The sequence below is a fragment of the Epinephelus lanceolatus genome, chromosome 6 (genome assembly GCF_041903045.1).
Source record: "Epinephelus lanceolatus isolate andai-2023 chromosome 6, ASM4190304v1, whole genome shotgun sequence".
NCBI lineage: Eukaryota > Metazoa > Chordata > Actinopteri > Perciformes > Serranidae > Epinephelus > Epinephelus lanceolatus.
This window is the reverse complement of record NC_135739.1, coordinates 27,408,467-27,552,645: the sequence shown is the minus strand read 5'-3', so window position 1 is coordinate 27,552,645 and position 144,179 is coordinate 27,408,467. Positions and strand designations below refer to the sequence as shown.

Genomic DNA, 144,179 nt, shown 5'->3' with positions numbered 1-144,179 from the left:
ATGTGAAGGTTCTTAATCCTATGATGGTTCCGGGATAGGAAATGGGTAAAAAAATAGCTGGACACTTCCACGTTTCTCGTGTTGTACTCTTCCCATTTGCCTTCTGTTTACCCTCCCACATTACTGCTGAATGTAAACAGACATGTCACATATGTTCCATGTTAAAGACTCAAAGGATGGTTCTGCTATGTAGAAAATCATCTGGGATACATTTTGAGTTTGTGTTTTCTGTGGGAAGTGCCCACTAAATCTTAGGAGTTTGTAGGAGCAGCAGTACAGCTGTGTCATCTGCCTCTTCCATCTTCTCGCGTTGATGTTTTGATAAATAGATGTTTCAGCAGAGCCTCATGTTTGGTTTCACATCTGGACTGAGGTGCTGTAAATGTCACGTAAAAATACCAACAACTGGGGATAGCCTATGTAAGATGTCTATGTCACTAAGAGCAGCAAAGGCTAAGATTGTTAAGGGTCAAAGGTCACAGACAGCAGATTGAACAAATGAGACTCCAAATAGGATATCTAATATTGAAAGAATGATTGGCACATTCTCAAATTGACTGATCACCTTTTATCTCCATTTTGGTCCATACCAACTCCTAAGGGAAATATCTGGCTCTTTAGCATCTAAGTGCTCTTATATGTTCATTATGTTCACCAGCTAGTCACAACCCTTGTCTGTGTACTGTTTGGTTTGGGACAGGTAGGTTATCCAAGGTTTTTTGCTAAAAGATAAAACAAAAAAAGTAGGTAGCTAAATAGCTGCCTGCTCTGATCTGGGCCCAAAAAAATCAGGTACGACCCTCCATAAACAGTTGCTGTCCAAGCCCGAACCATTGCAACTGTTTGTCCCCATCCCCATTAAAAACCTAAAAACCTTAATTTCTACTAAAGACAAAGATGTAGGAGCACTGCTGGGTCATAGTAATTGTCACATACAGGTGCTCTTTGGATACGTCAGGTGAACTGTCTTTACTCCATCTTGTGAAGGGCTCATTGCATGAGTGAAGTATACTCTCAATCAAAAAATTTAAAATGCAAGGCTCCTGCAGAAACAATCCAAGACACACTGTAGGGTTTGTGCAAAAATGAAAATGCCTTTATTTTACATGGCAATACAGATGAATATTGATGGAAAATTTCAACTCTTAAAAAATGTACTGTATTATATTTTCTATAGTATATTATAATACATTTTTTAGGGCTGTCAAGCTTAAATTAATCTAATTCATTACATGCTCTGTGATGAATAGATCTAAATAAACTGCTTTCAATTCCATTCAATTCAAATTAATTTTGGCAGTTGTGTCGTAGTAAAGCTGTTGGATTTTGGACACAATTGTCCCCCAGTCTTCTACCACCGAAACTGGTCTGCAGTCCACTGCAATCCATTTGCAAGGGAGTTAGTTCGTCGGTCACAGATAGACTTACACAGTTTACGTCTGAGTGCCTGGTCGAGTGTGGCTTAACGAGGCTGACTGCTAGCGTTAGCATCAGATGCTGCGCTAGCTCAGACCTCAGGTTTTGCTGCTAAATTCTTTGCATTGAGGTGATATTTCAGGCTTGAAGTACTCAAATTCCATACTGCAGAAATTGCAGAGAACAGTTCTATCTGGGCGTTTTTTTAAATGTAGATGTTCCATTCACAGGGCCAAGCAGCATCTTCTCGTTTGCCTCCATCATGTGACAAAGCCACTGAGGTCAAAGGGCACCACAGAATGCAATTAACCAGCGTTATTTTTTTTACAGCATTATTTTTTCAGTGATTAATTCTAAAAAAATAACGAGTTATTTTGACAGCCCTAATTTTGTTTTACACAAAAACATATTTCCTCACACTATTTCTCCTTCTTCTCTTCCTTGTATCAATAGTCTGTTGTCTTGTGCTCTCTCTCAGTTGCTGTCCCCCCTCTTTCTTTTTCTTTTCCATCTGACTCAGTCCATTTAAACTGCCAGTCAGTAAGACCAAAGTCAGTAAGATTTAACCTCTGGGCTTCAGAAATGTTTCTACAAAACTTGATGGCAATCCATCTAATAGACGCAGAGATATTTCAGCCTGGAACGACTGATCATGCCACTAATGTGGCTGCTAGTGCAGCTTTAAAGGTGGGAGTCATCTTAGGAAATTTCTTTGTAAAACAGGACAGAGCCGCTGATACTCATAATGAATTTTGGGTGGCGTTGTGTTTTTGTTTTGAAGTGATGGAATTTGAAATCTTTGACATATCTCTGTGACTCTGAATGGGTAATTATAGTGCTATATGAAAAGAAATGAAAGACAAGTGTTGATGAGATATAAATCTAGAGTCTGTCTGTCATCACCACCTCATGACACCTTCATTTAAACGGATATGGTAAAACTGGTAGAGCGTGTGTTTACTTCCTCTCATCAAGGCAAGCTGTGGTTACAGAACAGGACAAAATGTACAGCAAACAAGGCGTTTATCCCCTGAAAGTCACATGTCGAAGCTGTCGATGTGAGTCCCAGTCAGGTCACAGCATGCACGTTCTTTGCTCACCCAAAGATTAAAAATAGAGCCTGTGGTTTGGAAATGATAAAAGACACAGGATGCATTTGACTTCAGGGCATGAACAGAGATACAGGGACCATTTAAATCCCCTGTCTTCTCTTTATCTCGCTCTTTGTTTTCTCCTTCCTCCACAGGCTGTTTAAATTTCACACACCAGTCAACTTTATTGCTCTGCACAGCTGAGTTTATAACCTGCAAGCCTCCCACAAGGTGGAAAGCACCTGAGATACTGCACATAAAAGCCAAGGTCAGTGAAAATGGCTTCATGGATTCAAGGTACATTACAGTAATACAGTTATGTAACAGTTGCATTAAACCAACATTAAAGAAGTGCAAAGGACATGACACCTTAAAAGGTATTTTATAACTGTAACAATACCAACTTTTGAATGATGCATACACGGATATGACTTTTGTATTCAAGAAACCTGAGGATTTGAAAAGCATCTACGACTGTACTGAACAGCTGGCTGTTCAAATGAACAGAGCTGAGCTATACCCTCGACACCTACTCATGTTTGGGTCATGTTCTGTCAAGACAACAGCCAAAGTCATCGAAATTCAGCATTTGAACAGTGACTTGCGGCATCAGACACCGACGAAAAAAGCTGTCCTTTAACATCAGCATGATATGCAGCTGTTTGTCTTTTTAGTTTGCCAGTGCCCAGCGGCGTCAGGGGGAAATGTGACGGGAAAAGAACAAAAGTCAAGGCAGCAAAAGTCTGAGTGGGAAGGGCAGGAGGGATGGTGGATGGGTCCAACAAATCCTGAGTGCTGTTCGCATCCCATAAGATATAAGGCCAAACCCTGTTCTTTTTTCCTAAACCTACCCACGTGGCTTTGTTACTTAACTCAACCATGTGCGTTTGTTGTTGAAGGAGGAAAAAAAGTCAATATGTGGTGTTGTACTGACATAGTACATTCATTTTGAAAGAGACTGTATGTAAATAAAAACGGAAGTGACATTTGAAAGAAGACAATGCATGTAACAGGCAGAACTTGACAAGGTGTCCCAGAACGTCAACAATCTATGCACCCAGGGTACATATCTGGACATGAAAAGTCCATGACTAAACATCAATATGTGAGGAGGAGGTTGGAGTGAGAATGTGCTGGTCAAAGAGTCTGTTGTACCAGTTACTCTCCTTTCCAGATGTGACGGTTTGTTTGTTTCTTTGGATCCCCATTAACTACTGCATTACAGCACTACTACAGTTTCCTGGTCTTGCTGTTAGACTTGATCAAAATATTTGGAAGAACAACCTGCAACACTGTGTTGGCATATCTTGGGCTGTCCAACTGTCTCCCCTTTCTTTCTGGTAAATTGTGGAGTGCCCCTGGGCTCAATACTGGGACCTTTTTTTCTTATTCTATATGCTCCGTCTTTAACTCTTCCACAAATAATGTTAATACTTGTTATGTTTTTATGTAATCACTTATTTGATTGAGTTCAGTTGAAATTTTGTTTCCGACAAGTGAAGCATTATCTTCTTGTACTACACAGAACCGAGTTGTTCAGGGTGAGTTGTGGGCGTCCTGTGTTTCGATGGATTTGGCCAACAGAAGGATTAAGTGTGAAAAAGATTGTTGTTGCAGTTAAATTTAGTTAAGTTAGCAAATCAATTTTCTGTCAACTTTTGGAATGTTTAACTGAGACCATGATTGTTTGCTAACCTTGCAAGTTCTGTGAGTGCCTTAACATCAACAAGAAAACGTTTATGAGCAGGTATTGCATTGATAGAGCAGATATCAGACAGGAAAATCATTTAATTTTTTTTCAGGAGATATTTTGCTGATGAATTCACTAACAACATTTTGACTTGGCAGATATGTTCGTTAATTGTATTTCCTCCATTATGTTGATAAAAATGTAATGAACAGCCTGGAGTCACACCTCTATGATCCATTTATCCAGAGACGAACATTAACAATGCTTCTCTGTGCTGATTTTTGTGGTTTCCACAGATAAGAGTCCCATGGCAGAAAAACAGACAGGGATGAAAGGGAAACTTTCAGCAAAAGTGTGGACAAAGTTTTAGTAAAATACCTTGTGTCAGCAGTGTGAACCTGGTGGCATGTCTGCACACTGAACCTCCCACAGTTTCTCAGCAAAACTTCACAGTAACACAGTATATTTGGCTGGACTGACATTTACACAGGCCAGTACACAGCTGCACGTGGACATGTAAATACTGAGTCATGAGTTGGGGATGCAACAACCAACTCCCCCTCACCCCTCCATCACACAGCCTCATCCTACATGAGCCAATGGGAGAAGCACAGCACACCTTTGTGCTCTGGTCTCCGGGAGCCGCACATACCAAGACTGCCTGTGGTCAGAAAACAAACACACTCTGCAAAAATACATGTTTAACTAGTAAAATACAGAGTAAACTGTCAACTTCAGTAATTGATTATAACGCTAAAAACTTTAATTTCTGAAACATGATGATTTTTCCTTAAATTACCATATTTTCCTGCAACTTCCTCACAGTTAATTGGGAGACATATTGTGTTTAATAGAGGATTTCTGCAGGTTTATGAGGATCAAACAGCTTTCAATCTTTGCTGTTAGATCTCTTTAGCTGCCTTGTCTCCAATTTACTAGTCTCGCTCACCAGACCTTTCTCAAGAAAAGAAAGGTCTGGCTGGGCTGACTCTCACTTTAACATTGGAGAAAAAAACGCCCCGGCTGCTTGTATTTCTTTCAACCAATCACAATCGTTCTGGGCGGTGCCACAGCAACGGTGCACTTGCAAAAATATTGCCGGGGGGAAACAGGTTTTGGTGTAACACGCCCACAAAAATATTGCCTACAGGACGTGAACCATGGCAGAAAAATGGCTACATCCCCGCAAGATCAAACACCGCAAAAGTTAGTAAAGGACGTGTTTAAAACGGTTGAAAACTGCTACACAACCGGAGGTGGTACGGCGGGACTTCAGTGGATGGCTTGTTCCACCCAATGAGAGGCTGATCAATGCAGCGGACTTCCGCCCACTCAGACTACCAATTTACCAAAGATGCTGTCTTGTTCTTGTTGTTTAGTGCCATGCTATCCACTGTGTCAGAGGTTTTTGTTTGTCACATCACAGAAAGACAATTTTTGAACTTTTGCTTTGCAGAAAGGTAAACCAACGTTGTGAGATGGGGGTGGATGCTTGTCACTGTGGAGAAAAGTGGAAAGAAATATGAAGGTGTAGGCAGAAATTATGGGATTCATTCCCTCGTTAAATGCAGCTTTTGGGAAGAAACACTGATTATCAAAGTCAAACAAGTTGCCTACTTGCAGGAAAGAGCAAAGACCACCAATGTGAGTCAGTTACTCGAGATGATTTTCCCTCAGCATAAATGTTAACAATACCTATTTCACTACTGCTAGATTGGTTTTGACCACAAATGGATTTTCTGAAATTCAGCAGCTTTAGCATTAGTGGGATGAGTGTGCGTCACATCACAGGCTGGTACTACTGTTCATTGCCTCTATCTTTTGCTGCCATCTTAATTTGTTTACATTGTCGGTAAGTCAGGAGGACAGAATCAATTTGGCCCAATCTCAGTCTTCACCCTAAAGCCTAAACACTGACGTAGCCTGTGTGCACAGCTGTAGTGCCTCAGTGTGTGAGTTGCTGAGGCCTTGAAATTGTATAAAATGGAGGAATGGGACACACCATGGTGACATCACATGTTGCTTGAAAAAAACACATCAAAATTGGAGATTGGGATTGGGCCTTTGTGAGCTCCATATCTGTACAGGAGCACAGAGTACAACAAGACCCAGTGACATGGTAAAGGAAATAAAGAAAAACTGAACCAAAAACGTGTTTTCTTTTTACCTTCAAAGCATTAACACTGACAACACTCCAAAACAACTGCTAAAAAGAGGTTTCATGCATCATTTTCTAAAACCAGATGAGGACTAAAATCAGGATCAGGATCATCATCTTGTCCTGCAAAGATTTTCCAATAAATCTGAATTTAAACCGGCAACTTTGAAGCCATGAACCTGCTTCTCTGAGCTTTAGATCACTGCTGCCATAAATAAGTTTTCTGTGGGAAAAGACACAGTAAGGAGACACAGGGGAGAGACAGTAGCATCATTTGGGATGAACTAGAACATAGAAACTAGAGATTACGTCACACTTAATACATTTGTTTACACTGTCCTTGTTAAGCTCTTAAGGTGATATGGCATGTGTATTTCGTATTTATAAAAACAAATATTTTCACTCATCTATGAAAAGTTGAGTTGAACAAAATATCACTGCTCTGCTTTCAATCAGCCCATCTAAAAAGATACACAGTTAAAGTGCACAAACAGAAAACATAAATCTAAAATATTTAAATTGTTCATCGGCTGATACCGATCTACTCAACCTGAGTCTAAACCAGAAGAGGCCATAGACAGGAAAGCAATTAAACAATTTACTTTTTGTTTGTTTGTTTGTTTTTGGTTTAAATTCAGTTCATTTCCAAGTGTCATTTTAGACCATTAACATTATTACTTTAAGAAAACGTTTCCTGAAACATTATCTGATGGCAGCCTGGGGAAATGTGGAGAGCTGAATTAAATTGTCTGTAACCAGAACATCTCAAGTAGACAAAACTTTTTACTAGTGTTTTAAAAATACATGTAAAATGCTTTGTGCATTAGAATCATGTGGAGGAGACATGCCTAGAAGTAGTGGTGGACAAAGTACACAACTCTATTACTTGAGTCAAAGTATAGATGCTCCTGGTCAAATGTTACTCCAATGCAAGTGGGGAACTTGCTTTTAAAACTGTTAGTATTCAAAGAACATTTTAAAGAAAATCAAAATGCAGTGTTCTACAAACACACACACCACTGGGTCCTACATAAATCCACAGCTAAAGTTAATTTCCAACAGTGTACAACAACTTTGTGGGCAAATCCATAAACAGTCATTTGACACAAAAGCACAAAATTTACAACAACTACAAGCACTTACAACTTTGTTTGAAATATGAATCTGGAATTAAGCAGATGTTTACATACCTCAATATGCTTTCCCAGGTTGGATGGTGAAATCTTGTAGGCTGTGATAAAGTTTGCGTGCAGTAAACAGAGCAAACACTGAAAACAATACGAATCATTCTTCATCTCAAAAACGTCACACATGGACTTGAGGTATGGCCATGGGTGATCTGACAGGGAATCGTCATCATTCATATACAGTAACTGACAAATTTCATACATTTAATCATGACTTTATTGATGTATGTGAAATAAAAGGAAGTGAATCACTGTGTTTTATGGGAAAAAGAAGAAATACAGCTCTAAATCTCACTCTCTCGCTCCCATCCTTGCTCTTTTCTTAAATCTCCCAACTTGACCTTAGCCCATATTTGTCTTTTAATCTAAATCCTATTGACAGCGACAACAACTTTGTTTACATGGGGGCTCTTCCCTCGATAAGTCTTTGTTTTACTTACCCATAAAGTCTGACGTCAGAACCCAGGATAGCCCTTCCTCCCGAGGGACGACCATAAGAGGATGAGCTGTGAGAAGTGAACATGGAAAAAAAAGAAGAAGAAAAGAAAAAAACACACACAGAGAAAGTTTCTGTGCTCACTTTGTTGTATGTGTTATATAACCTATAGAGCTGGTGCAATTACTAAATAATGTGACCACAAATTGACCCCTGTGGGATACCATAGTGAACATCTGAAGTACATGATGAGAGTGAGACAAACTGTCCCCCTGTTTAGCAGTATACAAACATTTAATAACTAGCACACTATAATGAATTTGAAAGCAGATATGTGTTTGTTAATGAACAGTATTTGTCAGCAATAAAAACTTCTCTTATAAAGACATATTATTAAATTATTTCATATTATATTAGTGTGTTTATACATCAGCTTCCACTAATAGATGCTCACAGGTAAAGTTATAGTTGTTAACAAATGCATTGATAAACACTTACATCTGCTTACAGTTACATTATGGTGTTTAAACTGTTTATTACACATTTATATGCTATTAATAAAAGGTAATAGGAAAAATTATATTGCTGCCATTTTCTTTGCTATACAGTTTTCTAGGTAATGCTTTTAAATGGATCATTTCTCCGCATATACAGTGTAAAATAAATATAATATAAGGGTGCTTTCAAACCTGCCCTGTTTGGTTCAGTTCAATTAAACTCAAGTTTGTTACAACTGTTACTTGTTATTCAGCACATCCAATGCATCAAAACATTGTTTTAGTTGGAGCCACGCCTCATTTTCAAACCATATGGTTTGACTAAAATGAACAATGACAGCAATATAGTCCACGATGACCAGTGCTGAAATCAGCCTGCGTAGATGTCCCTCCATTGTGACATTAGAAAGTGTCACATTTATCTTGCAAGTGTACTCTTCTTCAGCGTTTTGTTTACTTCCTGGATTTTTCCCGCATGGAAATTCTGACCAATCAAGAGCAGCTTTCCCACACAAGCCATTGTATCTGGTCCACTTGTAAATACAGCTGTGAGAACACGAACCAACTCTAAGCAATTATGCAACTGTGTAACAAGTCCCTGATTCAGACCAAAGCAAGACAACTCTAGGTCTGAAAGCAGAGCCGGTTAGCACCAAACTAGCCCCATTTACTATTGTGGTCACAAAAATAGATGAGCAAAGTTCAGCCTCTTCTCTTAGTAGAAGTGAACCATCAAACTGTAGAAAAACATGTTATGTTTCATTGATTGTGTCATGCACACCCCCCACTTTTTTTCCTAACCTACAGAGGCATGAAGGTCCCTCACAACCATTGAACAAAGCATGAATAATCTGGAATCCTAAGTCAGAGACGGGTTTATAGTTTTAATCTTTTAGTCCTCCCCTTAAAGTCAACTGAGATAGAGATAGACAGCCACACTATATAGCTCTATCTGCACCACATGGAGCCAAGCCAAACTGAGTGACACTGTTTACTAACAAAATTTTAACTTTAGCGATACATTTTCCATGATGTAACACCAGAAGATAGATTTACAGCAAGTTAAGGGAAGTCTTGTTTTGCCCCAACACTACAGGAGTGCAGTTATGTTGAATTTAGCAGCATGTATGTTTTATAACTTGCTTATGTAATAAAACTCTTTGACTGTCTTTAAAATCATTCACCTTACTGACCTATTAACATATGACAAGAATACCAAAATAACTGCTGTGTCTCCCAGCAAAAACATCTGAGTCAATAAACAATAAACAAAAGTAAGTCTGTCCTTTCCCTCTTAAAGCTCAGCTCTTGCTAACTGCAGGCAGCTTAACATCAACCCCTAATGTCTCCACCAACCACAGCCCATCGTCTTTCCCTGCAGGGAGTTACACCTCCCCTCAGCGGATCAGATCACTCCAAACAAGGAGCCTCTCATGGCGGGGCAACAACAAGTCCTAGACAGGCCGAATCCAATTACACTCACAATAACATTTACATTTTAAGCATTTAGCTGACACACTCATCCAGAGCCGCTGGCAGTACAGTAAGCTCCAGTTCCAACAGTAAATCCACATTACAGGAAACCAGAAGTAACAAAGTCAGGGGTCAGAGAGAGAGAGTGGTCTGGCAGAAAGGATGTGAGAAAGAAGTTCAAGGAAAAGATGCAAAACAAGAGCAAAGGGAAGAGACAGAAAGAAGGGATTATTTTCAGTGGTAATTACAGTGAACGGACAGTGGAAAGGACATGTTTTTCACCTACAAGAAAGGAAAATAGATTATGATTCATTTTACAGAGCTTTTCATACATAGGGTAATGCAAAGTATTTCACATAAGATATCCTTCCATTCATCCATTTTCAACTGTTTATCCGAACCCGGGTCGCGGGGGCAGCAGGCCAACAAAGCATTCCAGACGTCCCTCTACCCAGCAACGCTTTGCAGCTTCTCTTGGAGGACCCTGAGGTTTTCCCAGGCCAGACGAGATGTGTAATCCCTCCAGCGTGTCCTGGGTCTGCCCCAGGGCCTCCTACCAGTGGGACGTGCCCAGAACACCTCTAACGGGAGGCGCCCAGGAGGCATCCTGATCAGATGCCCGAACCACCTCAACTGACTCCTTTCAACGCAAAGGAGCAGCGGCTCTACTCCGAGCTCCCCCCAGATGTCCGACCTCCTTACCCAATCTCTAAGGCTGAGCCCAGCCACCCCACAGAGGAAACTCATTTCGGCCGCCTGTATCCACGATCTCATTCTTTCAGTCGTAGATGGACCAATAAATCAAAAGCTTTGCCTTCCGGCTCAAGTCTCTCTTCACCACGACGATCCAACACAGCGCGTGTATCACTGCAGACACTGTGCCAAACCGTTGATTGCCCTCTCAGGGTTGGGAGTGATTTACTGCCCCAAGCAAGGGAGTTCAAGTATCTCAGGGTCCTGTTCACGAGTGAGGGTAGAATGGAGCATGAGATGGATTGGCAGTTTTGCATTGGATAAAGATACTAAAACAAAGAAGGAAATTACTTGAAATGTTTAAAATGGCAAACTTTGAGAAAAACAAAGAAAATATCAAATGTAGGAATTGAAAATCCTTAAACTACATAGGAACTTTGATGTAGGCTCATGCTCTGTACCAACCTTTAGATCTATCTAATCAACAGAATCAATGCTAAAATCTTTGTAAAAAAGCTCCAGCATTCTTGTCTATTTGCACACATTTTACTTTGATCTCAGAATCCATTGGCTATCGGTTTGATCACAATAAGCCTCTGGTGCCAATATTTTGGGCCAAGACTTGGACCTGTGCTACACTTGTATAACACCTTTATAGTCATCTGACCACTCAAAGCGCTTATTAAACTTAAGTTCACCCATTCACACACACATTCACACACTGGTAGCCACCATACAAGGTGCCACCTGCTCAGTATTTAACACACTCACACACCAATGGAACAGCCATTGGGAGCAATTTTGGGCTCAGTATCTTGCTCAAGGATACTTCGACATGGAGACTGGATGAGCTGGGGCTCGAACCGCTGATCTTTCGATAGTGGACAACCCGTTCCACCTCTAAGCCCCAGTCTGGGCCATGTGCTGTTTGTTGTTTAAAGTTTGATTAGCAATATGTGGCAGGTCCAGATAACATTTTGGCTAAAAACATACATCTGCATATTAATGCAAATAAATTACAAAAAAGTCTAATCGTTGTCAGACGATAGCCGATAGGTTCCTAGATCGCATTTTGACCAATGTGTTCTGCCTCTCCACGTGGACTGTTTACCTGCAGGCAACTACAGCCCCCTCAAACGTAGTTAGTCAGACTACAAACAGAAATCAAAACCCTTCTGATATCAAAATCTTGTCCCGTTGCCTACAGATTCTGTATACATACGCAGATATCTAATAGAGATTAGTTTTACTTTCATGTTTACAAATGAATGGTTTTACTTTCTGTACTATTTCATTATTATATCTATATATTTAGTTTATTTGCAGTTTAGTTTCCTGAGCTGTATCAGTTTTTAGTTTCTATTTCAGTTTATAGTTATAGCTCAGTCTTCTCATATACTTTTCTGATAGCTCTGACCTCAGCAGCTTTATTTGAAGAGAAGTAGTTTGTACACACACACACACACACACACACACAAGAATCATAATGCACGCAGGCAGTGATGAGGATTACTTTGATTCTCTTACTTCTGAGGAGAAACCAGAGGAGGAAGAACTAACAAGCTGATACAGGCACTGCTGAATACATCATGCATTGATGTCAGAAGCCCAGTTTTTAACTGGGCTCCCCACGGTACTTGAAACTCACATCCAAAAGAGGAACAGCAGCTGGCACAGAAACACATAGGCGGAAATTATAATAATTGGGCTAATTTCAGTTATTAATCTTCTCCCACATGACTGAGATGACGCATCCAGTCCACGGTGTGTAAAAACAAATCTCTTCCCTGCTGGAAGAGGGAGGCCAGTTTGATACAGAAGTGTAAATTTGATTATTTGTTGAGTGTTTCAGCTGCTGTTTGGTATCTGAAGATTTGACACTTGACTCTGATGGGATTAGTAATACTGCCGAGCTAATAGTGTTTATCTATAAACCACATCAGGAGCTATGATCTTCTCTCGGGTCAGCTGCTTTCAGCCAACTGATTTTTATTTTTTTCCAAGATTATTTTTTGGGTCTTTTTTGCCTTTAATGAATAGAGCAACTGAAGAACCAAACGGCAGCCTCTGGCAGGCTGTTCTCATGCACTGCTCATATGTTATTCTGCAAAAAGCATTGCATGAATATTCGCAGGTGCCATGTATTAGAGATTAATTCATGCATAACCCATATTTTGGAAGGCAGCGATCACATGACCAATACACTGACAGGAGTAAAGAAGGAAGCAGCGGTTGTGGTGGATAGGCCTGTGGTGGGACTGTGTGAACTTTGAGTGAACTTTGAGGCATTTCAAAAAGGTACATTCTCACTATATTTCTTTCCCTAAATCTAACCACAGTAACTTTTTAGTTGTCTCAACCTAACCTCCATAACTTTACATTAATTATGTTCAGCATGTGACGTCATTCCTGAGGAGCTAATTCAAAGGAACTGTTGTGTGTTCATATTTGCAGGATATCAAATAAACCGTTGTCAGGGGATACATTGCCTCCAGGGCTGAGAAATGAAGCCAGTGTGAAAGTGGAAGAGCCTGGCTCTTGAAGTGACTCAATCCCCAAAATCCCAACTACACCATGCCAGGCTTTAAACATGTTTACTGCCTGGTACAAAATGGATTTGGTCTCTATAGCTAATTGTTGTAATTCAGTACCCTCTTTTAAATCTCTTCTGAAGACTCACTTTTATCGTTTGGCTTTCTCTTAACTGTTGGCATTTTTAACTTTTACCACTGTTTGTATTATTGATCATGTATTTTATCTGTTAATCTGTTTTTATTTTTATTGTTAAGCACTTTGTAACTTTGTTTTGAAAAGTGCTATAAAATTAAAGTTATTATTGTTATTATTAATTACCCTGTTCATGACACCTGCGGGGGGGGGGGGGGGGGGGGGGGACTTTTTATATAATTCAACTGTTTGAATATTATTAAGGCTTGAAACTGAGCATAATTAAGATTGTGGCTGCTTTGAGTGACAGGTGATTGCTGTCTGTTGTCAAGTTGCCACTAACGTGTCAATATTTGTTAGGTTACGTATCCATGATGTAACCCCAGAATCACGAAGGATAGGAGTAGCTGTAGTTGTTGCTCTTTCAGTGTGTTTCTCAGTTCATGAAAATTAATTGTTTTTATCTCCTAAAAAAGTCTTGAAGCCATTTGGTTACACTAAAAGAAGGGTTGGATATTCAGTTTTCCCAGGAAATACATTTTTTAAATGACTTTAAGCTTGTTTTTTGTCAGCTAAAATTAGCATTAGCATTAGGATCATCACAGTTAACCATACCTGTGAATGCACGGTGCCAGCCAAATTAGCATCTAGCGTTAGCGTTAGTGCCAACCTCTCATCCAAGTATGGTCACTCCTGGCTCGAAAAACCAAGATGACGGGGGCCAAAATGCCAGACTCAAGGCATCAAAATGGGAAACTGGACACCATTGGGTGACGTTACTGTCTACCTCAATTATCTTTATGCAGAGACAGACATGAAAGGAGGGAGAAAGAGACATGCACCAAAGGGCCACAGTTTGATATCAAACCTAGCCGCTGCCAGGGACTTTGCCCACATGTGGCTCATATGAGCAACTAAGGCACTTCAAGCTAACTGAAAACAAAATGTGAAAGTCACTGTGAAACATGTGGTGGCATGAAAATAAGGATCTCTTCTCTTGCTGGCAGGGCCAAAGGAAACTGCAAAGGAGCCGCTGCTGTCTGTCTCGGTCTCCTTCTCCTTCTATACATTTCAACATTACACAGGATATCTGACACCAAGCTCTCCCACACCTCCTTTTTCTGCTTCAAGAGTATTTACATCAGACTTGTTTTGCTTTCATGGGACATAGTGTTCTCCTAGAACTAGAGCGCAAGATGATTGGGCAACATGTTTAAGTCAAAACTTACTTGTCTCATCAGCTTACCCCCACCATTGTTTTTCTACTCTGCAGCTCTGAGAGAGCTATGTGCTAATCTTGCGCTCCTTCCAAGAAAAATACATTCCTGAACGCTGCTTTCATTTTTGTCACATTATAGAGGAGAGAGTTTCTCCTTGCAGACCTGGCACGCAGCCAACTCTCTCAACAACAGCCTGGCCACGTGCACATGTGGGAGGGGAAATAACTTGCATATGACTTCTACGCATATAACACTCAGGGAATACATTTGCACCATCTGACCAATTCACTGTGTGTTTGAATAGGTAACCGCAGTCAGAGCCGACTGAAACTACACTCAGCTTGTTGATGCCACAGACAAGTGCCAGACGGGAAGCCAGACAACAAAAGTTAAAGTTTGAATTTATATAATATGAATTCCAACTTATGTGTCCGTCCAGTGAAAAACATGCGTCTTCTGCAGCATGCATATTTGGTGAGTTTGAGTTTTCAAGTGTTCCCTTGTAGATTGAAAAAAACTTCTTAAGCAAAATAAACCATTTGAAACTCCACTGCATTATCTGAAAAATGCATTTTCACAGCTTCACAGGATGGTAATGTTTTACATCAGTGACTGCAATGTCTAGAATTCATTACATAGACTCTCCAAATGACCTATAATGCACACAGATCAGTTTAATCTAATTTTTTATGCATTTTTATTGTTATAAGTTACGTAATTTGATCAGTGTGTCTGCATATGTCTGTAAATTAAACCTAAAGAAGAGGCAAACAGCATAGGCCTGAATTCAGTCCAAACAGTAATAAAATCATCCTGCCCTCTGACAACTGCACACCCGAACTAAATAAGACATATGAAATGTTTGCCCTCACAGTTGGAGCAGCAGTGCAGCAGTAATTCATTGTCAAAAACAGTGCAGACAGGGTCTAAAATACACTGCTCACTTGCTAATAGGTGCTGAACTGAGAAACGATACCTGTTTCAAATGTCAGTGTTTGGTTCTCGCCAGCTGTTGATTCCAGAGATTTAAGGCTCTGAGATCATCACCTCTTGTTTCTATATCTGATTTAATCAAGCTGTGGCTTGTGGCGATGGCACCTCAAGATACTGAATATTGATTTATTTGTAAAATTCCATCACATCATGCATTTTGGGCTCCATGTGGGGCCTCCATTGTACTGAGGAAGACTCACAAACAAAGAGCGCCACAGAGCCCTGAAACAAAGAGAGACAGATCATAAGCAACACAAAGCAACAAGTAGATTTTGTGGAACCCTGAATTACAGCCGTGGGAGGAGCGCTCATAAACAAAGCTGTTCTTTTTTTGCATGTCGTTTGAGGATGTTGTTTGGTCATGGTATTTTTCCCCCACCAGAATATTCTGGGGAGCAGCTTGGCGTGCAGCTCTTTGCTGTCTGCACTGTGACCCCTCTGAAGTTACACTGATTTCCATGAAGCCTTGAAAAGGGAGGGGAGCTGCAAGCTGATCCCCCCCTCTTAAGCGTCAACAAGATGTGAACCAGCACCGATGTCCTGATGTAACAGCGTCTGTGCGTCCAGGCAGGACCGAGAGACATGAAGGCATCACATGGCCAGAAGAGATTGCTTATTGGTCAGATCATCATCTTGGTGTTGACGTCAAACGATTAATTGATGACACGCAATTCAGTTATGAATACCACACTTATCACACACAGACCAGAGGAGGCTCCAATGTGTTTGAGAGCAGGACAACACATCTCCTGGCTGCAGACTCTTAGTCGTGTTGATTTGTGTTTATAGGCCATCATGAGAACACTGATGTTGTACATTGCATAAAAAAACAACATTTGATTAAAACAAAACTCTCTTTTTGACTAGTACAGTTCGTCAACATTTCCTAGCCATCTGCCATTTGCTATTTGTTTCCTCTGGCTTTTGATTAGCTGGCTTGTTAGATTTTAACAGCAAAAAACTGCTTTGTTTTCACAGTGTTGTACATTACTCTGACCTGTGCAAGGAAAAAACACTCTAAGCTACGCAAAGACAAAACAGAGACTGAAGTCAACTCTTCGGCCTTAAAGACACAACATAACTGTATTTGGCCATGGACAAGTCTGCACACTCAAACACCCAACAAACTCCCTGCGTTCCCCTCCAACACAGCACATAACAAAGCCTTATGATGTCTTCCAAAACAACCTGGTGATATGTCCTCCCACTCAGACGCCTGAACACGGGAGGAGAGCGAACACGGCTTGTTTTGGTTTGTCTGCCATCGTTCCCTCCGGTGTTGTTATGATCTGTCTGGAATGTGAGCCGAAACTGATTTTATAAGTAAGAAGGAAAAGAAATAGAATTACTGACATTCTCGAGACAACCTTGACGAGTCTTCTCTGCTCAGACGTGTCGTGATGGGGTACATTTTGTTTTCTGTTTAATCTACAAAAGACAGTAACAATGGCGCTAAATGTATCCCAATAAATCTGACTGATGCTACTTTGACACATTGCATACATAAAGGATTACACAGTTAGACAGCTCAGTTACAAGAAGGGCTGAAAAAGGAAGTAGGCCTATCAAGAGTCCTTGGTCTGTTGACTGTTTGCCAACACAGTGTCTCAAAACAATGTATTATACAGCAAAATTATACAGCGTATCATTACAATGTAACTATAAATGCAGACATGGTAAAAAAACAAAAACAAAAAAAAAACATCTAATAACAAACTCAAGAGCCTCACAGGTCAAGTTTAAAAATGTTTTTATATATTAATGTTAGGGCCCGATAACACATTATATTTTATGGCCAACTGTGTTGTCAATAAAATTGTACAATGGTAAATGTGCATTTTACATTTTAATACACTGGTGCACTTATACACTGGGCCACTAAGCATTTTTTAATACTTACCAGTATGTCAAATAAATTTCTATAGTTCAGTTTTTACCCTTTATAGATTTCTTCTAATTCTTATTTTTACTCTTATTCCAAATCTTAATTTTCTTTATACAATATACCAGCCTTTTTATCTGTCAACATAAAAATCAAGGACTCAGTTTTGCTTGTTGAAACTGAGAGCTGACATGTTTTGAGGACCCATGTTTTACCTGTGATTTGTTTTTGTTTTTTCACGTTTCCGCATTTCACGTCGGCCACCTTAGTTTGAAGCCTATCTGCAACACGCAATGTCAGAAAAATACTGATTTGTAACATGAAACTGCTTTATTCAGTGTTTTAACTGGTTTAAATCACCTGGTATGTCTGTTTTGAAGAAGAGGAGACCTTTATGGATAATTCCTTTCCTGGTAAAAACCTCCTGAATGTTTGGATCTTATCAGAGAAAAAGGTGAGCATACATTAACGTGGTGGGCAAGCCGCCGATCTCAGACATGCCAAACACCGTAGACAGTATACTGATTTGTAACATGAAACTGCTTTATTCAATGTTTTTACCAGTTTAAATCACATGGTCTGTTTGTTTGGAGAGCAGGAGACCTCTGCGGAGAATTCAGCTGGTAAAAACCTCCTGAACAATGAAGGAATTCTAACCAGGAGACCTTTCAGCTTGTTGTAATTTGCAGGCCTCATCACTAGATGCCACTAAATCCCCCTAAATCTTACACACTGTTCCTTTAAAAAACTTTATCAGTCACCTTAGTCTCAAGACATACTCATTTTGTAAAAAATTGGCCTGCCTACTGTTGTTGCTTCCTCTGCAAGCGGTTTTCCAACCGGCCTCCATCCCAGCTCCTCCTTTTCATGCTGTGTCTGACTTATCAATATCATTTCTGCTGCTGCTCTCCCTGCCTTAGGCTTTCCATGTAAGTGCATGGAAGGGCAGAGAGGTTTGTTGTCTCTGCCTTAAGGCTTTCCACACAAGTGCATGGAAGGGCAGAGAGGTGGGCTCTTTCTTCCTCAGGCTTTCCTCGTTTGCGTGTGGAAGGGCAGAGAGGTTTGCTCTTTCTGCCTCAGGCTTTCCACGTAGGCCTGTAGAAGGGCAGAGAGGTGCACTCTCTACCGCCTTAGGCTTCCTGTGTAGGCCTAGGAAAGGCAGAGAGACCCCAGAACAGAGCCATACCACCAAATATAATACTGCAAATGGAAATAAAGTTTTCTATGACTTAAGTGTTCCAACTGAACTATGTTTATGTCATGCACTAATACACTAAAGCAAACTCCTTGTACGTGAAAACCTATGTGGCACTAAATCGGATTCTGACTCTGACTCCTAACAGGAAGGTTTGTGGCACAATAGCACAAAATACTGACTACATCCATTTTTGTGTTGTTAGTCATAAATTTAAAGAACTAAATGTGCTTGTTTTGCACTTACTGGTAGAGACAGTTTAATCTAAGTCATCACTGATGTCTACCTTTCAAGGATTACAACATTAAGGATAAAATTCGATGAACCACACAGCCAATGTTAGCCAGACTGGAGAATCAGCAAAAACCCGCTTCCTGAAAAGGGATGATGATAATGCTGGCTGACAGAGACATAAAGAAGTGTGTGTTTAAAAGTATAATGATTTAACTTGCTTATGGTTCAGGAGGCTCACGTCAGTTTACACTGGAGACACTTTGAAGAGTTTTCTGCATTTTAAGAAACGTATCCAAGATGTTTAAGGGAAGGGTTGCTTTTTTTTTGCAGAAGATGCTGGGAAACAACTTGACCCCTCATAAACAGGAACATACTGTTGTTTGACGTCTTTGGCTCCAACCGCACTGTGGTTACATGACAGCCTGTCATGTAATATCCAGAAAGTTCTTCATTCATGTGAATAGCACATCTGCTGCCCATATGTATGAGTCACTCAATTGCTCCATAGTGCCACAACAGCAATTTTTTTAAAAAATTACATTATCATTAATTTTAAATACAGTTGTTCATAGGATTAAACTTTCAAACTTTGTCAGGGGAAACTGGTTTGTGGCCTCCTGAGGCTGTCACTGTGACTTGTTGGAGCTGTTAGTCTTGTAAAGTGTGTCTTGCAGTGTCTGAAACTCAATATGTTGTCATTAAGTCATAAACTCCCCCAGCTTTAATGTGCTCTACAATTAAAGTAAACACTGTTTGGATCCTTGCTGCCCATTGGCCCACCACGGTGAGGTGAGTTAATTTGAGCAAATGGGTTGGTTGGTGGCACTGGCTCTGGTGACCTGTGATTGTCTGTGATTGAGAGGGTGAGGTTAAAAATGACTATAAGGCCCAGAGTGTGTTCTGTGTGTGATTGTAAGTGTGTGTTTGTCTGGTGGTGTGATCGACCAGGGTGAACAGCAGCCAGTCAACAATGTGTGGACAACAGCAGCTCATAATGACTCACACAAAACCAGGAACAGCACTCTGCACTAGTATAAAAAAAAAATCTTAACATACGGCTTGTAAAGTCAATTGTGTTTATAAAGCCCCACACTTTTCACTTCACTTCTGAGTACTTTACACTGTGTACAACATACACTACCCTCTATCATTAGATCTTCTGGATAAGAAAAGTGAGGAATCCCTTGCCCAGACATGCAATACAAAATCACAGTTTTTTTCCACTGAGTTCTCATTCAGATCACTATATATTATTCTACAAAATGACAGATGTATGGTTTCTAATCTAGAACCAGTTTAAGCCTTTCCCCAACTGTTTTACAAGAATAAATTTCAGTCTTGCTGTTCTCTATCACTCAATATCAACAGTCACCCCTGAGAGCTTTAGTTACACCATCGTAGCATCCACTGAAATATTGTGTTCTAGTTAAAGGAGCATTCTGACATTGTGGGCGATATGTTTGTTTGCCGTCTCAACCAGATTCAGAGTTGTGAAATTATTGGACATGTGTGTTAAGAGCAGTTGAGCTCAACAACCAGGGGGAGTCTGTGCTGGTCTGAGGAAACAGGCCTGTTAAAAGCAAAAGTGCCAAAAACTGCAGTTCCTCCAACAGCCACTTGAGGCTGGCTCCAAATGCCCCATAGACACCCATGTTAAAAAGCCCAACTTTACAGCAGAAATGAACATGTTTACAGCCTGGTACAAAAGACAGTTTTGGTCTCTATAGCTAATTTTGAAATTCATGGCAACTGTATGGGGGGTTAATATTTATATAACTCACAGTCTGTGAGCAAGATCCACCCCTTGCTCCTTCACAGCTCCACCTTCTTGTCCAAATATGGTCACTTCTGGCTCCGAAAACCCCAAAAGGCGACTACTTAAATGTCAAATTTAAGGGTTCAAAACGGTAGTCCATAAAGCAATGTATGACATCATGGGTAGCTACATTCATTATTTTTTAGTCTGTGGTTTAAAGGAAGTAAAATACACCTTTACATGCCGTACCTTGTGTATTTTACACATCTAGTGATACACAATTAGACATTATCAGCTCAAAAACTATATGGACACCCTTGACACTTACTTGTACTTTTGGCCTGGGGCTGTTTTTCACTGTTCTGGCTAGGCTGACTTACAATTAAGGGAAATCTCAATTCTTCAGCATACAATGATATTTCAGTGTGATTGCAGCTTTGTGGCAACAGTCTGGGGAAAGGTCCTTTCCTGTTTCAATGTGAAAATGAAGCAGTAATCAGCTGACAGTCAGCCGATTGTATCATTGTTTCAAAACACTCACACACCAATCACTGTCCATTCTCACACAAGGTGGCCCATTTAACTATGGCTTCCACCTCACTGATCCCTGCTATAATAACGCTGACACACACCACTGCTGCTGCTGGCAGAGCTTTGCCTCCATAAACCTCAGCCTCCACCTTTCTAATTCAGACTCTGAACATGGCTCTGAGGTCAAAATGGTATGTAAAATCTTGCTTGTGGAGCCATCAGCGCCAAACATAACTGTATTCCCTTTTGTTGCAATAAATGGTTAACTCTTTGATGCAAGCGTTCCTGATTGAAATGAGGTCCATAAAGAAATTATTTTCTTTGGTAAAGAAGAACTTGTTTGACCTGCACAATGTCCTGATGTTCGTTTAAACGAATCCAACACCTTTGAGATGAACTAGAATGCTGATTGTGAGTCAGACCTCATCACTCAACATCAGTGCTTGATGGCACAAATGCTCTTGTGGCTAAATGGGAGCAGACTCCTGCAGCCATGTTCCAAGTGCGAGGGTGTCCACATACTTTTGACCATATAGAATTTTTTTTCAAGCTGTTGAATCAATAAACAAAGTACAGGTTACGTTACGTACTGGAAACAAAATATCTTTTCCAAGGTTTAACATTTTAGGAATGAGAGGGTTTAGTGCCTTGCTCAAGGGCAAATGCAAGATACATACAGCTGACAGACATTTCTAGAAACTGCTTTGAACCCAACACAATTCTCAGAATAAATGTTGGCATTCTATGTTTCTGCAAGACATGAATATGTTACATTTGTATGTTTCATATGTAGTGAACATGTTGAAAATTTACATTTCAGTTTTCAATTTATTTCATGGCAACACTGGTAAATGTGTGATTAGGTTTAGACACAAAAACTATCATGTTGGGGATAAAAGTACCCAACTTTGTCACTACAAACACTGCTGGAAGTGTCACAACCTGTCATTTAAGTCTTTCTGCTACTCGGCAGCCGTCTCTCCTAGGTGTCACACTATCCACCATCCCCTCCTCCTACTCATGAGAAGCTCATATACATGTAATCTGAAATACATCATATGTATGAAATGTACAAACTTTTCTAATCAGACTGCCTGCTGGAGGTCCTGTGGAAGCACAGTGTCTACAGTGTCCTGGAAGCAGTTTGTGTTAAAAATCTTTTTTAATTTTAAACTCATGTACCTTGGCAATCTAGAAGAGCTTCACTGTGCAAAGCAAGATAAATACTTGCTGAGGGTGCTGTTAGTGAAAAAGGCTTAAGAAGGACATACCAACCATAAATGAGTGGATCGACTTAGTTTATAATATATACACAATGGAGAGAATTACATTTTAACTAAACACCCCAACTGATATTTTAAGTGAGAATCGGTAAAAATAGCTTACACATGTGATAACTATAAGGTCTGGTTTTGTAAAGCAGTAAAATGTTATGGACATATTTCTCAACATAGAGTAATTTGCTTTTCCTCCAAGTACAGAATCAACGCAGGTTGACAAGAATGTGTATGTATATGGAGGAGTGCATTGATACGTATGTGTATATGTATGTATGTGCATGTGTGTATGTTCTGTTTATGTATGTATGCAATTTTTGTTTTGTTTCACTTTAAGTGTGTTTTTGTGTCCATTTGACACTTACGTCAAACCTAATAAAAAGTAAATGACAAAAAAAGAACTGTACAAATGTAACATATCAGTGATTTACAGAAACATACAGTGCCATCATTTTATTCAGGAAACTGGGCTGTTGAACCCTTAAATTAACTTTTTGCTCACATGAACCAGTCGTAACCTTGACTAAAATAATCACATTTCCTCAAATAAATTGTTCCCAAATGTTTCTGTGACACACTGGATACACACAGTGGCTTGTTTGATCACAATTTGTGCCATGCAAGTACCTCGTAATTCACTGCTCTTCAGAAATGTAATTAGTGATTGGGGATGCACTGAGTTACAACTTGTCCAAAATGAAACACTTTGTCTCCATTTGACTCATGCGATTATGTTAACCTAATTTAGTACTGAACAAAAAGTTGAAATGGTGGTGGTCAAAGTCGGCTTTTGTCAAGTCAAAGTTTGTCTGTGAGTCTGTGAGTGAGGGGGGGAAACAAACAGGATGTGCAGATTTGTTGGAACACACTCAGCTGACCCAGTTATCCTTTAAAGCTCCCCATACTTAACCCAAATTTGGTTGTTGAAGCATCAAATGAGTTATAATAACCATGTTTGGATTTTAAAAAAATATTGCACCCACATCATGATTGTTTTTTTATTATATTTTTCTGTTTGTCCTAATTTATATTCTGAGCATTCTTATGTTTCAATTCTGTAAAATCTGCTTTCAAATGATCCTCCTTAACTGTTGGCCTCTGACCAAAAGTTACCATACTTAGGAAAATACCATGGTTCTTTATTTTGATTTCAAGGTGAAGATTCTCCAAAAAATGCCTGCTTTTCCTCTCGTGTTTCACTTTGAAATTATATCTCATCCCAAAAAACAATCTTGTACTTAATCGGGTCAAGAAAACAGATGTGCTACAAGACCTGTTGAGCATGTCCACCTTAAATCTGGGCCAAAAAACAGCCTGAGGCAAGACTGGAGGTATGTAGGTTACAATGTGTGAATCTACAGGGAGGGCTGCCTTCAAAAATAAGACTTCCTCTTTCTGAAAAGTGTGACAAGCACTGAAGGAGGAAGTATTCTGATCCTTTACCTGAAAATGCTTTGTAAAAGTCCTGCATTGAAAATGTTCCTGTATAATCAGGAAAATATGATTAAAGTATCAAAAGTAAAAGTACTCAATGCAGAAGAATGTCCCATATAGGTATTGTAGTAATATATATTTATATCATTAGATTGTCATTACTTATAAACTGATGGTTTAGCAGCATTTTACTGTTGGTAATAGTTTTTGTTTAGGACTGCAGCAAAGGAATATTTTCATTATGGATTAATGTACTGATTATTTTCTCAATTAATCGATACCTTGTTTGGTTTGTAAAACTTGAAAACTGTGAGAAATGCCGTTACAATGACCAGAGCCCAAAGTGACACCTTCATGATGCACTTTTAATAAAAATTATTAAGGTGATAGAAGAAAAAAGCAGCATACATTTACATTTGAGAAGCTAAAAGCATATTATGTGTGGCATTTTTACATAAAAAACAACAGTTAATAGAATCCATCCATCCATTTTCGCAACCGCTTCATCCTCTTGAGGGTCGCGGGGGGGCTGGAGCCTATCCCAGCTGACATTGGGTGAGAGGCAGGGTACACCCTGGACAGGTCGCCAGACTATCACAGGGCTGACACATAGAGACAGACAACCATTCATGCTCACATTCACACCTACGGACAATTTAGAATCATCAATTAACCTGCATGTCTTTGGACTGTGGGAGGAAGCCGGAGTACCCAGAGAAAACCCATGCTGACACAGGGAGAACATGCAAACTCGGCCCAGAGGGGCTCTCTCCTGGGATTGAACTAGGAACCCTCTTGCTGAGAGGCAACAGTGCTAACCACTACACCACCGTGCCGAAAATACTGAAAATACTTGTGTAAAGTGTAATAACCTTTCATTTGTACTTTAATAGAGTCCATTATTAAATGCACTTGGGTACATTTTATCACTGATGACAAGTAACTCAGAGCAGGCTGACACTTATGAGATTATAACTGCATAATTTTATTCTATTAACCATAATAATCCTCATCTGGACATTTTGTCAGTGCAGCTGCAAATAACAGGATACAAACCGTAAAAAATGTGAATACAAGTAACAATGCAGATAATGTACTGTAATATACTTTTTTGTAATGTGTTTATGTGGGGCTGCATTTTTCTTTTAATGTTATCAGTGTTATCTGCCGTTTACAAGGAGTCTGTGATTTGCTTTTGTGCTTCACATCAAGTGTAACTCAGCTCACAGTGGTGAGTAGATGACTGCTCGGATACACAGTTGTAGACGTAAACTGTTGATGGAAAAACACACAAAAACACAGAAGTAAACCAAACTATTCAAATGAATATGCACAAGCAGAACATTGGAGCTATAATTTGACACACCAAACCAGGCGCACAAGTTTGACAAGGGTAAAAACTGAAGTTGCATAACATTTAAAACGTTGGATGACTCATTCTGACTAACGCGGCATCAATTAAAAGCATCACATAAACAAGGATTACAGGAACTCGGTGGATGTTGCAGGAGACCATACAGGCAAGGTCATGAGACGTCTTGTTCACTCCTGTCATCACGTCTGGTCCCTGGGTGGACGAGTCCCTTCATAAAAACCACAGAGGGTCACTGTGTGGTCACTGCAGGAAGACCTCAGGGTGTCAGACACCCAGATGTTCACTCTCACTTTAGTTAGATACAAATACAAAAGGCTATTGGTTCATGGGACAGGATTTAAGTTTAGTCATGTTGAGTCTAAGGGCATGTATGAAAAAAAGACCTCGATTTCACACTTAAAAGCTACTTATATTTCATACAGTTTAAATCTGGTCTATGAAAATTAAAGTTAAACACATTTGAGGGGTTAAACAACTGAATTTGCACATGCTTTGTTGTATTTTAGGTAGCCTTGTTTAACAGATGAAAAATAGCTTTTTGGCTAATTCTGGCATTTTTATACCACATGTATTTACACTGCTCCTTCCTAAAAAGAAAATAATAAAACAAAATAAAATAAACTAGAATAAACTAAACTAAACTAAACTAAACTAAAATTAAATTAAATTAAATTAAATTAAATTAAATTAAATTAAATTAAATTAAATTAAATTAAATTAAATTAAAATAAAATAAAATAAAATGAAATAAATTCATAACTTTAAAAACAAAATAAAACCTTAAATGTTAATGTTTAAGGTTTACTTAAGTTGCCTAATGTTGTAAAAATAAAAGTTCAGGTATTCAGAGAATTTAAGGCAGACCATGTTTATGTTTAGCACTCTATATTATGTGTTTTTCTGCCCGTGTTTAGCATTTGTGTACCAGGAAAATCAATGCATAACATTTTTTAAGCACAAAGTCAACTTTAATTTTGCTTCATTGCTTTTATTGAAGATGTGTTGCCATGTCGTGTTGGTATTCACAACCTCAAATCCAAACGTATGGCATTACCTATTGTCAAGTAATGGTTACGATATAAATAGCAACTAATGGTGTTCTAAAAATGTGTTTTGTGGAACATGATTTTCATAAAAAAAAATGTAAAAAAGAAAATAGAATAAAATAAAATGAATGAATGAAAAAAACCAACTGTTTGGTTTCTTCTTGGGGTAAGGACTTAACTTACATTTAAAAGACTCTTTAAGAGACTCTGCGCTTGTTAGCGATGACCTCACTCTTTGTGTCTGAAGGCCAGCAGATAAACTTCACAGTTCCTGTTTTAGTTCCATTGATAAAATCTGTTTTAATTATTTATTATTAAAGACATGAATATACTAGTTCCTCTTCATCCTCTGATATTTAGACATTAGTGTTGTCTTCTCTTATTTCATGTCCTGCGTCATTTCCTTGATCACAGCAGCTGTGAGATGATGCAGCAACACTGCTACACCTCCGGAAGGACTCCTGTAACATACCAATGCTTAGTGTGCTTGTGTACACAGGTTAATTGAGACTGGACACACCGCTGCATAGGCTGCTCTGACTGACCTCTGAGAGTCAAGACAAAGTCTTGGATCAATTAGCTACAATTTCACCATTTATTTTGATTGAGATTAAGATTGGACCAAATGTTTTAATTTCAATATTGATTTTTCTGCCGAGCAGTTTTTAATTTGTTGTTTGGTGTGTAAACGATGCTTGTTTTTGTGAGCTGTTAGTCCTCCTCATCCCATATGGGACATGAGGCTTAAATGAGTTCTTTCCATTGCATTTGATCCTTGGCAGCATGTTGTGCCTCACCCTGTGACAGGTTCATCTTTTCCAACTCCAGTGTCACAGTCCTGTGCCAGGTGGTTTGGGCCTTTGGGGTTTTCTTTTGCCTGGTGGTGTCCATCTTAAAACAGCTGCTACATTGCTGTGGTATTTTTCATTAAGTATCACTACTTTTTGCAGTATTAGTGGCGCCTCTATTTTTTTTTAAAAAAAAATATGTGAATTACAGTAATATTTTCTTCTACTATGTCACCTTGAATTTTTGTATGTCATTATGACTTTTTTTTACCTGATGTTTCAGTTCTGTGATTGTCGGGGTGATACTCTAGTCACTGCTGGCCTTTTGCTGTGTGTTTCTGTATAGCTACATGTGCTATCACATGGCGACCACCACCGGTTGTATATATATAGAGGTGCGTATCCTTATCTTGTTAATGTCTGATGAAGGGCTGGTGCCCGAAACGTCACGTGGAGATGCGATTAATACTTCCAAAAGGAGCAGTTTCTGGTGTGTAGACCTGCTTTTGTATCATCTTAAGACAACTCTCATGATCCGGCCCTGCTACATTCTTAGCACATGGCCTAGCAATCTCAAAAGTCTGTGTGATTTCTCCAGTGATGCTCCAGCTACCTGTTTTATGTACAGTTGAAGGCTGGAGATTTTGTTTTGCCAGAAGATCTGGCGAATTTGTCTGAGGCATTCATTGTGAAAGGCTTCCACTCTCATCATGTCTGTTTTGACCACTCACCAACTCTCTGCACTGTACAGCAGAACAGATTTGACATTTCTGTAATATATTGTTGTATGTTTGCGAGTTAGAGCTCCAAAAATCCAAAAATATTCTGTCTACATTGATATAATACAGATAAACAAGAAGCCATCACACTGAATTAGCTGACATATAATCTCTGGTGTTTTTGGTATTAAAATACTCTCAAGCATTGTTTAATTTTAAAGTAATTTGGTGTGATATTCTGACTCCTCACTGAAACTCTCGTTCTTCCTCTGCATTGCACTCAACATCTCTCCGTCCTTCTACTATAAACCCAGCAAATTTCCTCAGTTGGCCTTCAGCCATGTTTATCGTTTTGTACACAGAGCATATTTCACCAGGCTGCTTGTTTGTTCCTATGTGTTACGTGTTTACATGTGGCAAAAAATAACTGGGATCCTCGTTGAATATTCATGTAAACAAAGTACAAAGTGTACAAGAGGACACTAAATGAGATCCATGTATCAGCTGAACTGTGACGGATGATTCAGTGGTGAAAAGAAGCAATAACTTTTGATTCCTGTTTTTTTTTAGGGGGCAGAAAAAACACCCAGAGAAACTAGGTTGCGCAAGAGCTCAATATTAGAGCTGTCACTGGCGAAACTTCAGTCTGTAATTATAGTTTTTATCCACTGAATGTAGCGCGTTTCTCTAGTGAACCCTGCCTTTGGCAATGATACCAGTTTGACTCACACTGTCGAACATGATGTACTAATCCACTGGCACGCAACGTGCTAAACACAGGCCCTCTATCATTTCCCTTACAAACTGCACAGCTTACATACTGGTTCAGATTTAAAGGAAACACCAGAGACAAACCTTCTGTTAAATCTTGTTTTATTAGAAAAAACAATTACAAAACTTTGGCAAGATTGTGAATCAACAGTTTATATAAAAATATATTTTTTCAGTGCGTGCCACCGAAGTCACACAGCTGACCCTGAGGACTTCTTTCATACTCATACAGTTTGTTTTTTTGGAAGTTGAGGAGACAATCCTCGAGTCAGTTTTTTTGGAATGTTCTTTGTCCATACATTTCAGTGGCATCTCTAGCTTAAGGGCTCGACTTTAACGCCGAGCACTGTGTTCTCGCTCAGCGTCACAGAGCACCCAACAGCACCGAGGCATCTGGCTCCCATCAAAAAGCTTCAGACCACATGGCTAAGAGGTCTCCTCCTCTTCCTCCTCCTCCTCCTTTTGTTTAGCAGCTGGGAGAGCTAATCTATGAGCCTCGTGCAGCTTTATACTGCTCATCCTATTTTATCGCTGTGCTAAAATCAACAACCGCAGCTGTCTGACACTTCAGTGCCTTAAGCCTTGCATTAACACAAAACCTCTCTTGGTACTCGTCCACGTACAATCAAACCGTTTTTTGTTCTAAGTTCTTGCAGAATACATTCGGTTCCATTCATTTCTGTGAGAGAACAACTCCCTGAAACTCTCATGCAATCTTCAACTGCAGATTATTGAGGCATTTTTTTTCCCTTTTACATATTGTGATCTGCATGCAAAAAAATACATCTACATCTCCTTACTTGACTTGTCTGCACCATCACACCTTCAGATACAGTATGTGCTGATGTAACAGTAGAAAATCATCACAGGCACGCTGCTGCTGAGTCACACAATGCATAGTAATGAAGGTTGTTATAGTCTACGGTGTTGCCAAGAGAGTTGGAAAGTTAAGACGATAATTGCACTTCTCTTTGCACGCCACTCAAAGATGACAATGTGCCTCTAAACATATGTCAACTCATCAAAAGCGCTTTTTTTTCCTCAAACACCAGGTGCAACTCCAACTCTCCACCTGACAAATATCGAGTGATCTTTCACCCCCAGTCTGTCCCAAACTCCTTACATCTCAAAATTCACTTCACAGAGGGAATCGTTGATTGGGAGGTATTTGTAGCTCACTTCGTAAAAAAAGGAGCCAAAAATCACTTTGGGAGGACAGGAACTGATGTGGAGAAGTTACGACCTTTGTAACAGAACAGGAAAGAATCCACTTTGCTTTATGAACTGGGAACGAAGTGGTGGCTCCTCCACTGGCATCCAGTTCCTGTGAGCTCCGTCTCCTGAAACTCTCCACGGTGCTCCAGTCCCTCTCCACGACACTCGGTGGGACCTGGTGCCAGTTATCGGAGAGAAGTAATCCAGGAGAGGACAAATCTCTTGATTCGTTTCTTTAAGTTAAGTTGCTTGACGCTCAGGCAGGGCTCATGGTTCAACACGTCATGCAGCGAGGTCTGATGTTTAAGGGCTGAGGGTTGGGGTCAACCTGTGGGCAAGAAATGGAAACAAAAAGATGAGGGTTAAGCAATCGCAAAACATTCAGCATTAGGATACATTCTGCCTACACTCAGACTACACCCACAGATTTGTTTTCATGTACTGTTACAAATCAGCTGTGATCTCAAGAGTTTCTTCAGCAGAAATGTTTTGGGATGTCGACAAAAAAAACCTTCTCTCTGAGCCTTTAGAGATGCTACTCAAACTAAGCCAACAGTGGGTGTAGGTGGATGTTGTTTCCAGCATTCGGTGACTCACCTCGCTGTACACCGGCGGAGGTCGGAAGCGAAACTCTTGAACAAAAGCCATGAGGGGGCGCTCCAGGATCCCACTCAGGTCTTCGGCGGGTTGCGGGACCACCGTGTTGTTGCGCTGCTCGGCCTCCTCCTGTGTCACCACAGAGCTGTAATCTGGAGGAGCTGCGGGGAAAGAGGCAGGGATTAGTCCACTGGTCTGACTCAACAGAACAGCACAGGTCCAAACACTAAGCTGCTGAGTCATCACTGCAGCTAAAACTCTTAAAAACCCCACATAACATTCGCTGCCTTTTGCACTAACAAACACCGATTTGATCCAACATGAATCTCTGCTGAATCGAAACCTTTGTTTATACATGTTGACATCTGATCTAGTGGTATTTTGGCAGTCAGTGATCATAAAAATAAAAGAGGGAATGGCCCACAAGCGGATAGAGAGACTCTTAACAAGCAAAAAGTAGCGATTTTAATGATTTAGAGGGGAATATGTATTGATAAAAATCTATAAATAGTGTCAGAGACAGTCTCTCTTTTTCCACTTTATGAAAACAAATATCCTTGAATATAAAAAATGTTGAAAAAGACAATCATGTGTCTGATCTGCCCAGTCTTAGCACTAACTTTAGTGGAAAAAGACCGCCTATAATCCTATGTTTGCAATAAAAACAATGGTTGCATTTGCTCTTGCTTTGTTTGTCACAGAAAATAAAAGTGTCCATGTTTTAATAACTGGGTCTCTATGCACATCTAGACCTACACATCACTGCAGAATTAAAGGACACTTACGCTCAGGCTGCTCGGGGATGGCCATGCGCAGCCACTCCAGGTTGACGCTGTACTGGCTGCTGACGCTGGAGGTCCGGCTGCCGAAGGGATGGAGGGGAATGGTGCCGATGACCAGCGGCAGCTCAAGGCACAGCTTGGATGTCCCAGGAACATCGACACAAACCTGGTGGGAGGTAAAGAGGAGTTTTTTTAGTGACAGGAGCAGTGTGTATGGAAAGAGGGAATACAGCATGTGAATTCCTGAGATGTAAAGCTGCTGTCGCCTGAGCTCACCTTGAGCATGTACTCCACTTTGATGATGCGGCACTGCAGGATGGAGGGACCCACAGGTGGGATCTTGATGGCGCGGCCGTGCCACGTCTCCCTGCATCTGGCCCCCACAATATCGCCGCACAGCGTGCCTACCACTGAGCGCTTCTGCTTCATGGTGCCGCGGGCGATGAACGTCTGTGTCTGAGTGATGTAGGCTTTTGGCACAACTGATCTGGAGGTAGAGTTGTCGAACTCCGCAAAGACGGGTATCACCTCACCTGTGGAGAGAAGAGAGACGGGGAAAGTATGTTAGAGACTGCTGACATTCTTAACGTGCTTTCAGGAAGAGATGTTTTAGATTCCAGACTCTCACCTGGTGTGTAGCCTTTGCGGTCGATCTTTGCAGTTACAGACACCTGTCCAAAGTTGCGGTACCACGCCCGTGCCATCTTGTCCTTCGTTCCAGCTTGTGGCGCCTGAGAATGACGAAACCAAATGAGCCAAGTGCCTCAAAACACCCAGAGAATCATGAAGTGTGTGGCGGCACAATCGTGAAATGCGAGGGCTGCGGTGCTCACCAGTAAGGCCGGCGTGTTGATGTCGATGGGCTCGATGACTGTGAACTCCTTCTTGATCTTCCTGACGGTGGCCCACGGCCTGTGGAGCTTCACTTTGACCCAGTAACGGATGCTGCCGTGTTTTCCCTCGAAGGAGGTGACTAGCGTCTCCTCAGGCAGCTGGAAGCTGAATGGAAATTCATGTCTGCCGGCAGGAAGGACGGTCACTTCACTATTATCTGTAAGGAGAAGAAAAAAAAGAATTTACGTTACAGTTCATTTAATTGTTGTTTTGGCTGTTTTGATTCCAAGAGTACAGAATCATGGGCGAGTGTAACTTCCAGCTGGTGCCATAAAGAGTACATAAAGTAATATTACACTGATATGAAACAATCAGTTCAGCACAATGAAATAATAAAAGTTTCTTCTTCTTCACTGGAAGTGATTATCTGATTCATTGTAAGAGGAGTCATAAACCACAAGAATGAACGGCAGCAGATGACTTTGTCTGTAGACGGAAAACTAGTCCTGATAAAACTACGCTAAACTTGCACAACTATAGTTTTAACATTCTTCAGAAATCCACACAAATAAAGTTGACTTAGTGAGAGTAGGAACAGATCTTTAAAGCATGACTCTTGTGGAAATAGAAATCTCTCTGTCCTTCTCTGCAATCACATGGCTTCGCTGCTTGCACAGAGGGGCGGTTCCTACTCCATTGTGCTGACTGAGAACATGTTTTCCTCAAGCTGTATAATACAGCACGTCTCAACTGCTTTTTCTCTCTGTGTGGCTGCACAGGTCCTGGAACACGTGTTTGCGTTTAACACAACCGATGAAGACGCTTCTTTTTGATTTAAATAACAATACTGTCACTGTATTAATCCTCTTAATGGGTCAAGTGGGGCATTGTGAGCTTCCTGCTGTGTGTTTTAAAGCAAAAACTTTCAAACATCACAAAATTCTTTAACATTTTATGTTTTTAAATTGCAAAAAGGTTTTTATGAAAACCCAAATCAAGAAGTGAGGTGACACGGTGCAGAAACACAACATAAAACTGACGGAGCCCGGGGTTTGAATTTCCTGACTACACTTGAGAGCAACAACTCTGTGCCCAATGAATGAAGGCAGAAACCTGAGGCTCTCCCACACCACTGAGGAGAAAAACAACCCAGGAGTGTCTTCGAATGAGGAAAAGACTGAACTATTTCTTTCAACAGATGTTTTCACAATGAGAACAAAGTGCAAAAACAGCCATTGCAACATATTTAGCTCTCTTCCTTTATAATAAGAGTCTTTATACTTATATATCCGGTTATGACCAAAAACAACACGTATATGGCAGAAAAAATAAAGCTTTCGTCAATGACTGACTGACTGACTGACTGACTGAGTGCTTGTTTGTGCACTTTCTGATGGATGTTCAGCTTTGCTTCTTTCAGGAAGTGCCCCAAAACAAAGAAATCATCTGTCAGAAGGCTCCTAATAAAGTCATGCAAACTAAGTTGGACTTCATTCACAGAGTATTACATGATCCAGTCAACTTTGCAACCACAGCAGCAACAAGTTCATAACAAAATGTCTCAGATGTGAGGAAAACACCCACTTGCAAACGCAACTTGTATAATGCACTGCACGTACAATATAACCAGAAAAGACAGGACTGTGTTGATGAGCTGTTTAACTCATGATATGAAAACAACACCATTCCCAGTTTGCAGACTAACAACCAGCCCAGTGTCCCCACACAAATAAAAGTCTGTCACTATTGTATCACTGCCTTGGTTTGTGCTCAATGAAAGGACGATGCTTTTGCTGTTTTGATCCCCTTCTAGCTGACACATTCATGAGTTACAGACAAGACGCCCCCATCCCCATCCCCATCACAGTGCCTGCACAGCGGACTGACCTGCCTGCAGCAGCACCTCTCTCCGGTTCAGGTACTCCACCTCGTCGCTGTAGTTCTGCGTGTACGCGGTGCTGGAGCCGGCGGACCGGGACTCAGTCCAGTGCACTTTCGCAAATCCCTCGGCGTGAAGCTTCAGGGAGTCCACCCGACTCTCCCCGGACAGGTCCAAAATTACCCGGCCGGACACCACGTCCCCACTGCTGAACACCGGAGGACAGTCCACCTCCGGAGAGTCAAAGACGATGTCAAACTTTTTCACCTTGTCGAAAATCATATTTGCAAGTTGTGCGTGTCCTCTCAAACGCAACACTTGGTGACTCCTTTGTTCTTGTTCCGCAGTAGAAACTTATTCAGAGTGGTTCTTCCAGTTGCAGATGATTTTGTTCACTTGTTTAGAGCTCAAACTGTGGAGCACTTTCTGTCTGCAGTCCTATTATCAGGCTGAGAAAGTGGGCGGGGCTTCGAAATTTATTATGTAAGGCCTCAGGAGAGGGGAGAAGGCTGGCGCGGCCTTCAGGTGCTCCTCCTTGGCACGGACGTCTCAGCGTTACACTTCTAAGTTAGACATGTGGCTGCATTTGGCTACTTAGTCAAAATCAACAACAAATACTATCAAGAAAGTTTCAGACGGTGAGCAAACACCACAGCAGCTGTTTGTGATAATAATAAACACTTTCAGACACTGAGGGGGGAATGGATGATATCAAAACCCGACTTCACATCCAGGTTTGAGACTGCCACTGTAACAAAAATTGATTTTTGGTGGTAGGTTGTTGTCATGTTTAAAGCATCATAAGACAAAGGGGAAAGTTCTAATTAGGCCGAAATATTGTTTGCTTAATTTACTTATTCTTATTTTTCTGTGTACTAACAGGTTGTCTTCTCGGTGTAGCAGGAGACAGCAAAACATGTCCGGACAAAGACTGAGACAAAACCAACCCATGGTGTCAACTTAACCAAATATAACAACCACTATAAAGATATAGACACACAAACAAACAAACAAACTCAAAAGCTTCACTGTCACAAAACTTAAAAACCCCACTTCCTCGGCCCACTTTACAACTTAGTGAGCTGCTCTTTTCACAACCCTCACATTTACCGACGGAGTGTGAACGCATCATAATAAACATGCAGACTGGGTGTGGAGGCAGCAGAGAGGAAAACAGGGCCTGCTGGTGATTGATGGTTACAGGTTCTTAGAAGAAAACAGGCTTACTGAGCATGCCTCCGTCTGGCAGAGATCCGCCCTGCACAGCTCAGAGGAAAATAGTTGCACTCAGGAACCAAAGCTGTTTACTCCACTTCTTCCATGTTGCAAAAACATGCTGTTAGGCAGCACATGGGAAATACACAGCTATGCACCAAAGCACGTAACTTATGCCATCAAATCCCCCTTATGACTGCATAAGGGGACATTCAAAGTTCAGTAATGAAGAGACTCCTCAAGAGGAAGTCCCCAAAAACTTGTGCAACAACTTGCATGAATCTAAGCACCCATGCAGCCTATTAAATACCCCAAATTCACTTCAAACTTTTGCAAACAAAGCCAATTTGGAGCAAAATTGATTTTTCTTTAAAATTTTGCAGCAATCATTTAACTAAACAAACTCTACTTTATTTCCCAGCTGGGTTGCTCACTTCATGCAAAGTCCTCATACAAAAGTCAAGTCTGGTCTGAGAAAAACAAAGTTGTTTACTCCTTTGTTCCCTGGGAGTGAGGAGGTAGCTCTCCGGTGCCACCACATGGTGATGTGGAGGCAGTGTGCACAGCTGTAAGAACAACCAGGATGTTTTCAACACAGCCTGAACTGGACTGGAGATGTATGAGGATGTGGGAAAAGTTGTACGGCTTTAGGTAGATGGTGCTCACAGAATTATGACGCATGGATTTTCCAATAGAGTATATCCTTGCATGCTAGCATAAAGGCAAAAGCACAAGGTTTCCCTGCATCTTTCCATTGGTATAATCACTTAATGTGAAAAATGTGTCCTCCTTGCAGCAGAACTGAGTCATATTTGGGACGTCAGTGGTCCAGTTTGCATCAATTTGTCAGTTTTTGCTTAAAATACATTCAGGAAGTTCTGGCCTGGGGTGAAATGGAGTCCAGCCCGCCACCTGCTGGTGACCAGGAGCAGCAGCCTGGCTCTACCACGTCTCCCTGCCTCGCTCCTGATAAGACAAACATGTTGGTCTCTGCAGAGATGATGGGCCTGATAAATGTTCCTGCTGTGCAGATGACTCAGTGAGATCGCCCTAATCGTGGCTGAAAACATGTTCCCCACTGCTGCAGACAACGGTAAACATATTTATCCACGTGAGTTTTTCTTTGTTGACCCAGAGGGCTGCTGAGTGCGCAGCATGTTAGAGCAAATATTAACAATGAAGCCCCACATATTCACAACAGAGAAGCTTTATGATTGTGTAACTCTTCACTGGTGTTTGCATGACACATTTTTTTTAAAGCTTCCACCTCCTAAAACTGGAGCAACTCCTAAAAACAAAAAAACAAGTCTCCAAAGAAACTCAACTACATTCCTGCCTTTAAAGAGAAAAACAATCAGCCTAAAAAAAATTGTTTATGACAAACTGAAAGATAAATGAGTGGAACATGACACCATTTTGTAAAATAAATGGAGACCAGCAGCAGCAGCAGGAGCAGGCTGTGTGGTGGAGGAGGACGGGGCCAAGGGGAGCCACGTGTTGTTTTCCTGGTTGCCACGGCGACACAGCCTGCATTTTTTAAAAAGCCCCCACCCCTTCCTCCTTCCTTCCTCTCTCGTCTGCCTTTCACTTTCTCCTCGCCTCTTGTCCCGAGCAACACAAGAACACAACACCCTCACTTCTTCTTTTTAACATTTACGTCTTTGCACAATCGCTTGCACGTGCAAACTAACATGTGAGAAGGTTGAAGCTTTGCAAAAACAATTAGTGCTGTAATTTCCTGGACAGATTCTGCAGATAGCACTGGTCTGTACAGAATGTCTGTTTGAGAGGCATTTGCAGTTCAAGCCGCCCAAGTGCTAACAGCACCTTAGCCTCTCTACTGGTGGTAATTGTCCACAATCCAGAAAGCAAAATTGCATGTAATTTGACAAAAGAGTTAGGTCCATTAATGAATCAGTGGCATGGATTTTGCAAATATTCTGGATGAGGAAGCAGAAGTAATGCTGGTGATTTCAACACTGTTTTCTTTCCTAACAACAAAGGAATATTTCAGAACCTTTTGTTTTGATTTTCAATGTGGTTTTATTTGACTTTATACACTGCATTACTGAATTATCTCCAGTTTTATTACTTTTTAGATTTATAATAAAGGTCTTAAAAGACCTCTAATATATTGTATCATCAGAGTAATTTGGGAATTTTGTGAGAAACCCTATTATTTAGTAGCCATCTGAAGTTAAAGCAGAGTATTAAAGTGACTCCAAATCCCTTAACCCTCACCCAAACTTGCATTATTGAGATATCCTGTCTGGTGACACCCAGTCTAGTCCATAAAAATGTAACACAAAACTAAGTACTTCACTGTAATGATGTAATAATAATATAAAAATCCAGTGCTGTTGTAGAAGAAATGCTGCTAATTGAGTCTCAGACATATTAGAGGGATAAATACCATGGTAAAAGTTCTATAGCAACATTTCAGATGGATGACAAATTGATATAATATTCTGGTATAGAACATAACATTGCCTTTCTTCTTTACTGTATATCAAAGGGATGAGAGAAACGACCCTGCAGACGAAAGAGAGCCATGTGACTCACACAGGCTGCTCTGGATTTCCCTGTTGTTGTTTCAGTTGTGATTTTCAGCAGTTTTCTCACCGGTGACCACATCAACACTGCAATTTATTTTGGCAGGAAAGATAAAGCAACAGTACTGCTTGAACAATTGCTTAATCAGCATGACATTGATGATAATATTGATAAACGGTCAACTGATGATAATTCATACAGGAAGAATACCAAACACTTGCTATTTACAGATGTTGTAGGCCTACAGTTGTTTTCTTCAGCATCTCACATCAAATTAATGTTTTCAGTGGAGTAGGTGATGAAGTTGATGCACTACTAGGTAGATAGGTTGGTTACTGAGGAGGAAGTGGTTATACTGCTCTGCTATATATCCCCATGGCCTTTGGCTGATAGGTGGGTATACTGTTAACAGCCAGAAAAAGAGATGGGTGTACCCCGAAGGCCTGAGTATACGCTCCACTACACCACTGATGAATCTTTTTTTTTTGCAGCAGCAGTGAGTTAGCAGTTTGTGACATGTTAACTGATGGTAACTGGCAAATTACATGCTTAATATTTTATATTTCATAATGAATAAAGCACTGATGGATAACTGATAATTGAAATATATGTTAGTCGCAGCCGACAGCATCTCAGTTAATGGGTGATGAGCTACTTTTTGTGATCACAGTATTTAGGCTGAAATGCGCACTAGATATTATTAACACAGAAAACCTGCTCAGTGCACATTTAACCACAGCACCTTCACAGCTACTGCAAATGATCTGTAAATAAGATGCAGTGTGATATCCTACACAAGGTTCAAATCCTTTCAAATGTGTTTGTGTATTCTGCAAAAGCAACAACCCAAATCCTGCTCTTATCTAAGTCTTCATCATGTTTACCTGTCCGACCAGACTGGGGAGTCAAACCAACTACACTATTTACAGAGCATCTGATGAAACATTAACCACGGGCTGCATTATATTTACTCAGCTACTATGGCCTTTATTTTCTGCCTCTCTGATTTTAGGTTGCCTGGTGACTTCCACACCGGGGGAATTTCACACTCAACAGCTTCATGTCCTGTACAACGCAGCCCTCGGTAAACCTGTTGTGTTTATTTGGACTTGGCACTAATGGATTTGTGTTTAATGTTAGGATTAGGTTATCTGGCAGATGTATCTGGACAGGCTGGTGTCGACTTCTCTTCCAGGTTTCCATGCAACACATTTGGCCCAGGTGGCTTCATTTTGCAAACTGCAGTGACTACAAGACGCAGAGGCTATCAGCTGGCGCATGAAAGAGCAAATCAGCAGTTTTACACCACATTATTCAGACTGGAGAACTTTTGCATCCAGCAGCTGCAGTACATGCTGATGTACAGTTACTATGTATATCACAGCAAAGCTACTTAGTAGGGGACAAAATACAAACAAAGTCAGCACAAATGATGTAACTGTGCCCCTTTCTTTTATAAGAGAAGGCACTGTTTTGCATTTTCAAACAGTCATAGTTAATCAATTATCTCCAGTCACCTTTGGACACATTTAGATTGGCTCTGTCCCCTGAACAAGCCCTATTAAAATGTTTTTATTTTGCTAAATTATAAATCAAAACAAGCTCTATGTTGAAAAATTAAGGATGTTGTACTTGTAAAACATTATATGGAAATTTCAGTTGGTTACTTGTTAGGAACAACATCACCAGCTGCAGCTGTAATCCACCTGGGTGTTTACTTGTGCTTATTCTGCAGCCACCTTTATAAATAAACATGCAGAATACTAACGATACAGGACATAAACACTATCTGCAGCCTTTCGCCACTGACCTCTGATCAGATGCTGTCTCTTCCTGAAGTACGTGATCTTGGAGGTGTAGTCATTGTAGACAGAGTTCATGCCGCGGTTCTCCAGCCAGTGTGCCGTGGCCACCCCTCTGCCCTGCACCTTCATGGACTGCACTCTGGTGTCCCTCCGGAGCTCCAGGACCACCTGGCCGGACACCACCTCCCCACCGGTGAACGCTGCATCGGCTGGACCGTCCAGCTCCAGCTTGAAAGTCTTAATAGTGTTCAGTGTCATGCCTAAGAGTGAAGACAGTTTGACAAGGCTCAGGGCTAGACATTAATACATATTCATGTAGGTGGTGAGTGTAGAACTGGTTTTCAGGTACTGTAAAAGACAAACTGCAAACAGCCAGAGCCAGCTGGGGGTATGTATGATTTAAGCGGCTCCTGTGGACACCAGGGGACCCAGAAACAGGCAAATTATAAATACAAATGAATTTCTGTATTTGCTTTTTAAATATATTCTGCAATGTTTTGGGCAGAACATGTTAACACATGTCTGCTATCATTTAGAGATCTTCTTTTTAGGGTGGGGTTGGGTGGTTCTGCTCAGGATCCCAGACATGCCATGTCCAGCCTTGCTTTTGCTGTTGTGAAGTTTGTTTTTAAACACGTCTTAGAAATGCTTCATAACATATGACAAAATATTTGTTTGTTTGTTTTTTGTTGGTTGTGATCTTCACAATAGTAAAAAAGTGGTCACTAAATCATTTCATTTACTTTTTTGGTTTGTTTTGTTAGCTGAAAATGCAGACAAAATTTTAATTTACACCAATACACAAATAAAACTTTTATTCTCTTTATGATTCTTAATCAATTTAGGTGTGAGTGGTATTACATTCACACACATATAAGGTAGACTAAGAGAAAATAACACAAATTCTAATTTCAGACATTAATATGTAAATAATAGGCCTGTTGTAAAAATAAACTGTCATGAGACTGATAGTTTTGTTGTAATTGTCTATGTGAGTCTATAACATTTACATTTTCCGTTATGCGGCCGGTGCGTGTTTATCTGGAGTTTAAGAAAGCCTGGCTCAGTCAGCCAATCAGGGCTGAGCACCGGGACTATGTTCAGTTGTTAACGTTGAGCTGACGTTAAAAAGTCTGTAAAAACTTACCGGCAGGTTTAGGAGCGACACAAATGTCTTCTTAAAGACGAGATGCAGCAGGAAAGGCAAATAGTGTGTCCACCTCGACTGGATACATAACAGAAGCTGAACCCTTATAAACGGAGGCAGGTTTCAACGCCCAGAAACACAACAGCTCTCTGTTTTACACCAATGATGTAGAGCACGCGCAAGTCACGCCCGTCCACTTTGGCCACACTGAGGAGGAGGAGGGAGGAGGAGGACAGCATGGTCTGAGTGTGTGTCAAGTGACACAGCATAACGAGGTGCTGTTCCGGCCATACCTTTCACATCTTAACAGTGCGTGCCTTTATTCACTTCCGTTTTTTATTGTTTATATGTAACATTATATCAGCATGGAAGAGGATTCAGGCCATGTGAAAAATCCATTTGAGTTGTGAGTTTAAAGCGTGGATGTAATATGAAACCTGGATAGAGCATTGGAGGCAGGGCTACAGAAATTGCCTGGATGATGGACGCTGCCTCTGCATCATTGGGCCTATGGAGCAGGCACACTATAGACGTAGATTTTAATAACAACTAGGTACTGGATGCGAAGATGGCGCCTGCTCATTCCACTGAGTTGCTCACCTGGCGCAAACACCAAAAAGGTTTTCTAGCTTTCTGGTTTACTTCCACAGTATGCGGCCTACTATATACGGAGTAGTGTTTCTCCTGCTGGTCCTGCTCGTGAGTGCCCACTCACCCTATAGACTTTACAGATTTTTTAATCGCTTTTCTCAGCTTGAGGAATGTTTACAAATATAAGACCACCATGGCTTAAAAATTCAGAATAGAAAAAACCCTGATTGACCTTGTTTGCAGTTTGAGGTGTCCTGTCAACAGTTTACAGATGTGTCTTGTTGGCTACAGTGATGGTCTATGGGGAAAATGCTTTCTGGGCTAAAAGGATTTTTTTTGCTGCAGTACTGCAAGTGGCCACTGGGGAAAATTTGCTGCAAGGCTGAGCAGATTTCCATGGGACTGACTAGAGACTTGAAGCAGGTGAACACGGCAAAGCACGGCCAAGCAGCGGGTGACTTCTGGTTTAGTGCTCCGCTAACTTGAGTTGTGATTGAATAATTGCATGTTGTGGCTCTTTTAGTCCTTCCAAACATTATTGGACCATATGAGTTAAATCTAGATAGTGGAACAAGTCATTTAAGGGGGTTGTAATGTTCAAAAAAAAATGTATCCACTGATTTCTAGACGTTTCTCTTGCATTGTAAGTCTATGAGAAAACGTCTTTATGGGCCCAATGGCATCACGTGACAGACCTAGGAAATTGCAGTAACACTGATTGGCCACTTCGAAAATGGCTTCAAAGCATTCTGAGAGTAAGGCTCTGTGTCCACCAAAGTGTTTCATCCCAGCTGAAAACGCCAGGTGCTCCCACCCAGCTGGGAGCGTTTGTGAGCGCTCCATAAGCACAGCGTTTTTTCAGCTGAGAAACTTTGGTTGTGTGTGGTTGCTATGATACAGAATATCTGTGGAGGTAAACATATCGGCACAAGTTAGATTACCTGCTGTACCCCTTGCTCTGGATGGAGGGAGGACTGAAGCACTTAGAGAGAGAGGACGGACCCACCGGTTTGTGCAGGTTCATGCTAGCAAACTTATGTCAATATATGTGCAGTAGCCTATTAAGCATATTTCACCTCCGTCGTCGTTGTTATGCATTGCACATGTAAGACGTGACTGTTAGTATTCATGGTGTTTGTACATCCTCCACTGTGATTGAATAGCTGGGTTAAAAAGAGACAGTGACGAGCGCTGCGTTTTACCTTAAGTTGAGCATTTTTCAACTCTAGCCGTGATGGAAAAAAACAACAACAAACCTGCAGCACTTATAGACCCTTAGTGCCTTGTCACACTGCTGGCATGTGTAGTGCAGTGTTAACCCTTAGCGCCCCAATTGTAACGCATTAAAAAAAATACACTGGCCTCAGAAAAAAGGCTTTGGTGTGTACCGCTCCCTACATCCATTTTCAGAATTCTGACTTTATTCAGTCAAATACATTTTTCACAAGTGACCTCAATCCTCCAGGCTGGTAGGACCATCCTGATGACATGAGCTCTTTTTCTTTTTACATACATGTAAGTCATGCCCCGCTGCAGCACCAAACACTTTCCAGAAATTAAGATCCAATTGGGGCCAATCGGGGATCTGCACTGCAGTTGACACAGTAAGCAGCCAATAAGGGACTGTGTTGTGACTGTTGTAGTTGACGACATAAAATACACACTGCAGTTTGCAGAACAGCAAGTAAACATAGCAGCAAGTGAAGTTATTGCAGAAATAGAGTCAATAACAACAATTGTGTGCATAGTGTCAAAAAAGTGCACCACTGAGTATGCAGAATATCAAAACATAGCCTACTGTTATATAGATGCATAAAAGAATTTGATTGTTAGCTCTCTTTTTTGTTAAATGTAGGCTTTTATTTTGAAGAAATGTCTTTTTGCAGTTAAAACTAGTGAGGCAGGCTCTTTTCTCTTTCTTCTTCATTATAAATATACAAAAAAAAAACAAAGTACAGAAAATACAAGTATGATACTTGAATTATGTAAAAGTTGTATTTCACAGAATAGTACAAAAACATATAAAAGTAATAATGTAATAATTAAAAAGATCAAACCACACAAATGTAGTGTAAAGTACATTGTAGAGGAGAAATCTGAAACACCTCAGTAGAACCTGGTGTCTCTGTTTTGTTTATTTTGAAGTCATGTGCCTCAGTATTTGACAGAGTCCCTCACATGATCACCATGTCACATGTTGTCTGATACTGGGGTGAGGGATGTAGGCTATGACAGGGTGGCATCACTGAAGCAGCTGTCTTTGTGAAACCTTCTCAGTTGTAAACTCTTTCAGGTATACCAAATACTAATATTTCATATGGTGATACATAAATCTACTGGACATTCAGGAAGAAATTCACTTAATTTGTGGCTTTTCTTATCAAACTGTATCACTGTAATCTCACAGAGTGCAATAAATAACTGCTGAGACATTTGCATGCTCAAATGTAATGGTGTTTTTCAAACTAGCGAGGTCATAGGTATGATTCAGATGAATGTCCTTGAGCTGGACCGACCTGCTCACCTGTTTGTTTTTAAATGGCAGGTGCAATTTTCCATACATTCCACGGTCTTAAATTAACATATCTGACTAGAAATTAAATTGCATTTTAACCAGTTTTATAGGTCACATGTCATTTGTATTTGGCGTAGCTCCTGGCAACAGACAGGCAAATTAAAACAAGAGCTGTCTAGTCTATTCTGGATTGTCACCTAGTATTAAACCATGTCCTTGCTGCTGCACCCTTTGAACCTGAGCTTGTTGGCCAGCTGACATTCCAGCCCATACCTGGACTGCGGCCTTTTCACCAGGTTGATGAACTCCAGATTTAGTTTATTTACATCTGCTCGCCAACTTTTTTTTTTTTTTTTATCAGCACAGCCTGCATCTTTGGGTCAAGGCTGTGTTATTGCTATAACATAGGTTGTTTTTACACAGTTTTGTGGTCAATCATGCTTGAAGGAGGGGATGAGAATCTTTCTGCAACACAGACGTTAACCTTCTTCTTAGCAGTTAGCGTTGACACTGTAAACAGGGTGGAAGAAGTAGGGCAGTCAAGTGCGAGGCTACCTACCTCCCTGGCCCAAATATGACAGACTGGGCTGTATGGTTTATGTTTAAACCACCTAACTGCTAAAGCTGCACTTGCACACTGACTCAACATTTCACACTCTGATGGCCCCTGAACTGCTCTAGGTAAACATTTATTTATTTATCAGCCCAGTAAGATTATTATTCTCATGCAGAAACACTGTAGGATGATGTGACAGAGTGGCTTTAGTTGGATGCATGACTTAAATTTAAAGGAGTTTTAAGCCATAATGAGTGGGAAGAATGAGGTTAAATTTCTGCACATGAATAAAATATATGACCTCTTCTGTTGGGGTTGTTGTCTGGGACATGTAGGTCATTTTCATATCCCTGTTACTCCTTTGTTCACAATGGAATTCTCAATTGACTTTGGATGTCTTCAAGCCCTGCCACCACTCACAAGGACACCAATACAATGACTTCTTTGCATAATAGTTTACTTGTATGTAACATTAAAAACATGTTTAACTGCATATTATGTTAGTGTGTTGTTATTTGTTCAGCAGTTGTACATGTGTGCCCATTTGAAAAGTACAGTTGCAGCATTGTCAAAAACTCTGCATCCATAAAAGTATATACATAGTATATAAAAGTTTTATCTAGAGCTGGGTGGGAACACAAGAGCAAGTGACCAAGGTGCGCCTCTCAGTCACTGCATGACAAAATGAGTGCAGAACTGGCTGCAGCCGGGACGCTGCATGATCAAAGGTTTGGCGGTGTAGTCTTCACTGTGGGTGGTGCTGTAATGCTGACGATCCAGCGGGAACCTGATGTTGCTCTATGGTTAACAGAAAGACAGACAGACAGTATCATATTATAATATAATATTACGGAACCCATGTACAAAGACATGGGAACATATCACATCCACTTTCTCAGGAGCATGAAACAGAAAGTGCTGCTGGTGCTCCTTCTCTTTACTACTACAATTACTACTATTTCTTACCACTACTCTCAGTGCTATTGTCATATTATTATTTGTTACTACTATTTGTTACTACTATGACAACAACTACCACACTGCCGCTGCTTGTTACCCTTATTACACAAGTGAGTGGGAACATTTTTGACGTCATTTTGTACTCTCTCACCCCCTGCATTGATGGACAGGGTGTCTGTCTGCAGACCTTTAAAGGGATGTAGTCAATCTTGGTGGTGCTGGACTTCCACTCGTGTCCTGCCAAACACATTAAACACATTTAATATCTACATGCACCTCCCTTTGAACACACAAACGCGACCGATCCGTCACCTGGTCCACTCAGTATGTTGCTCGGCAGCTGGATGGCTGGTCTGGCCCGCTCTCCGTCCTGTTTGATGTAGTGCTCTTTGGCAGTGGTTGTGTAGTACAGGCCCGACAGACAGGGTGGGCTGAACTGTACATGGCTATTGGTCATCAGGTCAGCCCCAAGCACATACACTGGACGCTCTGTGTGGCTCTGCTGTAGGGAGAAACCTCGTCAGCATTATCAGATATGTCACAGTGGGATGATCGCACAAAACTTTAAAATAAACTCCATCCTTCCATCCAATAATGTGCCAAAAATAATTTTATAAATACAAAAATAACTAAAAGAAGATGTGAGAAGATCTGTTGTCTCACATCAGAGAAGGATATGCTGTTGGTGGTGACAGACATCCTCTCCTTGTTGCGCCTCGAATCAGTGTCCCCCTTGGGTAAGGAACTGGAATTTTGGTTCCTCCTCATCACAACAACTGGATCTCCTGTGAGATAAACCAAATAGATTAATCCAAGCAGGACAACAGGGATAGATTAGAAGAGTCATGTTTCGTCTGTATCTCAATGTTATGTCACCTTAGTTTGATCGGTTTAGAACAAGAATACTTAACTTGCTGTGCCCAGGGGCCACCTTTGCATAATGACGGGAGATCAGGGGCCAGTTAATAAACAAACATTAATTATATTAATCAGTCTATAAAGTGAATTAGTTGCTGCCCTTACTCAACTTTGCCAAGAGGCAAATTCAGTCGCAGCCCCTTATTCAAATTCCAAGTACAAAACAAAATGTCCAGTGTGAATCTATTTTCATTGTGAATTAGAAAATGGTCAGCGGGCCACACAGCACCCTATCACAGGCCAGATTTGGCTGTGAGTTGAGTATCACTGGTTTACAATGAAGGTAAGACAAATTTACAAATTGTGAAATTGCAAAACTTAAGCACTCATGTCTCAGTGTCTCTGTAATTAAAATGTGCATTGTACAGTCAGCTGGATCATCCAGACCCTGGATGAAACTCTAAGTTAGTCCCTCACTGATATTTTTTCTGATTTTACTAATGGCAACACCAATGTGATGTACAGAGATGTAGTTGAACAAGCAGAATACATTACACCAAGGCTTTGTGTAAACTTTTAAAGTTGTGATCAAGCAGTAGCACTAAAAATAACCATCCAGTGTTGAAATGGAGGGGCAACTGTGGGTCAGGAGGTGGAGGATTGTCCACTAATTGGAAGGTTTGATTCCTGGTTCCCCCAGTCCACATGTCGAAGTATCCTTGGGCAAGATTCTGAACCCCAAATTGCACCCCATTGGTGTGTGAGTGTGTTGAATGGCAATGTTTGGCTGTTTGGGAGCCTCTGGGCATAAATAAATGCTCTGAGCAGCTACTTAGTGCTAACTTAAAGTGCTGACAACATTTTCACCATGAGAACTTCAAAGTATTAGATCTGAACTGATGGATAATAAGAATGAAAACTAAGGGCAAAGGAAAGACTCACCCAGCTTGTGGTGGCCAAAGGTCTCTCTGGTTGTGGACAGCCATAAATCCTTAGAGAACTTTCCAAGGTCGAGCTTCAAAGGTTCCTTTACCACAGGTGGTCTGTATCTAAAATACAGATAATGCTTATATTTGTGTGGGGATAAACTCAACACCAGATAATCTGAGCTTTCAGAGAGTGACAAATAATATATCTGAAAAGTAACATTTTAGACCACTTTGAAATTTACATTTTTGAGGCCTTTCAGTCAATCAAGTGTCACTTGTTGCATCTAAGACACCACAAACCTCCTGGAACGCCAAATCAAAACATGCAGTGAAACCAAGAGAGGTCTTAAAAGAGATCTGAGGGGTGACACCAGGCCATACAGTTTCCTCTACAGTTTGACGTTTGTTTGTGTAGGATGTAAACTGTGTCACATGGCAGGAAGATTTTCCAGTGAGGCAGAAAAGCTGCGGACCTGCAGACAGTGGGCCGGATGAATGACGCAGCATGGGTCGTCTCTCTCTCCACAATCTTCTCAGGATCACCCAGAGCCACTGAGGAGGGCTGAAGAAAGATATAATAAAAACAGTCACTGTCACGGTTTGTGCCAATAATACCCATTTCACGGAATGCTGCATTAAAAGGTCAATGCCCCTGTCACTCTTGTGTCTACTCAAAGCTGACGCAGTGTTAGTAAACCAGGTCATAATGCCCCTTCCCTTAGCATACACACAACCGAGCATTCAATACTTCAGCCTGCATTCTGGTTAAACCTGAGTCTGTGTGCTAAAGTCAGAGAAGTGGCTTCTCTGGAGCTGCAGAGTATTTCAAGACTACAGATTTATTTATTTTTGTAAAGATTAATAAACCACTTTACTCCTAAATATGTGCCATTACCAAAGCAGTGATAACACACCAAGGGCTGTAAACCGATCAATATTTTGATGACTGAGTGTCAATTAAGGGAGACAGCATGTGATTGAGGGCCACACAGGAAAAGTGAGCTGATCACTGAAATCGCTAACTAGCTAACAGCACTAGCTGCCCTGCAACCAGTAGCTTTCTACAAGTTGTCATCCCTGACAGCTCAAAAATATGTGTTCATGTTAAAGCTATGACTTGGAATGCCCACATACTTCCATGTGTCCTTTATGTTGGCATACATGTCCAGTAGATAGCACTAAAGGGCAGAGTCAAAACTTTCTAACAAGAATGATTTTCATTTTCATTTTCAAAATGTCTTACAGTTGTCTCGCTTGAACTTTGTTATACTGCCCCACAGTCTCTGGTGGTACTGCTGCATTTTCTATATTCGTAAGCTTTCAGAAAACATGCACAAATATAGAAGAAGTGAACACACAATACAGACAGAAGGCATGATTTGATGCAGTCTGCTATGACATTATTAAATGTAAACTACTGAAAACTAAAGTATTGAAATGGATCACAAATTATTAAAATACTATGCATGCAAACCACATCATGCTCAGGGGCCACCCACATGCATTTTCCGAGGGCCGCCATCGGTCCATGGACTTTGACCAACAAATAATTATTCAGATCTTTTACTCAAGTAAAAATACCTATTCAACAATAGAAAAGTAGTTAATTCATGTTCTGCATCCAAAATCTCACTCAAGTGACAGTATAAAAAATAATCGAGCCACTGAGGTACGCTGAGGTCTAAGGTAGGAGGAAATGGAAATTTGTTAAGTAAAAATATCTCAAAGTGAACTTTACAGAGCTTACATTTAGGCATGTAGACTTTTTGGTGCAGTTTTTAGGCTCAGAGCAGAAAATGTTTTAATTAAAAATGTGGTATTGTGTCTGCTGCTCTTTCTGAATTTGATCAAAAGAGTAAACAGGAAGGATTCTGCATTATATCTGAGCTAAATGAGAAGGGGGAAATTGCCTCCAGTGCTAAGTGGAGAGGACAGTGTGGTATTGTGGTGATTTTTCTTCTTTTCATTGTGATTTTTAAAACACTGCCAGCATAAATCCATGGCAAAAGTTCCCCTTGAGAATTTGCAGGTTTTTAATCAAGCCATGTTTTGTTTGGTGAGAAAAAAAACCCCCATCTTGGATCACGACCAAGATCTGCTGCTGCCTTTTTACCTTTTCCACAGGTTTAGCTGCTCTGGTCCAGGCTCCCTGGAAGGTGTCGTTGTACTGGGAGGCAAAACGTTGATGGCGCCTGTCCCCTTTGATCGTGGGAAAGCCCTCTTCTACAGAGAAAATTTAAAATTGACATGAACCGTTCTGCAGGATTAAGAAATAACCCTCACACAGATTCCCTTACTGTTATTCATTACAAGTCGATGATGTTGTAAGGCTGACAGTTGACACATTGTTCGCAGTTAATTCCTAACTGAGTCTGATGACTGTTTGCATCAGTCATCTTTGTCTTGGCACTGAATTCATCATCTAATCTGGATTTATCTCTTTTAAAATAATCAGAATGAAATTCAGAATGCAGTCACTAACCTAGATGTTTACTTGCGGCTTTTACAACAGGACAGTGGTGGTGTGGAGTGAAGGAGGCTTTGCTGGTGCTTTCTGGGAGCGTTTCCACATGCTGGATCTTCTTGGTGGCCTCTGTGTGTCGGATGGGAGCGGGAGGATGCTGGAAAGGCCAGGGCTGGAATTTCTGGGACTGTGTGGTGAGGAAAGTAACCTCCCCAGGGTCTGTTTGCATCTTGAAGTTGGTGTGAAGCGCTGTCAAGGGTGGGGTGCGGGTGATCTGTGGCAGCGGGTGACAGTGGTAGGACACCCTCGCCTCTGTCAGGTACTCCTTGATGTGCCTCAAGTCCTTGTGGTCCATCTGGGCCGGGATGGGCCGAGGAACAACTTCCTGCTTATTTGAAGAAAAAGGCTGGAAATCCTCCTGGAAACGTTTTGTGAATGCATCTGGATTGTTCCTGTCCAGAAATGGGATGTTGGTAGACAAGAGGAAGTCTTTGCCCACAGGACGGGCTTGGATCAGTGTTTTTACCATTGCTGTCATTTTGGATACCACCAGTGTCCCGTAGCTCTTTGCTTAAGCCAGCTATCTTCTTCTGAAGCAGGTGAAAAATGCTACAGTGCCTCACCATGGAAACCTCTGTGCTGTGGAACATGATGATGTTGATACTGTTGCTGCTGCTGCAGAGAAACAAATGCATGCCATGGTGTCCAGTTACCTGGTCATATGCAATGAATGGAGTGGACACACAAAACTATTCAACTGTAACATTTTATTCCACAATAAGGACTCACACAAACAACTTCTCACACTTAAGTACTGAGTCAGAAAAGAATAAAATGTTTCTTGGTTTTCATGATCTAATAGTGTTACTATACACTTCTTTATTTTGGCTGCCTATCAAGGCAGCTTGATATGAGTTTCCTCACCAGTAAGAACCTACTAAATATTTGGAGTGGACACATTTCCCCTTTTCAAGAGTCATATGCATTATTCAGCATTACCTTAGATACACTTACAATATCAGCTTGCAGAGTGGCTTGATTTGGTCTGCGCTTGAGCACACAATGCAATACTTTATGTAGTGCCTTTCAAATACTGTACAGTATGTACATACATAACACCACATTAAACAAAAGGCTCTGGTTAGTTATAACATGCACGTCATATTGGCTATAGAAGTGCATGCATTTCAAATAGCATAAACAGATTTAATGTAATTTGATTTTAAATTTAACGCAATAATACACAGTATTTGCTTGCTATACTTGCACAAATAGCACGTTTTGTTCATGCATGTTCACTGTGGCCCTGCATTACTTGCGTCGGTACAACAGCAGGTGTCAGTCAAACTTCATTTTGGAGCAGCTGTTTCCAACCTGGACAGTTACCCTCATAAAAATGAAAGGCAAATCATAGTAGGTGCTCAAAAGTCAAAATGTGAACCAAAACTGTTTCCCAGTCACTGCATTTTGTTTATTTGATTTTTTTGTTTGTTTGTTTGTTTGTTTGTTTGTTTTATTAGGCACTTATGTTTGATGAATTATCAGCTGAATCTCGTTCTTACTGCTGACTGTCGCCCTCCTCGGTTTTTTGGTCTATTTTGTGGAATATATATCATGTATTTAATACCATAAATGTACCGTAACCGGCAGTTTTAATTTAAACGGCTGTCCTTATTAAAGATTTTTGTAATAAATAATGACTAAATCAAAAGTTACGTTTTTCAATAATAAGTTTGGTTGTCTTTTCAAGAATGAAATTAATAAAATTAAATAATAATAATTTAAAAAAGTTAAAATAGCGTACTCTCCCGAGGTGCTCAACAAGCAGGAGGAAGTGATGTAATTTAACGTCACCCTGTTCCGCTCTCTTTTCGTTGAGGCTCAGCTAACGGCCGGGTGGGTACACGTTTCGTCCAGCACATATTTCTCGGTTTTTAGTGAATATTGTGTCGTTTGAAACGATTTAAACAACATATTTACTGTCGTATGTAGAGAGTTATTGTGTATTAAATGTCACTGGCTCATCTCGAAGGCCTGAAATAGAGAAAATTGTAACTGACGCCGCGCTAACGGTACGCATGTGGCGAGGCCCCTACCATGACCACTCTGTTGCTAACATTAGCTAACATCGTTAGCTGCTGACCAGAAGCCGGCAAATTGCAGTATTCAATACAAATAATTAAAAACGCAGACTGTATTAACAGTTGTATTGTAATGGATGTGTACGGCAGGTCTTTGTGTCGTTATTGTGCTGTAAAAGATGCTGTTGGTAACGGTGTGGTCAGAGGAACGTGTAAACCTGGAAGCTAACGTCAGTTCTTGTGTCTCAGCCTGCAAACATGCAGATCTTCGTGAAGACGTTGACGGGGAAGACCATCACCCTCGAGGTCGAGCCCAGCGACACCATCGAAAATGTCAAGGCAAAGATCCAGGACAAGGAAGGTGAGCCGTTACCTTTTAGTCTTAACCTGAAGGGAGCCTTGACGGTTTGATAAGTAGCAACTAACACTTTGTGACGCCACGAAAACGTCTCTGGAGGCCATTTATTACCTTCAAGTTTACTATTAATGCCAAGTGTTGTATAACAATGTGTTAAGGTGGTAAGTCAGTTTGCTTAAAAAAAAAAAAAAGGCAGTAGATTTGGTGTAATGACAGACGAGGCCTCTGGCCCTCACGTCAGACCATTATGCCACTTGTTTTCGTTTGTTAAAGTAGGATATTTGATGTGTGTGACTCATGATTAGTCCTTTCAACCACCTGGCATTCCTGTCTCTTCTATTCAAATATAACTAATTGTCCATGGTCAAACGTAAAATGCATTGTTGTTGATAAGTGTTGTTGGCTTGCAGGAATTCCTCCTGATCAGCAGCGTCTGATTTTCGCTGGCAAACAGTTGGAAGATGGACGCACACTGTCTGACTACAACATCCAGAAAGGTAAGCTTGTTCAAAAGAAGTCCAGATGCACAATCGACAAGATTCTTACTGTAATTCTTACTGTAACACTAAGTGTTAACTTTAAAAAAACTTAAACAAGTTACAACAGGAGTCTCCCATGAATTGTACTACTAATGCAAATAAGTGTATGGTTTTTCTAATTTCATTACATTATGCATTTAATTCCTCATTTTGTAAGTGTGTACAACCATTGTTTCTTTCTTAAAAGGACACATCTGTAAGCTTTTAAAATGTACCAGGTTATTTTAGAATGCTTAGATAGAGAGGGTTTTCTGTTGAGCTGGATGTAAATGTAAATTAATCTGAGATTGACATCAATGTGTCTTAACCACCCACCAGAATCCACTCTGCATCTGGTTCTGCGTCTGCGTGGTGGCATCATCGAGCCCTCTCTCAGACAGCTGGCCCAGAAATACAACTGCGACAAGATGATCTGCCGCAAGTAAGTCTTGAAAATCATCAAGCAGTTGGTTTTAATTGTATTTAAGTGTGTGTAATGCTGCTGTTATTTACTGTTGAGTGTTAAGGCACAGTTGAGTCAAACTCCTTTTTTGAAATGGCACCTTGAGCAGTGTGGTTTGGTCAGTTAGAGATTGATAAAGCGTAAATATGCAGGGTGGTGTGGTTAATTTGTGTAAATACAGACTGAAATGACAAAGACAACAGCTGTGGATCCTCAGGCTCTTTTTTTTTTTACTGACCTTAAATGTTGGCTTGTGTTACATTATTTAATACCTGCCCAATTCAGTAAAATTTATTTATTAGCGCCTAATAGTGTTGGAAATTTTTTAGAGCATTTCTCCAGTGTTTCAGTCTTTAGATTTATGTGGTTTTGATTTGTTCCCCCTTAATGTGGCACATGTATTCCTAAATTCGATAGCACCAGAAATAAATCTACTAGTGTTTAGAACATAAATGTTGTTCAGGACATATTTCCTTATAGCTGACCCCTGGCCACTTGTTTTGCAGGTGCTATGCCCGTCTGCACCCCCGTGCTGTCAACTGCCGCAAGAAGAAGTGTGGACACACCAACAACCTTCGCCCCAAGAAGAAGCTGAAGTAGACATTTTGACTGAATCGGCTTTCTTTGCCATTTTGTGTTAAAATAAATGTAAGAAAAGTATGCTGCTTGTCTGACCTTTATTCTTAAGTGGTGGGGAAAAAAATAGTGAATCTTTGGCATAATGTGAAATCATGTCTGCAGTTCCTGGTTGTGAGGCTGTACAGGGGGGAATCTTAGTGTAAGGACAGTGTAACCAGACTGACTGAAACGAGATAAAGCTGGTGCAGTAAACTCTTGTTACTATTTGCCAAACATTCCCAAATTAAGATTAAAGATATTCATGAGAAGAATTTGGCAAGTAGCTAATGTCAGAGGCTTGTTCTAAGAAGCCTGTCCATGGAGTTATCTGGGTAATTCAGTAAACCTGCTGTTTGGAATTGGCGCTGGTTGAAACTAACAGTGGGTGCACTCCAAAACCTGACTGGCACAGTGCTGGGTTTCACTGGTTTTGAGTGTTTTTAACTTTTACTTCAGTTTGGCACTCTACACAGCACATGCTATTTGTGTCAGTCTAAATAGACATCACTGTGCAGCCCAAACAAAACGCTGTGTCCCAACTGCGTCGTTACCAGTGGAATAATAAACACATTTTACAAGGCTGGCGGCTGAATAACAAACACAGGATGGCACTGTCTGTTCCAAAAGCTGTGAAAAGTTTATCACAGCATTTCCAACACCACCTGCTGTTTGATTATCAGCTGAAAGAAATTCAGTATATCTGCCACCTCATATGCTACCCGCATTACATTTATACTGGTTTCTCAACCCTTGCTGCTACCAAGTGAGCAGCATGACTAAATGTAATGCAGCCATTGTCAGCTCAAAGTGTGATGAACCAAGTCAGTCCGAGCTGACAGTTGAATACGAAATTTTTCATTTCAGTAGGAGGAAACAAACCAGTCTAGAAAAAAAATTAAATGGTGAAAGTGTAAGGTGCAAACTGTAGGAATGCTGAAATACACAACACAACCCTGAGTTTCTCACCCCCCCATCACAAAGACCACGGCGCTGACTTTGCATGACTGAGTTTTAATGTTAAACAGTTCTATACAAATATAAGGAACTAATCTCACATCGTCAAATACCATACAAACATCTGCTCTCCTCAAATTCAGTTCTCGTGACAACAAAATCATAGTCTTGAGCTGACCAACACCAGTCGACAATTTTTCCTCTTATTTCCAGATGAAACTAACCTGAACTAACTTAAGTATTCTGAGGTATTTTGAGTCGTACTGAAAGGTCGAATATCAGACAATGAGTAACTCCAAACGTAAGCAGAATATAAAATATCTGAGATGAACGCTGAGCATCATGCAGAAGTCGTGTGTTTATTCCAGTTGATGTGGCTTTAGTGTGACAGTGGTGCATCTTTGGTACTGCATTCTCTCTTGTAGCTGTAGCTGTAGCTTGTAACAGAAAGCCTTATTTCAGTGTATTTAAGGAGGAATCCACCCACAGTTACTCAAATATATTCTGTTTATTGCTGTTTATTGTAGGGTTTTGTTGTATTTATGCTTCAGCTGGAGACTTTTCCCAAAGTGTACTCTGAGATCACTCTATAGGGAGTACAAGTGTTTTTGCTATCCAGGATGGGCGTATTTCACCAGAATATGAACATTGCCCCTGAAATAGTCTCAAATATAAGATGGATTTCTCCTCAAATTAGTTGTAAATGCACAATAATACTAAAGATCTTACTCACGTTCTATAAGAAATAGCAACACAGCTGATTGTATAGTGTACCCTTAATACTTACACCTTTTTAAGTACAATAATGCAATACTTAATTAATGGTGAAAGGAACAAAATGTCCTCTCTGTTGTCCCCAAAATTTCTCAAAAGCGAGGTTAGACACCAGGGAGGAAGTTGGCTTTTACATTTAATCTCTCTACCTCCCTTTTCTGTGTACACAGGAACTACTGCTAATGTATTTACACAGTGTTATTGTGCATTAATGATACACTGGAACAAGGCTGTTGTGAAGCAAAGTGTTTCTGACATCAACCGCCAGGAGCTTAGCGCTGAGGGGCTGCTGCATTTTCCTCATGCTTGACAAAAGGCTGGGAGCAGTCTGTTGTAATCTGACAGAGCCATGTCAGATTACAAGCCATGACAGAAAAAAAACACCAGTTGTGGGGAAAAAAGCACTTCTGTTAAAATAGAGGAGAACAGGCTTTACAGAGGTCTCATTATCTACAAATTACTTGTATTTACTATGAACAGGCATCTATGCTAGAAACGTTATTGCTAATTGAGTGATGCTTGCGTGTAGCAGCTGACGTCAGAATTTACAGATGGTGTAGTAACTTGTCAAAATGAGGAAACGTCAATCTTATATGACTAAAAGGTAGAACATAACCTCTTAATGCAGTAACAAGTAAGTAAGTAAGTATAACTTATTACTGTACTTTTAATAACAGGGTGCTAGTACATTATCTGTTAGTTTATTACACTGAAGGTGGGGTCTGCGATTCTGGAGAAAGATTATATGAACTCAACACCCAAACAAATACTCCCCCTCCATCATGTGCCAGATTTACCATCCCTTTGTCTTTCACCTTGTTCTGTGCACAAGCACAAACGCCCCATTGCTGATTGGCTGGAATAGTGTTGTTTGCCTCGGTCCAAGCCACCTTGTTTGTTCCCCATTAACAAAGCCAGGGCCGTGTATGAACATCTGATTTTTTTTTTTTTTTTTTTTTTGGCGCACACAGAATGGACAGCAAGTGGACCGTGATGAGACATGATTGGATCAGAATCGCAGACTGCACCTTGTAATGACCTAAATCACATTTTGACATATTAGTATGATTCTGGCCGTTACTGCATCATCAGCTGCAATAGACTGCACCTTATCTGTACCCATATTACTGTCATATGAAGAAATCAATAACTCATCAGGGGGCGAGAAGCAAAGATCAATAGATAATGTGCATCAGAACTTCATATACAAAGCTGACAGACAAGTCAATTAAGTACCTATTTTACTAAAACTACTGCAGTTGTGCTTTTTAACTCTCAGGTTGCACACTGCTAGGTATTGTGCACACACACACACACATACACACAGCTTCACATTCCTTGGCAGGTACGGGGCTTCTGCAGAGCTCATGCAGTGCTCTCATAGTGATCTATGCTCTGCAGCTCCGCTGAGCCTCTTTCTAGGGTTGTTATTACTATTATGGTAAATGGTAGTGTTGAGCAACACAGAAAAAAGTACATAAACCATTTCATGAACACTGACACATGTAAACAAAATCAGACTTGGCACAAACATAATCAAGTGCAATCTCAGGTTCAATTCGACAGAGTGAGAAAATACCATCACTGTCCACAGGCCACAGCGACGCATCTGGACCTCTCCTTCAATCACTCGTCTACCTGTCAAAGTGGCCTGGTGGAGAGGACAAACCGAGCAGAGATCTGGCCGGTAGCCATGTCTCATTTCCCATCATGACTGCGAGTAACTGTTAATGAACATGAATAATCTAAAGTGGTGAGAAAAGAGCAGTCCTCATGAAATGCTACCCAAAAAAAAAAAAAAGGTCGTACGCTGGCGATCCTCAGAGGACAGAATGGGAGCAGGTTGTTGCATCTGAGTTTGTTGATGTTCTGGCTGGTGTGAGACCAGTCCAGGCTGCTGATGGTGAACCAGAGCTGACTTTATTCAAGACCTTTGCCTCAATGTGTCCTTATCCTGACTCCTACTGGGTGCATCTCCACAGTGCTGAAGGAAGGATGACACCAACATGAGCTTAAGGGTTGTTATTCTGTAAAAGTAGACACTTGTTCACTTGTATAGCCTGTCTTTGTATATTTGTCTTACTCACGCTGACTTCTGTGATCTACCAATAACCTAAGAAAATGCATTCCTAAAAGCCGAGTCATACAGGACTGTTAAGTGTGAGCCTTAGGCTATGAGTTTTTATGTGTCAGCCTTCTGCCAAACCCCATTGAAAAAAACATCTATGCACAGTCGCTTTGCTCTTTCTATAAACCAAATGTCCAGAATTATGATCAAATATTTATGTTTAGTATAAGTATATAAATGTTATTGTCCATAAAATTAGTTTTCAACCATTTCAAGTCCTGATGCGAGCGCTGCTGTTACAGGGCTGCAGTTTTATTGTCTGTGCTCAGCCACGGTTGAATGGCTGAGACCTCTGCAGGAAAACACAGCAACACTGGCTTTATTAAATGCCGCCAGACCATTATCTTTTGATTCTTTCTGAGTTTTACTGCCACCCTTGCCTCTTAACTCAGTAAGAGAGTATACTCTCACACACACAAGTAGATTGCCTGCTTTGTGTTAAATAAAGATACATCACACAAAAATAAACTAACAAGTAAAAAAAATCATTTGATACGAGTTGCAAATGTCCACTTTTACAAAATAGCAAACCACTTTCGGTGCAAGTCCTCTTTTTAAAAGGTGCTTTAAGTAGAGTTTGCTATCAATAAATCATTTCTTCAGTCCTTTTAAGACATCAGTATCATTACCATCAACAAGTGAGACCATTACTGAAAAAATGTTTAGCTCCCAGCAGCCACTAATCCACATTTTACATTGAAAACCACCAGGTCAGATTTAGGCAAAATACACTGACTTGCAATGGCACTCAAAAGAGGTGGAGGGCGCTGTTCTTCCAGAGCAAATTGATCTAAAGCTGTAAAGAGTGCTCAGTGATGGCAGATGGTGTAAAAATTATATTATCCTCTTCAGGGGCTCAAGGACATGCAGCTGCTGGGAACTATGATATAGAAAAATAATGGTTGTATCCAGTTAGACCACATTGCCAACTGTTTATAATACGGTTGCAGTATTAAGGTGATATTGATGTTTTATTCTGCACATAGCACCTTTAAGAGGTTTTTGACGCCTGTTTGCCTGCACTGATCTTAAAAAAACAGATCCATGAAGGTGAACATCTGTATGTTTTCCTCCATATTGCTTTGATTGCTGCTCCGCTGATAAATCAGTAAAACACAAATCAAGGCCGCATGGTTGGAACCTGTGCCGACTGTGGAGATGCAGCCCAACTGCTGCTGTGGCTATTTGTCGATGAGTTTTGCCAGGCTCTGTCTCAGCTCGTTCAGGTCGCAGATTTTGACGTCCAGAACGTTGATGATGCGTCGGACCTCGACCTCCGCCTGGTTCTGCTCTTCCTGACTGGCGGCCAGTGTCTTTTCAGCACTCTGGACCCGATCCTCCAAGTCGTGGTTTCGTCTCTCCAGATCCTGCAGAAACATGAATTGTTGTTAATACAGTTTTCTCATCTAGATGTATTTCTGGATATTTTCTGTGTGGGTTGGTGACAAAATTTTATGCTTTTCTCATATTATTTTGTGACATTAGTGTGAACAACCAGCACTCTTAAATTAATCTGTTGGAGGACATTCATTCGTTTTCCGTAACCACTTATCCTGCTCGCTGTTGCAGGGGTGCTGGAGGGTGAAAGGTGGGGTACACCCTGGACAGGACGCCATACTATTGCAGGGCTGACACACAGAGACAATCACTTACACTCATATTCACACCTACAGCCAATTTTGAATCACCAATTAACCTGACATTATGTTGTAGATGACCTTTATGTGTGACTATATGATGTACGTGACCTGACATAGACTTATTATCATGACGTGACTTCAGCCAAATGATCTGGCAGGATTCTGGCCAAATTTGGTTATGGAAGGAGAAACAATTGTTCTCTGAGCTGGCTGATTAACTGCAAACTGAATGTAATTATTGGTAAAATTTCTCCCACTGTATGTTTACATTTCTATACCATATCTATAGTACAGATGCAAACAGTAACAAAGACTAAAATTGCACATTCAAACTGAGACACAGAACACAGCAGGTACAAGCAGAGCATCTTGCTTAAAGGCACGTTGGCAGTTAAATGCCTGTAAATTCTTCATTCTTCGTGTGGCTGCTGACTGCAGTAAAGTTTAATGAGAATGTCATCGGGATAATTTACTCGAAACTGTTTATATCGCATATTCAAATGTGCAATTTTGTGCTTGATGAGGTTATATTGTACGCCAAATGAATAGATATGGAATAAACACAAGGACAGCAAAGGTCAAATATGAATATAGATAACTTACAACTGACTCACAACTAAAACTGATAAAGGAGGCAATGGAATATGTATTAGGTATAATCCGCATTAGTATGGAGACTCAGTACTATTTGTTTTCTCCTTGAAGCCCTCAGTTCTCCTGTACTGATTCTCTGCTGCAGGTCTGTGCTGCCTCTTTCATAGGTACAGTATCAGTGGTTTGATTTTTCATTAATCGACTGGGTGGCTCAGTTTGGTTTGGAGAACAACAGAAAACAACATGAACGCTGTAAAATATAAAAAAGAAATGTAATATGGTGAATACAACAAAACCAGATACATCAGTAACATCAAAAGACACCATGAACATTTCTGCTATGAATATCTGCAGAGTAGAAATCAGTAAAGCTGACTTGAAAAGAAAATCCTTTAAAGACTGAACTGGTGACCATCAATGGAGAACAAACAAATGAATGTCTCTGAAGGTGAAATGCTTTTATCTCCCTCCCTTTCAATGAAGCTGTTTTCTTGCCTTTCTGTCGTATAAAACAAGCTCTATGAGGTTAAGTTACGAGAAAAATGTAGGTGAGCAAAACCAATTTGTGCAGCTGTATCACCAACCAGTCCCATTCATCAGGTTTTGAGTTGTAGCCTCGAAAAGGTCTGCTAACAGTCTGTCTATAAAGTGTTAGAATTTCTTAAGACCTTGATACACTCATCCTCTCCTCAAGGAATATATAAAGACAAGCAACAAACAAAAAATGTAGAAGATTAATAAAAAAAATACGCAGGATTCCAACTGCTAATCAGGTTAGAAGATATTTTCCTTAACGCAGAGACTAAAATTTCACAGCAAATGTAATTAGTTTGTATTATTTTGTTAATTTTCTTATTACTGAACGATCTCAGTCACATAGAAAGGAAAATGTTGGTTCCTAAGGACTATTTCAGTGAAGATATTCTCTGACGTCTATTCACTGAATGAAATCATTGGGGAATTGGCAGCTTGGCCTAACAAATGCTTTTATAGCGTAGCAATCTATATCAGGTATGAGTTCATTTTCCCCTCTTCTAGTTCATTTGTTGTCACTCTTTCTCTTGCTGTACATTGCTGTTTATTAAATGGCAAATCTTTTGTACAACTTTTAAATTGTGTATTCAATGTACAGCTTTACATTTAATAAGGGTGGGGGAAAAATAGATACAGCATAGTATCGCGATATTTTGTGTGGCAATATTGTATCGATACACAGATGCCAGGTATTGATCGTTTGTTATATACATCATTAAGTTTTGCAAATGCACATTTTAATAAAATGAAATGCAAGCGCGCACATGTGAGCACGGAACACAGAGAAGCAGTCAGAGCTACAGGCTACAGTGAGGCTAAAAACAGAGTTCAAATGACGTTTTTCGAAACAGCTTTTTATGTCGGGGCTGCAGGACACTTGGATCACTACAGATGAGCATGTTGGAGATATTTTGTGGTTTCAATTTTGTGTTCTTGGACGTTAGTCTGGGGCGCCGTCAGCCATTAGGTGTGCTAGCTGCTCCCCCCACGATCTCCGCAAGGGATGTGCAGACTCTAAAACTTTACCAGAGCCTCCCTTGGCATGAGGGTGAGTAGATAATGGCTGAATTTTCATTTTTGGGTGCACTATCCCTTTAAGTATGTTCTTTTACCATAGAGCCTGTATGAGGTACAGTATAGGCCCTTTCCCACTAACACACTTGTAAAGTAAAGTGAAGTTTACTGCAACGTGATGTTTCACAGAAGAGGGAAACACGCTCAGCCAGTTGTCATCATCTTACCTGGAGTCTCTGCATGGCTTCCTCTCTCTCCTTCTCCAGCTCGCCCACATCTGTCTTCTTGCTCTGAAGGTTGTGAATTTCCTGAAAACAAAGTGATTTCAAACTGTCACAACACCACGTCCACACCGCCTTCCCACACATCCACCACCCCTGTTTATCAGAACACGGAACATTCATCTTAGCATTTGCACCAAAAATACTTAATGTGGCTCTAAAAGAAGCAGACTCATTTATCATTCACCACGTTGGTGATAAGATTTGAGACACCTTGATGTTGTTGGGGAGGCTGACTCAGCCCCTGGGAAAACATGCCACCGTGACCTTGCAAGATTCCTGTTGCCAAAAGTGAAATGTATTTAGATGAGGTGACAGACATGGTTATGTTAATCAGGCTGGAGGACAGCAGCGAGCTGCTTTCAAGGAATATTTCACTTTAATGTCCGTCTTATTTATCCAGAGAAAATGGGTTCTGGCTGAACATGCCCTGCATGCATTTGATGGACACTGACTTTGCTCAAAGACAGAATATCCACAAGGTGATACTTTGGCATCATAAAAAATCATATTAAAGCAAGGCCGGAAACGGTTATGAAGGTGAATCAGAGTCCTAACTTCACTTAACATGTAGGTGGCAGCTCTGGACATCTACATCTTGTCTCAAGCCTGGAAAGCTGTGGTATTTATCAAAGCTCTCTTTGTCTGAAGAATTACAATGCGTCGTAGATAAATTAGCGACTTTGTAGAAATAGACACTGGAAGGGCATAAGTAAAATCCCTGAAGCCCATTCTCTACTCAACATTTTGTTTAGTAATTATCTTTTGTTTCAGAGAAAAACAAGATTATTGAACCAGAAAGATCTCATTAAAAGCCGTGAAGATGGTTTTGAGGAAAAAATACTCAAACTGGCACTTATACATTTCCAGCTCTCCTGGCTCAATACATTTACTTAGTAACATTTTACTGAATGTTTCCAGGTGTTTTTTCTTCCAAAATATAAATGAATATCAGATGGACACTGAGGCTCCATTTTCCCAAACCAAAAACAAAAATGTCCAAGTGATTACTGGTAATACATTGAGCGCACTGGTGTATGTATAAGCTAGCTCTCCACACAGGGGTTCTCTTTAAGATGGTAAATGGGTTCGGACAGTGTGCAGTCAAGTGAACTGATGTCTTGCCTGATCTTTGGCGCTCAGCAGGGCCTCCAGCTCCTCCAGTGACCGACTCAGCTCCTCTCTAGCAGTCTGACTAGCAGCAGGATGTCCCAGCTGGGCCTCAAGCTCTGCCACCTGGAACACAGACACACAATCAATACATATAAATCTAATTTAGAAAGCACATTTCAGTTTTCTCAGACGTTTCCCAAGATAAGAAGACTGAGAGTTTCTAGCCATGCTAACCCTTTGAGGCTGTACTTCAATCCATCAAATCTTTATTAAAACATAAGAACACAAAGCTACAAGCTTAAGCCTCATGGTGGTGCACATGAAAAGGTCAGGGGATCGCCAAAGTCAGGGGGATTCATTCTCTCGGAGCTGCTGAAATATTTCAGTCTCAGTTGTGTTGGACCAACATACAGACTGACATTTCTACATCAATAACGTTAAATCCAGGAGTTTGGGGAGCATTAGGAAGGAAGGGACGATTGAAACAGGTTGGTTTAGTGAGATCTTTTGAATGTTGAAAGAGTGGGGGCTGATTTACTTAAGGTAAAGAAATCCAGAAAGAGAGAGCAGCAACTGAAAAGGCCCCATCATCCCAGGTTTGGCATCAAGGGACCTGAGGCAACAGGAAAGGGTAGACTGGAAGTGGATTTTCTGTTTCCAAGAATAGCAAAGGCATGACCTGCCCTTCTTTGCCTTATTCTGCCTCTGACTAGCTTACCCTGACATTCTTACCCTAACCCTAACCTCAACCCTGCTTCCTAAACCTAACTAACCCAAACAACAAAGGCGATGAGTACAAGCCAGTCAGATGGAGAGTAGGGCAGGTCTTGCCTTCGCCATCCTACGAAAGAAAAGCTTGTGGACTGGAGAAGGAAATCATGGAAGGAAGGCAAGAGCTACGTTATTGAGAGTCTTGGAGCAGGTAAGAGTGAGAGCATTATTCAAAATTTGGCTGGGAGCTATCAGCAGTCAGGGAGAACTGGAGGGACGTGGTCTTTGGAGTAGGTGCAGTTGAACTAGCACCAGTAGAGTATACAAGTCATGGTAAATACAATCTTGGAACTAGGGTTGTCACGATACTGGAATTTCTAACTTGAATACAATGTCTTCTATAAAATCAATATTTGATACAATTTTTGATACCATGGGGAAAACTGACATTAAGGCCATACATTATTTTTTAATTAAAAGATAAATCTAACAAGGCTACAACATGACAATGATGACTCATCTTTTCTTGGTAAATAGCAAAAGAACAGAAGGATGACTGTAGAAAACATTAACAACAGAAGAGTGTGAGAAAGTCCAGCTGGTACTGGGATGAGTTTTGAAACCGTTTCAAATATTCAGAATCAAAATATATCAATAAATTTATATTTCTGACAACAGAACTTGGAACGCATCGGCTATCGGTCTAACAAAGATAAGCCTCTGGGGGCAACTGCCAATATTCCGGGGGTTCTGGTGTAGCCAGTGGATATCCAGGCGAAGACCTCCTCTGCTATGCACCAGTAATTTTGGCTGACCTCTGTCAACAGATATCTGCACACAAATGCAGATAAATATGCTGTGGTATGCCTCCGTGAACCAGTTACGCTACAGTTTATATTCATGTCTGTCCAGAGTCATATACAACCATGACGGTAGATAATGTTTCAAATATGGATGTTGCCGCACACAGGCTACATATTCTAAAACATGGATGCTTCAGACACTTCTTCAACCTGGCTGCAAAGAAGATTTATACATCAGCACAGTTTAAAGATGGACACCCAAGATGAGTGTCCAAATGTCTCCCCTTGGACCAAATGTCTCCCCTTCTGTTCGACCAATGTCTGTCTTATTAATTCAGAGAAAATGGATTGTGGCTGAACATGCCCTGCATGCATTTGATGGACACTGACTTTGCTCAAAGACAAAATATCCACAAGGTGATACTTTGGCATCATAAAAAAATCATATTAAAGGAAGCCCAGAAATGGTTATGAAGGTGAATCAGAGTCCTGAAGGTAAATTCAGTAGTACTGGACCAAATGTTTCCCCTTCTGTTCCTGAGTTATGAGAGAACATTATGATGTCACAGTGAAGCTGACGTTTGACCTTTTGGATATAAAATCACTTTATCATTTGAGCGTATTAGACATTTGTGTTTTATGTTGCCATAATTAGTGCAAGAATTCTTGAGTTGCAGCCAAAAACATGTTTTGTAAGGTCACGGTGACCTTAGACTTTGACCACCGAATCCATATTAGTTTTCTTTTTGCCAAATTTGAGGGATTAAGACATTCACGACAATGAGACACATGCAAGGTCATAGTGATCTTGACCTTTGACCACCAAACTCAAATCAGTTCATTGCTCAGTCCAAGTGGATGTTTGTGCAAAATTAGAAGGAATGCCCTGACAGTGTTCTTGAAGTATTGTGATCACAACAATGAGATGTACCAGGTCACAGTGACCTTGACCTTTGACCTATGACCACCTAAATCTAATCAGTTCATAGTTAAATCCATGTGGACGTTTGTGCTAAATTTAAGGAAATGCCCTCAAGATGTTCTTAATATATCACGTTTAAGAGAATGAGATGGACACAAGAACATATTAACCTTGACCTTCGAACACCAAAATTTGATCAGTTCATCATTGAGTCCAAGTGGACGTTTGTGCCAGATATGAAGGAATTCTCTTAAGGGGTTCCTCATGCTGTTCACTAGAAAGGGACGGACAGTCATCCTGAAAACATAATGCCTCTGGCCACAGTTATTGCCAGCATAAAGAATAAAGAGCTAAATCGTCGTCAGACTATAGCCAATAAGTTCAAAGACTGCATATCACTCAGTGCGTGCATGCAGATTGTTCACCTGTAGCTCAAATGTGACTGATCTATATTATTCAGACTACAAATGGAAATCAGATCACTTCTGATACCAAAATCTTATATCGTTGCAGACAGATTCTACATATGCTCTGTTTACAGAGATTATGTTAAATATAATACTGCACAAAACACAACGCGACATAGTTTTCATTCGGAGCCTGATTGATGAAAGTCAGCAGCAGACGATACATATAAAAACCATGAATTTCAGCAATGCTGAACAACTCTATCTTGCTATTACACTCAAGCACAAAGTTCCTCTAATGTTAAATTGATTTTAAATTGATCCTGTGGGGCCCAAAAAAAAAAGAAAAAGAAAAAAAAAAAGAAATCAGGAGTCTCTGTCTGATTAAGTTTTATAATCTAATCTAAGCAATTTAGTCTGAAGCTGATCAGTCCAGGTTTCATGGGAATATGTAATCAGGTTTTTCCATAATTTGCTGATGGGCAAACACGAGAAACAAAAATCTGCTTGCTAAAAAAACAAGGGTAAACAGAAACCCATTGTAATGAGAAAAAGTACTGGGGTCTCATTTTTAGCAGCTGTCCAATGAGAAGCATTGAAAAGGCTGTATAAACCTAATATATGGGGTAATTTCATAAATACAGAGAACAACACATGATCCTTCAGCTCCAGCAAAAACAGGGTAACCAGCGAAACTAGCATTAAAGGGTTTTTTGTATGAACATCAGCGTATAAACACAATAATATGGTCACACAAATACACTTAAGTTTGATGATTACTACTGATGGAAATGAGGAGAACAGAGGGTCATCACCTACCCGCCTACACATATCCATCTACACATGATGATTCATTCTCTCTCTAATCTCTGCTCAATCTCCACACACACACACACACACACACACACACACACACACACACACACACACACACACACAATACCAGCACCCAACTATGATGCCTCTATGGAAAAAAGCTTTACTGCCAGTGGTCACAGTGCTAAACTCTCTCGCCTTGGAGAGCCTTTTTTTTTTTTTTTTAATTGCCGGAGCGATGTGACCTTGTGAAAAATCATGAAAAATAAAATTTCCCCATTTGACCCACTTCCTTGTGTTTAACATATTAATGGAAAAGTTAGAGATGGTGAGTGGCAGTTTAACTAAACAAGGACAATCGGTTCAGCCTTTGAAGTCTGAACATGATGTGATTTAAAGTTTGTGGCTCACTGTGTATCTTCAAGGTGCTGACACTGCTGAGATTCGGGGTGCCACTGGGCCTTCAAAAGAAAAATAATATAGCACAATTTTTGCATGCTCTGGGAGTAATCAGATTAAGACAATAATCTAATTGTGTCCTGAGAGTTTGCACAGCTTAAAGTACAATAACAGGATTAGTTGATAACAAGGTTTATATAGATTCATATAAACACAGATAAGACTCATATGACATCATCACGTTGCTTGTTTTCTACATCTGCCATGGCTCTACTGACCTCTGCAGAGTTTAATAAGATAAATAAATCTCAACAATGTGTTTATATGAGCTAGAAAATGGACGTGTTGTTCATAAATCTGTGTGTTGAATAATTAGGTCTAATCCGACAGTCCTCCCATTAAGATAATTAAATATAAAAAAGGTTTACAGGACAGTCCTGCGTTAATTTGATTAAATGGATCAAATGTGCCTGTGCATGTCAGTGTGGACTCATTACTGTCAGCTGCTGTGGTAGGACCAGACTTCAAATGTGATCAAAGCTGATGGGTGAAACATTTGTTTGCTAATTTACACTAGGGCTGTTCATCTTTTACACACAGTTACTTATAATTAGGGATGCACAATATTGGATTTTTTTTGCTGATATCCGATATGCTGATATGTAACAACTCATTTGACCAATAACTGATACCGATATCTCTGCTTTTTTCCTTATCTAATTTTACTGATCATAAAGTCTCTTCTGTAGTGGATTTAACATCATATTATGCACACATACTCTTATTGCAATGGCCCCCCAGCAGATGGAGACATGAAATACAATACTATTCAATGTATGTAATATTCATTGTGCAAATTAAGACAAAGCATGTTGGCCGATTCTGACAGTGCATTTTAAAGCCAACATCTGCCAATATTATTGTGCATCCCTACTCATAATAACTGGAATAATCTTAAATCTCTTGACTGCTGGCGAAATATTGAGCTGTGACGAGCGTAAGAATTGAAATCACAGCGCCATATAAAGCTGAAATTATTAACCTGGGGCAGGTTGCTTATTTTTGGCATCATTGGGCAAAAATCCCGTAATAACCTTTCAGCATTTTGTAATTCAAGTGGACTGAGAGAATACTTTTCTAGTTTTCTGCACCTCTTCTTGGCTCTGTTTTCAGACTTTAGAAAATCTAAAAGCCCAGGAAGAAAGGCTCTTTCCAATCAGAGACTATTTTCAGAAAGAGGGCATTCTGATTGGCTGTTCTTCAAATGCAGATCCACATGCACTTCCCTTTGGTGAAAGCCTGAATTAATGGCAAAGAGTCCTGCAGAGAAAGTTGCTATTCCAGCACTGGCAACAACTGCCTACACTGCAAAGCAGGAAAATAGACAGCCCAACCTCACCACTGGATCAGCAAACTTTCTGTTGCTGCCATTACACAAGTTAGACCCAGCACTGCCACCGGCCACCAGCCCCCTGTAACACCTGGCCTTAAGGGTGTGTGGCTGAATTCTAGCTGCTACAGCCACCAACCGAAGGTCCATCTCAGAGCTGCTGCCTGCTCTCCTCCTGGGAATACAGTCCACAGCAGCGGAAAACAAGGTAGAGGGACGGTGCAGCAGCTAAGTAGCTTTTTCTTGTCTTATTTGTGGTTTGATAAACAGAGAGAGAAAGAGCTGAGCAAGGAGGGGCTGGATGAATACAATGAAACAAGATTAAATAAATCAATGTACGGGAAACACTGGGTTACTGTATGAGGCACAATTCCATTTTCTCATATGTGAATATCTGCTGGTTTTGTTTGGTCCTCTGTATACATAAAGTGACTATCTTTGGGTTTTGACTGTGGACTGTGCAATTTAAAGATGATGCCTTGGGCTTTGGGAAATTGTGATGGATATCCTCCCTCTATTTTCTACAATTTTAAAAACAAAACCATTTATCTGATTTGAGAAAATAGCTGACAGATTGTTACAGACAGACATAAAGGTAATAGGATTTTGTTGCAACCTTTGATATGTGAAGATGCTGTGTCTTTGTATTGACAATGTATGATAGATAAGGGAGTGTTAAAGAAATCTGAGATAAAAATAAAAAGGTAAACAGAGCAAGTCAAACAGATACCTTAAGTCTTGACCTCTTATGTTTTGGCTATTTTGATGTTGGAGATGCAGGAATCCTCTCAACGCTTATTATTTCTTACATTTCAATTCTATCTGCATCTGCTCAATGTCTGAAATGGAAATGTGAGCGTGAAGGGAGGGAGGGTTTTTCTGCTCCCATGTCAACATTTTCCTTTCCCTCCCTTTAGCATCTCCTCTGCATTTTCACAGACAATTTCAAAGTGTCTCTTTATAGATTCCACGTTACGCCACGACGCATGCCAAGTTCAGAAAACCGCCGCTGGCTGAGAAGGGGGTGGGGGTTGGTCCACATGATCCCAGAGGACTCAACCCCTTCATATCCACTCTGTATGTGATAGCTACTGTCCCCAGAGGCACCAGCTCCATGTCTCTGAACTCCATGCAAATATACATGAAGAAAGAAACCTGTGAAACATCTGATTTTTTCTAAATTAATGTTCCCAGGAACATTTTACTCTCAACACATTGACAGGAGATTGAAAAATCAATGGTGTTATATATATATATATATATATATATATATATATATATATATATATATATATATATATATATGTACATACATACATACATACACACACACACACACACACACACACACACACACACACACACACAGTATAGGCGTCTAGAAGCAGTGAGCTGAGTAAGATATCGATGCAGATGCAGGGGAAAAAAACAGATGTTGACTGTCGAACAGTGAGCACCCTGGCTTGTCAACTTATTATTCACTATATTCTACAAAGTTACATTAGGAGTGCCTTCCTGTTTGGGATGTCTTAAGGTTTGTTCACTTTAGTTTCACAGCAGACACAGCTGATTCAAATGAGGACCCTGGTTGTTTAAAATATGGATGAAAATGTATAGTCTCTACTGGTAATTGGCAACTATTTTTGAGAAAAAATGCCAAATATTCTCAGGTTTCAGCTCATCAGATGTGAGGATTTGTTCTTATACCATAGTAATATACCTCACTCCTAGGAGTACATATGGTCTTGGTCAGAACCATTCTGTCCTGGCTCCTATATAAGTTTAACTAAACTATCTGACAAAATTATAATTGTGCTGCTTTGGTGGAGGTATGTACTCTCTGAGCTCATTATCTTTAGACAGAGTTGGAGAGTTTACCATGTTTATCTATGGAATTAATTTTGTTCTGTTTCTACAAATTTGATTTAAATCCAAAATTCACAGTTGCTCAAAATAAATCCCCAAAACTCAGAAACACAAACAAAAAGGCAAACAGTGCAGTCACGTAGGAACTATGGGTTTTGGATGCAAATCAAATTTCTTTGTATTTCATTATTTAGCTTTTTGTTCTATTTTGTATTCTTGTTTGGGCCCCTGTGGTTGTTCAAACAACAAAGGCCCCACAACAGATATTAAAGATACACTATGCAGGATTTTTCTAAAAATAAAGCAATATATATAGACTCATACAGAAGTATCCCTCTAAATCAGGGGTGTCAAACTTATTTCAGTTCATGGGCCACATACAGTCTGATTCCATCGCAGGTGGGCCGGACCAGTAAAACCATTACATAATATCCTATGAATAATAAACACCTCCAAATTTTCCCTTTTTTTTGTCTAAAGAAGTATATTTTAAAAACGCTCGTCCATTTACAAAATACATGACAAACAGTTTGTGATGCCCTCAGACGAATGAGTGCAATTTCAACAATATTTTTCAGTTTTTCCACATTCTGTCAGTCTGGTACTCACTCACTGTCATTCCATGTGCATTTTTCTGTACATTTCCAATCCTGTATAGTAGTCCTGACATCACCACACCAAACTAAAGTGAACGATGTGTTATGGTCAGGGTGGAAAAACCATTTTACATTAGGAAAGCTACTCGTTGTTCAACCTGCTCCTTAAACCTGGCGCCTCTTAGCCTTAACAAGTGCTTTACTATTAGGTGTGCAACATCATCCAGTGGGTCAGATTGGACCCTTTGGACACCCCTGCTCTAAATCATCACTTATGACCCACTGGAAGTGTGTGGCGGTGTATTTTTCTGTAGAGACTCTCTCAGTCTGCATTTTCTGGGATGTATATGGGACATTTATGGGCGTGTACCCCTTCAGTGCTCAGGTGGGATTGCCGCTTTAAAAAAATGGTAGCGACCAGGTTGCCAGACCATAAGCAGCTGGCATCTAAGAGGCACAGTGCCGGAAAAACGCCAAACCACTGTTAACTTGGGGTTTTACTTTCACTATCACCGGCGAGCATGTTTACAAATCTGCATCGTATACTTTTATTCCAAATGTAGCAAAAACTAAACACAGCCAAATAAAAAAGCAAAAGTGAAACAAAAAAAAATAACAAACATGAACAAGTACAAAAGAAGCTATTCACGTATCCTTCGGTGACATACACTAAGTATTGCTCTCCATGTGTTGCTAATTCTCATTAAAACCAAGAAGAGGTCAGAGTCAACCCAGAAACCCAGAAAATAAACCCTCTGCCGTGGTGGAACACAAACATGGCTGAAGCCGAGAGTGCGACGAGGGAGGGAAAAGCAGCCAACCTCTCTTCTTCTGCACCTATGATGATTTATCTTCTTCCTCTAACTGGGGCAGAGAGGGGGGAGGATGGTGGGCAGTATAGGGTGTCCTGTCCCAAAAAAAAAAAAAAAAAAAAAAAAAAAATCCCTGCCCCCCTCAACACCCCGTTGCCAAACCCTAGAGGCCTGCTCTACTTCCAGCCACCTGGTTGACTTTGCTGCAGTGTGTGTGTGTAGCTGCGTGTGTGTTTGGGGGGGGTTAACCTTCACCTGGTCTCGTAGAGATAGATGAAACCACAGAGTGCGCTAAAAATAAAAGGGCCAGTTTTCTGTCACCAGTGGTAATAGTTCCGTGGCAGGCCGGTTTGCGGCAGCACTGTCACACTGAAGATGCCTTTTTAAGCTTGACCAAGGGCATAATTTTCTCTCCCTAAATTAAAGATGAAATGTCTGCGTTCTGGCCCTGCGATTATCACGGAAGCCTGTCAACAGAAATATCCCAAGGAGGCGGGGCTGGATGAAAAATGCATCTGCAGTTTGGAAGAGACCAAGTCCATGTGGGGATTTTAGTGTGATAGTTGTAGATGTATGAATAAAAAATATCTGCATAATATCCAGTTGCTATCTGAGCAGGCACATAGTGAGAGAAAGAACGGAAAGTGTTTAACAGAGCGAAATCATTCACTGAGTTTCTGCTTTGATTTAAATGAAGAGTTTGTTTTTTACTTCTCACTATATGGATGACCTTGATCATACTTCCTTTTAAATAAGTCTAGTTTATAATTCACCCAGTAATGCATACTGAAAAAAAATCTTTATGTATAATGATCATATAACGATCACATATATTTAAACTACACTAAAGAGAATGACTGTGCAGTGGGTGTAGATGCCCTAAATAAAAGACAGGGATGTTTATTGAGTGACTTGTTTTGCAGAGATTTGCTGGAGGACATATTTCCTCCTTTGGGTATGAAATGATTGGCAGGAAGCACAGCATTACATAATGCAGCACTGATATGAAAACACTTAACTCAGCACTGTGAAATAAAACAGGAAGTCTGTCCAGGTTTATTGAGGTGAACCATCCTGTTTTATGCAAGTAGCTGCCATATTTGTATTTCTTTAAATTATCTTTGGTGACTAAAGTGTTGACTGTTGGACCTCCTACGACACTAATCTATATGAAGACAACAGAAAATACTTATTTCTGATTAATTTGCAGGGGAACAGTGGTTCTGAAGTGGTGCTATAGTCAAGTCAATTTTAAATGCATCTCATAGAGTCAAAAATCTGTCCAGAAAAACGGTATCTTTGTACACCAGTGGTTTCCAACCTTATTCCTTAAAGGACACCTTCTCTATCACTGAATAAACTGATGACCCCCGACTAAATTACATATATCATGGAATTTCAAATTACATTCAGTGCATAACAATAACAGTACAGAGCAAGTGATAACCTGTACAATTAACTATAATAGTGAACCCACTTCCCCTACAACAAGCACTTTGGATTAGTTTGAACAGACTTAGCCTTTGTACACGGGGCGCCAGCTCTACCAGGTGAGCTTGTGGCAACCTTATGTACACAACAGCCGTGGGTTGATTCCAACTCAGGCCCTTTGCTGCGTGTCGCTCCGTCTCTCTCTTTCCCAATTTCATGCTAGACTTTCCTATCTTAAAAAAAATAAAAAGTAAAAAAAATAAATTAATTAAATATTTAAAAAAATCTAATAATAATAACAATAACAATAATTTGAGCAGATTATATCCAGTGAATACTTCATCAGTAATGGGGTTTCCTGATATTTGTAGGAACTTTTTTTTTTTTTTACATAATTCTTTTAATTTAATTTAATTTAACTTATACTTGCTAGCCTTATTTTATTTTTTTCTCCCTGACCCTTGTTCTATCAGCTCTTTGGTCGTTTTAACTATGTACCTTTTTTAATGCAGGACAAGGCTGTTGAGCAGAGAGAAAAGGCTCTGTGAATATAGCTACACTGTGCCCTTATCCTGTAAGATTTTTTTTTAAGTTTACAACTTGAATAATAATCTATATTTAAAAATAAACTCATTTAGCTTTTATCACAGAAATGAATGAAATGTAGAGATATAGCATTTACTACTACGACTACTACTGCTGTATATTATTTTTTAAAAAGTTTTCTTACACCCCTTAAAACTAAAAAGGCCTTGCGACCCCCTATCAAGCTTTGGTGACCCCTAGTGGGGGTCAGGACCCCCAGGTTGGGAACCTGTATTTTAGACCCTCAATTCTGATTGCAAAAATACAACAAAAACAAAACTTGGAAAACTGCCACTCAAGGCACAGTATTTGAAACTGCAGGTAACCATGGCAACAACACTGATGCTTCACGCTACTCTCACGGTTGAAACTGAGCCAACAATGGGTTAAACAGATTACAAACTATTGAAACATAGCCTTTTTAATCCCTTTGGTCATGGTGTGATAATACACTTTGAAGTGTCCCAGAATAAGGAAATAATCATCCTCTCATACTGTGAAAGCTTGTTGTGCATCATTGCTTATTGTGACCTGGACTGCTGGTGCAAACACTCAGTGCAAACACTTTAAAAATGATGAGATGAGTCAAGAGTAACTCTCAAAATGTTGTTAAGTAGAGTATTTGCTTTGTAACACTTCAAACTGCACCCTCAGAAATGACCACTAAGTGAAATCATCAACACCTGACCACAAACACCATGCGTTATTAGCTGCAGGGATATTGTATTATGAGGTGTTCATTTGTCCACTCTCTGTGCATCACCTGGTCTCTGAGGCGATCCGTCTCCTCCTGGTATTCAGCCAGCTGTTTCTTCCACTGCTCCACGCTGCTGTTGGCTTCCTCCAGTGCCTCCACCAGCTTGGAGTTACTGTCCTGCAGGGTGAAGAGTTCAGCCTCCAGGTTTATCTCACACACAGACCTGAGGGGACAGACGCAGAGACTTAACTTAAAGCAGGAATCATCTGTTTTCCTTGGTTCTGAGGAGGTTATCAGTATATCTGAGCCCTTTTTTAAAATCAGAACTTTCATATTTCACATATTTATTTGATCTATTAATATGAAAAATATTGGTTAGTGCAGCTTTTAAGACGTGATGCTGGTCGACTGTTACACTGTCAGAAAGAAGCTTTGCTGGTGAGGAAAATGCAGAGGATAATGAGGTAATGAAGTGAAACATTTATATCATGCTGCACCAGCTGTTAGGAGACATTTGATGTGACATTTACTTGATTTAAAGAGCAATGAGGTTTTCAGAGAAGTTTGACACAAACAGATTCATTCGCTGACTTGTAAATTACCCTTAAATGTGACTTTTTATTACCTTTTTATTTTTTGACCTATAATTTTAATCATTTAAAGAGGACCTATTATGCTCATTTTCAGGTTCATACTTGCATTTTGGGTTTCTTCTAGAACATGCTGACATGATTTAATGTTTAAAAAAACACTTCATTTTCCTCATTCTGTCTGTGCTGGAACATCTGTATTCCTCCTCTGTCTCCATTTTATCGCCTGTCTCTTAAAGACCCTGTCCCAAAAAAGTCCAGTCTGCTCTGATTGGTCTGTGTTTCCCAGTCTTGCATATCTCAGTGTCTCTGTACCGTCACTGCAGTTGGAACAATGACTGTAACTGAGTATAGTAGCACTTTCTACTATGAAAAATCAGCAATAAAAGCTTCTATAAGATCACAATCAAACATGTTTCAGTAGGAATATTCTCATGAGACCCGAACTTTTGTTTTGTTTGCAATTTTAATTTTTCCTACCTATTTGGGATCAATTGGACCCAATAAGTATAAAAAAACTAAACATTGTCAATGATAATTAAATCCAAATGTCTTCGAACAGTGTCAAGTAATTCATAATTAACAGTGTCTTATCTTGTTACTGTTGCTAAAATTGGTCAAATTTGTTGACATCAAACTACAAACATTATTAATCATAAATAAACAAGTTTCAACCATAAAATGTGATCAGGTTTTACACCCTGTCCACTTTTGAGTCGGCATCGGCTGTAAACTGACTTGGCAGAGATGGCTGCCATCTTGTTTTTACATAAGCCCCTTTTACACTGCCAGATTATCCGCGAATGTTGGGCCATTTTGCCGGCAAGCTGCGAGCGTTTAGACACACAGAGCCGGATTGGTGAGTTGATCCGAGGTGCCCAATTTTCTGCCTCGTAGGGTAGTCATATTGGTGGTGGATAAACAGTAAACAGCTGATAGCAGAAATTAGAGAGCAGCTAGTAGCAAGAGAGAAACACAAACCTGACAGACACTGTAAAGTTGAGCAACTGGGGAGACAAGGAATTGCGCGCCCTCCTTGTCCTCGCAAACGAAGAGGCCATTAATCGTCAGATGACGGGGGAACTGTGAAGGACGGACCGACTTAAGAGAGAATCACAGAAGGACTGACCAGCCGCGGCTTCCCTCCCACGTCACTGTTTACGTCACACGCTGAGCAACACATTTTGTTACTTGCTCACGCCCCCCATTGCCCGAAAAAGGCACATTCTGTATAAACAAAAGCAGGTAGACAGCATTTTGCCGCACTCCCCGATTTTGTTTTCATACTGCCAATGCTGAAAAAAGACTGATTGGGCTTTCCTGCAAATTTGGACAACTCCTATCTAAAAAGGGCTATAGGTTAGTGTACTGTGCTCTTATTACCACTAGATGGCACAAAAAAATTGGGTCAAGTGGGACAACAGGTCTAAGTTAAGTAGAACGAAGTACAAGGTCAAGTCAACCCAAAATGTGATGTCCTCACACTAGGACACAGGGTCTTAGGAGGATATGATCCGAAATTGAGGAGAAATTTCCAACTTTGGGAAGCAAGAGGTTTTTCCTCACAGTGATTACCTTTACATATGTTTACCTTATTATTTGAAATTTTCAATTTGAATATTCTCTCTCTCTCTTTGTCATTTCTCTTTTGTCATTCATGCTTACAATGCAATCCTGCACAAGTCTTTTTATGAACTAATAAGTCCACCATGGTTTCAGATGCTCCTGTCCTGCCCAGTTTAAAAAATATATAACACATTAGTCAGTGTGGTTTGTTTTCTGGGGTGTTTTTGTGTGCATTTTTTAAAACAATTTGGCTTATACCCTGCAATAGAACGAACAGTGTGCTCCTTTCACAGCGGAGAATTACAGAGAACAGGGGGTGCTGTGGGGAAAAATAAACCAACACAGGGAGAGATGGATCAGGTTCTGTGTGACAGAAAAGGTCAGGATCCAGGTGGGATATTTAATAAACCAGAGAGCTATCACATAAGAAGATGGGGTTTAGGAAACAGTCTTTGCCATGACGACCAAACTAATGGCTTGGCAACCATAAAACTACTCACCATAGCAACAGGAGGAAAAAGCCTGCGTAGGCTTATGACAATCATAAAATGAAACTGTTGGGATAATAGGTTGTAAAGCAGCCGGGTATGAGTGTTTTTTCTGCTTCCTGGTCTCAGATGGAAGGTTGAGTGATCAATAATGGGCGCCATAATGATGATAATTATGAGCTGCTAAATTCAGTGCCAGTCAGGCCTGGCTGGTCTTAAGACATGGACACACACACACACACACACACTTTTTGCTTTGTGTTAAATGTTTGAATGTCTCATTTCTGCTCTTCTAGTTTGTCAATGCTATTAGCTTTCTTAAAAGCTGAAAGTGAGCTTTTCTTACATCCCAGAGCAGCCAGTCTGTGATGCTTCGAGTGAGTTGTTACCTATCAGGAGAGCACTCATTCACTGCTGTTAAAGAAACTGTTTGTTTTTCGTGACTTTTAGTCTCTAGTACAAGTTAAGCACCAAAATCCCTGGCTCATCTGGTCCTAATAAACCCCAGCACTGCATGTCCTTGCTCTCTTCATACTCTGCTGCATACAACTAGCGCGTCCGGACAAGTGCATGTGTTTGAACTCTGCTCATGCATTTCATTGAGGTGAGCTCAAATGAACGACCTTGCCCAGGCACACAACTTATCTCTGCAAGAGGATGTTTATGTGGAAGTGTTTCAAATAGTAAGGTTTGAGTAAAAAAGCATGTGTTTGGGTATAAGCAGCATACAGCTGGATAAATGACACCTGGATTATACTGCACAAGTTGTGTGACTTTGTAAATGGATGCTTTGATATACTGTTAAATGCTGCCCCCATTTACTCCAATTCATCAAAAATTGCTCAAGGGCACCTCGGCAGTGCCCAGGAGGTGAACTGGTACCTCTCCAACTACCAGTCCACGCTCCATATTTGGTCCGGAGGGGACTTAAACAGGCAACCCTCCAGTTCCCAACCCAAGTCCCTATGGACTGAGCTACTGAACTTGCTTACACAGAGCAACTACAGCAATCAAAAAAACAAAAAACAAAACAAAAAAACAGTTGGCACAGTTGTTGGCAAACAGTTAAAAATCCTGCAGTCATGGAGCAACATTATCATTCAGGAGTCGAGTTTCTGAAAATGTGGTGAATGTAAGTCCATAATGAACTCTCTTTTAGCTCTGTTTTTGGTCTCTACCAACTCCTGAGGGAAATATCTGTCTCTCTAGTTGCTAAATGGTCCACTATAGCCCCGTTTTCACTCAGCAGTACGGCACGGTACAGTTCAATTCAATTTGGTGTGCTTTTTTTTTTCCGTTTCTACTGTTGTGGATGGTACCAATGTAACCGTTCCGTACCATCCCCATTTCTGGTCCCCCCTCTGTTGGGGTACCTAGCACACAGATCTGGTACTAAACACTGCTATGAAGTGCAGTCGGACTTTAAACTATACTGGGCGACTGCCAGCAATGTTTGAACGTCATTCCTGTTGACTCTGGCAACACTAAACCCCTGAGCTTACCTTAGAAGGACTAAATGCACAAACCTGCTATTTTTAAATATCCCATGGAGAGAGACTCTCACGGCAGCCTGTTCTATTTTGTTCTGAAAATGTCAGTGTGCAGCCTCATTCTGTGGATGATAAATGAGGTGCAGACTAATACAGGAGTGCTGGACGGAGCAGTGAGTGACAACAACCCTACCCATAGTTTGCAGTTGAAATGCTAGGGTCTAGGTACCATGTCTGAAGGGTTACTTTTGGTTCCAAAGGTACCATACCAAAAGTGTTAGCCAGCTAGTTGCTAACTGTGTCTGCCTGTTGTTTGGCACCTAGCAGGTCATGTACAGTGAGATTTTAGAGCTGTTTCACTGATAACATCTCCTATTGTGGCTGAAAACAATGCCACGAGAGCTCTGACAGTGAAAACTGTGAAGTAGCAGACCAGAGAGATAAACCATGATCTTTAACTTGATATAAATCGCTGAAAATATCACTTAGCATAGCACTTTAAATTTGGATTCACTGTGTCTACAGCGTCTCAGTCAGTAGGAATGTGACGCTCCTCTGTGCTGCAGCCACACCTTAGTGAAACACAAATATTTCCAGTTTACAAAATATTTTTTATTTCCTGCTGTCAGTTATGTGTCACCTTTATCAAACAGCAGCTCAAAAAGAACCCCCTCAGTTGTAGTGTGGGTACCAGCTCGGCTCCCTGGATGGATAACAGTATGTGTTGTTTGTAGAGTAAATCCAGAGTGCTGTCTCTACAAAACTTGTTCCCTGTGCCAATGAGGTCATGTTTTCAGCTTTGTTTGTTAAAAGGATATCTCAAAAACCTGTGAACAGCTTTCAGTGAATTCTGGTGAAAAGTTGGGCCATATGGGCTGGAGGAAAAGTGAGAAAAGTTTGTTCCTGCTATTTTCTCATGAACTAATAAAATCACTTGAAACACTTATGAAAAAGCATCATGATACAAACATTTCATAAATATTGTCAAATTGTGAAGCCTTAGCAGAGTATTCACTCTTTAAATGCTCTTATAATCATTGTGAGGACAGGCTTTTAGTAAATTTCCTTCACTGTACAGAGCTCAACAAAGTGCTCAGGGTATTTCCATCTGCTCACGTAGCCAAGCTCGGGGTTAGAGACGGGATTACAACCTTTGTAGTAAACTTTCTAAACTCTACCAGATAACATTTCCATTCCAGCACTCCCACTCTGACATCTCTCCGTTGTTTTCTATCAACGCATGCTTTATGTCTCTGTGTTTTGTGTATTATTGCTATAGACTGTTGTTATTATTTTTATGGTGTATGTGTTGCTGCAAGCCAAATATTCTTTCATAGACATCAGAAGCTCTGAGCATAACATTTTACTGCATGATGTCCTTCTCTTTCTGTTCCTCATGTTCTTGTCTCTCTGCCTTGTGTTGTCAAATAAATATCCAAAATAAAATCTAAGTGTGTTGTCGGATGATTGTTGTCGGATTGCTAGAATAAAAGGTTTTTTCATCTATATTATATTGAGCAAAAAGAAGAACATTATAAAAAAACATCAGTGAGACATATTTAAACAGTCCTCATGATGGAAATGTTCCTGTGTCTCTTGATTTTAACAGATCACACTGAACATACCATGTGATGTACAGCGATCTACAGATACAGTTGATCGTGGGAGGGCACCAGCTTATATAATGTTGTGCTTGCTCTGAGGGGAAAAGAAAGCTAACATTCGCCTTATAATTACAGATTTATTATATTGATTAGAGTGGTCTGGAATGTTTGAAGGATTACTGCATAGAAGCTGTCATGATGCACGAATAAAATAAAAAATTTTAAAGTCTCCTAAAGTGCTTTTAATGAGATCCTCTCAAGGTCTGAGCACATGTTCTGATCATTTCAATTTATTAATGTAAAACTATAAGGTCATGGTGGAAAGTAACCAAACATATGTACTCAACTGTACTACTACAGTCTGACATTACATTACTTTCCATCTACTTCACTACATCCCAACGAGGAAATATTGTATGTTTCACTCCACTACATTTATTTGACTGATACAGTTACTAGGTACTTGTTATAATTAAAAAAAACACATGACATGCTTACACCTAGTTGCATGCAAAGTATCAAGTTGGCTCCACATTGACAAACTACAACATTATAATGCTCTTACATGTATTCACTATTGATAGAAACAAAATAATGTCATTTTCTATGATGATAAAACACTTTGAAATGAGACATTGTGCATTATGGGTACTTCTACTTTTGATTATTTAAAAGGTATACTATGTGAAACTGAGAGAAAAAGCAAACCCCAGATTCACTCCTTTGGCATTTCGCCTTAATATATTTGCATTTTTTGCACAGTGTCTCTTGGATGACTGCTGCTTATGGACTGGTGCCTGGTCACTAACTTAAATAAAGCCCCGACCTCACCTGAGCGCTGTGGGGGGAACAGGCATGCAAACATCCAGAACACAGAAAAAAAAAGGGAAAATAACAGACAGAAGGCAGACTCTCTGCAGATAAATACCAACACACACTTTTAGTAGGTTATAAGTGACTACTGGGAGGGATTACTCCTGTATGAGGTCATACATTGTTTTTGGGAAAAACTTACAAAGTGTTAGCCTGGAAAACCAGACTCAAATCTAAAAAGACTTTGAGTCTGGCCCTCACCGATACACCCTTCCTACCCAAGGGGTAGCACTAACTTCAAATGCCGCTACACGCAATTGGATAGCACCATGGCCAATCAGAGCAAAAAACAAGGTGACGTATTCATTGCACTAAGCCCCATTGGTTTGCCGACCAGTGGGGCTAACTGATAGATTATGCTTTTGCTGTATCCCGTCGGCAAAACAGCAAAAACGTCCTTCCTGGAAACGAAGGCTTCTAGGGCAGTCTTCTGTTCCTCTCCCAAGGAAAAAGATAAGTGTAGTTGGCTTAGCGTTTCTTCCAAAGCTAAACTGAATGGACGCGGTCCTTCAGCAGCTGCCATCTTGGCTGTTTACTTTTCAACTCCTACGGTGCAGCGCTGTCTTCATCATGTTACGCCCGCCCAGAGCCCACCTCTGTCAGATAGACTGATCTTATTGGTCCGATTGGTGATTCAGCAGTCTCTGCTCATCAGGGCCAGAGTCCCGTGCAGTGCAAATTCGAATTTGCTAGGGGCGGGGCATCTGGATTTCCAGGTTAGCAAAGTATATCTTTACATACATTTTGCTAATAATACTTTTGTGCTTCTACTAGCCCTGCTTAAAAGTGGCCAATTTCAATGTTAAATTCTGGAAAGCAGATTAAATAAGTGCACAGAATCTAATATTCATACAGATCAGACCAGGTTTATCAACAACAGAATCTCTTTTTTAAGCTCAGAAAAAATGTCAGCATTACACATTTGATAAATCATCAAGACAAGCCATTTCGTGCCTTGATCCTGAAAAGGCTTTGGACCAGGTTGAGTGGAGGCATTTACTCAGAGTTCTGGAGAGGTTTGGTCTCTGTGCTTCTTTCAGTCTCTGGGTGCACTTGATATTTTCTAATCCCGCTGCCTCCATCCTCACAAATCAGGATAAATTGTCCCCCCTTTCCTGTCAGCAGGGCTGAACCCTTTCGCTGCTTCTCTTTGCCTTGGCCATTGAGCCTCTGGCAATCAGCGTAAAGGAGCACACACTTATCAAGCCTGTAACACTGGGTGGGGGGAGACCACATGATTTTACTTTATGTTGATGACATTGTGATCTTTGTATGTGACCCCGAACAATCTGTCCCCATCCAATCCAGCGACTCTTTTAGAGAAGACTCAGGTTACACCATAAACTGTCAGAAAAGTGATCTTATGTCACTTACAGCAAACCTGGATCCTCAATTTCTGAATACCACTGAATTAAGAATAGCCTCAGATTGTATGAAGTATTTGGGCATTAAATTATCCAAATGTCCCAGGACTCTTTTTAAATCAATTTCACTGAAAGGTTGAACACGTTAAAAGAGAATATTGTTGCTGTTAAGATGGTTTCCCTGTCGAGATTTCTGTACTTATTTCAGAATATCCCTATTATCATCCCTAGATTTTACTTTAAGTCAATTGACTCTATAGTTATGCCATTCATTTGGGGATATAAAGCACACAGAACCTCAAAAGGCCACCTTCAGAAACCCAGGGAATATGGTGGCCTGGGGTTACCATGTTTTTACCATCAGAGTCATGATATACTGGCAGTATGTATTTGAACAAGGAAAAAGATCTGACCTTTTCTCAGTGGCTGCCTGTTAAAAAAAAATAAAAACTTGCCCTTAAGATTTTCTCTCCTTGCTCTTCTTTTTCTCATTACCTACACCTCCTGCCACTTTCACAGAGAACCGCTTTACACTGTCAAACGCTCAGACAATCTGGCACCAAATTAGGAAATTCTGTGAGCTTCCAAAAACATCAATACACGCTCCAATTTGGCACAACCATGCATTCTCTTCATCTTTTTCAGATGTTGCATTTAGAGAAAGGACCAAAAAAGGAATAGTCATTATAAAAAGATCTCTACACAAGCAGAAATTTTCATTATCGTTTGATCAACTATTATCAAAACTCTCACTGTTCAAAACTAGATTCTTTAGAAATAATGCTTGACAAGACATTCTGTCCTTTGAATTCCCACCTGAAGACAATCCAATACTCAGACTTTTGCTGGGCCTCCCAGAAGCTAAAAACCATACTGTGTCTTTCCTGCAAAGGTTTTCAAACAAATTAGGAGAACCCACGACTAAAATAAAACATTGAAACTAATAATGACATTTGGAACAAAGCACTAATAAGAACAAAACCTTGTTCTGTTAAATCTAGGCTACAACTGATCCATATCAAAGTTACACATAATCTACATGACTAAGGCTAGACTGCACACATTCTCCTTGATCTATCACCTTTATGCAATAGATGCAACAGATGCTGAGATAGATAGATGCTGAGAGTATTTACATGATTTTTGGTGTCTTTTGTTTCTATATTATTCTAATGTCTTAAAGGTTACTTTAACTCCTGACTCAGTAACAGCTCTGCTTGGACATTCCACAACATTGGAAAAGCTGGACCATATCACCTGCTCAGTCTTGGTTTATAGCATGTTAATTTCCAAGAGATGCATATAACTCTGGAAATCTGACTCCCCAGTTTGAAACCTGTTTGAGAGAACTTATAGTTGTCTTTCATGTAGAGAGGCTGAGATATGATTTGTCTTGTAATCTCTGGACATTCTACAGCACACTGAACCCAGTGCTACAGTACATAAAGGACCAACAGACCTACCCACCAGGTGTCAGGTGTTTCTCAAAGATAGCAGTGAAGATGTGTAAAAACTGTTGACAACACTGCCCTAATGTCATGGCTTGTCATAAAGTAACTACGGGCACTAAGCTTTCTTTTCTTCAGACAATAAGCCTGTGATCAGAAGCATGAGGTATAAACTTCCTTCTGAAGTAAAGAAAACATTGTCATTACCCTTCAGACAACATCTTCTTCACCCTCTCCTTCTCAGCCGTCAGCTGCACCTCAGCGCTCTTGCTGCGAAACAGCTTTTCCTCGCCCGGCCCATTGACTGTGAGCAGCGGTGGAGAATGGCGGTCCTCCGATAACTGCTGAAACAAAAGGGAGGAGAACCGAAACAGGACATTGCCTCTATTTTAAAGCTGAAATGAAATCAATAGCAGCCCTGTTAATGCAGCATTAGTTTCATTCTGTATTAGCACCTTTAGTGTAAGTGTTGAAAACTAGAAAGGAAAATATGTTTCTTGTAGTTGTTTGGGGTTATTGCGTAAATCCTAATTAACTACCCTGCAGTTTCCCAACAGCAGACCAGAGTCCTCTAATAAAAAGAGCCCATCATTTAGAGGACAAGAGCACTTAACAGGGTACAACTGGCACTTTTTGTCTGCACTACATTTTTTTATTCAGAGTGGGTGATCTAAATGCAGCTATGGAAAGTACCTAAGTACATTTAATTAAGCACTGTTCTGAAGTACCATTCTGGGATTATACTTGAGTGCTACATTCTGAACACAGGATTTTTACTTGCAACAGATAATTCCTGCACTGTGGTATTACTACTTTTACTTAAAGGTCCAGTGTGTAGGATTTAGTGGCATCTAGTGGTGAGGTTGCAGAACTGAAATTTCTCCCGTGTGCCCAGCGTGTAGGAGAACTACTGTGGTTGACGCCAAAATGCAAATGTTACGCAGTGTTTGATTTGGCAGTTATGGGCGAAACAACATGGTGGACTGCATGGAAGAGGACCCGCTCATTCTAAGGTAACAAAAACACAACAATTCTTATTTTCAGGTGATTATACACAAAAAACATACTTATGAATATAATCCATTTGTTCCAATAGATGCCCCTTAATCCTACACACTGAACCTTTAAGTAATGGATTTCTTCTTCCACCGCTGTTTAAACAAAATTAAAAATGTTCCAATATGCCGACATACCCTTTGACAAAAATTATTGATTGACTGCTGATACAAGATTAAGTACAGATAATTAGATTTTGGCCCAGAGGTTCAGGCCTGAGCTGGTGACAGGTCTATTACTATCTCTAAATCCAGACCTGTCATCAAAACAAAACAGGCGAGACACCACAGCGGGACAGGACAGAGCTCAACCTGTCAGAGCCTGATATGTCCCATCTGGGCTCCTGTAAACAGGCCGCATGCAGAGCGAGCAGCCATGTGTGGAGCCCAGCTGCCTTCTCTTCACACAGCCTCAGAGATCTGATTGGACACTGATTCAACAGGAAATGATTGAAGTACAGTTCCTCGCTGCAAGCGTACATCTGGTGTCTGTAAAAAATGTGCACATGCTGGTAATCCTGCTGTAATGTGTGTGTCTGTTGAGATATCACTGCACATCTGGCAATAGACTCACAGCATTGCAGGTTTCACTCGGTACCAAAATACTAGTGTAATTATAGGTTTATTTTGGCACCTGACCTACATCAGTCTTAATCTTTTTACTAAAAGCTATTAGTTTTAGTTACAATTTGGTCATTTCATTGTAAACTTTATTAAAAGAAAAAAAAGATAATATTATAAGAAAGATCTTCAAAGATCATCTCAAAACAATCTCACCAAAAGCCCGAGCAGTACGGTACGTTTCAGTTTGGTATGCGTTTTTTTCCGTTTCCACTGTGAACAGTTGTGGATGGTACCAATGGAACCATTCCACACCATCCCCATTTTTGGTCCCCTTTCTGTTGGGATACCTAGCACACAGATCTGGTAATAAAAAGTGGAGCTGTGAACACTGCAGTCTGTTGATTGTTCAATAGCGGACAGTCACTCTGCTCAGGGCTGAGTCGTGGTTGGTTTTGAGGCTCATGTAACCTCTGTTCATACCATGGAGAGTTACATATATTAGTGGACTGTGACTATAAAAAGAAAGGATGTTTTGCTGCCTCTTGCAGCAGCTGGAGTCAGAGAAAAAAATAACTTAATTCACTGGGCCGACTGTCGGCGACTTTTAAGTCGGAATGTTAACTTGCAATGTTGCTCAATGAGGTGACGACCTGAATAAATCAGCACACCGCACACCATTTAACTTTAACACCTTTGACCATGACTTTAGTTTTTATTGTCTCTCTTGGATGACAAACACTTTTAGTAATGAGTGGATCTTCAAGTGTTTACATATATTAATTTCGACCGGGCTATGTGAACTGGATATATCCCAATCCTCACTTGGAGAAAGAAAAAAAAAAAAGCGCTGTGGATCGTCGTTCCTGTGGGCTCCGACAACACTAAACCCCCGAGCTTGCCTTAGAAGGTCCAAATGCACAAACCAGCTATTTTTAAATATCCCATGGAGAGAGACTCTCACTGCAGCCTGTTTTATTTTGTTCTGAAAATGTCCACTTGCAACCTCGTTCTGTGGATGATAAACGAGGTGCAGACTTACATCTGTGTCACAGGTAATGAGGAAATACAGTGAGTGCTGGACGGATCAGTGAGTGACAACAACCCCGCTCACATTATAGTACTGTTTACAATGGAAACTCTAGTGTCTAGGTACCATGTCTGAAGGGTTACTTTTTGTTCCATAAGGTACCATATCCAAAGTATTTGGCGAAAACGGGGCTTAAATGTCAGTTGAGTGGCTGTTCTGTAGCTTTTATTCACATCACATAGTCTTTCTCAGCAGATTTAGAATTGCAGATGTCCACATTTTCATTTCTATCTGAGCACTTCTTGTAAATCATCACCCTGTTGTATACTAAATCTTATATTTTATAGCTGTATTGTACCTATTAAGATAATCTTGTTTCAGTTAATTCAGATTTTACAAGATGATGTTTCATTTTCATTCATACCTTTTCTTGTCAAGTTGCACTTTTTATGAAACCATGAAACAATAGGTCAAGCATCCAGATACTGTAGTTTTGATTGAGCTAATTTTAACAATAGATTAACTTTATGATACATTTATTACTAATAGTACAGTGATATACAGGGGCTCGAATGTAATGAGGTTTCTATCATTTGTTTTGTTGGGAACTAAATAATCAGTGATCCATGTGACTGGTTTCTTTTTTATTTGTTTAGATGCCAGTAAAACCAGAAGCACCATCATATCACTAATACAAGTAACTATTGACTCGTACTTGATTGTCAATATTAACTCATGAGGTTATCGTGAAAGTTAGAATCAGCGTTTTGATGTAGAGATTAGGGCTACAAACGATACAGTTTGTGTTCCACATATTGCACCAGTGACCTTTAGTTTGATCACTGAATGGATCTGCAGCTTTAATACAAGAAGGTTCAACTCGTTCCTTGTTTGCAGCCTGGTTACTACAGCTGGACATGAAGTTATTTGGGAACAGATGTAGCCAAAAGGTGATTTATGAGTGAAGTAAACAGCTCTACTTGCAACATAAAAGTCAGCAGTCTTTGCCTTTGCTCTCTTTTTTTCTTACCTCATTAAAAGTATACAGTGCAGTATAAAATACAGATTAAATGAGAAGAGCCATTTATCGTCCTCTCGTGTCAAATGGAGACTTTGAGTATGACATTACAGCATGCAGATGGCTTGACTCCAGCCTGGCACAGTCAAGTCTGACCAATCTGCTTTGATATTTTCCTTCCCTGCTGCCCAGAAATGGGTTCAAGCTTCCTTTCACACAGTTTTGTGAACCATTTTCCTCAGTTTGAGGCTGTGGGCTATGACACTGAAAGAAAACACTGAAAGAAAGTCTCTTCTTTAAAAGCTTGCAGATGAATTAGCTTGTGCACATTTCTTTACCCCATCCCCTTCTTTCTTCTTCTCTCTGCGTGGTAACCTAAACCTGAACCTGTAAACGACCAAGTGCCTTGATGCAGCATTAAAACCCTGCACTTATTGGAGAAAAATCTTGTATTATTAATCTGAGCGAGCCTGAGTGTATTCCCCTGAGGACGATGGTTTATTATCTATAGCTGAGCAGCTCTCTGTCTGACCCTATGGATGGATATGGAATAAAACACAGCCGACTCAGAGCCGTGTCCAGAGGAAGGAGCTTGAAAACGTGAAAAATCAAAGCTGAGACAACTCCAGTCCGACCCCAAAGCCAACGGATCGGCTGTGCGTACCTCTGAATAATTTATGCTATGGATCATGTTTAAGTCATAAATGGTATTACAAATTTTACAGCAGTTTTTCCATATGTTGTTCACTAACAGGCTGAGTGGAAACAAGGCAGAGACACTAGAGCACAAGCCCATGACCATGACTAATTAGGCAGAGTTCAAAGGAATTTTCACATTTAAAGGACAATTCTGCACACTGTCTGTTCCCAGGGGAGGTGCTCAGTCTGGATCTCCTCAATGCTGATGAAACAAATTCAGATGAACTTTGCTGCACATTGCCTCATTTCATGCATCTTCGATAAAATGAGCAGATCAAATTTTATGTTGCTGTTGCCGTCGTTAACAAAGCCTTTACTGTTTTGTAGCAAACGCAAGCTGTGCTTTGAAGCTAAATTTGCTCTGAAGTCAACTTTGATCAGACTCCAGATGAATTATTGAGCGTGATAGTCCATGCAACGCTGAGACGCATGACTATGAACACCGCAGTTGCTCAGACAAAAGAAGATGGTTGTCTTTGTGTTGCTTTTTGATTGTGGGGTGGAGTGCGTGTGTGTGTGTGTGTGTGTGTGTGTGTGTGTGTGTTTTCACGCACCTGGGAGAGCTGAGAGATAACATGTCCCATGATGCATCAGGGAGATGGAGAGGAAAGAGGCAAGTGAGGAAAAACAGAAAAAATAGTTGTTAGATAATTAAAACCATAGCGTTATTTTGACCACACAGTGTTCCATCCTGTGCTCATGAAAGCTTCACCATTCACTGTTTTCCACTTTGTTTGTTTGATCTTTGTTTCTGCACAGGTACTGATTCATTTTAGATAGATAGAGATAGACAGACACGTGCAATAAGTTACATATAATAAAAGAGGTTTGTGACTGTAACTGAAGGCTGAACAAAGAAAACTAAGTGTATCAAAAGAGGAAGAGGAGGTCACAGTCCCACCCACATTTTTTTAAGTGACATGTGACCCCTGGGAAATGAGCGGTAAGCACTCAGCAACAACAATACAGATGCAGATTCAACAAATTCATGTTTTCCTCTTCGTTATTTTATCACCAACAATGTGAAATACAATTAAAAAAAACATAAAATCCAATAAAAACAATCCACATGGACACGATCTGCAAAATAATTATGCACGTGTGAATGTGTGTGTTGTATTTTAAACCCCAGAGCAGCCACTAGAAAAACTTTTCAGGGGTCCCCGGAGGAGGGTCGCCTTGTAATCGATGGAAATCCCAGATACTTTAAATATTCAACAGCTTTCCTGAGAGCTTTCGTCATGACGTCTCTGCGCCACTGTTTGTCTTAAGTACATCTACACTGTTAACTTATTTATCCCAGCATCCGTCCATTTGCTCCCTCGGCTTCAGAAAAGCTCCTGTTTCTACACCCTGTGTTTCACACACCTGATTTATTTATTCATGTGTCCATGCATCAGAGTGTACATGCTTGGGCTTCCCTTGAAGTACCTGTCCTCCCGACTACACAACACACACAGCCCAAAAGACACAGACACACACACACACACCTCTTTTGCGGGTTTTAATGCCAAGTCTGTGGTTTAAAATATTGATGACTGGCATTTCTCTTTGCATCTCTGCCTCTGCATAGATACCATGCATGGGAGGAGATAGCCAAGGAGAAAAGCTCCAATCAGCAGGCGCAAACAAATGACAGCTGTTACCTGTCAGCGGAGAGAAACTGGCTCTGAGTCCTGCTGTGTTTACACTGTTGTTTGGATGATTTATGTGCAGTAATGTCAGTTCTTCTACAGCCCTCTTGACATTTATTTACTTCACTGTGTGGCTCAGTGGTCCCGACGTTTTTATTGTCTGACAAGCACCACAGCCCTGCATCTGAGCTCATTAACACCATACGTCATCTTCTTAATGCATTTATTTGAACATACTCTAAACACAGTTAATCCTATTAATTGTAAAGATGGATGCTGTTACAATAATTTGTTCATACAAAACAGTGATCCTGGAATTCTGAATGCTTGGGCTTTTGTTAAGTTTGCATTCGTAGGCTACTACTACTACCACTTAGACTGACAGAAGATGGACATTTCAGCTTTTTATCCATTACTAGTCCATACCCACTGGTAGCTTTGTCACCTTCTACCTATGCCAATCCTCAATGCCTATGTGCAGTTTCACATAGATTGACCACGTCAGTGAGTAGAAAAATGTGGGACAGACAGAATGACGGACAGACAGAATGACACACTGACAGTTTCCGTGATTATGTACAGCATACCATACCATGACTTAGTCATACCAAAAATTAGAAAAAAAAAAAACAACAAACATTGGGCCACAGGGGGAGTCACAGCGATCGGTCGCATTTTAGCCATTTTTAAGCATTTTTCTGTTGTTATAGCGCCACCCAGTTGCCAATTAGGGTTAAATTTCTCCAGTCACCTTGAGGCGTCCTGTTCTACATATCTACCAAGTTTAGTAAAAATCAGTTAGGCCTAGATAAGAAATTAGCTCTGTAGCGCCCCCATTTTGTTTGATGGGGTCAATAATGGAGGGGTCCCCTCAGATTATGTGTGGTCATATGCCTACAAAGTTGCGCGGTGATCGGTGAAACCCTTGAGATGTTATACACCTTTATGTGATGAGCCATGCCCTCCGCAATATTCATTGCCTTATAGAAGCTCAGTTTTAGTAAGTTTTCCAACTTTTGTCAAGAGGGAACTTTAGATATTGGTCCCTAGATTATGTTCACCGAGTTTCATGCAGATCGGTCAAACTTCCTAGGAAAAGATTGATTTTAAGTGTTTTTCAAAAAATTCAAAATGGCGGAAAATCTATATAACCGGAAGTTTTGTGTTCTTGAGGCAAATTTGTTCCTCATGAGGAGAGGCATCTCTGTGCAAAGTTTCATGTCTCTACGACATACAGGGCATGAGATATGCCCATTCAAAGTTTGCAATTATAAATGACTTGCAGTTTTACGGGGGACAAACTGTTTCTCTTTTAGGGCCAGTAACTCCTGGAGTTTCCTCTGGTTTCCTGGAAACTGTTCTTGGCCAAGAAATAGTCTGACCCATAACCCTGTGTAAAACTGCCAGATATGATGGACTGATATGGGAACATATATTTTCCGGAAACAAACAACAATTTATCTTCTATTAGTCTTAATATTTCAGCAATATCATTTCCATTTTATAACTCTATTTATCTGCTTTACTGTTGTAAAAAAAAAAAATTAAGCTTTATTTAGCTACACAACACGTGACGTGAAGTAGGGCCATGGTAAAGAATGTCAATACTAAAACCCATAAAAATGAAGCACCTACTAAAAAATAAATATATTCCATAAATAATATTTCATGGCAGAATTTTTTTTTGCTTCTTTGCACTTGTCAGCTCCACGATGCTCTCTGTATTGCTCTGTTTATTATTCTTCATTTTTTATCTCACTGAACTTCACCATCTCCTCCTCCATCTTATCTCTAAGCTCTGCAAATAAGCCCGAAAGCTGCAGCTTTACCGCATGCAGATCCCCTGCTGCCATCCACATATCAGAGGCAGAATATGCCCAGAAAGCTCCGGGCTGCACAGATACAGCTCTGCAACACTGTAGATGGTCACTGACCAGGGCTTTTACTGACCAGCTGAATGTGATGCAAAACCAACTGATAAAGAAGAGGAAAATAAAACAAGATTAAATACCTCCAGCACTGTAGAAACCAGCATTTTCTGTAGATTCACCAGTTTATCATGATGTAAGGTTTGCATGTATGTTTACTTCCAGGAATATCAAATTACCTTCCTCTACTTCTTGCCTTTTTGACTAACATTTAACAGCTAGAAACATTTTATGTTCCATTCACTAACATTTAAAGGAAGAGTGTGTAAGATTTAGGAGGACTTAGTGGCAGCTAACAGTGAGGACTGCAGACTGCAACCAGCTACATCTCCCAGTTAGGATTTGTTCAATGTTCATTGTTCAGAAGGTTTTTACCAAGAGATGAATTATCTGTAGAAGTCTCTTCCTCTCTAAAACAAAAGGACCAGCTGATTTAAATCAGTAAAAAAAAAAACTGAAAAAAGAGAAAAAAAAAGCAGTTTCATGTTTCAAATCAGTGTTTCTCCGACACCGTTCGACATCTCAAAGATGGGGCCACTAGCACCTGCTAATCTGTGATCACCTTCTTTTCTCTGATTACTTTTGTCATGTGCTAACTTATCTGCAGAGGTCTCCTTCTCTCCAAAACAATGGTCCCGATGATTTAAACCAACACTGAATAAAGCAGGATCATGTTACAAATCAGTGTTTTTCTGATGCTATTCAGCATGATAAAGACAGGGCCGCTAGCCCAGCACCTGCTAATGTGTGTTCTCAGATAACTTAAAGGTATAGTGCATCCAAAAATGAAAATTCACCCATTATCTACTCACCCATATGCCGATGGAGGCTCAGGTGAAGTTTTAGAGTCCTCACAACACTTGCGAAGATCCAAGGGGAGAGGGGGTAGCAACACAACTCCACCTAATGGAGGCTTATGGCGCCCCAGATTCAAACGTCCAAAAACACATAACTGAAATATAACTGAAACCACAAAATATCTCCATACTGCTTGTCCGAAGTGATCCAAGTGTCCTGAAGCCCCGAACCTCTCTGTACACGGCACTCACGTGTGTGCGCGAGACCAGAGAAAGCATGCGCGCACATGTCAACGCGGTGTACAGAGAGGCAGTTAGAGCTAAAGGGTACAATGAGGCTAAAAACAGAGTTCAAATGACGTTTTTCCAAACAACTTTTTATGTCGGGGTTTCAGGACACTTGGATCACTATGGACGAGCAGTATGGAGATATTTTGTGGTTTCAATTATGTGTTTTTGGACGTTTTAATCTGGGGCACCCAGCCTGCATTAGGTGGAGTTGGGTTGCTACCCCCTCTCCCCTCGGATCTCCGCAAGTGTTGTGGAGGACTCTAAAACTTCACCTGAGCCTCCCTCGGCATATAGGTGAGTGAATTTTCATTTTTGGGTGCACTATCCCTTTAAGATCCAGACGTTCAGGAGATTTTCACCGGTTGACGAATAATCCGCAGAGGTCTCTTCAAAACAAACAGACCCAGTGAATAAAAACGGTAAAAAACACTGAATAAAGCAGTTTCACGTAAAAAAAAAAAAAAAAAATCTATATTTTTCTGATGCTTTCATCTGGGAGGGGCCTCTAACTAAGGTGACCAACGTAAAAACATGAACAGCCCGATCTAGAGTCAGTGTTTGGTTTGTCTGTTTTTGGCTACTGTAGAAACATGGCGGTGCAACATGACAAACTCTGTGGACGAGGACCTGCTCCCTATGTAGATATAAACAGCTAATTCTAAGATAACGAAAACACAAAAATTCTTATTTTCAGGTGATTATACGCTAAAGAAAACATGCCTATTCTATCATATTGCATTTCTGCCAATTAATCCCCCTAAATGCTACACACTGGACCTTTAACTCAAGCATCGCTTTTACCTAAAACTCCAGTTTTGAAAAAGTTTTTGATCTTTAGTTTTGTTCTCCTCACCATAGGACCAGGGGTCTGTGAAAAGCTTTAAACAGGTTTCAGATGTTGGTGTAAAAAAAGCCTTAATGGAGCTCTTAACTGGCGAAACAGCCACACTGGAGCTGCCATCAATACTTGGCTCTAGTTCATACGTACAATAACCTTGTGTACTCACACTCTATAACAGCTTTGATTGGGTATTATTTCTATATTACGCAGGTTCAGGCAGTCAGCAGTGTGGTGTTTTACAATGTGCAGCGGTGAGTCAGAAGATGTGATAATAACCACAACACCACCTCTGTGTTTACCGCCTGACACAAAATCAATGACGGCTGTGTTTTCTAGAAATCAGCACAGTGTGCTTGCAACTAACCTTGCAGCTCCATCTGTGTGGTGTTTCTGTGTGTGTGTGTGGGTGTGTGTGTGTGTGTGTGTGTGTGTGTGTGTGTGTGTGTTTGTATGTGCTTGATTAATCGATTTAGCATGTGTGTATGCATGACCATGTGTCCCTCTGCTGTGTGTATTTTACCCAACAGACAAACAGGCCTCTGGTTGCCATGGTAACAGGATGTAAAGGCTCCACTTACTGACCCTGACCTCTGATCTCTGTGTGTGCAGTTTGACTCCACATTTCAAATTGAGGGCATGAATTTTATGCTTCACTTCCTCACAGCGATTGACAAATGCCTTGTTGTGCTCTCCATTTTTATTCCTACATACCAATATTTTGCACGTGTACAACTGGCAGGAACTGAAATGTCAACATGCAACACATGTGTGTGACTTGTGAGGCATCGCCAAACCAATTTCGCAAATGCAATTATGTCTGGAACCTTCTGGCAGAGGTGGGAGTAAGTCACACATGTGCAAGTCTCAAGTCTCAAGCAAGTCACTACAGTTACTGTAATAAGAATCAAGCAGTTCAAGTCGACTCCCTGAGTTCAAGTCGATCTATTAAGCTGATAAGTTAAAGCTAAAGAGACACATTTACGTACGTGTCTTTGTGATTTTGCAGTGATGGATGAAGTTGGAAGTTGTGGTGGTCATGTCACTGATTTCTGAGCTGCAGATCTTGCATACCACTGTTCTCCTTTTACTACCGTCAATGGCAACATCATCCTTGAATCCAAATGTTATTATTTTTGGACGAGCTCACTCAATGATTGCTGCCTTGTGTGCTGGCCACTGCTGGTCTGCCACCTCCAAGTGGGTTGCCAGGTTTGCACACATTGCACCAGAAATCCCCTTAACTTCTCAATATCTAGAAAAATGTAAATATTTATTGAAAAAGTCAAGTCTTTGCAAGTCATCTGTCTCAACTCTAAGTCAAGTCTCAAGTCATGAATACCAAGTCAAAGTTAAGTCGAGTCTTTAATCAATGTTATTCAAGCAAGTCTTCAAATTTGCGACTTAAATCTGACTCAAGTCAAGTCATGTGACTCGAGTCCCCCACCCTGCCTCTCCTTTCATTTACGTTTTGCAAGGGGCTTTATCAAGGGTGGCAGACAAAACTGCCTCTAGACACAACTGGTTAGATATGGAACAAATCAGAGCATCAAAACGTGGAGTAGCGCTGAGCAACAGACAAATGTAAACAGACTTCAGCATGCAGAGATGAGCTGTGATGATGTTGCTTCAATATATCTGTGAGTAAGAGTACAGCAACACGGGGGGAGTCAGTACAGCATAGCAGTGCAATATTTTGCGTGGTGATATTATATCGATACACAGATGCAGAAGTATCGATCTTTTATGATATACATCATTCATTTTTGCAAATACACATTTTGCAAGTACAACTTTTGGTACTAGAAAAATAAACAGAAGTTCTATTTCGGTCCACTAGATGGCGCTGATGTTTTCTTTTTCTGGTGAGCTCAGCAGAGGTTTCAGTCAGTTGCATTTGGCAGGATGTTCATCAAAACAAAGATGGATGCACTGGAGAAAGAAATCAGAAACGCAACGTTGGTGTTTAAATTAAATGTCTGGACTTTTTTAGAATTTCTTTAACATGGAAGAAAAGGAGGACTTGGGTATGACACATGCAATTGACAAGCAGTGTCATATGAGAATAAAATACTCCGAGAATAACACGAACATGACGGCTCACCTCACACTCCACTATCTAGATTTAGCATTAGCCGCTGAAGGCCAAGCTAATGTTAAACCCACTCCGCCATAAAATCAACTAACACTGAAAACACTTCGCTTGACAAAACTACCATCCAACTCTGAGAGAGCGAAGAAAAAAACTCAGTCCATCACCTACTTCATGTGCAAAGATCTGCATCCATACAGCGTTGCTGAAAACAAAGGCTTTTGTTACATGCTAAAACCCCTGGAACCCAGGTATGTGACTCCGAAGTGAAGCACAAAGCTGAGGAATTTTTGAGTACAGCAGGAATGGTGGCATTAACTTGTGACACCTGGACTTCAAGGTCAGTGGATTCATTTGTGACTATAACAGCACATCATCTCACAGAGAACTGGTGACTGCTGTCTCACGTTCTCCAAACAAGAGCAGTACATGAAAGTCACACTGGAGCAAACATCCTGCAAAATACAGCACAAGAATGGGCGATTGGGGTTGTAACAGATGACACCTCTAACATGGGTGTTGCCATTCATTTAGCAGGATACCTGCATGTGAAGTGTTTTGCTCACATGTTTAATCTGGCCTCTCAGAGGGCGTTAAATCTTCCAACAGTTGAACATTTCTGGTGTATGTAGTATTTGTGACAGAGTTGGTCAGTCTGTCTGCTTTGCATCACATTTTGCTGCAATAAAAATAATTAAAGTCAGATGAACACACTGAAAACTTTATCTGATGAGGTAAAATGATGTAAGTTTTCCTTTGGGGAAATAATTTGCATTTTTATTTTAAAAAAAAAAGAAGCAATAAATCGCAATACTCATCATATCACAATAATATTGTATCGTGACCTAAGTATCGTGATAATATCGTATAGTGGGTCCTCATGCAGAAGACACATGTTACATTATGTGAACAGGTGGAGGATGATTAAGAAAAAATTACTGAGCCAGTTGACCTGTGACCTACGAGTCTCACGGCTGCATCTGTGCAGCTCAGTTCAGCATCGACACTCAGAGAAAGTTGGTCCCCTGGCCCTGATGAAAACAATATCTAATACAACTTCACCATAAAATGTCAGCTACTTTGATGAAATATTGTTCAATTTGTGCACCACACTTCTTGTGCTGTTGACCTTCTTGGTATTGATGCTCTGTTTTGTTGTACCCAGCGGTGTTTTCTCTCTGTCCTCACTGAATAAACAGACAAGACAAACCATCAGCTCTTATCTGAGTGTCTCGGAGCTGAGGTCGTGGCTGGCAGTGTGACTCTGCAGTCTCTCAGACCTGCTGAGTGGCTCTTTGTTAGGACTTCCACATAGTGCTAATACACACAAACACACACACTTTAGTCTGTTATGAACCCATGTCACTACAACAATCCAACACGCTAATACTTGGCAGAACTAACTAATAAACAAGACTAGCAGAGCAGCTGTGACGCCCCACTAAAGTTAGTTTCCTCCGTGTTTGTACAGTTGAAATCACAGCCGCCAAAACAGGGCGTGTGCTATTTTTGATGCTGCAAATGTCAGAAGAACTGCCCCAGAAAAAAATATAACTGTGTGTCTTGTGATCTACTTGTAATGTCACGACAGGGCGGCTTGTTTTGGGAGGGGGAAAAGCTCAGGGACAGAAAGTTTCCACTGCAGACAAACTTTCACTTTTCAATTGAACCTCAAGAGTTATCAAGTCCACCAAAAAAAAATCACTGATGCTGGCAGGATAAAAGCTGGCCATTGTCCTTTCAGCAGCAGCCAGATTCCCTTCAATTATAGATGATTCAGCTCTCCACCCCCCCCCCCCCCCCCCACACCCCATCTCCATTCTCCTGATCCCTCATTCTTCTTTCTTTCAGTCCCGGCCATTACTGCCCCTCCAAACACCTTCAGCGCCAGCGTCTCCTTCTGCCTCCCATCTCCATTTGTCATGCATGAAATCTTTTAATGGAGTTAACCAATGGGAGAATAATGGAGCGGCCAGATGGGGATACATTTAATCCCTCGTGATTCTGTATATGTTTAAAATAGAAACAAAGCCACTGAGTTCATTGAGATGTTACTGCGCCGCTCTGTCATACGGACATGGGGGTAACAGACACCATCATGTCTCTTTGAGGTCCTGAACCTGTTGTCCTTACTAGAGGCAATGTCCAGACTTTTCCCACATGTTTAAAAATACATTTCCTCTAAAGTCTGAACTGCAAACACTTGCACTGTAAGCTTCTCAGATTTTATTTACAGAATGAGACCAGCGGTTTTTAAACCCTAACTAACTGTGGCAGCTCCCTTGGTGGACATTTTGGTCCTTATAATGACCACACTGATAAAAAAAATCCTATTTTTCTGACTCCTCATTACCCCAAATTCAGTAAATTGTAATGAAACTATCCTCAATGCAGATAGCTTTGATTTTGTTTTTTTTATCTCTGCCATTTGAGAATACTTCCACCGTCCCAGTATAATAGAGGTGAATGAACCTTATTTGTGTCACTTAAAGCATCTCAAAACTCAATTTAAGAAACTCAACAGTAATGTGTCTCTTTAGAAACAACGTCCTGATTACTCAGACTAATCCTCCACCTCCCTGTGGTGGAAGTTTCATATTAGCAAATGGAAAAGCTTTCATGAGGTGATTTATTGTTATAATCTAAATTACTAACAGATCACCATAGCAAAATGCATATATTACTATGTAAATGTTGCTTTGGTGGATTAGACCTTTGTCATATCTATTATGACGGCACAACTTTGGTTATTTAAGCAATACATCACGACAGGCCGTGGTATACGCTCATTATACCACAGCTGAGGGGCGTTCTTCGGCCCGACGCGAACGCCCCTCAGCTGTGGTATAATGAGCGTATACCATGGCCTGAAGTGATGTATTGCTTTTATAAAACGGTTACCAATAATGGAAATATGAAAAAGGAATACACAATCTATTTCATGCAGAAATACATATTATCCAATAAAAATAGCCCCACTGTGGAAAAAAATAGTCCCACCTCTCCTGACGTTAGCTCTGTATGTCGTCTTTTCCTCGGCTTTTTCTCAGGAGAAAGTCACTGTTCAATCCACTCTACCGTTGTCAACCCTCCCTGGAGGTGAAAGTTAACCTTAAACATGTGAATTCAACTAATTTAGTCTATTTGTTAATGTCGTCAAAACACCACCGCTAAGTTTTGCTATGCACTGTAACAGTTGGTTTTTGTCATGGAAGCATAGTTGCTTCTCTGACAATAATGACAATACTGAAGAGGAATACACAATCAATTTAATGTAGTTTTTATTCAATGAGAAATACATAGCCTATTATAAATAAATAAATAAATATTTTAACCTTTTCGAATAAATAAATAAATAAATAAATGAAAAATTACAGCTTTTACTCCATACCATTAGACTTACAGTTTATTTACATTCATTTCTGTAGTTTTTACTCCATAACATTAGACTTAGATTTTATTTACATTAATTTCAATATTTCCGTGGATTGTGCATCCACTAAAAAACTGTGTAGCATCAGGTAGACCACTTGTACTTTCAGGTGGAGCAGTTGTGTAGTGTGTGTGTGTTTGTGTGTGTTTGTGTGGCGAGGATGTTGCTCCACTTTCTGCGGTCTTCCTGATTTGGTCTCCAGTAGCTCTGTAGAGACGTTTCACATTTGTGACCGCTCACAGTCATGATCTGTCCGGTGTCGAGGCCTGCATCAGACAGCTTTTGTATGGTGGTGCTGCGGAGGCAGTGGTTGGTGTATCTCTGCTGTGTGCCAGCTTGCTTGCAGAGTCGGGGCAACATTGTGGCGAAGTGATTAACGCCCATTGGCTCTCGTGTAAACCTGAATGTTACCACACATATTTAAGCTGTCATATAAATTTACCTTTCATCTAAATATGCACTACGCATGATACACTTACCAAACTTTGTCAAACTCGTAGTTCACATTTTTTCTTGGATGTAGATAAAATGCTGGTGCGTCAGGAGGCAGGAGGGAGAGGTACTTTGCCAATGAGGACACAGGCAGTTCGTACATAAATCCCCTTGTGGTCTCTCTGTTCCTTCCTTGTGGGTCGTTGTGGTTTTTAGTATGTTCGTTGAACGTCAGCATTGCATATTTCAAACCGTTTTCGTCCGCTTTGATTATAAATGACGAGGGTTTGAGCCGACGATTTCCTTCGTTTCCTCTGCGCCCAAAGTGCAGCTGCATATCAAACCAAACTTTATTAACCAAGCCCACTGGAGTGTTTGGATTCAGGACCCGCTTTATGACGTTGAAGTCAGCATCTGTAATTGATGTGTGATGTACTGTAGTGTCAAGTCCTTTCTTCCTCAACATTTTCAAAACGCCAGTGAACACATTATTGGACGTTGTGAACTCTGTGTCTTTGAGGAGGCACCAGGAGAGGCTGAGTGGGGGGTCGTTAACGTATCTGTTGAGTCCCACGCGGAGACCGATGTAGCTGCTCAGTCTGTATAGTTCACCTTTGCAGTTTCTGACAGTGCCATAAAATTCTCTTAAAATGTCATTGAATTGTTGTTTAGACACTGTCTGAATGTCTACGGCCGCACCTTTATCTTGGCACCAGTCTTCAAAGCACTTCACTGCCCACTTGGTCTGTTTAACTGTATTGGCCTCACTTCTCTCCTTCTCCAGTTGGTCAACCTCTCCAGATGTCAGTTCCACATGTCGTCTTTTGCGCGGCTTTTTTTTCGGAGACAGGCACTCCTCAATCCATTCATCCATCGTTAGCCCTCCCCGGAGATCAAAGTTAATCGTGAACTTAATTGTTAATTGTTAATGCTGTCAAAAAATAAACGTAAAAACCAGCTACTTTTTCTACCTGCTGTAACAGTTGGTTGTTGTCATGGATACATTGTTGCTTCCCTGACGCGGAATGATATGCTGTGATAAGGCTTTAGAATAGTAGCTGTGGTATACGCTCATTATATCACAGTTAACAACCAATCAGACTGCAGGATTTCACCTTTCCGTTTTATAATTGGAGTTTCTTCCCCTAATCAGCCAAAATAAGAAGGGAAATTTGTGCGGGCAGACACACACACAAGCTTTAAGAAAGTAGAGCAGTGCTTTACCTCTGGAGCTGCAATGTTGAGAGCAGGGTTAGCCAGTTCAAACCTCTCCTGAGATTTCTCTCTGGCCAGGCGGGCCGCCTCCTTCACCTCCTTAAACTGCTCTGCAAACTGCAGGTGGAGACACAAGACAGAGGTTACACTCTGCTGAGAGATAACTGGAAAACTCAAAACGCACCACACCTACATCATCACTGTCTTAAAGCTTCCAAAGCTACCTTTGACACTTTTTTATACTGTAATTTCAATGTAGTAATCTAAGCATATTTTACACTCACTTTTGATGGCAGTTTAAAGGGACAGTTCACTCCAAAATCAACAATACATGTTTTCCTGTTTCCTGTGGTGCTATTTATCAGTGCAGATTGTTTGGTGTGAGTTGCCAAGTGTTGGAGATATCAGCTGTAGAGATGTCTGCCTTCTCTCTAATATAATTGAACTAGATACCACTCAGCTTGCGGTGCTCAAAGTGCCAGCAAAATTCTAAATAAATAAAAATACATTTGAAAAACTAAACAGCAATGTCTCTTTCCAGAAATCATGACTGGGTTTGAAAAATAATCCACAAACCTCGTTGTGAGCAGTTTCATGAAGGAACTATTTTTCTTATAGTAAACAACACCAGCCAACCATATCACCACGCAGATGGAAGCATACATCTACCCATGGACGAGAAGATCATGGTCGTGACATGGCAAGATGTAAACATTATTGCCGTCCTCCTCGGCTGAGCTGTAACGTACATGGGGTAGAGCACTAGAGCAAGAAAATGCAGGTAATATAGGTAAGGTGCAGGTGATGAACAGCAGGTGTGTGACGGGGTAAGCAAACAGTATTTTGACCGTGAAGAGTGGCAGCATGAAGAGTTTGTAGCATGGAGACTAAAACTGATGAATGACACTTAACTACTGAATGGACACTAACCTGTGGTTGACTCAGAAACTGTTAAGTGGAAACCTACCTGAGATTAACACACAATGTTTACCTGTGAGAGCTGAGCACGTTTTAAACAAATAGGTCATTGCATTCAAAGTGGACATTGGTTTATTATCGTTTCCCAGAACACGCGTCCGAAAAGTTCTCCCCGTTTTTTTTTATTGAAAGACTACAATATGTTTGGCGGGTGTAGTTCGGTAGAAAGAAAATAGTTCCTTCATGAATCTGCTCACAACAAGGTCTGTGGATTATCTTGAGTAACCCATCTAGCTATCTAGTTCCATTTAATTACGAGAGAAGGCAGACATCTCTACAGCCGATATGGCCAACACTCGACAACTCACACTAAAACAACCTAAACTGATAAAAAGCACTACAGGTAAGAGGAAAGATATGCATTTTGATTTGGGGTATTCCTTTCATTTAATGAACAAAAATAAATCAATTTAATGTGTGTGACAGATTGATCATTTTGTGTTTATGTGTAAATATAATCCAGCTGCATCAGACACTGACAGAGTAAAAGCTGTGTTAATATGAATTAAATATGGTGGAAAAATGACTCATTGATCATCACATCATTGTCCTCTCCTGCTCCAATGCCCCTCTTCCTACCCCTCATCCTCTGTGCGTAATATCTAATAAATAAAACTATTTCAAATATTTTGTTTGAATGTTGCCGAAGTGTGTGTGTGTGTGTGTGTGTGTGTGTACGGTATGTGTGTGTGGGCGGTGTTAACCTGCTGCAGCTGTTGCTCTGTGGAGAAGCCCAGGCCGTAAACGGTGTTGGCCCGGCTGTCTGCCCACTGGCCAAACTTCTGGGAGGTTTTGGTGAAGGTCATGTTGGGGGTGATGGTGCTGTTGATGATGGCCTGACACCACAGGGGAAAGAAGAAGTATGTTTTTTGATAAATAACATGATCTCAAACAGAAATTCTGGATATATATAAAAGCAGAGCGAGAACAGAGAGAGATGTGAAACATGTTGTGTTGAATATGCACACTGGAAGGTGTTCAGCCAAAATCTATACGGGATCAACCCCAACATAAATCTAAGATACAGAAATAATGTATTTCTTTTTATGATTTATATTTTAGACATTTACTATAAAGACAAACTCATTTGTTCACTGGAACACATTTATTATTCATTATTTTGCATTATGTCTTAATGTTTGTGTGATTACTTCAAATCAATCAAACAAAACCACTTCTACAGTAGCTGGGATGAAGCTGCACTGACTCAAATTCTGCAGGTGCACTGCACTTGAATGTATTTTTTATTTACTTTTTTTTTTTTTTTTCAAATTTCCAATGTCAAGGTCATGGTCAAGGTCAAGATAAACTTTATTGTCCACAAGGAAAATTTGGCTTGGGCTTCCACCCCTGCTGCAGCCACAAAAAACACATACACAAAACAGTGACTGAAATATACAAAAGACATGGGCGGGACCCAACAGTACCAGTGCGTCAATAGTGATCCTATCTTGTACATTCGATCTATTTCAATGCCTCATTTAACAGTTTAATTGACACAGGGACAAAGGAGTTTTTAAATCTGTTCAAATTACACCTGGGTAACCTGTACCTCCTACCAGAAGGCATTAGTACATACTCATCATGTAATACGTGGGCTGCATCACTAACTACCTTATAAGCCTGTCTTAGAGAAGCCTGTTCATAAATGACTGCAGAGAGGGAATTTAACAAATCATACAGAAACCAAATCACCTCCCTGCCCCCCCACATACAACCCAAAAGAGGACCTAACTCAAAAAGAGGTGGGTAGTAATCAAAAAAAAAAAAAAAAAATATAATACAAAAAAAAAAACTCCCGACAGGGGGTCCTATTCCCCTGAAGGGGGTTGTTTTCCCAGTATTCACCAGCTCATTATACATTATCCCGCTTATTACACGGCTAATTATCAGTTAAATAAATAATTTGAGACAGAATATTGATTAATTATACGATTTTTTATTGATTTATAAATTAAATCGGGAGGAGAGAAAAAAAAACTGCCGGCAACGGCTGAAACTGCGCTACAATAGCTACAGGGAATCAAGAGAAAATGAAAAGCAGCGTCCCTAGCAATGCTGGGCTACATAGCAAGGGTCATTACACAGTAATATCAGACCTCTGAATGCCGCGACTGACCAATCAGAATACAGCATTTAATAGAGCCGTGTAATAAATACAACATAATCCTGTCTTAATCAGAGGACTACTGGTCTATCAATCTGGTATCCTTTTTATAACAAATCTAATAGAGATGTTGGTAAAGTATCAGTATACGTCAAGTAGGGCTGCCAAATCTTTGAAAAGGTGTTGTATTAGTTTCTTAGAGTATATGTGATCTTTTCAAGTGGAATGCAGCTGTTCATTTCCAAAAACCACATGGCTATGGGAAGATGGGAATCAAAGCTATTTCCAAAAACCTCTTTTGGAAGTTCCGTAAAGAAGCACTAATGGTTGTAAAGTTCCCCAGTAGGCAGATTTGTGGTACCAATGGGAAAGCAAATCCTACAAGTTTTGTCATGACTCCACTCAATTTGTGCCAAAATGTATAGAGCTTTGTACATGACCAGGTGCAAATCAGAAACAAGCCCTCCTCTATACCACATCGAAAACATCTGTCTAGTGTTACACGGTATACCGGTACTAAAATAGTACCGCGGTATTAGAGTATTCCAAACGGTACTATACTGCATTTGGAAAATACCAGTACTTTTTAAATTGATTCAATTCATTAATTTATTTAATTCATTTATGCACACAAACGCCTTCCTTGTTCCTATTGGAGCACATATTGCGCAAGTGGTGTGTATGACAACACCTGTATCAACATTTGCAGCTGGCGCACATTAAAAAAGACAAGAGAAAGTCTGCCTCGCAAAGGGAGACAACACGAGACAGCACAAACTTGGTGGAACATTTGAGTTACCAAACCGTGATGTCCATACCGAGGTACTTACCGAACCATGATTTTTTTGGTATCATTACACACCTACTATTTATTGTTCTAAAGGTTTGTATCCAAAAGGACTTTTCCTTAAGAAAAGTACCGAAGAGTATCGAAAAGTATCGAAATTCATATTGGTATTGGTACCGAAACAAAGATTTTGGTATCGTGACACTACACTACATCTGTCTGATAACTCAGGTTTATATTGTTTTTTTATTATATTCACCGAGTTGGTGAAGAGTTGGACGTAATTGCATGCATTTATCATGTGCTTAAAAAGCCTGTTTTTTTTTGTTGTTTTTTTTTAAAAAAGGTTATTTTTAAGGAGAAAGAATTCAGAATATCCAGAATCAACAAGAACATTCATAATGTATGTCACCTTTAAATGCCAAATACATTGCAGCTCATTGTTATTTTTTTCTTATGCATGTACTTGACTGGCAAATATGCTGATTTTCATCTTTTTATCGAGAAGCCAACTCTTCACTGTGCAGCAGCTGATTACAGTAAACAGGCTGGTGACTGCTTTGAGGTCTGTGGTTTTCATTAGGATCATCCAACTGTAACACTTAGATTATATTGTCGTCCAAATCTGCAGTTGTTTAACTAACAATTAAAAAAAAAAACCCTATGGAGGTTGACTGTAGAGGTGTGCGTGCAAATAAAGATATCCAACAGCTCGGGCCAGAAAAAGAGCTAAGTGAAAAAGCTTGTTGTGGTGTGCGATGATCTGTTCAGAAATACTCCTGAGTGAACAGTCTGATGAGGTGGATTTGTTGCCAAATGTAGATTTCTTTGGTCTCCTCTCCAAAAGCCTCAAGTCTCCGGGCGCTACATTGGCACAACTGGGTGATAACTACAAAAGAGTTTTCATTTAGGTGCTAACGAGATACGCTGTCAGAGTTGGAACTCCCAGGTACTTTACTGTGCTTGTGGATGCCGTATTACCGCTGTGGGTGTGTTATAAATATTCTGCTGACAATGTGCAGCTTCAACTAATGCATCCTCACCCGTAACAGCCACAACCAAATGGAAAACAGATTTATTTCTCTTTATTTGAAGAATCTCAGGATAGGGTGTGCAGAGGAAGCTAAATAAAAAGCAAGCCAGTGAGATATGATACTGCACAAATGATGAGTTGTTACATTAATACACTAATAATACAAGAAATATAATAATATGAGGAAAATGCTATTAACTAACTGCTGAGTGCGACAAGCTGCAGCATGTTACTTCAAAAATAATGGACTCAGTGAAAGCTTAATTTGATATTTCATGCTGCATCTCATGCTGGCTTTCTTTGGCAGAAATACTACAATCAATAAAAACTAGAATTACTATCTTGCAGTTGTCTATCTCTGTGAACCCGTCAAGTTGCAGTTAGTCTACATCATGCATACATACGCCTGTCCAGACTCATATGAAGCCATGACAGCTGACAATGCTTCAAATATGGATGTTGCTGCAAAGAAGCTTCATATTCTAAAACATGGACGCTTCAGACACATCTTCAACCCGACAACACAGAAGATCTACAATCAGTTTTACGATCAACACCCAAGATTAGTATCAGCAATTCAGTATCTGACCAAATGTCTCCCCTTCTGTACAACTTTAAATAATGGCCAGAAAATGTTTTTGCAGAATATTATGATGTCACAGTGAAGTTGACCTTTGACCTTTTGAATATAAAATGTCATCACTTCGTCATTTTAGTCGATTAAACATTTGTGTGAAATTTTGTCATAATTAGCGTAAAAATTCTTGACTAGCAGCCACAAACATGTTTTATGAGGTCGCAGTGACCTTGACCTTTGACCACCAAATTCTAATTAGTTTATCTTTGGGTCAAAGTGGACGTTTGTGCCAAATTTGAGGGATTAAGATATCACATTCACTATGAGACAGATCCAAGGTCATAGTGATCTTGACCTTTGACCACCAAAATCGAATCAATTAATTGTTGAGTCCACATGGATGTTTGTGCTAAATTTGAAAGAATTCCCTTAAGGTGTTCATGAATTGTTGCGTTCACAACAATGAGATGTACTAGGTCACAGTGACCCTGACCGTTGTCAGCAAAGCACCCCAGACGACCCTCCCCCTAGCAACGCTAGGCGTTCCCTGGCCAGATGAGATATGTAATCCCTCTAGTGTGTTCTGGGTCTGCCCCGGGGCCTCCTACCAGTGGGACGTGCCCGGATCCCCTCCAGCTAGAGGTGCCCAGGAAGCATTCTGATCAGATGCCCGAACCACCTCAATTGACCCCTTTCGACACGAAGGAGCAGCAGCTCTACTCCAAGCTCCCTCAAGATGTCCAAGCTCCTCACCCTATCTCTAAGGATGAGCCCAGCCACCCCAGAGAGGACACTCATTTCACCGCTTGTATTCGCAGTCTCATTCTTTCGGTCACTACCCAGAGCTCATGACCATAGATGAGGGCTGGGACGTAGATGGACCAGTCAATCGAAAGCTTCGCCTTCTGGCTCAGCTCTCTCTTCATCAGTGCAGAAGCCCTACCCTCACTCGTGAACAAGACCCCGAGATACTTGAACTCCCTGGCTTTGACCTATGACCACCTAAATCTAACTGATTTATAGTTGAGTCCATGTGGATGTTTGTGCCAATTTTGACTAAATTCCCTCAAGGTGTTGTACGGGACATACGGACAACCTGAATACATAATGCCGCCTGTGTCAATAAGTTTGTAGAATACAGTCAGTGCTGTGATTTATTAATCACTGTCTTAAAATTTCCCTCTTCTTTTTTTTTAAAGATTATTTTTGTGGGCTTTGTCTTTAATGGACAGTATGTGAAATGGGGAGACAGAGAGCGAGAGAGAGAGAGAGAGTGGGGACTGACACGCAGCAAAGGGTTGCAGGCCGGACTCGAACCCGTGACCGCTGCAGCGAGGCAACGCCTCTGCACATGGGGCACCGGCACCACCCTCCATGCTACCAACGCCCCAACATTTCCCTCTTCAAAGAATCTTAGTAGAACTATGTGTCTCAACCTGATAACAATATGTGTGATGTGAACCTATGACAAAGTGTTAATGCATGCATCTGTACAGACATATGTGTGGAGGGCCCCCACCTTTGTTCCGCCCACGCTAATGATGCGGTAGACGCTGCGGCTGGCATCGTAGAAGAAGGACACGGTGACGGCATGTTTGCTGGCTGGCAGCCAGTTGCGTTTGGTGGCCGGGTCGATCTGGAAGACATGAGCTCTGGCGCTGAAGATGGGCTGCTCCCTTTAAAACACACAGCAAAAAAACACTTAATGTCACGGGAGATTTAATGTCACATTTAATTAAAAACATTACTGAATATATGGAGGCGGCTCCCACCGCCCTGCTGTTAAGTCACCGTGTTTTCAAAGAGGACCTTTCTCTCTGTAGAAAAAGAGGGGTTTCTGTTATATAAAGCTGTGACTGTTTACAGCACTCATGTGTGTTTGGTACAGTGTTAGCTGGATTCTTTGCAATATTAACATCACTTTATTAAATTTGCATAAGTGGAGTAGATAGTGTACAGTATCCTGACTCCTGCCCTCCTTGCACTCTGTATGTATGGATAACATCAAACCACATGCTAATGCACAGACAAACATACAGATGCTGTATGAACATTCAGTTTCATATACTGATAAACAACCATACAAATCCATTTATGACTGCAGGTTTTCGAGAATGGGCTGTTTTGTAACCCTGCAGTCTTTAACCTGTGTTTTTTTTACCCATGTTTATGGGTATGAGTATGGCATGTCATCAATTTTCTATTTTTGGACAAGCCAGAGAGCAAGACAACATCAGGCTTTTTCCATGTTGTATTTCTTTATTTCATTTTATCTTGATTGCATTGTATTGTTTTCCATTAGTTTATGGTGTTATTGTCCCATGAGTACCACCTGGCATTCGTGCAGTAGTAATCTCCCAGCTGAGGACATCTCTATGAAAATAACTTAAATTTCTGTTTTAGTGACAGTTTCAGAAGCTAATTTCTTCCTTTACTTTAAAGTGAAAACAGAACAAAAAAAATGTTTTATGTTTTTCAATTAGGCTTAAAAAAGAGAAAAGCCATGGTTGTTTTTTTCATGGCAAGAATAATTTACCAGTAAGAAGACCAGTTTTTATATATAATAGAATTATGCAAACAGAAAAAAATGAAAACAAAATGATCACGAGTTTAAGCTTTAAGAACAAACTTCTTGGAGAGCACCTAATTTGTTTAAACGCTGTGCTGTTGATCATTTTGTAACAGCAGGTGTCACCTTTTTAAAGGAGGCATATAAATCTCTTTTTTTCCCCTGAACTCTTCAGTTGTCACTCAGCTCTATCACAATCTGTGAGGGGAGCCTGAGGTCGAGTGTTACATGCCCGACATTTAAGAGGCATAAATCTGCCTGCAAGTGACACTCGTCACTGAGCCAGTTTATCTGTGGAGAAACTCACCTCAGGGGCTCTGAAGATAAAGATGAGCGAGCAGACTGTCACTCCAAGTCTAATGCAAACTCTATCCATCTGTAGCAAACACTGATCCGAGAGAGTTGGTTTAAACTACAAAATAACATATTTATTTTTTACCTCTGCTTGAACTAACTTTACTGTCAGTTAAACTTTATGATCTCACACTTTAACAGCACAAGTGGATGGAAATCTGTTTGTGGGGCTCAAAGAAGAGAATTCAAAAAACAGCTTTTGAAAGACACTTTTCAAGATATAATGCCACAGTTTTTCCCAGTTTTCTAATAATTCAGCACATAATATGACTTTTTATTGCCAGGATAAGATTACTCATTCACTCTTTTTCCATAACTGCTTATCCTGTTTGGGGGCTGGAGCCTATCCCAGCTGACATTGGGCGAGAGGTGGGGTACACCCTGGACAGACAACCATTCACACTCATATTCACACCTACGGCCAATTTAGAGTCACCAATTAACCTGCATGTCTTTGGACTGTGGGAGGAAGCCGGAGTACCCAGAGAAAACCCACGCTGACACGCTGAGAGCATGCAGACTCTGCGGGTTCGAACCAGGAAACCTCTTGATGTGAGGTGACAATGATAACCCGAGCATAAGATTAAAGAACTAAAAAACTCTTCAAAGCAAATTTGTGGATAATCCTGAATTACTGAGACATACAGATATGTACATTTCAGTGCTCTGATCACCACAACTTCAATTCATCTACTTTTTTTTAGGGTTTTGTCATGAAACATTGACAAATAAAACCAAACCTCAGGTAGACAAACAGCTTTTGTGGTGTGCTGTGACACCGAAATTCAATTTTTGAGCCTGTTTGAGGTCCTCAGCTAAAACTAAAAAATGAACTAAACTGAAAAACTAATTAATACTTTTTGTGTTCTGAAGTTTCAGGACTCCATGACAAAAAAACCCAGACAAAAAAAAAGGAATACTCGCTTGGCATAACATGAGCATGCAGATGCAGATATCAGGTTTGTTACAGAAAAACTGAGTTTCTGTAGCGTTCTCCTGTGACCAACATTAGAGTGCAGACTCAGAAACGAGTGTGCACATTATTTCATCCCCAAAGTGGATTCTGTAGCGTTCAGAATTTGTTTTGTGCTCTCTCAGATACCCCCAAACCGTTTGCTGTGTTCATTTTATTTACAGTATGTAAAGTAATATACTACCTGTAAGTATCTTTTTGGATGGCATCATTATTCGGAAAAAGACTCATTTCACTTAACCAGCTCTCAAGTGCTTGTTTATCACAGAAATATGCCAACAGTGATAAAAATGTATCCCCTGTTCTCCTTATGAGTTATGCAATACTTGAAAATGGAAATATCACACACAGGAAATCTTCATTAGTACACTGATCAAAGCCAAAAGGCTAAAACATCTGTACCCATCATTAAAATTATCTGAACATCATTATCATCTTGTTCATCTGAGCGCAAACCATTGACTTGTTTGGTGCTTTGGGGACCCCGCTCTCCCACTGAGCGTGGTAAACAAAGCTATAAATAGGGGCAAAAATACCACTAATTTCTGAATGTGATTGTGTTTTTCAGCAACCTCAAGGTCATTGATGTTCTCCTGGTGTAATGAGGCTATTTGTGCCAATGAAGCTGAGGATTTGCTAACCGCTAGCAGTCCAATTAGCCATCCTGCTTCCTTTGAAGAACCACGCACTCACTGTAGGCACTAAAAGTGGATACGGCACGCAGGACAATGAGGGACTATGCGGGCACTTTGGTGAATTCATGCAACATTACACAGCTAATAGAGTTTGCATAATGTTAACGTATGCAATGAGCCGTTCCCATTGCGAGTCAATTATATGCTGACATTAATGAGGATAATGTGCGCAGGGAGGAGGCTCTGTTCTTTGTCTAAGCAAGAGAAACAACCATTTATATAGGTCAGCAGCACTGGCTATATGAAGCATTGTTCCCACTGGGTTTGGCTGGAATTACTGTACATTTGCATACAAACAATAGTCGGTATTGTTTCAACACAGATTACTGGAGCTACAATTGACAATAGACAATCGCAGCGCAGCCAAGAAAGCAGATTTTAGGTGTCAGTCAGGTTCAGGATAGCAGAGGCTCGAGATGCAATACATATCATTGATAGATGATATAAACATGGGTCTATGATGACTGAACAACATGGAGTCACTGGACAAAAGTGACAGAGCAAACTACTGAGTCTCTAAGTTGTGATACACTTGGCTCTCAGGATCTGACGTATTGGTTTTCTCACAAGAGTTAGACTGATGTTTGGTTGCTGCCACATATACAGGATTTCTATATGATAGTTGGTTGAGGACTTGAGGAAACAGGAAACAGGAAGCATGAGGTTTGATTTTTAGGTGGGGTTTTTTTTAGGTAAAGTTTAATCAATGCACACAAGAATTCATTTATAATATAAAATGTTATATAAAAAAGATCCGATACTGTACATAGTGCACATTATCTATATGCAACCCAACTAGACTGATACCTACTGTTTATCTGTCAATATTTCTTATGATCCATACTCTTAACCTCATTTTGGCTTCATATATATATATATATATATAATATATATATATATATATATATATATATATATATATATATATATATATATATATATATATATATATATATATATATATATATATATATATATATATACAGTACAGGCCAAAAGTTTGGACACACCTTCTCATTCAATGCGTTTTCTTTATTTTCATGACTATTTACATTGTAGATTCTCACTGAAGGCATCAAAACTATGAATGAACATAGTGAACTGAACACGCATTGAATGAGAAGGTGTGTCCAAACTTTTGCCCTGTACTGTATATATATATATATATATATATATATACATATATATATATATATACAGTACAGGGCATATATATATATATATATATATATATATATATATATATATATATATATATATATATATATATATATACACACACACACACACACATATATAAGAGGAAAACTTGATTTATCCCGAGGTAAACTGCTGTGCAGCACTTGCAATACAAAGTGGGAAGAAAATCTGAAATATATACAATACATGGCCAAAAGTTTGGACACACCTTCTCATTCAATGCGTTTTCTTTATTTTCATGACTATTTACATTGTAGATTCTCACTGAAGGCATCAAAACTATGAATGAACACATGTGGAGTTATGTACTTAACAAAAAAAGGTGAAATAACTGAAAACATGTTTTATATTCTAGTTTCTTCAAAATAGCCACCCTTTGCTCTGATTACTGCTTTGCACACTCTTGGCATTCTCTCCATGAGCTTCAAGAGATAGTCGCCTGAAATGGTTTTCCAACAGTCTTGAAGGAGTTCCCAGAGGTGTTTAGCACTTGTTGGCCCCTTTGCCTTCACTCTGCGGTCCAGCTCACCCCAAACCATCTCGATTGGGTTCAGGTCCGGTGACTGTGGAGGCCAGGTCATCTGCCGCAGCACTCCATCACTCTCCTTCTTGGTCAAATAGCCCTTACACAGCCTGGAGGTGTGTTTGGGGTCATTGTCCTGTTGAAAAATAAATGATCGTCCAACTAAACGCAAACCGGATGGGATGGCATGTCGCTGCAGGATGCTGTGGTAGCCATGCTGGTTCAGTGTGCCTTCAATTTTGAATAAATCCCCAACAGTGTCACCAGCAAAACACCCCCACACCATCACACTTCCTCCTCCATGCTTCACAGTGGGAACCAGGCATGTGGAATCCATCCGTTCACCTTTTCTGCGTCTCACAAAGACACGGCGGTTGGAACCAAAGATCTCAAATTTGGACTCATCAGACCAAAGCACAGATTTCCACTGGTCTAATGTCCATTCCTTGTGTTTCTTGGCCCAAACAAATCTCTTCTGCTTGTTGCCTCTCCTTAGCAGTGGTTTCCTAGCAGCTATTTGACCATGAAGGCCTGATTGGCGCAGTCTCCTCTTAACAGTTGTTCTAGAGATGGGTCTGCTGCTAGAACTCTGTGTGGCGTTCATCTGGTCTGTGATCTGAGCTGCTGTTAACTTGAGATTTCTGAGGCTGGTGACTCGGATGAACTTATCCTCAGAAGCAGAGGTGACTCTTGGTCGTCCTTTCCTGGGTCGGTCCTCATGTGTGCCAGTTTGGTTGTAGCGCTTGATGGTTTTTGCGACTCCACTTGGGGACACATTTAAAGTTTTTGCAATTTTCCGGACTGACTGACCTTCATTTCTTAAAGTAATGATGGCCACTCATTTTTCTTTAGTTAGCTGATTGGTTCTTGCCACAATATGAATTTTAACAGTTGTCCAATAGGGCTGTTGGCTGTGTATTAACCTGACTTCTGCACAACACAACTGATGGTCCCAACCCCATTGATAGAGCAAGAAATTCCACTAATTAACCCTGATAAGGCACACCTGTGAAGTGGAAACCATTTCAGGTGACTACCTCTTGAAGCTCATGGAGAGAATGCCAAGAGTGTGCAAAGCAGTAATCAGAGCAAAGGGTGGCTATTTTGAAGAAACTAGAATATAAAACATGTTTTCAGTTATTTCACCTTTTTTTGTTAAGTACATAACTCCACATGTGTTCATTCATAGTTTTGATGCCTTCAGTGAGAATCTATAATGTAAATAGTCATGAAAATAAAGAAAACGCATTGAATGAGAAGGTGTGTCCAAACTTTTGGCCTGTACTGTATATATATATATAGATTTTCTTCCCACTTTGTATTGCAAGTGCTGCACAGCAGTTTACCTCGGGATAAATCAAGTTTTCCTCTTATCTTAACCTTAATGGATGGAGTTTTGGGGTTTACATCATTTAAAAAGTACGAAGGTCAATGTGAAAGAAAATACACTGAACAAAAATTGAAATGCAACACTTTTGGTTTTACTCCCCTTTTCCCCATGTTTAACTTAAAGATCCAGGATTATTTTTCTCTAAAATTCTGGTCACAAATTTGTCAGAATCCATGTCAGTGAGCACTTTTCCTCTTCCAAGATAATCCATCCACCTGACAGTTATGACATATCAAGATGCTGATTAAACAGCATCATTACCACACAGGTGTGTTGAGATAGTCTCAATAAAATGCCATTGATACTTTTGAAATTGGTGCTACATGATCAGAGAAAACAGAGGAAAAAGCCTGTGCACTGCCCCTCACCGGATCAACGAATGGTCCCGCTGGAGGGTGATGTAATGCAAGCTTGTCCAATTTGATACAGGAAACAAAATGGCGTCCAATGGATAACAAACTATCTCAAATTACAGTTAAACAGTAAGTTAAAAAAAGTTTCTGAAAACATTTGATGTGAGAAATAGGCAATACAGTAACAGGAGCCTGGTTCTTATTTGATCAGTGATCTCAGATTTTTCCAATATGTGAAACAGCATCTCATATTACAGCCAAACAGTGCGCTAAAATGTGTTTTCAATACATCTTAGGTTTGAAATAGGCAATACAGTAACAGAACCTTGGTTTCTGTTTGATCAGCACTGTTGAGTTTTACAGTTTGATCTGAGTTTGGTTTGGCGAGAGAGGAGTGATCTCTTGCTTTCCCAAGATCTGCTTCTACACTGTTTGTGTCTGTGGTGGCAAGCATTCAAAAATGCAGAAGTCCAACCTGTAGTTTGAGCAACAGCCTTGAGTCAGCAGATTTGAGCTGAGAAATGAGCAGGGAGATCTCGTCACTGGTAAAATGGAGACATTTACCACAGTTCATTTACACATACCTACACTGTTCTGATACAAAGATGGTTGATAAATCAGCAAAGTATCTCTTTAATGATCTTGTTAGCATCTAGTAACTAGCTTAGATAGCTTGGATTGTTGTGTCTTTGACTGCATTTAGCCTGATCCTTCGTCACTGGGCATCAGCCTGATGAGTTCAGTGCTGCAAACTGTTTTACAAGAAAGCTACTTGTTGCTTTAAAAGGTGCAGTAAGCCATGTGAGTTTATTCCATGGACATTTGATGTGTTTAGAATGAATGGTGCAATCATTAACATTAATAATGGATGCTATTCACTTAATGGGATACTTAATGGAAAGAAGCCAATAATGTTTTTATTTATACCCAGGCTTTTATCTCCATAACAAATCAAAATATCTGCTAATAAAAAGACTGACAAGATCAGCAACTAGCTCAACTATCAACAGGGAGCTGTTCAGTGCTGACTCTCCCCAAGCTGTTCTTTCAAATATTAATGGTGCTGCAATTAACGTCCTGCTGTTGGAATACAACTGTTACTATGATAGAAGGGAACCAAACAGTTGTACGTCCTGTTTGGGTAAATCTTAGAACACAGTATGTAATATCTTTATTTTACTGCTTGTTTAATTTGCTTCATGATTGCACTGTTTGGACTGTAGTTTTCATGTCACTGCCAGAGAAAAATGATGAAAAGTGATAAATGTTTTCATATTAAGCATACACCAACTGGTCAAACTTGTGGCAAAATGCTTTGGATTGCAACTTATGCATTTGTCCACTATAGAAAATGTTGTCACAGCAAAACGGCAAGTAATGAAGTTGCAGGAGATTTAAAAATCACTAATTTAGCGACTGTAGGAACAAAATCTCAATACTCTGAAGATCAATACCGTATATAGACATGTAGTTTAGAGAGTATGCTGCTGGCCTTGTGTGCTGGTTTTGTTTTACTGTGTCCTTGAACACATTTTATCTGTGTATGAGAGATTGCTGCTCTCACAGAAGTTATCAGTAAACCAGAGGCCTCGCTTTTGCTCTCCCTCTTCTTACTTTTAGTTATATTATGTGTCCGAATCTGTTTCTTTGTCAGACCTACGGAGGACCTCTGTCAGAGCTCTGACCTTTCAGCTGAAATAATATTGACTCTGTTATAACTCTCATTATTCTGTTTTACCACTTTATTACATAACACGAAAGGCAACTTGATTGTTTCATGCTTTATTTGTTCACTTCTGCCACCGCAGCAACAATGTATGCAACAGAGCATCACTTGGCCAGAATTTTTTATTTATTTTTTTTGGCGCTCACAAAAAAAAAAAAAGCCACCCAGATTATTCCAGCATGTAACCTCAATTAACCGCGCCTGGGAACCAGACAAATCTGCAAGCTCATGTTGGAATTTGCATTTGTGCAATTATGCCCCCAAGAAATCTTGAGAAAAGTTCAGTCTGCTTCCTGACAAAGACAATAACCTAACGCTGTTACAGACAGGGCATCTGTAGGGCACTGTCAATGTTGCTTCCAAGCGTTCAATTACTGCGTCAGATTTTTCCAGCTTGAGCATATTAGTGTATGAGTTATCATCTCTATCACCTTTAACAGCCGCTGTTCAATTGCCCTTGAGCAAGGCCATTTTGGCGACAATTTATCAAGTGAAACATGAATAACAGGAAAGAGACTGAGGAGAAGTGGCCATTTTTCTGACACTCTAAGACAGGGGGAAAAATGCTCAGCTTTCAAAGCTTCTCAGGTGGGACAGTTTGGTCTGAGGTTTGTGGTTACCCTCAACATTGATCTCACTGTCAGGAGGTAAAATCCCACTCAAACATCTTACTCAAATTGAACAAATTAACAGCATTATCAAATTATGCAGAATAAAATTAATCATCTGGTCGCTTAACTGAAAACCAGGACGGTAAAGGAAATGAGCCAGTAAGCCAAAAAATAAATAAGAATTAACTTCAAAGTAAAGGAGCCTCTGTCAGGATTTCCATTCTATCATATTCTCATCTTAATGAGAAAAGATGAGTGACTGCTCATCAGCTCCCAGCCGTCACAGCGGATCACACAGAGATTAATGTCCTGTCATTCATTTGACGTCGCTCTGTGAAAAGCCCGTCACGCTAATCAGCTCAGACAGGATGCATCACGTCGAGGTTTGATGATATGAGCAGATTAAAACTGGATTAAATCCCTCCTGAGGTGAAGGAGAGCAAACAGCAGCTTGACAGCCACAGAGGCCTTGTCTCACTTAATGCAGAGCAGGAGACAGAAGTGTAGTCTGAATTACACACACCTGATCCAATTAACAAGAAACTGTGTAGCGTTTAATCAAATCAGGTGTTGTGAGGGTAAAACCCTGCGTGACTGGGTAGGAGAGCTCCTCATATCTGGCACCCTGAGGAGCTGTCATAAAGCTTGAACTATAAATCAGTCCAATGTATTTAACCCCAAGGGAAGGCAAGTTACCAGATTCATGTCTGATAAAAGAGCAGGATGTGATCTGAATAACTCAACTGGTGGTGCAGAAGCAACACCACCGTGAATATGCTCGATTACAATTTAAGTCCTGCTCTCAACATTTTATATAAGTTAAAGTACAGACATATTTGCGGCGAAATATATGGATATAAGAAGTAAAAAACAAAATGACAAAAAATCTCACACTACAATATCAGTGGATCCTTAATGAACTCAGTGGTGGGAGTAATGCTGCATTCAAATGGGGTCAGGTTGACCTTGTGGACACGACTTCAAATGTCATAAACACGAGCTCCATTTAAATGCAGCATAAGTCACAAGTTACTGTCTTTGTGGGTTTTGTATTAATGGATAAAGTTGGATGTTGTGGTGGTCGTGTCTCAAATTTCTGCGCTGCAGACGTTGTATTTTACCACTGTCATTCACAATATAATTTTTGAATCCATTTCACTAGAAATCGCCCAGTCACGTTTCAAAAACAAAACACAACTGCATCTAGAAAAAACGCAAATATTTAATTAAACAAAGTCAAGTCTTCTCAAGTCATCTGTCTCAAGTCAAGTCTAAGTTATGAATACCAAGTCAAAGTATTTTATCAATGTTAGTCAAGCAAGTCTCAAGTCCTCAAATTTGCAAGTGAGTCTGAGTCTTGAGTCAAGCCATCCCCCAACCTCTGACATGTAAACAGAATTAAAGGGAAACCAGCTTTGCGTCATAACAATGTGGGTTGTATGTGTCAATGAACTGTGGTAAACTTCCCTCCATCTAACCAGTGCCTACGTATCCATCTTCACCCCCCATCCCCAGCAAAGCTTTGCTGGATGATGTAATTTACGTCATCCAGCAGAGTTTTGCTGACTCTCCAACTGCTGCTTGAACTACAGCCTGTACTTCCGCATTGTCATATTGCCCGTCACCCATGTTGCCACCGCGAACATAAAGAGTGTAGAAGCAGCTCAAACGACAGACCTGCCCCTCTGTCTGTCTCAAACTTGGCCCAAAATCTGATAAAGAAGTAAAACTAAGCAGTGCTGATTGAATATATATCAAGATTACATTACTGTATTGCCTTTTTCTCGCCTACCGTGCTTTTAGAAACATATTTTAGTGTCGTGTTTAGCTTTAATAGTGAGAGTTTATGAACAGGAAGGGGGCCCCATACTGTTTCCTGCACAATGAAAACAGAGGCTGAAAAAACTTGGATTAAATGGTAAAACTAGACAGCGCTAATCACATATAGACCAAGATTCTGTTACTGAGTTGCCTATTTCTTGCCTAAAATGTTTTCAGAAACTGTTTAACTGTAATGCCAATGCGGCAATGTACGAACTACAACATTTACCTCCATCAAGGATGTTATGTTTTTGCTTTGTCTGTTTGTCAGCAGGATTATGGAAAAATTCCCAGAGTTACCCTATAGTCCACTCTGAAATAGAGTGTAAATGTAAAGTAGCTTTTATACAGCAGATACTGTGCTGAGGGCATTTCCACCTCCTGCTGTGAGCCAGAGGCCTCAATCCAGTAAGGGGTCATCTGGATCAATTATTGTTAATCTATTCCAGGTCACATATACATCACTCAACCCCCCCCTACATCCCCCCCGTCATACTATACACACTCACTGCTGCACATCTATGTGTGAGCAGAGGAAGAGCTGTGTTCACATTACAGCTCAGTAATTAAAGGGGTCAGTAAAATGACAACGTGTTATCTGAGGTGTAAACTGACATCACATTGTTCTCTTTCTCTTTCTGTTTTCTGTCTGTGGAAATTATCTGCTTCAGCTTTGCCTCTTCTGTGTTTGTGCAGTTTGTCCTCTTTCCAGGTGACAGGGTAAAGAGGCTCGGTCTCTATATGTCTGGTGACACCTGGAAGCTGCTTGACATCCTCCCACATCTATTGTTCTCCTTAGATGTTCAGATTCTATGTGTCATTTTGTCAGGATTGGCAAGGATTTTCTACACTGTAATTTTATTATGTTGGTGTGTTCTGTACACACGTCATCTACTGGGGGAGTTTATTTTTGTCCGCGGTGAGAATCAGAGAACACAGGGTGTTGTAAACTGTACAGATTGTGAAGCAAGAATTGGGACTTGTGATACTGGGCTATGTAAATACAATTGGCTTGACATGACATTTGTTTTTTTTCAAGATTGAGAAACTACAAATGTCTTTATTTGTCTCATAATGTCCTACAAAAGCCTCTAAGTGGGTGAGGTCCTTGGGGAGGCTAACAAAATTTTAGGTTAAAGGAATACTTCACCCACAACATAATCATTTGTCTATTAATTACTTACTCTGTGTTACTTTGAATTCCGGAGGGAAAGTTTGTTTTTCTCGCTTGCTTCCACGGTGAATGACAAATCCAAAAATTGAGATAACGCTTGATGAATTGAAGTGATAGGGGTCCATGTTTAACAACAGCAAAACTTCATCAAACATCCTTTAAACAAGTGTCAGTGCTTCCCAAACACATGCACATCTCACTATTTAACATTTAGGCATAAACAGTCTCAGACAGAGAAGAGTAGCACGCCTGGGCAAGCGTGTGCATCTGAATCCTGCTTGATGGAATGCACAGGCAGTTTAGACAAATGCACTTGCCCAGGTGCGCATTTGCACCCCTAATTTCTACTTCTTCTCGATATCTGCTTAAAATATCTTTTTAAAATATCCAACATCCTTTTTAGTGATAAAAGTGCTTGAACTACAGATGTGCTAAAAACTAATGGCATTACCTGAAAAGCTTTTGAGAGCTGGGTTTGTTGGGGGAAACTCTGAACCCCTTTTTCATTTACGGAAAAAACCCAAACTCCTTGGGATCTTTTTTTGTTGTTGTTGTATTCAAGGTCCGAGTGGAGGAGACAGAAAAAGACAGAGTGGTAAAACATGGGAGACACAGGAGAGGAAGCTCAGCTGGGATCTGAGCCCAGGCAGGCGGGACTGAATCCTCAAGAGTGGCTCAATCCTCTATGGGCAAAACCACTTTTCATGCCTCTCTGGGACATTTTATCTTCACTTCTGCACGTCTCTGCGTTCATACCACACAAGTCTGCAGCGGTCTGTCACCGCGGGATCATCTGATGATTTTGATATTGTGCCAAATGACGGATTTAAAACTACACTTTCCCTCAAGAAACTTCTAAAAGTTTGCTGTAAAAAATAACTTCCTTTGATATTCTGCCATTGTCAGAGAATGGGAGAGTAAAGCAGCTGAGTCTGAGCTGATGGCTGGAGTTTTTTTTAATCCATAACTGTCCTCTTCATTTCCCTTTAAAAAACACAGTAGTGACACCAGATAGAGGCGGAGGCACGCAGCCCTGAGGCCGTCAGCTCCACTCCACCATCATGATATATTAATTGGCATGAAGCATTCAGATGAATTTCGAGGTTACATACAGCATGAGAGGCCTGATGAAATGTTGGATTAAGCCAAACAACCAGCCCTCCTGGAAAGGCTTCTGCTGATGCACGCAGGCTCTTTCTCTGCTTCACATCCATACAGATGAAATAATTCCTCTCAGGGACAGGAAAATATTACAACTACAAAGGTATTTGGCTGCTGCCTGCAGCAAAGGCCATAAACTGAGGGACTTCCATGATAGCTCCATCTGGACGAGCTGGAAGATGCACAGTACGAGGGCTGAGCTTTCTGCAGGGAGCCATCAGAGAACAAGGAGGCTTTAATACGCTTCCTCTGACCTACGAGGCTGCATTCACTGCATGCTCAATTCCAAATTACTCCTCGGACATCTCTGATAACGGTTCATTACCTCCTTTGGAATAGAAATCACATCTCATATAGATATAACTTGACAGTGATGTAAGAAAGACACGTGCTGAGTTCAGCTAAACCCAATGTGAATCTACAGTTGCATGAAAAAGTTTGGGCACTCCTTGTCAAAATTTCATCTACTGCATATAGCTAAGCAAGTAAAAGATGACCTTATTTCCGAAAGGCATAAAGTTAAAGGTGACACAGTTCTTCAATATTTAAGCTTTGTTTGGGCACCCTGCATGGTCAGTAAATGGTGGCTCCCCCTTTGGTTAAGTATCACAGCTACTAAATGGTTTTTGTAGCCAATTAAGGGTCTTTCAGTTCTTGTTCGAGGGATTTTCCCCCATTCTTCCTGCAAAAGGCTTCTAGTTCTGTGAGATTCTTGGGCTGTCTTGCATGCACTGCTCTTTTGAGGTCCATCAACAGATTTTCAATGATGTCTAGGTCGGGGAACTGTGAGGGCCACGGCAAAACCTTCAGTTTGTGCCTCTTGAGGTAGAAAATTGTGGATTTCGAGGTGTGTTTAGGATCCTTGTCTTGTTGTAGAAGCCATCCTCTCTTCATCGTCAGCTTTTTTACAGTTGATGTGATGTTTGCTTCCAGAATTTAATAGAATTGAACTGAATCCATTCTTCCCTCTACCTATGAAATGTTTCCCATGCCACTGGCTGCAACACAAGCCCGAAGCATGATTGAAGCAACCCCCTGTTTAACAGTTGGACAGGTGTCCTTCCCATGAAATTCTGCACCCTGTTTTCTCCAAAAGTTCCTTTGCTCATTGTGTCCAAAAGTTTTATTTTAACTTCAGTCCACATGACTTTTTTCCAAAAAGCATCAGGCTTGTTCAGATATTCCTTTGCAAACTTCTGATGCTGAATTTTGTGGTGAGGACACAGGAAAGGTTTTCCTCTGATGACTCTTCTATGAAGATCATATTTGTACAGGTGTCGTAGCACAGTAGAACAGTGCACCAAAGCTCCAGAGTCTGATAAACCTTCCTGCATATCTTTTGCAGTCAAACAGGGATTTTGATTTGCCTTTGTAGCAATCCAACAAGCAACTTTCTCAGAAAGTTTTCTTGGTCTTCCAGACCGCAACTTGACCTCCACAGTTTCTGTTAACCACCATTTCTTGATTACATTGTGAACTGAGGAAACAGCCACCTGAAAACACTTCTTATAGCCTTCTCCTGCTTTGTGGGCATCAGTTACTTCGGAGTGCTAGGCAGTTGTTTAGAGGAGCTCGTGGCTGCTGATTGTTGGGACAAGGTTTTGGGAGTTGGAGAATTTATATAGCTTTGAAATTTGCTTCACTTGGCCTTTCCTAATGATGACTGTGAACAAGCCATAGCCTTAACAAGCTAATTAAGGTCTGAGACCCTGGTAAAAGTTGTCTGAGAGCTCAAAAGTCTTGGGGTGCCCAAACTTTAGCATGGTGCTCCTTTCCTTTTTTCACTCTAAAATTATACAAAACAAAAACAATACACTAATATTGCTTAAAATGTTGAAAAGTATGTTCCATTATATACTCCATGCCTTTTGGATACAAGTTTATCATCTACTCACTTAACTACTCACAATAAAGTAAATTTTGATCAGGGGTGCCCAAACTGTTGCACGCCACTGTACACATGGAGAGGATGCCAATGTTTTATTATATTCCCTTTACTTTTGCATCAATAGAAAGATTTGTCTGCTGCCTTCAAAACCAAGTTGAGAATATCAGACTTAAGAGTGGAGCCAACAAAGTGGGAAACACAACTTGAAAATTTGACACTTGATGACATCCTGTAAACTACAGGTTGTCAAAGGGCTGCAACTAAAGCCCTATTGCAACTAGACTAGTATTACCTGGGGATGTTACATTATTTAGTGGTGAGATGAGCCTCCTGCTTCCAATATGCTGTCAAAACTTTCAATTTTGATTGCCAACACAGCCTCCACAATTCTCGACCAGGAAAGAGGCAAAGAGGAAAGAGGCACGGAGAAATCAAAAAAACCTAAATATGACACTAAATCACAGAGATGATGATCATCACCAGACTAATATCATCACATGATCTCTGTGTTCGGTGAAATTTGGTGAGTAATTTGCAGTGGAGTTTTTGCTTGACAAATCATGGACAGGGCAGATTTACAAATTATTTTTTTTAAAATTTAATTTGCTACAGAAATGCAGCAAATTCAGAAGCTGGAACTTTGCATGTTTGTTGAAAAATTACTTACTATAAAAATAGGGATACATTAATTTTCTGTCAACTAATTATTGTAGGTCTAGTCTTCATGGGTTTCAAAATTTTGGACCTGTCCTGAAACAGGGCTCCCGCAAAACCCACCTGACCCAAACATGGATCTACAGTATAATTATTCTTTATAAGAAACAAAGTCCCATATCCGACAGGTACATGAGGACAGTCGGACCTAATCTAATTAGACCTGATCCAAAATGTTGTCGTCCAAAGCAGGCCCACACAGAGAGAAAGCACCATCACTTTGTGATTTGCTACCAAACAACTGTGGTCGTAAAGTGTCATTTTTCTCAGCAGATCACAGTTCACACTCTCTGTCTGCTGCAGAATAACACATTTCTCCAAGATAATTATGACACACCACGTTATCAGTCCTGAAAGCAAGTCTGCTTGGCATCACAACAGGACCCTTTCTGACCTGATTAGACTGAATATAATTAACAACCAAGTCAGGCCAGGTGGATACATGCTCACGTTGTATCACAAATCTAAATAGAAAGGTTTTGTGTCTTTATGTTGACGTCTGCTGGCAAAGTACTAACACAGGGAATATAGTGGAACCAAGTAAAACTGTTTTTGAGTGTGCAGAGGTTCCTAACTAAAAGAAATAGCTCAAGGCTGTTATGACCACACAGCATGTGAAGGTTACTGCTCATTCCTTGAAAACAACAAGACAACAACCAAGAAGTGGAGCAGCTCTGTGGGCACACAGTTAAGCCCAGAACCAGTGTCCTCCACAGAGGACTAATCACTGAGCTACAGACTCCGAACAGCACAACATCACTGTGGGTGTCTGAGTGCAGGAGAGTGTCCTAACTCTGTGTAACAAATAGGATGGCACTTTGTGAAATCGCTTTACCTGAACAGACAGAGACGTTTCTGTGTGCAGTGAAGTTTGAGGCTGTATGTCATGTTTGTTTTTCACTTCCTGAGGAGTAAAATTGTTCTGTTGAGTCAAATCAAACACTTTGAAGTGACCACCATGAGACAAAGCAGTGCCACCTTTTTCCAGATTTTAATTATTTTTCTTTTCTTTCTGATGCGCAGTTCGTCTGTCATTGTCAAATAGATTGTGCTTTTTCTGTGGCCTGCCCAAGTTGTTCGATCAGGCCCCACCACTGAATGTTTAAAATCCAAGCCAAAAATAACTTGTTTTCTCTGTCTTTTTACATGTTTTGGGTAAGTCAGTGTGTTTTTGTCATTGCTTGTTGTAATTGTTCAATTCCTGTACTTTTTCCTTATTATTGTGCAAAGCCCTTTGGTCGATCACTGGTCATGTTTATACTTTGTGATATGAGAAAACTGACTTGACTTTGATGTCAAAATGCTATTGTCAGTTTATCTCATAAGCAAAGTTTGCAGAGTTTTGGACTCAGAAAGTCTGCAGAAAGTAGAAGAGAGAATCACTACAGGCCTCACGATACAATATCAATACGATACATTAGTCACAATACAATACTAGTTATTTTAAGTGAGTATTTCGATAACATATTTTGCTATATATTGTGATTCATATAACTTTAACACCTGTTTAATCTAATAAGAGAAATCTTTCAGTCAATTTATCTCACTTCAGTTATTTTCATTTCAGCAAATGACATCGATTGAACTGAAATAACAATTGATTTTATATTTCTATACAGCTACCAAGGGTTTAATTTGTATTTGTAATATTAGTAATTTATATAATTAATAAAATGATACTTGGCATCCATGTATCGATGTGACAGGGTCAATTATACAGCAGTAATATGTGTAACAAAGTCAAATGAACATTTGTAATATTAGGTATTATAATTACGTAAAATGTTTTTCAGTTGTTACCATCTGACATGCTTAGACCTCATTGCTCCCATAGTAAATTCCATGTTTTAGCACTGCTAAGCTATGTTTATGAGTTCATTTTCAGCCTAAACCTATTGTATAACATGCTAACATATTCCTGTGTCACTTCATTTGTGTAGGGGCTTGAGTTATATGGTTGTAATGGACGGATGAATTTGTTTTTTCCTCTCGCTGTCAGAGTCATAAAGATAAACGGAGATCGCCTCCAAAGATGTCCACCGTTTTCATATCAACACAACATAGACATCACTAGAGTCCACTGGTTACATTGATACAATATTACCAAGCAAAAATATTGTGACACTATACTGTACCAATTTTAATAGTAATAATAATAATAATAACAATACATTAAATTTGTATAGCACTTTTCAAAGACCCAAAGACGCTTACATAGTAACACAAAAGGGGTAGTGACAGATGGGGGAACAAGCAGAAGACAACATAGCGAACAAAAGAAATGATGGGATGTAACACAGGCGGTATAGGAACAGTCACTGGGGTGGAGGTGGTTAGGGGTAGGGGAGGTCGAAGGCTTGGGAGAAGAGGTAGGTTTTCAGGCGGGATTTGAATATGGGAAGTGAGGGAGAGTGGCGAACAGGTTGGGGGAGGGAGTTCCATAGTCGGGGTGCTGTTCTGGAGAAGGCTCTGTCGCCAAGGTTTTCAGTCTGGATGTTGGTGCAGTCAGGGTGAGTGTAGGAAGATCGGAGGGCTCAGGAGGGGCGGTGGGGGATGAGGAGGTCAGACAGGTGGGGGGGGGGGCAGGTGGTGAAGAGCTTTGAAAGTGAGGAGGAGGATTTTAAAGTTGATGTGTTGTTTGATGGGGAGCCAATGGAGGGAGTGGAGAACGGGAGTGATGTGTTCAGGGGACCGGATGTGGGTAAGGAGGCGGGCCGCAGAGTTTTGAACCATTTGGAGTCTATGGAGGGAATGGGAGGTGATGCCAGTGAGGAGGGAGTTGCAATAGTCTAGGCGGGAGGAGATGAAGGCATGGATGAGGGATTCAGCAGCAGGGGGAGAGAGGCAGTGTCTGATTTTGGCGATGCGGCGGAGGTGGAAGTAGGAGGTCTTGACGATGGAGCTGACATGGTGATCGAAGGAGAGGGTGGGGTCCAGGATAACGCCGAGATTGCGTGCCAGGGGGGAGGGGGTGATGGTCGAGGTGCCGATAATTTTTCCACCACCCGGAGCATCAAGGGCTCAAAAAGTCAGACAGGCTTCAAACAGTTAGCCACTTCGCTTTGGAACAGTCCTTCATAAAGATAAAATGCTGAAGTGCTGCTGAGCAACACACAGTGCCCTCAGTTCCAACAGCACATATATATCTGCCCACAAAACAAACAATATCACTACAATGAGTATCATTAGTAAATCATTAGTAAATTTTAATGGTGAAATTTAATATATAAAAATCTGACTTTCTCCAAGTTTGTAAGGCTTATGAGTAAATTAAGAAAATGCTCACTGTATTTCTTACTGCCACCAAACACACACACACATGCATCATGGTTGTGCTGTGTGTCTTCGCCCCAAGTCATCCCTTTCTAATCCTCTCTCGCTGCTCTCTTCATCTCTCCTCTTAACTTCAGGACCCCTTCACTGCCCTGAATCTCTGATCTGTGAAACAGAAGCTGCTCCCTCCTGTCTGGCCCCACAGTCAGACCCAACCAGTCGCTTCTGTAGTTGAGAAAGTACTTCTCAAACTGCCAATAATGGAGCTCTATAAGCTCTGCGGGCTGTAAATAGCCTGGGGGGAGGGCGAAGCTGCAAAACCTGCTTGCCAAAAATCCTATTGGTTGTATTTAAAAGCTGAGTGTTCACACTTGAAACAGAAAATCAGAAATCCTGTGGGAGATCTGATGAAGGGGGGAAATGGCCGAAAGGTTAATAAGTAAGTTTCATGAAAATGATCAGTAATGGTAACTGTGTAGAAAGGTCATACGATATTGTTGCTATATAACCCAATCTGGGATTTTTACTGCACTGTGTAACGAGATTTATACCCAAGAGCATGTTTAAAGGAAAAGGACACAAAAATAATGACTGACTGTGACTGTGACTGGCTGATTATTCCGTGCCAGAGAAGCAGTAAAATAAAACCCCTGACATTAGTTTTGATGCTCTGAATATGAATATACTGTTTATCCAACATTAAAAAAGACTTTACAAATCACATGGATAATGTAGATCTAAAATAATTTGCCTGTAAATCAATTCGTCAAATGTCAGAAAACTAACCGACAAAAATTTTGATAATTAGTTCATCATTTATCAAACAAAAATGTTAAATCTCCGCTGACTCCAGCTTCTTAAACTGTGAGGATTTGCCGTTTTTCCCAGTTTTATATATAATTGTACATCTTCCATGCTCTGGGCACATATAGATATTTTGATAGATATTTTTCATGCATTCTTGACATTTTCAAGACTAAACAAGTCATATATTAATTCATATATTAAATGACATTATACCACAATTCTATTTCCAAAGCCGTCAACATTTGTCAGGCCAAGGACCCCTTAGCTGAAAGAGAGACGGAGATACTCCCTACTACATATATTGGATAAAACTAGGTGGCACTTGAGCCAATTCTCGCACTTGCCTGTAGCTGCTCAGTCTGCAGCAGTTACAGCTTGGCCAGGTGTATTAGCCTTCAACCTCTGCACTTTCACCGCTGGTTTCTGGAGTGGACAGTGTGTAAGTATCTTAATTTAAAAGTTATGAAATGATCCACTGCACTGTGGCTCAAAAGAACACATGTACACCTGAAATAATAACACGGATAATTTGCCAATATGTTTCAATAGTACATGATTGTTAGCTAACTAGTTCACCTCGCCGTTATGGACAGATGCCACACAGTGATTTAACGTTAACTAGCTCCCATGACTGCACAAGGATTCATGGGTAAGAGCTAGCCTATCACTAATCTTGTGTATTACACCCTGGACAGGTCGCCAGACTATCACAGGGCTGACACATAAACTCCTTTTACACTGCCAGATTATCCCCGAATGTTGGGCTGTTTTGCCGGCAAGCTGCGAGCGTTTAGACACACAGAGCCGGATTGGCAAGTTGATCCGGGGTGCCCAATTTTCCGCCTCGTAGGGTAGTCATATTGGTGGAACCCTTTTAGTTTAAACAGACCGAGGCAGCCTTCCGCAACGGGAGGAGCTGTTAATGACGCCACACGTGCGACACACTGGTGGTAGCGAGCAGCTAGTAGCAAGAGGGAAATGCAAACCTGACAGACACTATAAAGATGAGCAACTGGGGAGACAAGGAATTGTGCGCCCTCCTTGCCGACTAGGGGTGGGGGAAATTTCCTATTCTTAGATGCATCGCGATTCGGACGTGGACGAATCTGAATCGATTCACAAACATCCAAATTTCGATTATTTAAATCTGTTAATTAGAGTAATACAGAAGGTTCTAAATAATGCGGAACTAAGAAGCGCGGTACGTGTCATCTCTGGGACACTTTGGGATGCGCACCTGGAGCAGACACGCCGACACGCGCACAGAGGAAAACAAACATGGCTGACTGCTACCCACCTTGCCGTGAGAGCTGAACAGCTTCTTCTAATTTAAAAGCAGATGTGTGGAAATACTTCGGCTTCTACAACGTTGACGGCGGAAGCGAACTGGACAAGAGCCACGTTATATGTAAGCTGTGTCGTGCTAAAATAAAATACTTTGGCAACACAACAAACATGAGAAGCCATGTAACTCAATTCCACCTGATAGAGGAGTCAGGGAGACGGCAGGCTGTTGTTGCTGTGGCTACTAGTGGCGCTACCGACCAGAGAACAGTCGAGGAAGCAATTAGAAAGCTGCCACCCTCATCAGAAAAGGCGAAGCGAATTACGAAGGCCATCGCGGCATTTATTGCCAAGGATTTGCGTCCTTATTCTGTATTGTGGAAAATCAGGCATGTCGAGCACTGCTGCATACACTGGAGCCCAGATACACCATCCCATCCCGACGCTATTTCACCGACACTCTACCATCAAACCAAAACAGAAGTCATGGCTTCACTGTTGAAGGCAGGTAAGTAGGAACGCAGTTACATGTGATGCGTGGACGTCTGTCGCCACCGAATCATTTGATACTCTAACTACGCATTTTATCTTGTGATTTAAGATACCTGTTGTTATCTTTGGTTCCGTACAACGAAGTTGTAACTTTCCAGTTTGCACGCATTTCCATTTATATATTTAATAAAATATAATGGAAATGAATTCAACTCTTTCTTATTACAAATGCACTGTTTTTAAAATTCCAAGTGTTGAATGCTTATTCAGTGAGACAAAAAGAAATGTGTGTTGTGAAAAAGTGCATCAATATACATAAATTAAAGATGCATCAATAATCATTTTATAATCGAATCGTAGCCCCTGAATCGTAATCGAATCGTGAGGTGCCCAAAGATTCCCACCCCTATTGCCCACGCAATCGAAGAGGCCATTAACCGTCAGATGACGGGAACGGTGAAGAGCGGGCCAACAAGAGAGAATCGCCGAAGGACTGACTAGCTACGGCTTCCCTCCCATGTCACTGTTTACGTCACACGCCGAGCTACACATTTTGTTACTTGCTCACGCCCCCCATTGCCCCGAAAAAGGTGCATTCTGTATAAACAAAAGTAGGTAGGCAGCATTTTGCCGCACTCCCCGATTTTGTATTCATACTGCAATGCTGAAAGAAGACTGATTGGGCTTTCCTGCAAATTTGTACAATTCCTATCTAAAAAGGGCTATAGAGACAGACAACCAGTCACTCTCACATTCACTCCTACGGCCAACTTAGAGTCACCAATTAACCTGCATGTCTTTGGGCTGAGGGAGGAAGATGGAGTACCCGGAGAAACCCCCGCTGACACGAGGGAGAACATGCAAACTCCACACAGAGGGGCTCCCCCACCCCTTGGCTCAAACCAGTAACCCTGTTGCTGTGAGGCAACAATGCTAACCACCACACCACCATGCAAACTAAACCAAAATATCTAACAACACACACACACATTCACATTTTTAAGTCTGTCTGCAAACAATATTCAACCATATTTGTCTTAGTCAGAATGCTGAAGCCTCATATCAGTTTGCCTTTAACACACAGAACTGGGACTGTGTGTACTAACACTTTTAGTGACAGAATTAAAATACATGAATCTTTCCTTTGTGTGAGCTGTTAGTGTTGCAGTATCGCTGTTACAGTGGAGATGTAACACTGTGAAGACTGCAGATGGTCTTACACAACATTATTGGATCGCATTTATTTTTTTCACTCACTTCATGAAAATTTGATGCAACAACTCACATTATATTCCTCAGATACAAGTTTCTGTCCAGTTCAAAAGAGCAAAGCTGTACAGATGAGAGGGTGAAAACAGGTTATCTACAGAAATCATATAATAGTTGTGTAGAAATATTAAATTATTTACAGAGACGCATGTTCAGCCTGTCAGGTTAAATAACACGTGTTGACCCATAAGCCTGAAAAAGAGTTGAATTCAGTCTAAATGTGAGCGTCAGCTGAGCGCTTCAGCACAGCATCATTTTTCACCATCTGTGCATTAAGTCAACACAAAACTGGAACTCTGCTCTGGTTTTACAGCCCTGGGGACTTCAGGGGTTGTTGGTTTTTTTTGGTGTATTTTGGGCAGATTCTCTTTGTTCCTCTCAAAGCTAAATTTCTCCATTAAGGGTCTGCTTCTTCTGACCTCTGAGAGTAAGCCGCCTTGTGTCCACATTCCTAAGCCAGCGAAAGTGTCTTGTCCTGTCCGGCAACATGACACGCTACAACCACATACCAAAATAGCACAGCAAGGGGAAACGCTAACTCATAATGTGGCAGCTCAGCCGTCTCACCGTATCTGCAGCACAACATATTCTCTGCCAATGTTTTCATGCTGGAAAGATGTGGAGTGAGTTCTGCTTGTGTTTAAAGACAGCACGGCACTTATCTGAAGGTCAGACTGTGCTTTGTATACTGCTGTCTCCCACTGTGAAGGTGACACAATGAGGTTTTCTGTCTTCAGGATATAAGGGTCACAGGGAGACACATGGAAAAAGAGATGATCTTTCATCACGATGCTGCCGTGGCACCTTCATTGCTTTCATGACAATAAAACTCAGTGGAAGTGGACGAAGAGAGTGAGCTAGGATGAGCGTTTATCCATGCAGTTGCAGATGTCTTCAAAACAGCGATTAAGAAGCTCTTCTCCCCACAGAGCAGCTGCTTTCTCCTTGGCCAGTGGGAGGACGCAGACGCTGAGCAGCTTTTATGGTGTTATTGCTGCAGATTAACTGAATATGTTCCCGCTGAAACCAAAGTTTAGACGTCCTCTGCGCTGCACAGAGAGGCTGCACGGTGACATTAAGAGAGATTTCAACAGTGGATGAGGTGATAAGAACAGTAATATCAACCTCAGCCCATAAAAGTCCTAGATAGATGTTCATACTGTGACCCACCTTTCCACATACAGAATATATATGCTGCTTTCAAACAGTTCTAACAAGTGGTTATGCTGCAACTCTCTGAGTTAAGGGAATAGTTTAACAATTTGGGTTATCTTTTTCTGCAAGTTAGGTAGGAAGATCGATACCACTCTTGAGGGCGGTATCCATCTTCTTATCTAACATTTCTCACCGAAATGTTGCAACTAGAATTTTAGTTGATGTGATATTCCATCTTTTGTGTATCAAACACTGGAAAAGTGTCTATAAAATGCACTTTACAGTGCACAGTGGCTGTGGTTAGCTTGGATTTGTGTCAGCTGAGACATTGTGCATCCAGAAAGGTCTTCTGCCTACCCAGGTTCTCCCACACTGTGCCGCTCCTCCGTCACACATGCAACCAAAAATGTCATGTGTGGCTTAACATTTTCACCGGTCACACTGATGCACCTGACATTTAGCAGGGCTGTCACTGTGTGTATTTTTTCCCCACCTGAATTTTGCAAAGACTCGACTCTACTCTGCCTCTGATTGGCTCCGACCCTGACATTCTTCTTTGCTGCACAACCTTAAAACATACCAATAATTCAAAATGAAGAGACCAGCCTTGCCTGTTACACCTGTCCACGGACCAACATTATCAGTGGAGGTAGGGTTGCAATGGTATGAGATTTTCATGGTACAATAACCATCTTAGAAAAGATAGTAGTTTCACGGTATCACAGTATTACAGAATTTATATCTGTATGCCTTAAAGAGATAGTGCACCCAAAAATGAAATTCAGCCATTATCTACTCACCCGTATGCCGAGGGAGGCTCAGGTGAAGTTTTAGAGTCCTCACAACACTTGCGGAGATCCAAGGGGGAAGTGGGTAGCAGCACAACTCCACCTAATGGAGGCTTATGGCGCCCCAGATTCAAACGTCCAAAAACACATACCTCTAGGCTACAATGAGGCTAAAAACAGAGTTCAAATGACGTTTTTCCAAACCACTTTTTATGTCGGGGCTTCAGGACACTTGGATCACTACGGACGAGGTTTCAATTATGTGTTTTTGGACGTTTGAAACTGGGGTGCCGTAAGCCTCCATTAGGTGGAGTTGTGTTGCTACCTGGTGGTGAGGTAACCACTCCACCACCTGTCTCCCCTGTAAGATGCCTTACCCTGACCCATCATCTTTGACGTTTACAGTCATTAACATAATGTGTTAAGAAACTACCAGTGTGTATGGGAACTGACAGAAACGGTCAAGCTTAAAATGTATTATTGTGGTGCCAACAGGTGCGGTAAAAATTTGGGGTGCTTTGCTCGTTCACCTAAGTGGAAAAACATTCAGCACCCCAGTGCAACCAATGTAAAAAGTTAGTCTGGAGCCCTGGCACCTTACACTGGCTACCAGTGGCTGCTTGAATCCAATTCAAGACACTGGTGTTTGCCTATTGTGCTGTAAAGGGCTCAGGCTCATCCTAAATCCAGGACACTGCCAACTGGCCCATGACTTCCTCTCTACCAAAGCCTGGCTACCTCTCTGTAAAGCTGTCCTGGCTCCACAGTGGTGGAACGAGGTCCCTGCTGCCATAAGGACAACAGAAACTCTACAAATCGTCTGTTGCAGAATGAAAACTCTCTGTTCACACTTCACCTTGGCCCATAAAATGACAAAAAATAAAATCTCTTATTGTCTGTGAAGGCAGCACTTGAAGCTGTTCAGCATATTTACTGAAGCTGATGTACTGGCATGATTCTCACTGTTTTTGTCGTTGTACCGTCATGGTTGAACGCACTTATTGTCAGTTGCTTTGGATAAGAGCATCAGCTATGTAACTGTAATGTAATGTGTCTCTTGAGAATTTCCATTGTGTGATTTTACACTTTCATTCCACTACAAGTCAGAGGAAAACACTGTATTTGTTCACACCACTATATATCTTTTACATTTCACAGTTTGACATGCACAACAAACAACTGACAGAATATGAATATACGCAATCCAACAGTATATGGAGCAGTGGAGCTGCAATGGAGCAACCGACAAGGGGACGATATGATGAAAGAGACACCAGACAAGAGGAGGAGAGCGTGCTGACAACATCTGGACATCATGACAAGCATGAAACCTCCACTGGGTGAACCAGATCTTAAAGTTAACAGCATACTGAAGGGAGGATAAACATTATGGGGATGTGAAGAGGGTGGATTTTATTCAAAGGCAAATAAATGTTTGATGAAGTAGGGATGGGTGGATTGATCCCCAAAGTATCAATAGTACAGATCCTGATGTTGTATTCTTGAATATCAAACAGAGCCAGAGAGCTTCTTCTCAATTTCATGATGCAATGTTGACTTTTCCATCAAAAGCTGCCTTATACTGAAATTTTACCAGGGCTTATTTATTACCATTTAGCCAATTTCCTTGTTTTTTTGCCAAATAACATCTATATTCAGACAAGGTAATAAATTATGAATAAATACTTCAGTCCAGGCAGACGTTTAAGCAGTTTTTGCTGATGGAAGGTATCAATAACAGTCATCGGATTCTCTGTATCATCTGGGAGGAGATCAAAAACTAAACTTTAGTTTGTCACCCACCCCTGCCATGCAGAGCCACAACAAAGAGACAACATGGGTTTGTACCTCTCTCGATGTAGCGGGAACATTTTACAGCTCGGAGACAACTCCTCTGCAGCAGAACAAGAGGGAAGAGCATCCAAGTTACACAGTGAAAATAATAACCTGTGGAGCTTGTCAGGCATTGTGTAGTGATGTCCCAAAAAAGTAGCTGCGGATACTGAATGCTAATCCAATAATGACATTTTTTAACACAGTGCGGCTACACCTCATACAACAAGTAGACTGGAGGTGGAAACCTTAATTCAGTTAAGTGGAAATGTGCTTAAATGGCAATGATCAACTAAGAGAAAAGCACCTTATTTTCACTGAGAAAATAAATAGGGATGCACAATCATGTATATTTTGCCGATACCCGATATGTAACAACTTATTTGGCCGATAACCGATACTGATATCGATATATCCACTTTTTTCACCAGCTAATATTAGTGATCATAAAGTCTCTTGTGTAGTGGAATTAACATCATATTATGCATGCATACTCTTCTCATGATGGCCCACCAGCGGATGAACATGAAATACAATACTTTTCAATATATGTAATATTTATTCATTGCGCAAAATAAGAAAAAGCATGTTGGCCAATTCTGATTCATTTTAAAGCCAATATTAGCCAAAACCAATGATGTTCTGATATTATCGTGCATCCCTAAAAATAAACAAACTACACAAACATCATTCATAGCTCTTTCAAACATAAAAACACCAACCAGTTAATACAATTATCATCTATGGATACATTGCTGCTTGTTATTTATACTGTGTTTTGTAAAGTGTCCTTGAGTGCTCTGAAAGGCGCCTATAAATAAAATGCATTATTATCATTATCATTAAATGTGACCAGGAAATACAGCTTTTTTAGGCACAAATTTGGAGCAGACCTCAGGTGAATCACTCACTGCCTTCAGCGTTCCTTAATCAATTGCAGCGTTCATTTGGTGCATTTGAGCGGTCCTCTTTACCCATTAAGAAACAATATGTTCCAAACACACACACACACAAAATATTATTATGGTGGATTTCTACTCTAATGCACTCATAAATCATTAGCATTTTTTTAATTAGGATACTTAATTATGTTTTATTTTTTTTTGGGAGAATCTTAATGCAGAAACCACCTAACAGTAAAAATAACAGTAAATGGTCTTAACAGAGCTTTTTTTCCAACAAAAATATAAGCTTATTTATTTTTCATCAATTGTTAACTGATATGAATGAATAAAGTGAATGCATTAGAACAAATTAGAACAGTATTTCTTTATTTAATTCCCGGTGACACTCAGATCTACTGTCTATTCCAATGGATGAGTGTTTTTTAAAAAAAAAAAAAAAAAAAAAAATCCAGAGTAAAAGTTCAGTCTTTCATATGATTTTTTGACATGTACAAGTAATATAACATTTTATGTTTACTTTAAACACAGTTTAAACACAAATAATGTACTTAAACAATATGATAAATAGATTTAAATGTGCCTTGGCTTCCTCGTTGCCTCACAGTCGGCCATGCTTGATAAAAAAAGGGGATGTGGCTCACTGCAATCCACTTTAGATAATACTGAATTCTGTGATTGGCTAATAGACATACAAATAAATAATTATGTGTGCCTGGGTGGAGTCAGATGACAATAATCATAGATCTAGACATCCTAGCAAAGTTATGTCCATTGGAATGGAGAGGGCTCTGAATTCAGAGAATATATGACATGGCCACTTTGTGTTTAACAGGTATTTGCTTTCATGTGGTCATCAGCTTCTGATATATGTATAATTTAACTGAATGGATCGAAAAGCTGCTGCTGCGGGTTGTAAATAATGAAAGCTGACAGTAGCCTGTTACAGAAAAATAGAGGATCTCTATTAAATCAAGACTCTCTCTCCATCAAATGACATATTGTATTTGTACAGGGACCTTCATGGGTCAAGTGATATGTTTAATAAGTACCTTAAGACAAGCTGTACACAGCATGAGAGCACCTGTGCACTCAACACTCATTTTGTTTATGGACCTGAAGTGGTTGTTAATCAAGACTCCTCCTGGCGCTCGCCTCTGTCAAGAGGGCAGAGCAGCTACGTGCCGTCTCCATCTGTCAAGAGTTGTTCAGATTTCTGTCTGAGTGCGCACGGTGGCCCACAGGTCCTTCATGACTTTCATTTGGACCAGGTGATTTAACTAAGCTGCATGTAGTCACCACAGAGGGGTGAAGCCAAGCTGATGTCTGGTCTAAGCTCTGACTGTGTAAAAGGAACAGCATTCCCACTTGGGTGCAGATGTTAAACAGCAGGTTTGTATGGGTGGTGGTGTGCCAATGACACCACTTGAAAGGGCACAGTCTACCTGAAGCTTTCTGTGGCACAGTGACAGTATGTGCTGCGGATACCAACTTGGTCTATGCCACCCTCATTTACACATCCATAAACATATCCATGCATAACTGGGGCGCCAGTAGCTCAGTCCATATGGGAACCAGAGGTTGACAGCTCATGTGTCCGTACAGACCAAGTGTGGAGCGTGGACTGGTAGCTGGAGAGGTGCCAGTTTGCCTTCTGGGCACTGCCAAGGTGCCCTTGAGCAAGGCACTGAACCCCAGGTGCTAAAGAGCTGTGTGTAGTCAACTCAGATCACTTGTCTTAAAGTACTGTAGTCCTTGTACATGTGGAATATGGAACTAGACTGAGATATTTCTAAGAATCCTGATACAGTTTCACCAATAAGTTGCCCATGCTGAAGCGGGACATCTAAACTCAGGTATTTACCACTCTGTTGGCTATATGAGAGCAACACCCAGGTGGTGCACTTGGAAATTTGACTTAATAAATTGTTGAGGACCGCCTGAATGCACCATTAGTTTCTGTGTGACTCATCTAAGGAGGAGACACATCTTCAGTCTGGTCTTGAGGACAATCAAAGGACACACTTTCTAGTCTTTGGCGGGAAGCAGCAACTGAAGCTATTGTTGCAGTTTGGGCAACAAACGGGTCCGAATGGGAACTGATGAGATTTTATTGATACCAATGCCTGTTACCGATTCTGCTTATGAGCCAGATTGTTTATTGATTCCTTTATTGGTTCCTGATCAATTACATGTGTGGAAAAAAAGTAGTCAATGTTTTATCAACCCTGTGTCCGAACACAGTGTATAAACAGACTAGGAAAAAGGGCATGCATGTGATTCAGGTGTGCAAAAGCTCCACTGTGCTAAGAAAAAACCTGTTAATGTTACTATAACATGATATTCACCAATGGTAAGAGACGCTGCCCTGCTGGGAAGCAGTGACACTCATGAGTAGTGTCTTTCCTTGAATTTAAGACCATGCCGCATAGAAAGATGCTTCAGCATAGAGCTGGTGTTTCCACTCTTACTTAAAATTATTATTTTACAGACATTATGGCAGCACTTTTGTCATCTTTCTTAAGCTTCATTTTAGCTTACAAATTTTCAGAGGTGCAGACGCTTGAGTTTGACACCACTATTTTGCATTGTGCAACTATCAGAAAAACATGCCGGCATTGATAAAAGGAAGTGATAAACTTGGAGGTATGCGATTCCAATTTGGAACCAGTTCTCAACCAATACAAACAGGGAAATACTAAGACTATGCTGCAATTTGGACATCCCAATGACACCTTCTTACGTAGTGTAAGTTGTAAGTAAATGGACCATAAGTCTATAATAAAACTGTTTTTTGCATGCAATGTATTTTAAGTGTCACTAAAAAGGGAATACGGCCAAACTGCATACGTGTATAAATAATGTTCTTCCAAAAGCACATCAGTCAAAGCCTAATAGAGATAACAGAGCACTGAGGACGCTCTAATACTGATCTCAGTCAGTCATCTGTGCAGCAACTCAACTCAAGTGTCACTAAACCCGCCGACAGCATGGACTCTGGTAATGTGAGGAGGATTCAGGTGTGTCTGAACAGAGCTGAAGGCCTGCATGTATAATTCAACACACACACACATATATGCAGCTAATGAGAATGACCACGGTTTGACACCAGGGGCTTCCCATAGCAAACCCACCCAGGATCCCCTGCACAACAGTCGACCTGGATGTGGCCCAGAGAACTGAGAGTGTGTGTGTGTGTGTGTGTGTGTGTGTGTGTGTGTGTGTAAATAGAGGAATAGAGAACAGGAAATCACAGTAAGTCTGTTCGCTGCAGGATGCATGAGTAATCTGCTTGTTTTGTCATATGACCATAAAAATGTGATTACATTTTATTAAACCCGTGTGTGTGTATCAGACACATAGTTTCATGTAATGCAGCCATGGTCGGTCAGCATATGAGTTTGACCTTTTTACGGTCACACGTGTCATTAGGGTGTAAACGGACATCAGACTGGGTCTCGAGCTCTGCGGTTCACACATAAAGGACTCCTCTCTCGGTAATGTCCACCAGAGTGTACACAAAGAAAACAATGCAGTGTCACATGTGAACTGGTGTTGATCTGATCGACAGGCTTTGGTTGGACCAAACAACGAGCTCAGAAAATTCCCACAAGTCACCACAAACTTCACTTTGTGAGCGTTTCGCCATTTGAACAAATCACTTCCAGACAGCAGGAGTGCGCCAGCTGCACATTTCACACACAAATGTCTAACTTACCCCATGCTCTGAGGATCTAGATGCTGTGTAGGGGACTGATTCCACACACAAACCCACTTTTTGTCCTTTTCTCAGCGGTTTCCAAACGGATTCACTTCTTCTCCGATATCCTGACGAAACTTACATTTCCAAAAAAAAAAAAAAAAAAAAAAAAGACAAATCACTTCCGACTCCAGATTCCCCCCGTTTCCCCTCCAACAGTACTCCTCTCCTCTCAAGTCAGTTGTACTCCAGTCTGTCTGCCTTCCTTTGTCCACCGGTGGGTTTCCACCGCCAACAGCACCGCGGATCTGTCGTCCCCGTGCGTAATTACGCACCGTGACCCGTCAGGCTCCGTGCTGCGGGTCGGACAGGCGGAGGAATGCCGATAAAAGTCAGGCAGCACAGGGCTTTTGGCTCAAACCTCGTCCAGGACTTGTGCAGCACTCCCCTCCCGCCTCTGTGGCAGATCACTGGGATCCCATTCAACTCTATCTGTAGGACCGTGGAGCCTCTTAAGCGCCATCTGATGGCCACAGTGCAAACTACTACCCCCCACCCCACCCCCACTACATCTTCCTCATCCCCACTTTCCACTTAAATGTCAGAATGTGAAATACTACATGTGGAAATAGCCTGAGGACAGTCTTAAAAGCCCCCCTCAGTGCGTATTTATGAGATGCAGCGTAATAAAAACAAGAAGCATCTGAAAATACTGGTGAAAGAACAGAAGCCAAATGGCTGTTTACTATAAAAAAGCTTCCCCAAATAATCACTCAGATGTACAATCCTGCACCCACTGACTGTGCTGATCTCACCATAAATCAGATTATATTATACATAAAGCTGTTTATAAAGAGCTATATGGTAATCACACGAAGCACTATAACGGATGAAATCTAATAAATCAAATAAATATTTTGCTGTTCATGGGACAGTGAAAAATTTATATAATCTGGTCGTGAGACTACCACAAAGCTCACTTAACTCACTGTGCTACATTTACATTGAGTCCCTACAGGAATATTATGCAGTTCGTAAAATGGTTCTATTCATTAGGGAGTAGAGCGTATTTCATAGCAGTGATTATATAATCAAGTGACTGTGTTCATCTCACTGAAAGTCACATCACATCAGGGGTCAAAGATATTTGTTTAAACAGAACTGTAGAAAACCTGACAAAATATATGACCCTTTAAATCTCACACAGAACATTATCCACATCAAAACAAAAAAATGCACACAATAAAAGTAATATACACTGCTCAGTTTAATTTTATTTTATTTTTATAGCCCAACATCACACATCACTAGTTGCCTCAGAGGGCTTTACAATATAGGACCCCAAAAAACCCTTTCAAAAAAGTGAAAGAAACTCAGGAAGAGCAAGTGAGGAAGGATTCGTCTTCCAGGATGCACAGACATGCCATATTTATTGTATACAGATCAACATTATAAAATTAGAGTGATCCATATGACAAAATGATACGTAGAAGGAGAGAGATGCACAGCAACAACAATAACAACCATATAATGTCAAAATATGAATAATAATTATAGTAGCATTAATTAGTTTATATCTTATATCCATCCATTCATTTTCATCCGCTTGTCCAGGGCCAGGTCATGGGGGCAGCAGGCCAAGCAAAGCACCCAAGATGTCCCTCTCCCCAGCACAATTTCCAGCTCCTCCTGGGGGACCCCAATTCCCAGGCCTAGTCATTTCGGTCGCTTGTGATCTCATTCTTTCAGCCACTACCCAGAGTTCATGACCATAGATGAGGGTTGGGACATAGATGGACCAGTAAATCGAAAGCTTCACCTTCCAGCTCAGCTCCCTCTTCACCACGGCGGTCTGGCGCAGTGCCTGCATCAGAGCAAAAGCCGTTCCAAACCGCCAATCCATTTCACGCTCCATTCTACCCTCACTCATGAACCTGAGATACTTGAACTCCCTTGCTTGGGGCAGTAACTCTCCCCCAACCCTGAGAGGGCAATCCACCATTTTCCAGCAGAGAACCATGGCCTCAGATTTGGAGGTGCTGACTCTCATCCTGACACTTCGCACTTGGCTGCAAACTGCCCCAGTGCATGCTGGAGGTCACGGTGTGATGAAACCAATGGAACCACGTTATCTGCAAAAAGTAGATGATGTGGTTCAGGACCCCTTCCTCTCCGCGGCTGCACCTCGAAATCCTGTCCATGAAAATCACAAAAGTATCGGTGACAAGGGAGAACCCCCTTGAACGCGTTTGACTTTACACTGAGAATGCAAACGCAGCTCTGGTTATACAGGGACAAGATATCTTATATGTATACATTAATATATGATAGTATGTATGTGTAACAATAATAATCATATGTATGTTAATAATATTAGAAAAAGTATGACTAATACTAATAGCAGTAGTAGCAGGGATCAGGCAGGACAACAGCAGCAGCACAACCACGATCCAGGTGCAACCCCGATCTGTGAGAACCTCCAAGAGGAGAAAGCAGAAGGGTAAGAAGCCAAGTTAGTAACATGCGTAAATGGGACATGAATATTTGTAAATGAAGAGAGAAATAGAGGAGAAGACAGGAGCTCAGTGTATCTTAGGAAGTCCCCTGACAGACTAGGCCTTTATCAGCCTCACTAGGGGCTGGTTCAATGCAAGCCTGAGCCAGCCCTGACTAACTACTGACACTGAAAGCTCTGTGGAAATATAATTTGGTTGTTCAGGTGATTTTTCGGCAGATAGAGTTTATAAAATGCTTTGCCTAGTCATGAATCAGATCAGTGTTCGGGTCTTGAATTGTCTTTTACTGATCACATTTATAAGATTTATGAAATCTACATATTGTTTTAAAGTTCTTCATAAATCTGATTTGATATGACATGTTATATACAGAAACAAATGAGCATTGACACACACATGCACATATAAACATTGTATGGAATATAGTAATCACCCAAAAGATGGTATAAAATGCCATTATTAATTATAAGGTTTTGGCAGTTTCAAAGTGGAGTTTTGTGAATGTGAAACTTTGCTAATTGGTGAAAAGACGACAAGAAAACCAGAGAGCACTTCACCCACTTACTTCTTTATATTAAAGCTTCACAACTCTCCTTATAAAACTGTAGAAAATCACTGTTGCGTCACACGTAGGAGCTGTACTTCATCTCGTTAATTCATACAGGCCTTGGTTTTGAGTCACCACTGATTTAAAAGAGACCATATTTGCATGAATATGAGGTGAGCATAGGAGAGTAGGGCATGATCAAATGTAGTGGAAGAGCGATGGGAGCAGCTCCTGTGCACTAATCGTGCTGCTCAGTGGCCTGTTACAGCGATGCAGCTGGCTGCTGCTACGTGCTGCAGGGAGGCAGCAGGGAACATCAGATCTCTGTCTTACATGCAAACAACCCTCGTGTTCATTTAGAAAGACACTTTTCAGCCGGTCCGAGGCAGTTTGCAACACAGCTGGATGGACTGGGCAGGATGGAGCTGAACCTCCAGGCCTCTGCCTTAACACAAAGGGTATTAATCACCTCTGGCAGCACCAACATGCACACACAGATGGGTCGGCTTGGAGAAGATTTCTCTCCTTTTTCAGGTCAAGCAGTGGCCGAATCAAACTCATAGTGTCTTCTTCACGTTCACTGTGGCAGGAGGCACAGAAAGACAAACACCAGTATGATGTGGCAAACAAGGCATCATCAGCACTGGAAATAAAGCCTACAGCCAGTGATTACATTTTTAAAGAGGCTGTTTTGCAATTAATGTGATTGTCTGACTTTAATTTTTTATGCAAGAAGATGTTCTTCAGTCAAAAGATTATGCAAATTTCCACAGCACCAAGTGATTTTGTCTTCATGTGTGTCCCTGTCTAAATCATTCATCACATGTTGGAAGCTCTGACATCCAAGTTGTAAGTGGGCAGTTGAAGAGCAGCAAAGAGTAGCAAAATATTTTTCTTTGTGTATTGATGATCTCCTTCTGGAGTTTCATAGCTCATACATGCAATCCTCTTAACTCTGGAATGTCAGACCAACACATAAAAATCAGCTGCATGAACATCAGAGGGTGATTCAGGCCCCAATTACTTCAGGTCAGTCAGTCAGAGGAACACGTCAGTGTGATCAGCAGGAAAGCGCAGAGAGCCAGTAAAGACTTATTAAGGTAATAGTTCAAGGTTAATATCCATTCAGGCCAGCTGGAGCTGTGGAGGCTGTAAATGCACCACAATACACATTAGCCACCTGCTGATAATCGCTTATTAAAAATCACTGACGAAAAACTAATTTAGGACCAGTGGTAGAAAGTAATTAAGTATTTACTCAAGTACAATTTTGAAGTACTTCACTTCCATTTTCTTCTGCTTAACACTTCTACTCCACTACATTTCAGAGGAAACTGTTACATTTTTTATTCCATTACATTTCAAATCAAATCAGACTTTATTCAAATACCACCTTCCATACAATCATGAAGCCCAACGTGCTTCACACCACAGGATTAGAACAGCACAGAAAAATTTATAGATAAATAACTAGACATTACAACAATAAACAATAAAATGTTTGAAATAAATAACATTTAAAAGAACAAATAAACACAAGGGCCCAGGAGACATTTGTACGTAGGGTCCATGTGTGTAGTAAATGGACTGAAAAATGGGACTGACCATGGGTTCCATAATGGCCCCATGCCAGTTGGCCACATGAATGGGTTTACCTGTGGTAGTGGGGTTATGCTAGGGCTACCTGGGTACCAGGTGGGTATGGGCCCAAACTAGGCATCTTATCTGGGGCCCGTGGGTAAACCCACCTATATGGGCAACTGACATGGGGCCATTATGGAACCTATGGTCAGTCCCATATAGGGCCCATTTTTCAGCCCATTTACTACGCACATAGGCTCCACATACAAATGTTGGGGGGAATGTTTGCAGATTCAGATTATTAATACAAAACATAATCTAAAATAAATTATGATTTATTAGCCTACTGAGAATAAAGATAAGACTTAATTGATCCCTTGGTGAAATTCACAAACTACCTGACAGTGTACATCATAAAAAGTAGCTCCACCTTTAACAGCTGCAACATTAAAGTAATGCACATATTAATGCATCAATAATTATAATTAAATGTACAGAATATATTTGATGCTAATACTTTGTACCTTAACTTGAATACAATTTTAATGCAGGACATTTGCCTGTAGCAATATTTCTACACTGTGGTATTGTTACTTTTGCCCAAGTAAAAGAGCCAGTTGCGCAAAACACCTTAATTTGTCATTTTATGACACCTGAAACTTAATTTTTCCTAACCTGAGGGACTTACTAATGGATGGTGCACGTAATCCCTGAGAAGGTTTCCTTTGTTAGGTAAAAATGGTTAGGCATTTACTGCATTGAAAACATTTACAGTGGTAAAATACAACAGTCCATGATAACCATTTGTTTGCTTGCATTCAAGTTTGTGATACCTTAGTCTTTTGTGCAATAGTGTGACTTACTTTAAGGAATTCCTTGAGTATAAGACCAAGATAAGGAGAAAACCTTAAACACTTAAGTAAACATTTTAAGGAGACCTGAGGGAGGAGACGTGTTTTGGGCAACTGATTTTATCTTGAGAAAGCCTCAACATGGACTTGTCAAACATACAACCTGT

At 40.5% G+C, this 144,179-nt stretch overlaps 4 protein-coding genes across 6 annotated transcripts; 1 reads left to right on the top strand and 3 right to left on the bottom strand.

The window, feature by feature from the left end:
* Positions 1–28,614: 28,614 nt before the first annotated feature.
* arrdc2 (arrestin domain containing 2) lies at positions 28,615–40,695 on the bottom strand. 2 transcript variants are annotated; one of them, XM_033621916.2, is made up of 8 exons: positions 40,557–40,695; positions 39,415–39,669; positions 31,957–32,174; positions 31,752–31,854; positions 31,400–31,656; positions 31,127–31,289; positions 30,342–30,502; positions 28,615–30,072 (listed from the first exon to the last, which is right to left on the bottom strand). In XM_033621916.2, exons 2-8 carry the CDS (start codon positions 39,665–39,667, stop codon positions 30,019–30,021), a joined length of 1,209 nt encoding a protein of 402 aa, XP_033477807.1. In that variant the 5' UTR covers positions 39,668–39,669; positions 40,557–40,695; the 3' UTR covers positions 28,615–30,018. The 2 variants fall into 2 exon arrangements, with proteins under 2 accessions (XP_033477807.1, XP_033477806.1); XM_033621915.2 differs by lacking the exons at positions 39,415–39,669; positions 40,557–40,695 and adding an exon at positions 33,845–34,262.
* Positions 40,696–44,613: 3,918 nt separating this feature from the next.
* LOC144463728 (uncharacterized) lies at positions 44,614–50,162 on the bottom strand. Its single transcript, XM_078169125.1, has 8 exons — positions 49,460–50,162; positions 49,079–49,188; positions 47,439–47,527; positions 46,979–47,085; positions 45,842–45,963; positions 45,491–45,680; positions 45,330–45,415; positions 44,614–45,016 (listed from the first exon to the last, which is right to left on the bottom strand). The coding sequence occupies exons 1-8, from the start codon at positions 49,965–49,967 to the stop codon at positions 44,888–44,890; spliced, it is 1,341 nt and encodes a 446-aa protein (XP_078025251.1). The 5' UTR covers positions 49,968–50,162; the 3' UTR covers positions 44,614–44,887.
* Positions 50,163–51,250: 1,088 nt separating this feature from the next.
* LOC117253485 (ubiquitin-ribosomal protein eL40 fusion protein) lies at positions 51,251–53,509 on the top strand. Its single transcript, XM_033620968.1, has 5 exons — positions 51,251–51,325; positions 51,760–51,871; positions 52,279–52,365; positions 52,726–52,828; positions 53,356–53,509. The coding sequence occupies exons 2-5, from the start codon at positions 51,769–51,771 to the stop codon at positions 53,447–53,449; spliced, it is 387 nt and encodes a 128-aa protein (XP_033476859.1). The 5' UTR covers positions 51,251–51,325; positions 51,760–51,768; the 3' UTR covers positions 53,450–53,509.
* A 2,623-nt stretch (positions 53,510–56,132) lies between these two features.
* LOC117254231 (homer protein homolog 3-like) lies at positions 56,133–138,934 on the bottom strand. Of its 2 annotated transcripts, XM_078168882.1 has the most exons (10): positions 138,536–138,934; positions 133,931–133,976; positions 107,382–107,538; positions 102,063–102,194; positions 100,390–100,497; positions 83,565–83,698; positions 74,001–74,157; positions 62,512–62,622; positions 61,333–61,413; positions 56,133–58,690 (listed from the first exon to the last, which is right to left on the bottom strand). In XM_078168882.1, exons 2-10 carry the CDS (start codon positions 133,951–133,953, stop codon positions 58,505–58,507), a joined length of 1,089 nt encoding a protein of 362 aa, XP_078025008.1. In that variant the 5' UTR covers positions 133,954–133,976; positions 138,536–138,934; the 3' UTR covers positions 56,133–58,504. The 2 variants fall into 2 exon arrangements, with proteins under 2 accessions (XP_078025008.1, XP_033478247.1); XM_033622356.2 differs by lacking the exon at positions 133,931–133,976 and having other exon boundaries at positions 138,536–138,691.
* Between the last annotated feature and the right edge of the window lie 5,245 nt (positions 138,935–144,179).

What these genes read in the sequence shown, in the direction of transcription:
- arrdc2 (XM_033621915.2), bottom strand. Translation starts at nt 34,118, where the DNA reads ATGATTTTCGACAAGGTGAAAAAGTTTGACATCGTCTTTGACTCTCCG. An exon ending in TCAACACGCCGGCCTTACTG is followed by an intron (nt 31,855 to 31,956) that starts GTGAGCACCGCA and finishes CGTCATTCTCAG; the next exon opens with GCGCCACAAGCTGGAACGAA. An exon ending in AAGTGGAGTACATGCTCAAG is followed by an intron (nt 31,290 to 31,399) that starts GTGAGCTCAGGC and finishes ACCTCCCACCAG; the next exon opens with GTTTGTGTCGATGTTCCTGG.
- LOC144463728 (XM_078169125.1), bottom strand. Translation starts at nt 49,967, where the DNA reads ATGACAGCAATGGTAAAAACACTGATCCAAGCCCGTCCTGTGGGCAAA. An exon ending in TCCTGTTGTAAAAGCCGCAA is followed by an intron (nt 49,189 to 49,459) that starts GTAAACATCTAG and finishes TTTTCTCTGTAG; the next exon opens with AAGAGGGCTTTCCCACGATC. An exon ending in CAACATACTGAGTGGACCAG is followed by an intron (nt 45,416 to 45,490) that starts GTGACGGATCGG and finishes TGTGTTTGGCAG; the next exon opens with GACACGAGTGGAAGTCCAGC.
- LOC117253485 (XM_033620968.1), top strand. Translation starts at nt 51,769, where the DNA reads ATGCAGATCTTCGTGAAGACGTTGACGGGGAAGACCATCACCCTCGAG. An exon ending in AAAGATCCAGGACAAGGAAG is followed by an intron (nt 51,872 to 52,278) that starts GTGAGCCGTTAC and finishes GTTGGCTTGCAG; the next exon opens with GAATTCCTCCTGATCAGCAG. An exon ending in GACAAGATGATCTGCCGCAA is followed by an intron (nt 52,829 to 53,355) that starts GTAAGTCTTGAA and finishes CTTGTTTTGCAG; the next exon opens with GTGCTATGCCCGTCTGCACC.
- LOC117254231 (XM_078168882.1), bottom strand. Translation starts at nt 133,953, where the DNA reads ATGTTCCCGCTACATCGAGAGAG. An exon ending in TCAACATTGCAGCTCCAGAG is followed by an intron (nt 83,699 to 100,389) that starts GTAAAGCACTGC and finishes TTGTTTCAGCAG; the next exon opens with TTATCGGAGGACCGCCATTC. An exon ending in AAGAAGATGTTGTCTGAAGG is followed by an intron (nt 74,158 to 83,564) that starts GTAATGACAATG and finishes CTGTCCCCTCAG; the next exon opens with GTCTGTGTGTGAGATAAACC.